Source organism: Oncorhynchus mykiss, chromosome 9 (assembly GCF_057628025.1).
Source record: "Oncorhynchus mykiss isolate SJ-2025 chromosome 9, ASM5762802v1, whole genome shotgun sequence".
Classification (NCBI taxonomy): domain Eukaryota; kingdom Metazoa; phylum Chordata; class Actinopteri; order Salmoniformes; family Salmonidae; genus Oncorhynchus; species Oncorhynchus mykiss.
Window position 1 is genome coordinate 58,687,294 of NC_143030.1, and position 144,179 is coordinate 58,831,472.

Here is a 144,179-nt window from a genome sequence, read left to right on the forward strand (position 1 = left end):
AGGAGCGTTTGGGTTTATGATTCTTCCATGTGAACCATAACCACCCACAGTCAGACTGATGCACAGCAACCAGTGACTATCTCTGAGGTAAAACAACAGCGTTCTCCTCATTCTCCCACTCTCTCTCTCTCTGTCAAACACCTTCTCTTTCTGACATACACACACACTCAGACATACTCACTGTGTGTGTGTAATACATGTATGTGTTAGAGAGGACTAGAGAGAAAGAGAGGGGAGAGAGAAATCGAAATAAATAAAATCCCAGAGATAAAGAGAGAGAAATAACGGCAGAAATGTGATGGAGTGATAGCCCAGTCACTCATAGGATTAGAGTTACGACTCAGAGCTCGAACAAGCAAGAAATAACCCACTGCTGGGTCAAAAGATGTATGAACAATAATCTAGCAAGAAATAACCCACTGCTGGGTCAAAAGATGTATGAACAATAATCTAGCAAGAAATAACCCACTGCTGGGTCAAAAGATGTATGAACAATAATCTAGCAAGAAAGTAAAGCAACCCACTGATGGATCAAAATAAGATTTTGGGGGGTAATCCCAGTAACCCAACACATTGGGTTATTCACCGCGGTATTTATTTATAATAACCCAGCATGATTTCTGTGCTATAACCCAAATTCGGTTGCTTTTAACCCAGCATTTGTAGAGTGAGACAGAGAGAAGAGAGAGAGAGAGAGAGAGAGAGAGAGAGAGAGAAATGACAACCATCTGCTAGGGAGCCACTGGCGTTGACTCAGACAAATCCACCGTTCAGTGCATCTGTACCCGCTAACGTAATAATAAGGGTATTGTACCAAGTCTATTTTATACAATTAAAAGTGATGCTGGTGTCCTCATCTTGCAACTTTAAAATTACATCTGCAATACATTTGATGCACTGTTGATTAGAGAGAGGTTTGGTTTTCTGCCAATGATAGTCCACAGAGAGAGAGAGCAACTTCTAATGCACTGAACTTGGCTTTCTAGACAGCCATTGGTATTTGAACTGCTCTCTCACTCTTGAAAATCTGCATGAATTTATATTCATGCCTGCAAATGTTCAGACTCATGATACAAGTATGACTCATAGCTTACCTTCAAACAATACAAATTGTTTGCTGTGTCCAAATCACATACATGTAGGCTATAGCAGGTGTGATTTCAACAGCTGACTGCACCTGTTTGACACATTCACCCCAAGGTGCAAAATAAGCCCACCACACTCATTCTCTCTGTGTCACGCAAGAGCTGAGCTTGTCATATGTAATGTTTTCACTTATCTGGCTGTGGTCATACTCAGTATGTTGAGTCTAATGTGATGGGAGGTTACCTACCTCCAACATCTTGCAATACAGGTGTGCAGATAGCCGAGGGCAAGACCAGAGCAACGGGTTGAGTTTGCAGTGTGGGCTCTAATATCACATATTTTACTTTAAAATGACGTCAGAGGGGTGTCAGCCGAAGCAGGACTGGCAGATTGTCAGTCTGTGAAAGGCACGGAGAGGCAGGGAGATATAGCACCGGGTGATAACACTGCACTCTCTCTTCAAATGACAAGTGCTTATTTTCCCCTATACCGCGCGCAGCATCTCGCGCTCATAGACTCACTCTTCCAAAATAACTCGTCTTCTCACTTGGTCTCCTGTTTCTTTTTTCTTTTTTAACCTATTACTTACATTAATTTGTTCAAAGATGTACGAAATGTGCAATTTTAGCCAAAGGTGACCTGTCTGCATGTCGAAATTCATCGGTGCATCTTTTCGGGGTTGACTGTTATAACCGTCCAAACTGGGTAGGCTATCTATCCCGATGTTTTGCGATGCTCTGCCTCTCAGCAATTTAGAAAAGTGCGTGGTCATTTTCAGCGCCGAATCCACAGATGCCGCCGACGAATCACCTTGCCTTTCCGGTGTAATTTTTCACAGCCCTTTGACTGTCCAGTGGAGTAAATTCGATGATTTATATAAAGACAAAGTTTGACCGTCACAAGTGGTCAGCGGGCACCTTTTGGTAATCGGACAGTGGACGGACCACCTGTCCACGGGCTCGGTGCGTCCTTATCAAATTGAAGGAAAGATAATTGCAAAGTCCAATATATTTGCATCGTCTCGCCTTTGGTGGTGTAATAGCAGGATTTACATCATATCTGGAGTAATTTTATGTGCGCAATATTGAAGGATATAGCCTTAGAATGTTTGCATTAATGACATTTGGAGTAAGGTACATCACTTGAGTGTATTAGACACTATAGACTTTTGTGGAAACCATCTAAATGTGAGGAAACCTGGAAAACTGACTTGTTGTTGAGAAAATTTGGATAAAACGGTCTATTGCACGCAGGTAAGAAGAATTTAGTCTCTACCTTATGTAATTAGCTTTATATAAGTTTCACTGTAAGTGGAACATGTCTCTGGGTGTTATTTAATCTAAAAATGTTATTGTTTCATATTTGCATACGCCCATATCGAACGCTCTCTCTTCATAATCTATGCCATTTCAAGTGTTATGAGCGTCTTCTGGAATTGAATATTAGCCTACTGTATCGATTGTAGGGTTCACAGGAAACATAAATATTGTGTCTATAGTGTGTTTATTGGCACAATGTTTTTTACATTGTGCATTCAATATGTTGAATGTGTGAGTTCATTTTGTGAGCTTCAACAGAAGACTGTTTCCAGCTTTATGATGAGAAATTGAGAAAAACTTTCACTTACCGTACGCTGGGGGTCGCCAAAGGTACATGCTGCTGCTCTACATGACTGCAAGCCCTTGTTGGCAAATAGGTTGACACACACCAGGGGCGTAATCACAGGTGGGACCGGGGCGGCGTAAGCACGGGTGGGCCCAAGCACACCCACTGGGAAGCCAGGACTACCCAATCAAATTGAGAAAAAATAAGCTCTTTTACATGTCATTGTTCCAAAAGGGGTGTTATTTGTCTTTTTACCAAAACATGCAAGCAGTGCACTGGGTTAGTCAGATTTGATTGAATATAACAGAACAGATGGGCTGGAATGTAAAAAATAACTAACTGAAAGCCACACCCGTAATAAGCCACAAATATGACCGCATTGAGGCATATGTCACTGTGCTTCTATCCCTATATGCACCAAAATGAGAGCTTGGGACTTATAACGTTCGATCTGCAAAAGATGATTCTGAGGTAATTGGCTTTAAATGTTCTGAACCCTTATTGGTTTGAATGGTGTCGGAAATTTTTTATCTTGCAACATGAATTGGGGTATTTAGAGGACTATATAGTACTGTATCCCCCAATTTTCTTTTACACAAATGCAGATAGAACCTTATAGTCCAAAGCTCTCTCCATGCCACTGCCTATTTAATGTGTTAATTTAGCGAACTAAACACATCTGTATTTTAGCTTTAATTAGCTTTATAAATGCTATATTTTCTCTCAGCCTCATGGCAAAATGTGTGGAATAGCATGAGATGAGCTATAAAACTGCACATCTTCCTCTCTACCCCATGGCAAAATGTGTAGAATTGCAGGAAATTTGCCTTAAAACAGCAACATTTTCCATCAGTTTCATGGCACAAAGTGTAGAATAGCATGAGATTAGCTATACAATTGCTAAATGTTCTCTTTGCTCCAATGGCAACATGTGGAAAATTGCCGAAAGTTATCAGCTGTTTTTGGCCAACCCAAATTTCTGCAGGCCTACCCACCCACCATTAATTTCTGGCTACGCCACTGACACACCCACACACACTTTCTCATTGCCTAACACAAGAAAAATATGTATGAATTACAAGCCATTAGTTGTACCAGAACTGTCAACCCTGTTTCAAAGAGACAATGCTATAATAACCCTTGCAATGGGCGATTTTACTTGTATATGACCATTATGTGGCCATAGGCCTACAGTACATGCTTGGTCTTATGAATTGGCTAATATGTCTTTATGAGATAGCACCATTCATCACCACTAGATTCTTTGAAGTTTGTTCCTGTGGCTGGCCACATTAGAGCAGAGCTAATGTAAGCACATCCATCTTGCCAAGTATGTTAATGTTTACTGTTAATGTTTACGACAGCGGTTACAAGAGCAGCGGAAAGTATCAAAAGCCAAGTGACATCCACCGTGGCACAGTGCCCCACCTTGTTACTCAGAGCACACAGCTGGTTAAATGCCTCTAACGAACTAGCTACTCCCTCTCACAAACTCAACATCAACTGAACATCACTTCATTAAAGCCTCACAGCCAGTGATTCATACTGAATTCTGCAGTGTTCAGATAGAATGAGGCTGGTTGTTTAGTTGAGACAGGTCCCCCTCTGTGAGAGGCAGAAGAGGTGCGTTTTATTCATTTTTATTCAGAAGGATCTTTAATTAGAAAAATAATAGTATGGGAGTGAATCAGCCTTTCAGGTGATTCAATGAACACAGAGTGGGAGGGATCCTACTAATTAGAACACCATTTCATGCTGAATTGTGCCTCTAATCACTAAACATGTATTTATTTCCCACAAACAATGTTAATTAGGTATTAAGGATAATGTTGAGGGTTGACTTCACATTTGAATGATAATACGTTTGAACAGAGCATTGCTTTTGAAGATGCAGAAATTAGAAGCCTTTAGAATGATTGGTCAAGTCAATGATATCACAGTTACTGTAGAGAGCTAGAGATCGAGTCCCACAACCCACAACAGTTCTCTGCCCCCGCTTTAAAATGCCATTCATTATCTTTATATAAAAACTGGTTTAATCAGGCTGAAATATCATTGAAACAATTCTGAGATGCAGCGTTCCATATTGAGATTCAGTGTTTTCAATCTGGTTATGTTTTGAAACGTGATACACTATGCGTGTTACAGTGTGTGTATGTGTGTCTGTGTTTAGGAGAGTATATTGTGCATGAGGTGCAGTTGATTTGAACATCTGAAGGTGTAATAATACCACCATGTGTTGCTATATGTTAAATGCAACAGGAAACATAAATAGTGTAGTATCTACAGTAATCTGCTCATCTATGTTGTTTGTAGACTGGAAATGAGCCATTTTGGACCTTTTCAAACGTCAGCTGAAAGTTTTCTTTTAGCTTTACACAGTGACACTGATTAAATGAATATTTGTTTTGCTTTAAATAATAAAGAGGCACAGGATTTTATTGAATAGGACTTTCTGTGTTTACAAATGTAACAGCAAATTCCTACACCTTCTGCTGCAGAAGTTCCTCCATTGGGCTGGAAATATGGCTGGCTAGAAACGCCTGAGCGCTCAACACAGTATTGACTAACCAAGCACGAAAGCATTGCTCATTATGCTAATCGAATATGTTGCCTACAGGGAGATGTGCCTACATGTTGTCTATACAGCAAGAATGTGGTAGGAAAGCATGTCACCTATTTGTGCCTTTTTATATGACCAAAGTTACTACTACTAAAGGTGAATGAAAATGATTTATCTACGGAATAGGCTATTAACTCTTTGTGAACAGTTTCAAATGATGTAGACATTGTTCCCTTGAATCCCATCACCCCCAGGGTTCTCTCCTGGTATCTAAAAGCATAGTATGTGGGAGTGCCCCAAGGTATTGATAGTTTTAAAAATGAAAAACAAAAACGCTGCACACTGCTCTTCATGCTCCCAGGTGATTTTATAGTCTTAAAAGTGTCCCTAAATGGTTTGTTCTATTTAAAGATACTCCTCCTTATATTTCTCCTCACTGTGATGGTATAGGATAATAGAGTAAGTATGTGTGCTTGGCTCATCTTAACCAATAGGGATTCCTCCCACTCTCTTCCTTCTTGGCATCAATGGTGTTTAATATAAGGTCTTCCACATGAAATAATCTTAATATATACACTACGCGACAAAGGTATGTGGACACCTGCTCATCGAACAACTCAATCCAAATCATGGGCATTAATATGGAGTTGGTCACCCCTTTGCTGCTATAATAGCCTCCACTTTTCTGGGAAGGCTTTCCACTAGATGTTTGAGCATTACTGTGGGGACTTTCTCCCATTCAGCCACAAGAACATTAGTGAGGTCGGGCACTGATGTTGGGTGATTAGACCTGGCTCGCAGTCGGCGTTCCAATTCATCCCAAAGGTGGTCGATGGGGTTGAGGTCAGGGCTCTGTGCAGGCCAGTCAAGTTCTTCCACACCGATCTTGACAAACCATTTCTGTATGTACCTTTCTTTGTGCATGGGGGCATTGTCATGCTGAAACAGAAAATGGCATTCCCCAAACTGTTAACACAAAGTTGAAAGCACAGAATTATCTAGAATGTCATTGTATGCTGTAGCGCTAAGATTTTTCTTCACTGGAACTAAGGGGCTTAGCCCGAACCATGAAAAATAGCCCCAGACCATTATTCCTCCCACACCAAACTTTACAGTTGGCACTATGTAGCGTTCTCCAGGCATCCGCCAAACCCAGATTAGTCCGTCGGACTCCCAGATGGTGAAGTGTGATTCATCACTTCGAAGAACGCGTTTCCCCTGCTCCAGAGTCCAATGGCGGCGAGCTTTACATCACTCCAGCCAACACTTGACATTGCACATTGTGATCTCAGACTTAGATCTTAGTTTGGAACTCAGTAGTGAGTGTTGCAACCGAGGACAGATGATTTTTACACGCTACGTGCTTCAGCACTCGGCAGTCTTGTTCTGTGAGCTTGTGTAGTCTACCACTTCATGGCTGAGCTGTTGTTTCTCCTAGACGTTTCCACTTCACAATAACAGCACTTACAGTAAACAAGGGCACCTCTAGCAGGGCAGAAATTTGACGAACTGACTTGTTGGAAAGGAGGCATCCTATGACGGTGCCAAGTTGAAAGTCAATGAGCTTTTCAGTAAGGCCATTCTACTGCCAATGTTTGTCTATGGAGATTGCATGGGGGTGAGCTCGATTTTATATACCTGTCAGCCACGGGTGTGGCCGAATCCACTAATTCGAAGGAGTGTCCACATACTTTTGTCTTTATAGTGTATATTTTTTGTCAATGTTTTGCCATCAAACTTGTGGCAGTTGTGAAAAAAATTAATAGTTGGAAGAGTTGCAAAGTTAATTAAAAATAATGCCCTTGTTGATGAGATGTTTTTTTCATTCATTTGGCTATTTTCTCTTGAACCATATTAGTATACTAGTATAATAGTTCCCTACAAATGCTGTTTTGAACACAGATATAATAAATTAATAGTAGATATGAAGTTATTCAACTATAAATAACCTAAGTTACGATAGATTGCCATAGATTTTTTGTTAATAATCAAAATTACTGAAGATTCCGGTAACTTTAGTAAATTAACGGAATCTTTGCAAACCTAGTCACACATGTGACGTTCCCTACGGTGAGCCCTGGCAGTGGTCAGGTAGATCAGACAGCTACTGACGCTGGAGGGGAGGACTTGGCAGGGCTGCCCGGATCCTTTGGGAGGGGGTGAAGGGTTGGTGTTTTTTTTAGTGTGTCTTCAAAAAAGATTATCAATGGATCCTACAGATTGAAAATGTATGGCTATGATTTTGTCAACTTTCTATGAGCCAAGGGATGTAACTGGTTGTTTTAATGATGGATGGTTTCTATGGACCTGAATTTAAATATTTTTTCCTAACCATTTCCTGACATCTCTTATTTTTGAGTGTGCAAAATAGCCCAGTGCACATAGTTTTACATATGTCATGGCTTATGCAATATATCAATATATGGTTCATAAGCAATCTTATTTTTCAATATGCCCTCAATGAAAATGATGAAACAACATATTATTAGGGTTAGGCCTCGTGATACATTGCAAAGAATGTAAATGTTATTATATTGAGATAATTCAGTTAAAATTACTTGTGAGTTGATCCCGCTCACCAAGAAAAGGCATTTTCTTGTTTTCATTAATTTAGCTTACCCAGAAATGCATCAAGATAATTTGTATTGTTTTAAGATATTCTGACTTGTTTCAAGCCTTTTTTAGGTTAAAGTAAGAACAATTATCTGCCAGTGCACTAAGACAATTTGTCTTGGTAAGATGTCTTATTAAGATCAAATAACTTGAAATGAGGTCATTTATCTTACCCCACTTGTATCAAGCTTTTTTGGGGGTTAAAATAAGCAAAAGTATCTACCAGCGCACTAAGAAAATGTACCTTGGTAAGACATCAAGTCAATGCATTCTAATGGTAGGAGATATATAGGTAAGATTAAAAAAAATAAAAAACTGCAGTCTAGACTAGCGTCATGTCCAGAGGGTGCACACCAAGCTGCCTTACGCTACAGAAACAGGAGATGGGCTTCTGGCCTATGGGGCTTTCTAGCTCAAACAAGGCTATTTAATTACTATGTGTGATTTTACCAAGTAGCCTACCTCCCTTTACTTGTGTGTCAACTACTGTAGTGCATTATGAAGTAAACCTCAATCTGATATTCAGATTCTTAATAGCCTTTATGGGGGTTATTAACTGGAGCCTCTGGAGCGTGATTAACCTCATTTGCTGTGAAAAAGGCTGTGTTGCATCTCTGAGCTTCCCTTCTGTGGAGGATTATGTGTGTGTGTGTGTGTGTGTGTGTGTGTATATGTGTGTGATTACTAACACCCTGCACTCAGCAGTCTGATAAACCCATGAGGAGGGGGAAGCAGAACTGGTCCATGTGACACACAGCAGTGACAGTAAATCAAATCCAAATCAAATGTTATTTGTCGCATGCTTTGTAAACAACAGGTGTAGACTAACAGTGAAATGCTTACTTTTCATCACACACTGACTGGCACCACCAGCTCGGACCACACTATTAACACCTGACATAACAGTATACATCTTAGTTTGACAAAAGGTGTGATGGGTCTGCACTCAAAAATATGTTTCAAAAAGCTTACTTCATTTTAAAAATGATTTCAATTATTTTCACTGCATCAGGGATGGCGTGCACAGACATTTAGGTTCTGCAGTCTTCTTCAGTGTGTAGGTACAAATCTTTTTAATTAAAAACAGCATTTGTAGGGAACACAGGTGAGCACGAAGGGAAATTGAGGGCATCAGGAGTGAACCATTCATGAATCAGTTGCCTTACAGTAGTTGTCTGCTCACTTGGATACATTATATCAATTCATGAGATAGCTTACCACAAAGGACATTAGACTCAGACGTTCATAAATATGTAGGGCTAACTCATAAACGATATGCAACATTTTATATGGACAGTGTTCTCGTCTAACAGTCTGAATTTGGCCAAAAGGAATGAGGTGAAATATAGTTATTTGTTTAATCCGTGTGGGGATACAGAATTACATTTATATACAGTTCTTTAGTTCTTTAGAAATTAGTCAGACCCCTTGACTTTTTCCACATTTTGTTACGTTACAGCATAAAATTGATACTTTTTTTCTCAGCAAATCTGCACACAATACCCCATAATGAAAAAGTGAAAACTAGTTTTTAGAAGTGTTTGCAAATGTCAAATCAAATCAATTTGATGTTTTTTTAATGGACAAAAATGTGCTTTTCTATCAAAAACAAGGACATTTCTAAGTGACCCAAACTTTTGAATGGTAGTGTAAATTAGCAAAAAAATCTAAAAACCCGTTTTTGCTTTATGTGGTATTGTGTGTAGATTGACGAGGAAACATTTTAGAATAAGGCTGTAGCATAACAAAATGTGGAAAAAGTCAAGGGGTCTGAATACTTTCTGAAGGCACTGTATCCTTGGGCAGCAGGCAGCCTAGTGGTTAGAGCGATGGGCCAGTAACCAAAAGGTTGCTAAGATCAAATCCACAAGGTAAAAATCTGTCGTTCTGCACCTGAACAAGGAAGTTAACCCACTGTTCCTTGGCTGTCATTGTAAATAAGAATTTGTTCTTAACTGACTTGCCTAGTTAAATAAAAAAATAAAAAACTCCACACTACTTCTCTTTGGAGTAATTTGTTGTCGTAATCATCTCCTCTCGGCGGGGTGGATGAACTTTTTCAATCCTAGCAAAACGCAATTCATTAATATAATTATTTTGTTCTCTAAAGTGTCTCGCAGCTGGCGAGGTCATATCTTCATGTCGGAAAGTGGATTTATGTTCTCATAGGCCGCGGGATGTTTTTCCAAATAAATCTTATTGTAAGAACACTAACATAGAAATAAGTTATTTCGTAGTGCAAGTTATACATTGCTTTATCTCATAGGTTCTAGAGGTCTGAGGGCATACAAAGTTATAACATTTCCTTATTTTGTTTGCTACATGAGGTATATGATCTACATCCTTTTATGAATGCCTCTTTTCTCTCTCTGACCACATCTGATTTAACCAATATGTTTGATAGATTTCTTAATCATTTATAGGTGAATAAAGGTGGATTCTGGAAGGCAGAATTTATAGAGGAGTCAGATGATACTATATGCCAGTGTTTGGCAATAGACTTGATGCCATTACAACTTGCTCACCTGTGTTTCCTACAAATGCTGTTTTGAATTCAAAATATTTGTACCTACACACTGAAGAAGGCTGCAAAGCCAAAACGTCTATGTACACTATCCCTGATGCAATAACAAATAATAAAAAACACAAAATTAGGAAATCTTTATTAAATATATTTTTGAGTACGGACCCATCACACCTTTGGTACGTCTGAATCACGGGTGTTACGCGCCAGCCAAGCTTCTGGGAGAGCGCAATGGTCCCCTTTTGAATACATCTCAGTTTCTCCAAGCTGCACAACCTGATCTTCTAAATTTGATTAGCGAGTTATAGAATGGCCACAGTATGTGTTGGAGGTGATCAGACCTTGTACTATAGAACAGCACTGTCTGTTAATGTCAGTCAGAATCAGTGGCGGTCAGTGCTGTTAATTTTTATTTATTTTATTTATATTACAGCATATTGGATGACTGCTATTCATATTCCAATCACCCAGTTCAATGTAACAGCGATAGATTTAGGTTACTACATGATACTCACATTTTCCCTATACCCATCATGAGGTTGCTACAACCTAGCCTATGAATGAAAGTTTACAACGTTGGTGCACACTGGTCGAGAGAAAATTTGAGGTGACAGTGACACAGACAAACAGTGAGTGATACATTTAATACCGCCTTGCACACTCCTGCCTGTGTAATCATTAGTCCAACTGTTGCAAAAGGGAGTTTCGATTGGACAAATTCTGGTATTTATTACCATTTTGTTCCGTTTGCTTCCGTTTAAAAATGTTTTTTCAACAGAATCGGCAGAATGAATACAACCCTGATCACGCGTAAACACAACTAACTTTCATAGCAGCCACGGTGTATTCCTTCTTGCATCTATGCATCTCCTCCTCTCACCTTTTACCTTCACTTGTGGACTTCAATGCACAACACAACAGGTGTATGTGACCAGGGGGGAAAAAATGTACACGCCAAACCATAACTGCTACACACAGCCTACATCGTTGTCACCATATTAGCTAAAGTAACGTCATAGTCAGCATAGGTAATAGAACTAACGAGTTAGTAAACCTGCTACAATCATGCAGTTTAACACTTACAGTGGCGGGCCCCGGTGGCAATACATTTGTAAAGAGAAAGCTTATTGATTCACTGAACGGTGTTAAAGGAAGACTCAGCATTATTACATCAGCATACACAGCGGGGTGACTTCCTGCTTACAGAAACAGCAACAGCAGGATTCAAGACTGATACTAATTTGCGACCTCCCTTGAGGCATGCCCATGTTGGGAAGAGCCAATAGCGGCAGTATTGGCAGATTTTAATTTTGTTGTTGATATTTATAAGCAGGATTTTGCATCGCTGTGTATGAATTGAGGTACCAAATACAGTGCCTTCAGAAGGTATTCACACCTCTCAACTTTTTCTACATTTTGTTGTTTAACAGCCTGAATGTAAAATGTATTAAATTTCGTTTTTGTGTCACTGGCCTACACACAATACCCCATAATGTCAAAGTGGAATTATGTTTTTTGATATTTATAGAATTAAAAATGAAAAGCTGAAATCTTGAGTCTGTAAGTATTCAACCTCTTTGTTATGGCAAGCCTAAATAAGTTCAGGAGTAAAAATGTGACCCGATTCAAGAAACTAGGCGCATGTGGCAAGTCATGACTTCACAGGAGTCATTTGAATGCAATTTTTTTTGTTTTTTTAAGAAATGCCTTCTCAAATATGTGAACTTTCATGTTGTCACACCCTGACCATAGTTTGCTTTGTATGTTCTATGTTTTGTTTGGTCAGGGTGTGATCTGAGTGGGCATTCTATGTTGGATGTCTTGTTTGTCTGTTTCTGTGTTTGGGCCTGATATGGTTCTCAATCAGAGGCAGGTGTTAGTCATTGTCTCTGATTCGGAGCCATATTTAGGTAGCCTGTTTTGTGTTGGGTTTTGTGGGTGATTGTTCCTGTCTTTGTGTTTGTTACACCAGATAGGGCTGTTTTCGGTTTTTCACGTTTCTTGTTTTTGTATATTGTTTTATTTTCATCTTTATTAAAGATGTATCTAAATAACCACGCTGCGTTTTGGTCCGCCTCTCCTTCAACAGAAGAATCCCATGACACATGTGCCTTAATAACAAACTTGTATGCCATCTGTAAATACAAATAAAATTGTTTAATTGTGAGCCTTGTTCGTTAAGCCACAGAAAAAAACATCAACCTTCCCACTAGCCATGATTGGCTGAGTTAATGAGTGGGCTTGTCACGCCCTGACCATAGTTTACTTTGTATTTTCTATGTTTTGATTGGTCAGGGTGTGATCTGAGTGGGTATTCTATGTTTCATGTCTTGTTTGTCTATTTCTATGTTCAGCCTGATATGGTTCTCAGTCAGAGGCAGGTGTTCGTCATTGTCTCTGATTGGGAACCATATTTAGGTAGCCTGGGTTTCACTGTGTGTTTGTGGGTGATTGTTCCTGTCCTATGTGTCCACACTATATAGGCTGTTAGGGTTTCGTTTCGTTACGTTTTGTTTTGTAGTATTGTATTGGAGATTCGTGTTTCGTATTATTAATAAACATGGATCGTAAACCACACGCTGCATTTTGGTCCGACTCTCCTTCGTATGAAGACGAAACTCATTACAGAATCACCCACCACCAACGGACCAAGCGGCGTGTCAACAGGCAGCAGCAGCAGCAAAAAGAGGAGTTACGTTGTAAGGATTTCTGGACATGGGAGGAAATCCTCGACGGGAGAGGACCCTGGGCTAAACCAGGGGAGTATAGCCGCACCAAGGTGCAGCCGAAGAAGGAACAGAGGCAGCAGGAGCAGCAGCAGCCGCAGTGGGAGAGAGCGTCATGGGAGTATGAATTAGATAATGGTGGACCATGGGCTCAACCGGGAGAATATCGCCGTCCCAAGGAAGAACTGGAGGCGGCGAAAGCTGAGAGGCGCAAATATGAGGAAGTAGCACGACGGAGCGAATGGAAGCCCGAGAGTAAGCCTCAAAAATTTCTTGGGGGGGGGCTAACAGGGAGTATGGCTACGCCAGGTCGCAGACCTGAGCCAACTCCCCCTGTTTATCGTGAGGAGCCAAGGAGGAGACCAGAACCGGTGTTGGAGGTAAGCGAAGCAGAGACTGTGAAGGAGTTAATGGGGAAATTGGAGGAGAGTGAAATGAGGGAGTTGCTGTGTTGGTGCTTTAAATATGATATTCGCCCGAAGGAGCGTGTCGGGGATTTATTGGCACCTGGGTCAGTGCTCTCTACTCGTCCTGAGGTGCGTGCTAGTCAGCTGGTGAAGACAGTGCCAGTCTCACGCACCAGGCCTCCTGTGTACCTCCCTAGCCTTGCATGTCCTGTGCCAACACCGCTCTCAAGATCTCCAGTACGCCTTCACGGTCTAACCCATCCTGTGCCACCTCCACACCCCAGCCCTCCGGTAGCAGCTCCCCGCACTAGGCTTCCTGTGCGTGTCCTCGGCCCAGTACCACCAGTGCCAGCACCACGCATTAGGCCTACAGTGCGCCTCGCCTGTTTAGCGCTGTCGGAGCCTTCCTCCTCTCCAGCGCTGTCGGAGTCTCTCACCTGTTCAGCGCTGCCAGAGCCTTCCTCCTCTTCAGCGCTGTTGGAGTCTCCCGCCTGTTTAGCGCTGTCAGAGCTTTCCGCCTCTACAGCGTTGCCGGAGTCTCCCGCCTGTTCGGAGCTGCCAGTCTGCATGGAGCTGCCAGTCTGCATGGAGCTGCAAGTTTGTATAGAGCTGCCAGTCAGCAAGGAGCTGCCAGTATGCATAGAGCTGCCAGTCTGCAAGGAGCTGCCAGTCTGCAAGGAGCCGCCAGAGCTGCCAGTCTGCAGGATGCTGCCAAAGCTGCCAGTCTGCAAGGAGCCGCCAGAGCTGCCAGTTTGTAAGGAGCCGCCGGAGCTGCCAGTTTGTAAGGAGCAGCCAGGGCCGCCAGTTAGCAGGGAGCAGCCAGGGCCGCCAGTTAGCAGGGAGCAGCCAGGGCCGCCAGTCAGCATGGAGCAGCCAGGGCCGCCAGTCAGCATGGAGCAGCCAGAGCAGCCAGGGCCGCCAGTCAGCATGGAGCAGCCAGAGCAGCCAGGGCCGCCAGTCAGCATGGAGCAGCCAGAGCTGCCAGTCAGCATGGAGCAGCCAGAGCAGTCTGCCAGCATGGAGCAGCCAGAGCTGCCAGTCAGCATGGAGCAGCCAGAGCAGCCAGTCTGTGTCGACCAGTCTCTTCCAGATCTGCCAGTCGTCCAGACTCTTCCAGATCTGCCCGTTGTCCAGACTCTTCCAGATCTGCCCGTCGTCCAGACTCTTCCAGATCTGCCAGTCGTCCAGACTCTTCCAGATCTGCCAGTCGTCCAGACTCTTCCAGATCTGCCAGTCGTCCAGACTCTTCCAGATCTGCCAGTCGACCAGACTCTTCCAGATCTGCCCGTCGTCCAGACTCTTCCAGATCTGCCCGTCGTCCAGACTCTTCCAGATCTGCCAGTCGTCCAGACTCTTCCAGATCTGACAGTCGACCAGACTCTTCCAGATCTGCCAGTCGACCAGACTCTTCCAGATCTGCCAGTCGACCAGACTCTTCCAGATCTGCCAGTCGACCAGACTCTTCCAGATCTGCCAGTCGTCCAGACTCTCCCAGATCTGCCAGTCGTCCAGACTCTCCCAGATCTGCCAGTCGACCAGATTCTCCCAGATCCGCCAGTCGACCAGATTCTCCCAGATCCGCCAGTCGACCAGATTCTCCCAGATCCGCCAGTCGACCAGATCCTCCCAGATCCGCCAGTCGACCAGATTCTCCCAGATCCGCCAGTCGACCAGATTCTTCCAGATCTGCTAGTCGACCAGGATCTGCTGAAACCGCCAGCCAGCCAGGTTCTGGTAGTTTCTACTACCTGCCTGGGCTTCCTCTCAGTGCTGAGCTTCTTCTCAGTGCTGAGCTTCCTCTCAGTGCTGAGCTACCCATCTGTCCCGAGTTACCTCTGTCCCGAGCTGTCCCTCTGTCCCATGTTATCATTGTGGTGGGTAACCTATTTAGGGACGTTTAGGAGGGGGATTAAAACTGTCATGGAGTGGGGTCCACGTCCAGCGCCAGAGCCGCCACCGCGGACAGATGCCCACCCAGACCCTCCCCTATAGGTTCAGGTTTTGCGGCCGGAGTCCGCACCTTGGGGGGGGGATACTGTCACGCCCTGACCATAGTTTACTTTGTATTTTCTATGTTTTGATTGGTCAGGGTGTGATCTGAGTGGGTATTCTATGTTTCATGTCTTGTTTGTCTATTTCTATGTTCAGCCTGATATGGTTCTCAGTCAGAGGCAGGTGTTCGTCATTGTCTCTGATTGGGAACCATATTTAGGTAGCCTGGGTTTCACTGTGTGTTTGTGGGTGATTGTTCCTGTCCTATGTGTCCACACTATATAGGCTGTTAGGGTTTCGTTTCGTTACGTTTTGTTTTGTAGTATTGTATTGGAGATTCGTGTTTCGTATTATTAATAAACATGGATCGTAAACCACACGCTGCATTTTGGTCCGACTCTCCTTCGTATGAAGACGAAACTCATTACAGGGCTGGACATGCTGAGAGATGAGTTCGGAGGCTTCTATCTATTTGAGCTTGTCAGTCTGTGTTGGTAATACTGTCGAACGCGGCTTTAAAATGTATTGTGTAGTGGCGATGCATAACTGTTGCTCTCCACTTTCTGGAAGATCAAGTTTCGAACTCAGTGGAATTAGAGCAGCTATTCCCAAACTGGGGTACGTGCAATGCCGTCGGGGGTATGCCAAATAAAAATGTGATTCACAGTTTCAAACAGTCCGATTTTTCAACTTGGCAATACATTTGGGTGATGTTTTTTTCTCGCCTCAGTAGCCTCGTTTCACTGCCAAAGCTAAAATGAAACCATCTAGTGTTCAGTGAAATAACACAATGTCAAATACAGGTAGCCTAGTCAAATAATTAACATCCAATCACATTAACTGGAAAAATAAGCCACGGGAGTTTTTTTTGTGAGAATTCTGATGACTTTTGAGTAGTAAGACATTGATAAAAGCAATAGATACCATTAATAAGAAGGGTCTAGCAGCGTCTTATATGGTGAGCTACCGAGTGGCTAGGACAGTCAAGCCCCATACTATTGTAGAGGACTTCATTCTTCCTGCTGCCGTGGATAATGCTGGGGGGAAAAGCTAAAAAAAATATACAGAAAATGCCTTCATCAAACAACACTGTTTCACGACGCATCATTGACATGGCAGGATATGTTTTGAAACGATTACTGTTTCGCATACAAGCCAGTGAATTCTATGCGTTACAGCTGGATGAGTCACTGGATGGCACAGCTTGTTACATTTATACTGAGTCAATTAAGGAAGACATTCTGTTCTGTGAACAACTAGAAACTAGGACAACAGGAGAGGATATTTTTAAAGTACTGGACATCTCTGTGACATCAAATGGACTTTGGTAGTCAAGATGTGTTGGTATCTGTACTGATGACACAAAGTGGTAACGCGCGTGCAAGCAGTTGCTCCCGACGCTACTTGGGGACACTGCAGCATCCACTAAGAGGCTCTTGCTGCCAAGGGAATGCCTGACAGGTTGAAGACGTTTTGGACATTACAGTGAAAATGGTTAACTTTGTTAAAGTAAGTCCCCTGAACACTCGTGTATTTTCTGCATTATGCAATGATATGGGCAGCGATCATGTAACGCTTTCACAACATTCAGAAGTTGGCTGGTTGTCAAGGGGCAAAGTATTGACAATTTTTTTTAAATTGAGAGACGAGCTTTCTTTACTGACCATCATTTTCACTTGTCTGACCACTTGCGTGATGATAGGCCAGTCGTGTGAGAAACCTATCTGGGTGATGTTTTTTCTCGTCTGAATTATCTGAATCTAGGATTACAAGGACTCTTCTCAACTATATTTAATGTGCTGGACAAAATTGAGGCTATGATTAAGAAGTTGGAGCTCTTCTCTGTCTGCATTAACATGGACAGCACACAGATCTTTCCATCATTGTATGATTTTTTTGTGTGCAAATGAACTCAAGCTTACAGACAATGTCAAATGTGATATAGCGAGCACCTAAGTGAGCTGGGTGTGCAATTACGCAGCTATTTTCCTGAAACGGACGACACAAACAACTGGAATCATTATCCCTCTAGTCCAGTTACCGATATCTGAACAAGAGTGCCTCATCAAAATTGCAACAAGCGGTTCTGTGAAAATGTAATTTAATTAATTAGAAGCCACTGCCAAATCGGATAGGGCTGCACTCAGAGTATCCTGCCATGGCAAGTCGTGCTGTTAAGACACTGATGCCCTTTGCAACCACATACCTATGTGAGAGTGGATTCTCGGCCCTCACCAGCATGAAAACTATATACAGGCGCAGACTGTGTCTGGAAAATGATTTAAGACAGATTCTCTCCAATACAACCCAACATCGCAGAGTTATGTGCTCCTTTCAAGCACACCCTTCTCATTCACCTGTGGTGAGTTATTCACAATTTTTGATTAACAAATAAGGTTTTATTTGTAATATATTTATATTATTATTTGTGCCCTGGTCTTATAAGAGATCTTTGTCACTTCCCACGAGCCAGGTTGTGACAAAAACGCACACTCATTCTTATGTTTAATAAATGTTTTGTATAGTGTGTGTGTGTGTGGCAGGCTTACAATGATGGCAAAAAACAACATTTGAGAGTGCGCTGACCCTGGTGCTAGAGGGGGTATGCAGCTGGAGGTTGACTGTTTGAAGAGGTACTGGACTGTAAAAAAGTTTGGGAACGACTGAATTAGAGAATGATAGCTGAAGACATGGAGAAAACACCTGTCTCCGGATGACATATTCAAACTAAGGACAATTGTGGTATGGCATTCCTGACAGGGAGACAGGAAAGATAGTCCAGTGTTAGCTAGCTACATTTTCAGATATTGTCACGATCGTCGTAAGCATACTCGGACCAAAGTGCAGTGCGATATGGGTTCCACATGTTTATTCAATGAAACACTGGAGTGCTCATAGGCAACACAAAAACAAGATCCCACAAAACACAGTAGGGAAATGGTTGCCTAAATATGATCCCCAATCAGAGACAACGATAAACAGCTGCCTCTGATTGGGGACCATACCAGGCCAACATAGAAATAAACACATTAGATCACCCACCCTAGTCACACCCCGACCTAACCAAAATAGAGAATAAAAATGCTCTCTATGGTCAGGGCGTGACAGATATGACAAGTTTCTAATTTGACAGTGGTTTCATTTCAAGCTAAAGTGTGCTAGGTAGCTAACGTTAGCTGGCTGGCTCCCTAGGTGACGTTATTATTTGTATCCCAGAGCTGTATTCATGCAGGGTAGCAACGACATGATGGTGTTGTGTTCATTGTTGTTTAACTAGCTAACATTACGCTAACATTACGTGACGTGTGTGATCTTAAAAGTTTTTCAACACCCGTTGAATATGGCCTGTGTCAGTAAACGTCTGCAAAAAAGCGTAATGAAATTGTTGCCAGCAGAGCTGGATAGGCTGTTTTCATGTTATCCATAGGTTAACAAATTCTCGACCAGAGCATCAAGTGTGCGCTCCGAGAGCGAAACGAGATGGGTGGGGCTAATGCTTAAGAGGGTGTGATCAATGGTGAATGGGTGGAGCTCTTCACTAGATACCAAAACATTCAAAGGCCATATTCTCAAAGTTGATCAACTTTCAAAGCAGAATTACTTTCCCATTGTTCCACAAATGCAGTGTATGATATACCATTGTGTAGCTCTGTCTCTACTTATATTGAAAGTAAAAAATACACCATTTCAAATTTTGCTACATAAGAAAGAAATCCAGGTGGTAACTCACAAATGTGCTTATCAAGTTACATAATAAGTTGCATGGACTCACTCTGTGTGCAATAACAGTGTTTAACATGATTGTTGAATGACTGAGTGAAAAGAAGGAAGCCTGTACAGAATAAAAAATATTCCAAAACATACATCCTGTTTGCAATAAGGCACTAAAGTAACTTTATGTCCTGAATACAAAGTGTTATGTTTAGGGAAAATCCAACGCAACACATTACTGAGTACCACTCTTCATATTTCCTAGCATGGTGGTGGTTGCATCATGTTATGGGTATGCTTGTCATCAGCAAGGACTATGACATTTTTGGGGGATAAAAATAAACGGAATAGAGCTAAGCACAGGCAAAATCCTAGAGGAAAACCTGGTTCAGTCTGCTTTCCAACAGACACTGGGAGACAAATTCACCTTTCTGCAGGACAGTAACCTAAAACACAAGGCCAAATATACAATGGAGTTTCTTACCAAGACGAAATTAAATGTTCCCGAGTGGCCTAGTCTTGACATTGAACATTATGTCAAGACTTGCTGTCTAACCAATTGAACAGAGCTTGAAATCTTTTTTAATAAAAATGTGCAAATAATGTACATTACAGGTGTGCAAAGCTCTTAGAGACTTACACAGAAATACTCACAGTTGTAATCACTGCCAAATGTGCTTCTAACATGTATTTACTCAGGGGTTTGAATACTTAAGCAAATTACATTTTTCTGTAGTTCATTTTCACTTTTGGGGTATTGTGTGTAGATGGGTAAACATTGTTTTTATTTCATCCATTTTGAATACAGGCTGTGGAATAAGTCAAGGGGTATGGATACTTTCTGAAGACACTGTACAGTATGTGCGGACCCATCACAAAAGAACTAGCCTGGAGATATTATTCAGACATATTCTTGTGTTATGGTCAAATATGCCTAATATCTGCAGAAATTGTACATGTTATGTACATGACAAAGTTCTACTAAAAAGGGTTTGAATCAAAATGAATCTTTCAGACTCAATACCATGCATGCATTTGGGATGTCAATTTCAAATATTCTCAATCCCATCCAAAATATAGCACCATTCCACACCATTCATGCAATTGAAACATTCTATTCCAACTGTAGAGAACAGCTTGATTGAGTGGTTTTAATGACCACTGCTGGAACCGAGCCTTGCCACAGTTGCAAGTGTGTGAGCACGTGTCGGAGGATATGTGCTATTATTTCACTGAAGCACATCCATCGCACTGAGCCGAGCCTGGGAGAGGGAGCGGCTGACCTCATACTTGATTCATGTAGTGAGCTTTTGTCGGATCAATAGAGCCTCTACAAAGGATCAGATTTATCCGTCACGGCCCCTCCACTAACTAGCCTGCTCCAGGCATGGAGGTCACCTCTCAGTGGCCCGCTATTCCGAAAACACTTCATAAATGAACAACAGGGATTTTATGGGAATAGTTTCCCTTTTTCCCATTCCATCCACTTAGACTGTTATAGAGATGGCTGGATGGGAGGCGAAAACCTTGACTATGAGGGCTGAGTTGAATCGAACATTGTCCTGTTAGTCCTATCAGGAAGCTTGCAGCCTCTTTTTCAGCATGTGGGCCATGTACACAGTAGTGGAAGGCGTTGTGCTGAGGGATTAATTAGTTGAACGCTACAGCGCTCTTGGCTGTTGCATCTTGGATCTTCCACACTTTTTGTTTTGCCAGGCGTAGATTCCCTCAGCTAGTGGTGACACAACATTGCTTCATCCACCCGTAGTAGCAGCTGCTGCCTGCTCGGCCTTACAGGCATGGTGTTTGTGTGTGATATGGTTGACTTTTTACAGCTTTTCATGTGAGCACCTTAAGCACGTTATTGAAACACTTGAAAGATTAAGTACAATATTTACCACCCAGAGGCCTGTACTGAGGCAATCCATAAAGCTGCAGAACCTTCGCTAGAGCTGGCTGTGGTAATTTACTCTGAAATAGTGGATTTCTGCTGAGAAACCATGAGGCTGTGCTAGTTCCCTCAATAACTGCTACATCTCAGTCTGCTTTTCAAAGCCATTCAACCACGCACTGACCAGAAACTGGAAACTGCACACTCCAAGTAATGTTCCAGTCTGTACAAATATTGAAAATAACACTGTTTGATTTATTATTTGAAAATGTCTGGAGATATGATTCTCTTGTGAAACACTAGGAGATACATGGAGGTACTTCATATTGTGGTGCACCTCCTTGTCCCTAAGGTAAAAGGTTGAAGGGGAGATATAATCATTATTAGGATCCCCATTAGCTGTTGCGAATGTAGCAGCTACTCTTCCTGGGGTCCACACAAAACATGAAACATGACCCAATACATAAAATGAATAGACAAGAACAGCTCAAGGACAGAACTACATAAAAAAATGTAAAGGGACACGTAGACTACATATCAATACATACACACAAACCGTCTAGGTCAAATAGGGGAGAGGTGTTGTGCCGCGAGGTGTTGCTTTATCTGTTTTTTGAAACCAGGTTTGCTGTTTATTTGAGCAATATGAGATGGAATGGAGTTCTATGCAATAATGGCTCTATATAATACTGTAGACTTTCTTGAATTTGTTCTAGATTTGGGGACTGTGAAAAGACCACTGGTGGCATGTCTGGTGGGGTAAGTGTGTGTGTCAGAGCTGTGTGTAAGTTGACTATACAAACCATTTGGGATTTTCAACACATGTTTCTTATAAAAATAAGAAGTGACGCAGTCAGTCTCTCCTCAACTCCTAGCCAAGAGAGAATGGCATGCATAGTATTTGTATCAGCTCTGATATACAAGGAAGAGCAAGACGTTCCGCTCTGTTATGGGCCAGCTGCAGCTTAAATAGGTCTTTCCTTGCAGCACTCGACATCACGACTGGACAATAATCAAGACAAAACTACAGCCTGCAGAACGTTTTGGATTGTGGTTTCAAAAAAATAGAGCATTTACCAAGAGAGAAACATGAAGTTAATGCTTATATTACTGTCCTCTTAAACATTTCCCACTTTCATAATTCCTGCCTCTGGAAAAGCTAGAAAATACTGTATGGATACTTGGATGAGATAGTCCTTGTAAACCAGGAGTGTAGTATGTGTATCCTCTGTGCCTCCTATCTCCTGGCAGGTGGCGTTTCCACAGAGCTACAGTATGTGTGAGGACATGCTGGGCTGTGTTTGTCCTATCGCTTAATCTAAGAGCTTAAGCACACAGGCCTCTCCCACCCCAACAAAGGCAACCTCGTAAATTCAACAGGCTCCAAATGGAGGCTCAATGGGCTCTCAGACTTTTAAACTTTCCTAAGACTTGTGACTTTAAACTGACTTACCGAAACCACACAGACAACTAACAATATTCACAAAATGGGATCTCTTGAGCAAGCACAAGCCACCAGACCTTACAGTTGTACGAAAGCATTACTACCTTTTGCAGACTTAAATTGACAATATCACCAGTATGCTCAATATAGTCTCCATAAATATAGGGTTTAGGTTTTGCATATAAACTCTTAAATGTCAAAATAGAAGCTTAGGGAATATAATCAAATCCCAAAAAATATTTGTCACATACACATGGTTAGCAGATGTTAATGCGAGTGTAGCGAAATGCTTGTGCTTCTAGTTCCAACAATGCAGTAATAACCAACGAGTAATCTAACCTAACAATTTCACAACAATTACTTTATACACAAGTGTAAAGGAATGAAGAATATGTTTATGAAAATATATGAATGAGTGATGGTACAGAACGGCATATGCAAGATGCAGTAGATGGTATCGAGTACAGTATACACGTATGAGATGAGTAATGTAGGGTATGTAAACATAGAAAAGTGGCATTGTTTAAAGTGGCTAGTGATACATGTATTATGGCAAGATGCAGTAGATGGTATCGAGTACAGTATATACATATGAGATGAGTAATGTAGGGTATGTAAACATTATATGAAGTGGCATTCTTTAAAGTGGCTAGTGATACAGTTTTCATTAATTTTAATTTATATCAATTTATATTATTAAAGTGGCTGGAGTTGAGTCAGTGTGTTAGCAGCAGCCACTCAATGTTAGTGGTGGCTGTTTAATGGCCTTGAGATAGAAGCTGTTTTTCAGTCTCTCGGTCCCTGCTTTGATGCACCTGTACTGACCTCGCCTTCCGGATGAAAGCTGGGTGAACAGGCAGTGGCTCGGGTGGTGTTGTCCTTGATCATCTTTATGGCCTTCCTGTGACATCTGGTGGTGTAGGTGTCCTGGAGGTGCCAATTATCAAATTAAATCAATTCTATCCCCACTTCCAAAAATCATGTCAACAATTAGCCTATGTGGGCTGATTATCCCAACCATTTAGCCACTGTTATCCAAAGCCTGCCAGAGTACGATGCTTATCTCTTCTCCAGACTGTCCCTAGTCACCCACCTTTCCCCCTGTATGCCCCCTCCACAACACTGATACTCTTTAGGAGGCCAAGACTTAGCCCTTTCTATCTTCAATTAACTTAATGAAACGACAGAGCATATTAAGACCTTTATTGGAAAAAGGGAAAAAACATGGGTAGTAAAGGATTAAAAGAACTATAGACAAAATTGCTAATGGCCCTAGTTTGAAGCACTGCCACAATGTGACATTTACTCAGGGGATTATGTGACATAACTAATGCATTGATGTCTCAAATAAACACTTCATATTTTCCAGGCTTTGATAATAAGGAAGCAGATTCAGTGCCAACGGTAGTTTTGTATAGAATGCAAGCTACAGTAATATGGAATGAGGCACTTTATATCTTGTATTTCCTAATTCTGTATCCTGACCGCACCGCATTTACTTATTGTCTGTGACTGTGCATGTCTTAAAGTGAGATAGAATAGGCCTAGCTTTTTTTCCATGATGACTTGACTGTATGAAAGAATAACAAACTTGAAAATAGATTACACTTTTTCTCTTCTACTCATGTCAGATATTTGGTTTTTCCCAAAGTCTGGAGGACTGCCGGGCTGGAGCTGGATACGTAAAATTAAAATTAAAATGTAATAATGGAAGCAGCCATGTATCCTCATCATTCATACATTTCTAATGCGGCTGCATTCATCCGTCCCTCCGAATCCCTCTCAGTATTTTGTATACATTCGGACGTATTCAATTTACCTTATCGTTAGTAATTCATTGAGTTTATTGGACTGGAAAGCAGGGCTGCCATATTTTTCAGTTGAATAAGACAATTTTCGGTGAAGTCCGGCCATTGTAAATGTCTACATACCTCCAGCAAATGATAGCTGGTGTTTTCCCGACATCACGGATTGATTAGCTCAATTGTACGTTAGAGATGAACATAATTTCAGACGTTAGCTCTTGAGAGACACTTGCATTACAGTGCATTAAGCTTAATTCAGAGAAAGAGGATGCCATTGTCAATGAACGTTCTCCCCTTTCTCTGCAGTGGACTAAGTGTTAGTCTCACTCAAACTATCTGTAGAATAACAATTGGTCAGTGATTCATCCATCTGCAGAATCAGAATTTCCCTTGATAGCTATGTTAACCATTCCTGACTAGGGTGATTGAGAATAAAGTCATTAAGAGAGATCAGTGTTGTAAATCTTCATAAGTACATCTCTAATAATTCCAGCCCAACCATTTAAAAGTGCCAGTCAGTACTGTAATATATCTCTCCTTTTCCTAATGATATCTGAATTGTAATGTGAGACTGGTGATGGAGGTATTGGGAAAGAATGCTGTGGAGATTGTATCTCCTCTGTTGACGTGAGTGCTTCACCTAATTGGCAAGGAAGGACCACATCATCTGCCCCCCTATTTCAACTCTCAAACCTACCTAGCCATAAAAGTGCTTTTTGAGCAAGCAAACCCACCAGCCCTTCAAAAAAAGAAAAAACTGTATGAAACCACAGGCTTCTTGAAGCCTTATTTGTTTTAATATCTTGGCTGTTTCAAGGTTCTTATGTAGAGCTAAAGGGAGTCTGTCTCCAAGGCTGATTTAACACAGCTCATTCATGTCTGTGCAATGTGAAAAGTTGTCATAAGGGGGACAGAAATTGGGCTTTTTGAAATCTCTCCGTAATATCCTCGTTTAAAAAATAATATTGATAGGGGCCAGTCCAGTCGTTCAGTTCAGTCGTTTGAAGCAAGGCTGCTTAGCTATCTAGGGTTTAAAGTCCATTTCCACTGACCTCGACTTGAAAACAGTGATTATTCTGGGTCAGTCTCCCTTAAAGCTGCAACGTTCGTATTACTGGAAGTGGGAAGCGCAGTGAAACACTGTTCTTATGCCCTTACTTTGCCATACCCTTAAATAGAGGTACAAAGAAACCGCATGACCCGCTTTCTTCCTTATCTACTTAGGGTCAAACTAATCTCCCAGTGATGTCTAAAGCAATATAGAAAGCAAAATAAATAAATGTAAAAAAATAAATATATGCTGCATATGAATCATCGAGACACAACCACTTACTATGTTGGTAATTTACACTTCTAATGTAATTAATTATGGGGTAATGGCCATCCTATGGTGCTTGTGTGTGTTTTGTGCGCCAATCTAGACTTCGGGGGGGATTTACTTTTCCTCTCCTTCTGATGTTAATCGTGATGCTAATATGAAATGCTCAACATAGTCTTTCAATATGAAAAACATGTTTTCCTATTCCCATCAAGTTGAACTTCATTGTTCTGAAACAACAATGAATGGTTGCATGGAAGCATGTTCATTAGTTTCTGTCGATGAAACCTTTTATGACATAGCTATAGCAGCATTCATTGGAACAAGACCAGCATGCTTTTTCCCATCCAGAATCACTGTTGAAGTCCACTGACACATTGTTGTTTGGGTTATGCACCAAAATGAAGTCCGCCTGTAATACCACATTCAGCTGCTGCACCAAAAACAATAGCAGATCCCCGGTCCCCTCATCCTTCTCCCTGCATGCTTGAAGCTATTCATTAAACCATGGGCCTCAGCTCTTCTCCGCTTTCCTCTTAACTGCATTCATGGGACCATTGTTGTAGTTTAATGAAGCGGTCAAATTTGCCCTGCTGACAGTGATCTCCCAATCTCTGACTCTGTCTGTACTGCCCCTGTGAGTCAGATGAAAGGGATGGGTCCTTGTTCCATGGCCTGTATACAATCACATAGTTTCCCCCCAGTGGGGCAGGACTACCACACCACTGTGCAACTGTTCAAGAGCTCCTCTCAAGGTAATGCATCCCCCCCCCACTCTTATATCATTACCCCTATGGGGCAGGTGCTCTGGGCTGCCAGTTTCAGGAGAGGGGAGGTAGAATGAATGGATTCACATTGTATGAGCTCCTGCTGATATTCAGCTAAAGTGTCAGATAACTTTCAATGCTCTTCATGCAGAGATAGACCTGGTTCTTAGTGTCATGACTCAAACTGTGTGGTTTAAGTATGTCGTACCCCACTCCCGCGTCCCCTCAAGGTGTTGGAAAGCCTTGACAATGCTGTGTCTTTGCAGTGAGAAATAAGGAATAAATAGCAGCCTTTTTAGACAACTTGCCTAAAAATAAGTCTTATGTCAGAATACACACAGGCATAAAATGAAAGAGGTCATATAATTCCCATTCCCTTTCAGCCAACTGGAAATGGATCCTGTTATGTAAATCACCATACTCTTCTCCAGAGTTGTGAAATATGTAATTATTTATTAATTAAGGCACCCATTATGACAAGCTTTGTAATACATTACACCATTGTTCATAATGTGACATTTACATTTAGGTCATTTTAATAGCAGATGCTCTTATCCAGAGTAGAGGTCGACCGATTATGATTAGGACAAAAAAGCAGATTAATCGGACGATTTTAAATTTGTATTTATTTAAATACATATATATATATACACACAATATAATAATGACAATTGCAACAATACTGAATGAACAATGAACACTTTTATTTTAACTTAATATAATACATAAATAAAATCAATTTAGTCTCAAATAACATGAGAACATATGTTAAAACAAACCACCAGCTTTCATGGGTCTTCATTATTCCCAGTTAAGAAGTTTTAGAACACACACACAGCTCTGAAGTGACAATGACGCTGTCTGCTTAGGAGACAAATACTCTCAACTGTTGTCACGTTTAGACCTTAGTTCCTTTGTTTTTGTCTGTGTTTTAGTATGGTCAGGGCATGAGTTGGGGTGGGAAGTCTGCTTGTTTTTCTATGTTGGTTTTTGAGTTCGGCCTAGTATGGTTCTCAATCAGATGCAGCTGTCAATTGTTGTCCCTGATTGAGAATCATACTTAGGTAGCCTGGGTTTCACTTTTGTTTTGTGGATGTTTGTTTCCGTGTGAATGTTTGGGCCACACGGTACTGTTTCGGTTTTGTAAATTCACATTGTCCTTTATTGTTTAGTGTTCTGAGTTTGAATTAAAAATCATCATGAACACTTACTACGCTGCAAATTGGTCCTCCGATCCTTCTCGCTACTCCTCCTCAGAAGAGGAGGACGAGATCCCTTACAACTGTTTGAATAAAAATAGAGTTTAAGTTACCTGTGATGAATGTTGAAAACAAATTCTATATGCAGGAAATCCTATTTTAATAATGGGCATGGTAAGAATTGAAAAATTGGCAAAGTGCGAGTCATAATTCCCATGACACCTTCTAGCAAAATCTGAAAAGTGGTTCCTTCATTCATTTATTCCATAGGATATTTTTAGATTCACTTTGCCAATTTTATAACTGTGTAGATATCCACAGGACAAGGTAACTCTGATCAATATTTGATAAATATAAGTGAAGATACATTTTTTTGTAGAGTGGATTTATGAAAATATGTGTCACGCAGGACTAGGTGGGTGAGGAAGGAATCAGTCGCAGAGAGTTCCACAGGGAAAAGGTGCACTTTAATGCGGCACAAAATAACAAGCCCATAACACAGGGCACGGATAATAATGTGGACCACCCAAAACACAGGGTGCCAGGTCCAGAACACGAACACCTCTACCTAGCGCACACACTGGTACAAGGGCGGGTACACGTACTTTAAATAAAGCCCATCAAGCACATACAACAGGACACAGGTGAAACTAATGAGACAAAACAAACAGACAACTAAAAAGGGATCGATGGCGGCTTGTAGGCCGGTTACGACGACCGCCGAGCACCGCCCGAACAGGCAGGGGAGCCAACTTCGGCGGAAGTCGTGACAATTTGTTGACAAATGTTACCTTATCCTAGTGAGATTTACACGGGTATCAAAACGCCGAGGCGGTTTAAGCCTGCACGAAACACAGACCTTATTTGAAGTAGATCATTCTCTATGGAAGACATGAACGGTAAAATAGTGAAAGAACCCCTTTCAAGTTCAACCGCAAGTTATTACCGGAATTATAACACGTCGACTATTTCTCTCTAAACCATATACATATTACTATTACAAGCCTGCTGCTGCCTATCACTCCTCAGTCAGACTGCTCTATCAAATATCAAATCATAGACTTAGGTCAAATCCGGAAACTATCACCTCGAAAACAAAACGTTTATTCCGTTCCGTATTTTATCTAACGGGTGGCATCCATGAGTCTAAATATTCCTGTTACATTGCACAACCTTCAATGTTATGTCATAATTATGTAAAATTCTGGCAAATTAGTTCGCAAAGAGCCAGGCGGCCCAAACCGTTGCATATACCCTGACTCTGCGTGCAATGAAAGCAAGAGGTGACATAATTTCACCTGGTTAATATTGCCTGCTAACCTGGATATCTTTTAGCTAAATATGCAGGTTTAAAATATATACTTGTGTATTGATTTTAAGAAAGGCATCGATGTTTATGGTTAAGTACACATTGGAGCAACGATAGTCGTTGATTTATTGTTTTTTATAAGATAAGTTTAATGCTAGCTAGCGACTTACCTTGGTTTCTACTGCATTCGAGTAACAGGCAGGCTCCTCATGGAGTGCAATGTAATCAGGTGGTTAGAGCGTTGGACTAGTTAACTGTAAGGTTGCAAGACTGGATCCCCCGAGCTGACAAGGTAAAAATCTGTCCTAGGTTTCTAGGCCGTCATTGGAAATAAGAATGTGTTCTTAACTGACTTGCCTAGTTAAATAAATATGTAAAAAAAATAAAAAAAATAAATAAATAAATCAGCAAAAATCGGCGCCCAAAAATACCTATTTCCGATTGTTATGAAAACTTTAAATCGGCCCTAATTAATCGTCCGACCTCTAATCCAGTATATGACTGTTGTTATAAAGGCTTTATAAATGCATCAGGAGGACTGCAGTAAAGTGTTACCAATAAGGCATATCTGAAGATGGTGAACAGTTTACCAGCACACCTAAGGTTAACCTTGTTAACACCGCAAGTGTAAGGTCTCCACTAAACATGTCACCAGTTAAATGTTGTGCTGACTTTGCACATCCATTTTGGAGTAGGCCTACTGTAGCTGCTTAGAACAGTATTTTTACTGTGGATGTTTTCCTATCTTATAACTAATGGCCAGTTAGGGATGTGTATTGGAAATTGACCCTTTGCTAAGCCCCGCTGCAGAATGTTGGGCAACCAATCGCAGCAAGCCGGTGAATAGCAGTTAACCAGCTTGACTCTGATTCCTCAGGCAAGCTTAAGTTTCAAATGCATGCAAGCCAATAAGGGCAATGGCAAAAACAGAGTTTATCAAAAATAAATAGTCTAAATGGCTAAATAATTGAATAGTGCACCAGTGGTACTGACTTTCAAATCCAAAATTATATTGTTACATTGTTTGCTAGCTGTCATTGAAGATGTTGCTAACAGTAGCATGCTAGCTAGCCAGTTAATAAAACATGTTTTTTCCAAATATATGTTTGCTACTGTAGCTAAGTTAGCTATATTATGAATATACTGTAACTCATGTGCTGTAGACATCAAGATACAATTTGAGAGCCCTAGTAACTCCAAAAGTGGTTATTAGCTACTGCATGCTGACAGAAAATTCAGAGCCATCCAGTGGCTAGCAACAATACAAACTTACTTTTACCAGGTTTCCCATGAAGTAATTGTAATGACAGTCCACCACAACATACCCAAAAGTCTCCAGAGTTCTATAATACGAATCAAGTTTGAGGAGTATCTTTGGGCAACACATTTTAGCCAGGTACATTTCTATAGCAACACATCAATCAGAAGTAACCTGCTCCAGACAGGTTAACTCCATTTATCCTGAATTAAATGTCTGAGCCGCGAGTTCAGGACCAATGAAATCAGATTCCTCCCTCTGACAAAGATTGATTAAATCTTTTATTAACACCTTTTTATTTGTGTGTTAAAAAATAGCAATGTTAAAATACCTATCAGAATAAACATTTAGTAATGACAGAATTCATTTGATGATTTAATACAATTATTTTATTGATTCAATTGGGATAAAAGTTTGTGCATTGATAAGCACACCAAAGCACTCCAAAGATGACATTAACGATAAGTAATAAAATAAAGACTGCATTTCTAAAAGCCTATTTGTCACGCCCTGGTCTTAGTATTTTGTGTTTTCTTTATTATTTTGGTCAGGCCAGGGTGTGACATGGGTTTATTTATGTGGTGTGTTTTGTCTTGGGGTTTTCGTAGGTATTGGGATTGTGGTTTAGTGGGGTTCTCTAGCAAAGTCTATGGCTGTCTGGAGTGGTTCTCAATCAGAGGCAGGTGTTTATCGTTGTCTTTGATTGGGAACCATATTTAGGCAGCCATATTCTTTGAGTGTTTCGTGGGTGATTGTTCCTGTCTCTGTGTTAGTTTGCACCAGATAGGCTGTATAGGTTTTCCCGTTACGTGAGTTTACATTGGTGCGTTACGTTCAGTAGTTCTAAAACATGCGGTGATATTGCAGAGAGCCACATCAAGTTACAGAAATACTCATAATAAACATTGATAAAGATATGACTATTATACATGGCACTTTAGATAAACTTCTTGCAACTCTCAAACCCGGATCCGGGAGCGTAATCATCGCCTCAAACTAATTAGCATAACGCAGCGGACATAAATCTTCCTATTCATGAAAATCACAAATTAAAAATATTGAGACACAGCTTAGACTTTTGTTAATCACACTGTCATCTCAGATTTTCAAAATATGCTTTACAGCCATCGCTAGACAAGCATTTGTGTAAGTTTATCATGGCATAATGCTATTCTAGGCTCTGCTAGCAGCAGGCAACATTTTCACGAAAATAAGAAAAGCAATCAAATTAAATAATTTACCTTTGAAGAACTTCGGATGTTTTCACTCAGGAGACTCCCAGTTAGATAGCAAATGTTCCTTTTTTCCAAAAAGATTATTTTTGTAGGCGAAATAGCTCCCGTTTGTTCTTCACGTTTGGCTGAGAAATCGACCGGAAAATGCGGTCACTACAACGGCAAACTTTTTTCCAAATTAGCTCCATAATATCGACAGAAACATGGCAAACGTTGTTTAGAATCAATCCTCAAGGTGTTTTTCACATATCTATTCGATAATATATCCGTCGGGACAATTGGTTTCTCATTAGAAGCGATTGGAATAATGGCTACCTCAGTACTTTACGCAAGATTTTCTGCGGGAGCCATCATGTGACCACTTGCTCAATGTGGTCCTTTACGGCTATTCTTCAACATAAATGCGTAAAAAGACGTCACAATTCTGTAGACACCTTGGGGAATACGTAGAAAGCGTAAGCTCATTCGTAGCCCATTCACAGCCATATAAGGAGTCATTGGCATGCAGGGCTTTCAAAATATGGGGCACTTCCTGGTTGGATTTTTATCTGGGTTTCGCCTATAACATCAGTTCTGTTGTACTCACAGACAATAACTTTGCAGTTTTCTATCCAAAGCTGTCAATTATATGCATAGTCGAGCATCTTGTCGTGACAAAATATCCCGTTTAAAACGGGAACGTTTTTTATCCAAAAATGAAAATACTGCCCCCTAGTCACAAACGGTCAATGCAACCGCTGTGTCAGATTTCAACAAAACTTTACGGAGAAAGCAAACCATGCGATAATCTGAGTACAGCCTTTAGACAACAAAGCAGCCAAAAAGATACCCGCCATATTGGGTAGTCAACATCACTCAGAAATAGCATTTTTAAATACTCACTTACTTTGATGATCTTCATCAGAATGCACTCCCAAGAATCCCAGTTCCACAATAAATGTTTTGATTTGTTCGATAATGTCCATCAGTTATGTCCAAATATCTTCTTTTGTTAGGGCGTTTGGTAAACAAATCCAAAAGCGTGTTCAGGTCGCACCGAATGTCGGGCGAAAAGTTCCATTACAGCCCGTAGAAACATGCCAACCTAAGTATGGAATCAATTTTTAGGATTGTTTTAACATTACACTTCATTAACCTCTCTAGGGTTTGTGGGACGCTAGCGTCCCATCTGGCCAACATACAGTGAGGTTGCAAAGCGCCAAATTCAATTACAGAAATGCTCATTATAAAAGTTCTGAAAACAAAACATATTTTACATAGGTTTAAAGATTAAGTTCTTGTTAAACCAACCACAGTGTCATATTTATAAAATGCTTTTCGGCGAAAGCATACCTAGCCCAGAAAAATTATTACAAACAGTAACCAGCCAAGCAGAAGCTTTACAAAACTCAGAAATAGAGATAAAATTAATCCCTTACCTTTGATGATCTTCATATGGTGGCAATCAGAAGACATTCATTTACTCAATAAATGTTCCTTTTGTTCGATGAAGTCTCTTTATATCCAAAAAACGTAATCCTTAGGCTCAAACTCAGTCAAAACAATCAGGCAAAAAATTCCAAATTCTATCCGTAAAGTTCATAGAACACGTCAAACGATGTTTATTTTCAATCCTCAGATTGTTTTTTAGCCTAAATGATCTATAATATTTCAACCGGAAAATAACGTTGTCAATATAAAAAGGTAAGCCTGAAAAAACTCTGCATCACGTTAGGGTCCACTCGTTCAGACTGGTCTTACTCCCTCATTTATAAGAAAACAAGGCATAGGAACTGCAAATGGAGTCCTAAGTCAATGGATACTGTAAAGGCATTGAATAGAAAACTACAAAACCCACTTCCTGAATGGATTTTTTCTCAGGTTTTCGCCTGCAAAATCAGTTCTGTTATACTCACAGAAACTATTTTAACAGTTTTGGAAACTTTAGTGTTTTCCATCCAAATCTACCAGTTATATGCATATCATATCTTCTGGGCCCAAGTAGCAGCCCGTTTAATTTGGGCATGCTTTTCATCCAAAATTCCGAATGCTGCCCCCTACCCTGGAGAGGTTAATGTTCCAACTGGACAATTCCTTTGTCTGTACAAATGAAGTGGAACGTAGCTACCTTTTACATGAGCGCGCCAGACCGAGGCACTCTGCCAGACCACTCACTCAAAGAACACTTATGAGTCCCTCCTTCAGAGTAGAATCCTCAAAACAGGTTCTAAATACTGTTGACATCTAGTGGAAGCCTTGGGAAGTGAAAGATAACTAATATCACCCTGTATCTTCAATGGGGGTTGAGTTGAAAAACCTCAGATTTCCCACTTCCTGGTTTGATTTTTCTCTGGTTTTCACCTGCCATATGAGTTCTGTTATACTCACAGATATAATTCAAACAGTTTTAGAAATTTCTGAGTGTTTTCTATCCAATACTAATAATAATATGCATATATTAGCATCTGGGACAGAGTAGGAGGCAGTTCACTCTGGGCAAGCTATTCATCCAAAAGTGAAAATGCTGCCCCCTATCCCAATTAACAATGAGTTGCCCCAATGCCTCTACTCTTGTTACATGGAAACAAAGGTGAGATTACGGACTGCAAAAGGAATGCATTGCTGTTGAAAATAACTGGAAAACTGATTTCAAGGATAGTTTCATCCCCTGAAAATGCTAATTTAAACCCTCAGATGTATACATGGACCATCCAAACTGTACCACCTACTGTAGAAATGAATCACATGCTATCTGAAGCTTGCAAATTTTTCACCATTGATTTGACCTCAGGGCCATTTTTATATACTTTGTGTGGGAGAGAGCGGGATACAACAATAGCTGGCATAAACACACCATCAATTGCTAGACACTTCCCAACAGAAAGCGTCACTTACTGTAAAGCCTCCGAAAATTTTAACATAAGCTTAAACCACGAGACCTGTCTCGGGGGCTATAAATCACATAAAAAAGAGGGGAGCTGAGTGGAGGGGCCAGGGGGTGAACTAGATTATATAAAGGCCTGCCTTTCTCACCTCCCTCTGGTGAAGGACCTGGATCTGCCAAAGGCCTTGTTTCTGCTGCTAACTGACTCCCAGGAAGAGTTCTAATTACAACCTACATTAAACACAGGATTACTATACTGTGACCATGGCAGACCTTTGCTAGCCAAGCCAGAAGACAAACATTAAAGAGATAATAACTGATTTGTTACATAGGCAATGTTTTTCTTTAGCACTTTAAAAAATATATTGTGTTTATACTGTAGGCATATTGTGTATTTTGTGTGTTTTTATGGTCACTGGGTACATGACTGCCGACTGCATATTTTTCTATGTTACTGGGTACGTGACTGCATTTAGAGTATGCTGGAGATACAATGACTATAGAACAAACCTACAGTACTGCATTATTATTTTCTAGTCCACATTCAATCAATCGATACAAACTGACAGGAGAGCACTATGGTCAGACCTTGTATACAGCAACGTGCATATTGCAAGGAACAGCCATTTATCCTTTGTGTTGTCTGTAACTTGCATGACTTAAATTGTGTTTTCCCTAAACCTTTCTCGTTGGAGTGGTGTGCATTACCAGTTTCAGGTATCTGCCAAAACAAAAGAAGCACCGACAAAGTGTCTAATAGGGTGTTGGGCAACCACGAGCCAGAACAGCTTCAAAGCACCTTGGCATAGATTCTAGTGCAACACCATTCTTCCACAATAAATTCCATCATTTGGTGTTTTGTTGATGGTGGTGGACAACTCTGTCCAAGGTGCCGCTCCACAATCTCCCATAAGTGTTCAATTGGGGTTAGATCTGGTGACTGAGACAGCCATGACATATGGTTTATATATTTTTCATGCTCATCCAAACATTCAGTGACCACTCGTGCCCTGTTGATGGTGGCCCTAAGCATGATGGAATGCTAATTACTTAATTAACCCAGGAACAACACCTGTGTGTAAGCAACTGCATTCAATATACTAATTTCTGAAGTGTTTCCATTATTTTGGCAGTTACTTGTACATGGTGTTATTGTCCTTGAAACGAATACTTCGCAGCTGTGCTGAAACTGCATGAAACTGCACATCCCTGTGTGCCTTGTCCTGGATGGTATCGTTAGTCTCTATCGCTGCCAGTGTAACCACAACTGCATAGTGACACTACCCTCCTGCGTGAGATGAGGCTTTGCACTCTGTCCTCCTTGCCCTTTGTTTTCTCATAACCACTGAATGTTATCCAGCCTGGCCTCATTACACACCTGAGATCTGAACACCAGGCACAAGCGCTCATAAATCCGTTCCCAAACAGGGAGTTACAACTTAACCATCCATTCAATTACTCTCTGATTACAGAGATGGATATCTCTCCCGGTCTTCCAGGTGTGTGCCTCTCGACCTTTCAGGCCAACCATGTTCGATGACAAAAGCCCCCAGGGCAGACTCTGAACTCAAGTGGCCCATTGTGCGTTCGTCAGTGGCCCCTGAGTAGAGACCTGAAGGCTGTGTCTGAGACTGGAACAGTCTGTGAACTGCCAACAGTGGGCAGGGTAGAGTCAAATGTCACTGGTTCTCTGTTACAAGTGTCTTAGTCATCCTGTCATTGAGCGTGAGGACCATCGAACCGTTGTTGCCCTCTCTCAGAATGCATAGATCACAGAGAGCCCAGTGCTATAGACTTAAAGCACAGCAAACATGCAGCACAGTTCACTACATCACTATGTCAATGAGCTGAAAAGGCATATAGGCCACATCCTCTATCCACAGCAAGATCCGAGCTGTAATTCCATAAATACATTGAATGAAATATTTTTTTATTTCCTCCTAACATTCGAATCAGGATGATTTCCCAAATCCTTTGTTGAACTGACATCAAAAGAAGGTAATTCTATTATATGCTCATTTAGCTTTTGGATGGCTTTTTGTTGCAAGTAATGGCATTAAGTAGTTGTGCAGAATGGATTTCTGATGAATATGCATTTCCTTTTTTTAATGGATCACAGTTTCTTGTTTTCTCTATGTTCGTATTGAAAGTTTGTTAACACTTTACATGAAGCTTGCAAGTATAATGCTGCACAAGCCTTAATATAATGTCTTACAATCAGGCTTATAAAATGCAGTTTCTCTAAGTATTAACATTTCAACTGACTTGAAATGTCTTATTTAAGCAGGATCATTAGGAGATGATTATAATATATTATAAGGTGGTCATTCTTGCCCATAACATGTTTTAGAATGTATTATAACTGCATCATAATGTATTATTATACCTTTAGGCTTTATCTGTTACTGAAAGTTCACACAATTTATTATATATTTTTTTGCGGAATGCATTTTCAGAGTATACTTTAATCTCATTTGTGAAATCTCTACTGTGCCAGTTTGTACACACAGCCTGATTTTCAAGAGTCAATTCACGAGAAAGAATGCTCTTTTAGGAAAGTGCTTTTTAGGCCATGGGCCTGCTTTAAACATAATCACAGAATATCATTTTTTAATGACTTACCCTAAAATGCAATTTAACTGTGTAAATCAACTCTTGAGTCATATGCCAATGATATTTTTATTAAAGCGAAAACCTATGAATTCAAAAGCTGGGTTCAAAAGCTGGAATGTCCCTTATCCCTCCGGCACTTTCATTACGCGCATCTGGCCCCTATTCCCAGTGATTAGTAATTGTGTAAGTGTGCCCTTGGTTTACCATTGTCCTGTTGATTATTGTTACAATGTCCATTGGTCGTGTGAGTACCTGTGCTTTGTTGTTTTGGCTTTCATGCCATTGTGGAGTGTGTAGATGATTACGGGGCTCATCCCATGTGATAATCATTGTGTGCTAGTGTAATTTATTCAAGGTACTCCTCGCTCTTTTGTTTGGGTTTCAACCCTGTGTGTTGTATACATGTTTGTTTGGTCTTCGTCCCCATGCCTTTGCATGGTACGCTGTAATTTGGGGTAATAAAAAACCCTATTACGCATTCCTGCACCCCTGCACCTATCTCCCAAATCATTCATACCAACGTGACATGGAATTCAATGAAAACCTCACTGCTTTAGAATAGGAAACACACCAGAGCAACGGATGTCAGTGGATAGGGTGGCCATCCTATCATCGCTGACCAAAATATTGGTTGCCAATTTCAGTTAGTTTCCAGACAATTCTAGATGTTGAATCGCGACTGTTTGTCTCCACCCAGCAGATAATCGCTAACACACTGCTGCTTCTCACTGCCATTCAACTCTGCTGTGTTTTTATTCTCTTACACCCACAGAAATAATATTGTTACTGCCTCAAACAAAAGCATATTTGAAATTCAACCCGTTAATTAACTATTATTAGGCAATATTTATGGGTTTTGTTGTTGATGAAAATTTAGATTTTTCCATGGATGAAGAATGGGATTCTTCCAGAGTGGAGAAATCTGCAGTGTGGGTTTGATTGAAATCATGCCTTAAGCCACTCCCTGTTCTGGGAGCCCCCACAGTGACTAATGACTCATAACAGAAACATGATCCCATGCTGCATCTCTGCTCTGAGCATCATACTTGGAAGATCAATAGGTACAAGGAGAGAGAACATTCACTGAGTAAACATACACTGAATGCATACGTTATATTTCGACAAGGTGTGTGTGTGTACCTGCACTTGTATGTGAGCCTGTGTGTGCGTGCTCTCTCTCTAGTTGCCTGTTTTCTCCATTCAGGGAAGTCTTTACCTGACCTTCAAGCTCATGTCTCCAGGCAAACTGACACACTAATTAATGGGGCGCTCTACAGCTTCACAAAGTAATTCCCTTCCCTGTATGACTTCAGCTGCAGAATGGACCTGGCATATTGAGATCCAGGCACAGATAGCTGAGCCTGCCGGATGTCTAAAGAGAGCCTGAAAGATGCATATTGTTTACAATCAATGTATCCTTTGCCAGTCTCTCAGCACTAAGACGTGCATATGCATGTGGATATGTGGGCTCCCTCTCTGAGTAATTGTGTCCTTCCTCCTGTTTTACTGGGCATGAAGATCAATGAAGCTGCACCAACCATGATGACTCCCCCTCCCATGATCGCACAGTACCATCAGAATGTATTATGGTAATATTTATTATGGGGGTAGTAGTGGGGGGAAATTGCCAGAAGAATCAGAGGTACCAAAAATATTTTCCACTCCCACTCCAGTTCTTTCTGCCAATAGCCTTTCTCCCTTTCCTTGCCAGCAGCGAATCAGACACTAATGCTTGTGATGCAGAGATATATATCATGCTACATGTGTCATCACGTTTACGATCCCCTCATACAATGGACCTTACTGCTTTCACAGAGCAACACGTTCATGATTACGGCATCGTAGGTGGCATATATGAACCACTGTACCATGGGATCTGGCAACCATTAGACCTACAACAACACTTTATTTTCTTTACCCATGATAATTCACACTCACATAGGGCTGCAACAGAACAGTATGGCACTCTGACAGTCTTCTATGTGGCTGTAATGGAACCCAGTAGAGCAGTCGGATAGATGCTGAACCAAGGTGGTCATTAAACATCCCCTGGCACTTCTTGACAGGGCAGAGGTGTTATCCCCCATCACCTACTAGAATCAATATTATTCAGGACGGGTAACAACCACTCCCCTTATCAGAGACTACATTAATTTCAGAACCCTCAGATATAGCAATCTTAGGTGACAATGTAGTCACTTTAAAATTGTGCTTTTTAGAAAGTACACAGCTTGGTTTGAGAGCAGGACCAATCCAAGTCACTAGACGTAACAAAATACAGTAGAACATATTTTATCTTTTAAGCTATAGTCATGTGAACTTTCACCCTCTGTCAAAAATGTGAGAACCGTTTGGTGTATTTTCCCAGAACCTTGCACACATCAACAACCCACCAAAAAAGTAAACACTGAAATAACTAATAATTGTATTAAATGTATTAAAGTTAATTTTGTTCCTGCACTGTGCTTTTGAACACCAGCATTTTTTATAATATGGCAGTTGACTTTCTCCTTCTTTGTGGGTTTTTCATGCCCCTCAGCAGTGTGCAAGTTTTTGCCCTTTTGATGTTTTATGATGACTGTGATTCCCATGCATGGAAAACAACTGATGTTTAGTATGCACAGTCCCATCCTACTTTTACTATGTTTACCGACCCCGAAAACCTTTCCATTGTCCAAATTCAATTCAATCATTTAGTGGATACAGTAGTTTAAACAAAATTGTTTAAGTCCTTGTTGAGTTTTGCTATTCAATTGTTAACTTGCTCACTGAAAAAATTCAAGCAATTTAAATTAAACTGACTGAGACTGCTATATCTTTTAAAAAGTCACAGTCGACATGAGCTGGTAACTTGTCTTGAAATGTTTTAGGTGTGTATTTTTTTGTTTGTTTTCTGCTAGGTATTACTGCTCTGTTGGAGCTAGAAACTCAAGCATTTTGCTGCACCCGCAAAAACATAATCGAGGGACGCGACCAATAAAATGTGATTGTTTTAATGAAATTGTTTTCATTCAGTCGTTTTTCAAAGCTAAAGTTGGTATTGCTACTGATTTTGCGACGCGGTAAGAGTTTAAGGGTGGGACCGCAAGTTTGTGTCCCGGATTCCTGTTAAATAGTAGTTAGCTGCTAGCCATCATGAAAATGGAGCACGGCTGGACACAAATGCTTCAGGTGTGAGATGATTTCCACACAATCACAAGATGCAGATAACCTCTTCATCCTACCCCCTCCTTTTTCGAACATTCTGTTAAAAATCGCGCAACATTTCAGCGTCCTGCTACTCATGCCAGGAATATAGTATATGCATATGATTAGTATGTGTGGATAGAAAACACTCTGAAGTTTCTAAAACGGGTTAAACCACGGCTGTGACTATAACAGAGCGTGTGTTTCATCGAAAAGCGCAAGAAAAACTGGTCACTGAAAGCTGAAATAAGTATCCATGCGCCCCTTTCATGTATTGTTTAAAGGACACCAAATTTAATATGGACACGGATGTAATTCCTACAGCTTCCACACGATGTCGCCAAAAACGTCATTTTCATTGACAAAAATCCTTTGAGACATTACCAATAGATCCGTCATTCCATCCAGCCTACAACAATTGATTTTGGAAGATTGAAAAATGGACATTGTTTTCTTGAGTAGCTGCTATTGAATACAGATCGCCCAGTGATCAATTTGATCGCTTATTAACGTTTACAAATACCTAAAGTTGGGTTACAAAAAAAAAAAAAAAAAAGACAAATTTCTGATGTTTATGGGACATATAGGAGTGCCAACAAAGAATATCATCAAAGGTAATGAATGTTTTATATTTTATTTCTGCATTTTTGTGTAGCGCCGGCTACGCTAATTCTTTTGTTTACGTCCCCTTCAGGCATTTTGGGGTGTTGCATGCTATCAGATAATAGCTTCTCATGCTTTCGCCGAAAAGCATTTTAAAAATCTGACTTGTTGGCTAGATTCACAACGAGTGTAGCTTTAATTCAATACCCTGCATGTGTATTTTAATATACGTTTGAGTTTTAACGAGTACATTTAGCATTTAGCGTAGCGCATTTGCATTTCCAGGTGCTCAAGAGGATCAAGAGGATAAGGTGGACAGTCTGCCCTAAATGCACCACCATCAAGCATCTTAGGGAAGAGATCTGGCTGTTATCTCGGCTGCGAGAAGAGGAAAACCTGCTTTCTAAGTACACCAACCTTGCTGTAACCCAGGCAAACCCGAATCTCAGTTTTGAATGCCTCATATAGCAAAGCTGTTGATGAGTCGGGTAGCGTTGATCTTTCCCAATCTAACGGACAGATGTTAAGCTCAACTCTGCGACCCATGGGAGACTGGACCCTCACAAGGCACAGGAGATCGGGGAGGCAGTCTGGACCACCATTTATCTGAGAAGATCCAATCCGGCTATCAAACAGCTTTGCCCTGCTTGAGACAGATTTACGAGTCCCGGGAGTGAGCGAGGATTCTGGGTGCATACCAACAGCCGGCGGCTGCCCAGTGGCACACTCCCCCATGGCCACCACAGTTCAGCAGGTCGTTTCCTCATCGGATTCCATCACTACAGTATTGACACCATCATCACTCACGTAGGTTTTAACGGCCTTCGTTTTAGGCGATCTGAGGAACTGAGGGAGGACTACAAACATTGACAACTTTGATTTGATCCTCCAGAGGATCTCTGAATGATCCAATGTTGACCTAAATGACTAATGATGATAAATACAATCCACCTGTGTGTAATCAAGTCTCCGTATAAATGCACCTGCCCTGTGATAGTCTCACAGGTCCGTTAAAAGCGCAGAGAGCATCATGAAGAACAAGGAACACACCAGGCAGGTCCGAGATACTGTTGTGAAGAAGTTTAAAGCCGGATTTGGATACAAAAAGATTTCCCAAGCTTTAAACATCCCAAGGAGCACTGTGCAAGCGATAATATTGAAATGGAAGGAGTATCAGACCACTGCAAATCTACCAAGACCTGGCCGTCCCTCTAAACTTTCAGCTCATACAAGGAGAAGACTGATCAGAGATGCAGCCAAGAGGCCCATGATCACTCTGGATGAACTGCAGAGATCTACAGCTGAGGTGGGAGACTCTGTCCATAGGACAACAATCAGTCGTATATTGCACAAATCTGGCCTTTATGGAAGAGTGGCAAGAAGAAAGACATTTCTTAAAGATATCCATAGAAAGTGTCGTTTAAAGTTTGCCACAAGCCACCTGGGAGACACACCAAACATGTGGAAGAAGGTGCTCTGGTCAGATGAAACCAAAATTGAACTTTTTGGCAACAATGCAAAACGTTATGTTTGGCGTAAAAGCAACACAGCCCATCACCCTGAACACACCATCCCCACTGTCAAACATGGTGGTGGCAGCATCATGGTTTGGGCCTGCTTTTCTTCAGCAGGGACAGGAAAGATGGTTAAAATTGATGGGAAGATGGATGGAGCCAAATACAGGACCATTCTGGAAGAAAACCTGATGTAGTCTGCAAAAGACCTGAGACTGGGACGGAGATTTGTCTTCCAACAAGACAATGATCCAAAACATAAAGCAAAATCTACAATGGAATGGTTCAAAAATAAACATATCCAAGTGTTAGAATGGCCAAGTCAAAGTCCAGACCTGAATCCAATAGAGAATCTGTGGAAAGAACTGAAAACTGCTGTTCACAAATGCTCTCCATCCAACCTCACTGAGCTCGAGCTGTTTTGCAAGGAGGAATGGGAAAAAAATTCAGTCTCTCGATGTGCAAAACTGATAGAGACATACCCCAAGCGACTTACAGCTGTAATTGCAGCAAAAGGTGGCGCTACAAAGTATTAACTTAAGGTGGCTGAATAATTTTGCACGCCCAATTTTGATTTGTTAAAAAAGTTTGAAATATCCAATAAATGTCGTTCCACTTCATGATTGTGTCCCACTTGTTGTTGATTCTTCACAAAAAATACAGTTTTATATCTTTATGTTTGAAGCCTGAAATGTGGCAAAAGGTTGCAAAGTTCAAGGGGGCCGAATACTTTCGCAAGGCACTGTAAATCAAGACAAGACTGAGGTACTTACTGTACTGTTGGAGCCAAAGCACAGAAAGAGAATCTGGACGCACATTTTAATTCACGGGCAAAGAAGATAAAATAACAGGTAAAAAACGTAGGTGTTATTTTATATTCCGAACTAAATTTCGAATTACACATTAGGAATGTGACCAAAATCTATTTTTAGAAGCATGTCTGACATGTATTGGGGTGCACAATTGTGGATTGATTTAATTAAGGTTCCGCCCCTTTTTTAAAATGTTCACCTAAAATTAAATAGCCAAATCTTAATGCCTGTAGCTCAGGACCTGAAGCAAGGATATGCATGTTCTTGATACCATTTGAAAGGAAACTCTTTGACGGTTGTGGAAATGGGAAATTAATGTAAGACAATATAAAACATTAGATCTGGTAAAAGATAATACAAAGAAAAAAACATGAGGTTTTTGTTGTATTCTTTTTTTTACCATCATTTTTGAAATGCAAGAGAAGGGCCATCATTTATTATTCCAGCCCAGGTGCAATTTAAATTTGTTCACTAGATGACAGCAGTGTATTTGAAATGTCTTAGACTGATCCAATGAATCATTGCATTTGGGTTCAACATTTTGTATCAAGACTGCCCACATGTCCCAAATGTTTATTAATACATTTTGAAGTTCATAATTGTGCACTCTCCTCAAACAATATCATGGTATTACTTCACTGTAATAGCTACTGTAAATTGGACAGTGCAGTTAGATTAACAAGAATTTAAGCTTTCTGCCAATATCAGATACATCTATGTCCTGGGAAATTGTCTTGTTACTTACAACCTCATGCTAATCACATTAGCCTATGTTAGCTCAATCCTTAGGGGGACCCACCGATCCTGTAGAGGTTTTAAGTTATGTACCCAGTAGGTCCCTCAGGTCCTCTGGCACAGGCCTTTTAACTATCCCAAAGCCTAGGACCAAGAGGAATGGAGAGACAGCCTTTAGTTCAGGGATCATCAACTAGATTCAGGCGTTGGCCGATTTTTTTTCTGGAGCCGATGGTCGGGGGGCCGGAACACAAATACAAATAATTCGTCAACTGCAACTTGACCGCAAGAAGCGAAACAGATATTTTTGACTAAAACAATCATTTCGAACCTTGCTTAGATTTGTGTACAATTTGTCTCTCTATTGTGTGTGGGAATACTTGGGAACAGATTTCTTAAATTAAAATCACTTGGAGCTGATTGTGGTGTTTTTACAGTCTGTTTAACAATGAAAGTTCCACATAAACAACATGTTTTTTTTGCTCAGAAACCTTGGGGGGGGGGGGGGGGGATAAAACCGCCAGTTGGGGAACCCTGCTTTAGTTATTGTCCCCAGCCTCTCAAATAGCCTGCCATATAACCTGAATGCGGGCAAAACTGTTGACAATCTTAAAATACCTTTTAGCTTTGCTTTTTCTTAGGGTGCTTTTTAGTCATTCAGTTGTTATTCTTTAGTTTATCCTCTTATGTTTGTTGTGTAGAAAATATTTCATTTTTCCCCCTGTAAAGCACATTGTGTTGCATTCCATGTCTGAAATGTGCTGTTTAAAAAAAGCTTGATTTGATTTAATATGCAATGTCCTCTTACGACAGCATAACTGTTCACTCCAATAGCTCCTTTTTTTCAGCAACTCCTCCAGATGACTTGCTGGCTTAAATTGACCAAGGACAATAAAGATTAGAGACACCCCATTTCATGACAAGGTGAGACCCAGATGCAGACACAGGAGGCAGATGGTTGGAGTCTTACAATATTTATTAATCCAATAGGGTAAGGCAAGAGAATGGTCGTGGACAGGCAAAAAGGTCAAAACCAGTTCAGAGTCCAAAAGGTACTGAAGGGCAGGCAGAATCAAGGTCAGGGTAGACAGGATGATCAGGCAGGCGGAAAGTAGTCCAGAGTCAGGCAGGGGTCAAAACCAGGAAGACTATCAAAAAGAGAATAACAAAAGGAGTACAGGAAAAAAACGCTGGTTGACTTGACTAACATACAAGACAAACTGGCACAGAGAGACCGGAAACACAGGGATAAATACACTGGGGAAAATAAGTGACACCTGGAGGGGGTGGAGACAATCACAGGAACAGGTGAAACAGATCAAGGCGTGACACCCCATGATGAGGTTGTTCCCTCTGAAATCAATCGTTTTGCTTTGTCACATAGTTGCCATAGAAGGTTGCACTCGGCAGATCAATTCTTCTCTATATTCTAGTCAGGATCGTGAAAGGTCAATTCCACGGTAACAAAATGACGCTGAGACTCCGATTGTTCACTTTAAAAGTATGACAAAGCAAAAACCATTGATCGCAAAGTTAAACAAACCATACCTATGCACAAGGACTACTTTTAATAATTTCCACAGATTTTGTTTGACAAAAACACATTTACTCGAAGAACGTTGCAGATGTAAAGTTGGGTAACAGAATGACAGTACAATCTCCCTCAGTTTTTTATGTTACCATTTTTTCCAAAAACTCTATGATATGACACCTTGAGTTTGAAAGTGAAGTGGATTAAACACCCGGGAACAGAATGATGGTAATAGAACGACATCATCGGTCCCAGATCTGTACTATACAGAAATGCGTAATTATGAATGGCATTCTCATTATGGTGATGTATCCTGAATAGGTACACAAATGGAGAAAAATGTTATATCCTTGTTTGCATGTTTGGGTATTATTCTACACACTGGCTATTATTCTAATGAGGACCACATCTTTACCAATCATAGTTTATGCAAGTTTGGACATCACAGTAGAGCACAATAGAGCTCAGTAGAGTAGAGTACAGCACAGCACAGTACGTTACAGTATCTTACAGTACAGTAAATTATACTCTACTCTAGTGTACTCTACTCTAGTGTACTGTATTGTACTGACATTTTCTCTACTATACTCTATTTTTCTTTACTGCACTGTACTGTGTTCTACTGTACTGTACTGTGCTGTCCAAACTTGTGAAACAGATGGGTTCAGATTTGTAATGACCAAATTTGAAGTACTTGTCAACATCCATGGTCTGGTTTTGGTGTGTGCTCAGTGCGTGAGAGGGCTGGTTACAGTAAATATAAAGAGAGGGGGCTCATGGGTAGGTGTCCGTAAGAGCCGGGAGAGATTACATTAGAGAGAGAGGTTGTCCATATTGTTTTAACATTCTTGCTTTGACCACCATGCGACAGAAAGACAGAGAAAACATTGAGCCAACTGTGGTTTGTGACTACTATGAACTCCCATTGTAAATATTAACCAATTCAGTTGCAGTCATTCTGATACAGATTTTTTTGGTCATTCTGTTACCAATTTGGTAACAGAATGACATGTTTAAATGTTTAAACCAAACTGTTATCAGTAGAGTAAAAACCCTATAACTAATTGGTAGGTCTACCTCTATGAACTTGCTGAACTCCTCCCTGTGCAACTGGGTCCTGGACTTCCTGACAGGCCGACCCCAGATGGTGAGGGTTGGTAACAACACCTCTGCCATGCTGACCGTCAACACCGGGGCCCCCAAGGGACGTGTGCTTAGCCCCTCCAGTACTCCCTATTCACCCATGACTGCACGGCCACGCACGACTCCCACTCAATCATCAAGTTTGCTGACGACACAACAGTGGTAGGCCTGATCAGCAACAATGATGAGACAGCCTAAATGGAGGAGGTTAGAGCTCTGGTGGAGTGGTGTCAGGACAATAACCTCTCCCTCAACGTCAACAAAACCAAAGAGCTGATCGTGGACTACAAGAGACTGATCATAGTGCAAGCTCCCATCCACATCGACTGGGCCATAGTCAGGACGGTCAAAAGCTTCAAGTCCCTCGGTGTCCAATCACTGAGGACCTGAAATGGTCCCATCACATCGAAAATGCGGTGAAGAAGGCACTACAGCGCCTCTTTAACATCAGTCGGCTGAAGAAATTCGGCATGGCCCCTAAGAACCTCATGAACTTCACGGCAACTACACCGTCCTCAACCGCATGGCTTTTCAGAGGGTGGTGTGGTCAGCCCAACACACCATCAGTGGCACGCTGCCTGCCCTCCAGGTCATTTACAGCATTTGGTGTCGAAGGAAGGCTAAGAAGAAGATCATTAAGGACCTAAGCCACCCGGGCCACAGACTGTTCACTCTGCTACCGTCTGGCAGATGGTACAGGTTCAACGGAGCATTGACCAAGAGGCTTGGAAACAGCTTTCATCACTAGGCCATCAGGCCATTGAACAGCTATCACTAGCCATCTTCCTGCCCGGTACTCAGTCCTGCAGCTTAGAGACTTTTGTGCACACATACTCCCACACACTCACACAAAACATAAACACGCAGACTCTTGCACTCACGTATACACTCACACACGTGCATACACCCATACTCACAAACACACACACACACACAGCCAATGCTGCTGTCCCATGTACAGTATATAGAGACATGAAACACTGAACACTTCCTGTTTCTTTTATACTGTTATTCACACTTTATTTATATACTGTATTCTCGACATAGCTCATTCTAATATATCTACTACTGTACATCACATTTTAAGACGCTGTTTATACACACCGCATATTTATATACTGGATGCTTGTCATAGAAAATATGCCTACTGCTGAACATACCTATCATTTTTAGTATATATTTTCAGTGTTTATATGCATAGATTGCATTTAGATTACTGATACAGTCTTATTTGGTTTGTTAATTGGATTAGTTCTGACATTTCTTTATTTCATTTTTTATTCTTTTTTGATTATTGTGTACTTGTTTGATATTTTACTGCACTTAGGCCCTAGTAATATAAACATTTCGCTTAACCCGCTATAACATCTGCTTAAACTGTGTACGCAACCAATAACCTTTGATTTTGATTTGAACAATCATCATTCTCCCTCATGTATTATAAAATATAAAGTGTCTTAATTAAAGATATGAGTTTTTGGCAATAACAACTAGGTAGTATGGGGTGGCAGGTAGCCTAGTGTTTAGATTGTTGGGCCAGTAACCGAAAGGTTGCAAGATCGCATCCCCAAGCTGACAAGGTAAAAATCCGTCGTTCTGCCCTTGAACAAGGCAGTTAACACACTGTTCCTAGGCCGTCATTGTAAATAAGAATTGGTTCTTATCTGACTTGCCAAGTTAAATATAAAACTATGTGACTGACTGCCTCATTTGTCTTATGTAGCAACATTTGAAATAGTGTTTTTTACATTGGATAAAAGTAGAGACTCAGACCTAGAAAATTGTATATCATACACTGCAGTTGAGGAACAATGGGAAAGTAATTCTGCTTTGAAAGTAAACCCACTTTTGAGAAAATGGCACTTGAATGTTTTGATACTCCTACAGTGCCTTGCAAAAGTATTCATCCCCCTTTGCGTTTTTCCTATTTTGTTGCATTACAACCTGTAATTTAAATGGATTTTTATATGGATTTTATGTAATGGACATACACAAAACAGTCCAAATTGGTGAAGTGAAGTGAAATGAATACATGTTTAAAATAATTATAAAAAATAAAACCCGGAAAAGTGGTGCTTGCATATGTATTCACCCCCTTTGCTATGAAGCCCCTAAATAAGATCTGGTGCAACCAATTACCTTCAGAAGTGAAATCATTTGTTAAATAGTCCACCTGTGTGCAATCTAAGTGCACCATTAAATCCATTATTAAAAAATTGAAAGAATATGGCACCACAACAAACCTGCCAAGAGAGGGCCACCCACCAAAACTCACGGACCAGACAAGGAGGGAATTAATCAGAGAGGCAACAAAGAGACCAAAGATAACCCTGAAGGAGCTGCAAAGCTCCACAGCGGAGATTGGAGTATCTGTCCATAGGACCACTTTAAGCTGTACACTCCACAGAGCTGGGCTTTACAGAAGAGTGTCCAGGAAAAAATAAGCAAACATGTTTGGTGTTCGCCAAAAGGCATGTGACAGACTCCCCAAACATTTTGAAGAAGGTACTCTTGTCAGATGAGATTAAAATTGAGCTTTTTGGCCATCAAGGAAAATGCAATGTCTGGCGCAAACCCAACACCTCTCATCACCCCGAGGACACCATCCCCACAGTGAAGAATGGTGGTGGCAGCATCATGCTGTTTTTCATCGGCAGGGACTGGGAAACTGGTCAGAACTGAAGGAATGATGGATGGCGCTAAATACAGGGAAATTATTGAGGGAAACCTGTTTCAGTCTTCCAGAGATTTGAGACTGGGATGGAGGTTCACCTTCTAACAAGACAATGACCCTAAGCATACTGCTAAAGCAACACTTGAGTGCTTTAAGGGGAAACATTTAAATGTCTTGGAATGGCCTAACCTCAATCCAATTGAGAATCTGTGGTATGACTTAAAGATTGCTGTACACCAGCAGAACCCATCCAACTTGAAGGAACTGGAGCAGTTTTGCCTTGAAGAATGGGCAAAAACCCCAGTGGCTAGATGAGCCAAGCTTATAGAGACATACCCCAAGATACTTGCAGCTGTAATTGCTGCAAAATGTGGCTTTACAAAGTATTGACTTTGGGGGGTGAATAGTTATGCACTCTCAAGTTTTCTGTTTTTGTCTTATTTCTTGTTTTTCACAATGTAAAATATTTTGCATCTTCAAAGTAGTAGGCATGTTGTGTAAATCAAATTATACAAACCCCCACCCAAAAATATACTTTAATTCCAGGTTGTAAGGCAACAAAATAGGAAAAATGCCAATGGGGTGTGAATACTTTCGCAAGCCACTGTACTGGAGAGATCTTCTTTGTCTACATCCATTCAGCACTGTTCACACCCACTTAAGCCTTAGTCCCACCCATCTCTTTAAGAATTCACATATGAGGCCATGTGGCAAACACACGCTTTAGTAAAACAAGTCTAAGTTTATTTGTCACGTGCACAGGATACAGAAGGCATAAACGGTACAGTGATAGTACTTGCATAGTAGCAATATCAAAAATAGAAAGTGTCCAGATAAAAATATTTTATAATTATTTTATCATTATTAGATGACGCTTACCCGACACACTTGTCTAAATTGATGGGTCATGTGAAGGAAATGCTATAACCACTCCACCCACATCTAGCTAAGTGGATGGGTCACTATTGTCTAGACATGTACACATGCTCATGAAATACAATCAAATGGCGTAACCACCCCCAGACACACCTGTTCCTTTGATGGGTTATGTAATATTACGCCCGAAGTGGAGTCTTTTGTTTGGACACATAGATAGCTAGGTAGCTAGCTAGCTAAACAATGAACTGGCATAACCCCAACTCATACTACTACAAATACAAACATTGTCATAGCTGTAGTATGAATCTGCAGGTAGCGAAATCTAAGAAACTCGGTTCAATGTTAACTAGCTAACATTAGGCTATAACTAGCAATGGCAATTTTTTTTTTATATATATTTTTTTATTTTACCTTTATTTTACTAGGCAAATCAGTTAAGAACAAATTCTTATTTTCAATGACGGCCTAGGAACAGTGGGTTAACTGCCTGTTCAGGGGCAGAACGACAGATTTGTACCTTGTCAGCTCGGGGATTCGAACTTGCAACCTTTCGGTTACGAGTCCAAATGGATTTCTGATTTGAATAATATTACTACACAGATCATATACGTAACCTTAGCTAGCAAGCCAGAAAGCTAAAGTTTGCTAGCTAACTAACAGTAGCTAACTAACAGCTAACTACACTTTCTGACAAAATTAAAAACGTATCTGGAAAATTTTGCTAGACTTTTACATGGATGAACGCTTCATGGCAGACTGGAAACATTGAACTCCATTTTTTTTGTAGCTACATCTTGTTTGGCCAGCTTTGTGTCAAGTCACTTCGGTTCACACTGACCGTGGTGTGTGCAGAAAGTAGCCCATCACTTTTTCCTACTGATCTGACAATAGCGCCCGCTAAATTCAGGGTATTAATGTTGTTGAGAAAAGTAGCAAAACTTTTGTAGTTCTTGATGGCTATCATTATATCTTTTCAAAACCGCACAGTAGACAGGACTGTCAACACATACTGAACAGCTCATGTTAAAGACAGAAGCGTGCTACATGGCAGACCAATCCAAACTCATCTCCTGGCATGTCCAGCTCATACATTAGTTCAGCCAATCATGGCTAGTGGGAAGGTTGCTGGCTTTTTCCATGGCTAAACCAACTAGGCTCATAATTTAACAATTGTATTCATGGAATACAAGTTTGTTATTAAAGCACATGAAAATTCACATGTTCCAGAAGGCATTTCTGCCCAAAACAATTTTCTTCAAAAATAAATGTATACATTCAAATGCTGCTCCTGTGAAGTAGTGACGTGCGACATACGCCTAGTTTCCTGAAATGAGTCACATATTTCCTAAACTTACAGAAGGCTTGTAAAGTGTGGTGTACCGCACGACAGATCTCTAGGTCCGCTACTCTTTTCTATGTTTACCAATGTCCTACCACTGGCATTAACCAAGCATGTGTGTCCATGTATGCTGATGATTCAACCATATACACATCAGCAACCACAGCTAATGAAGTCATTGAAACCCTTAACAAAAAGTTGCAGTCTGTTTTGGATTGGGTGGCCAGTAATACACTGGTCCTGAACATCTCTAAAACTAAGAGCATTGTATTAGGTACACATTATTCCCTATGTTCTAGACCTGAATCTGGTAATGATTGGTGTGGCTGTTGAACATATCGAGGAGACTAAATTACTTGGTGTTACCTTAGTTTGTAAATTGTCATGGTAAAAACATATGGATTCAATGGTTGTAAAGATGGGGAGAGGTCTGTCCGTAATAATAGATGCTCTGCTTTTTTGACAGCACACTACACAAAGCAAGTCCTGAAGGCTCTAGTTTTATCTTATCTGATATATTGTACAGTCATATGGTCAAGTGCTGCAAAGAAAGCTGCTGCTGGCCCAGAACAGAGCGACACGTCTTGCTCTTCATTGTAATCAGTGGGCTAATATTAATAATATGCATGCCAGTCTCTCTTTTGGTTTTAGTTGAGGAAAGACTGACTGTGCCACTCCTTGTTTTTATAAGATACATGAATGTGTTAGAAATTCCAAATTGTTTGCATAGTCAATTTACACATAGCACCATCAGACATGCCACCAAGGGTCTTTTCACAGTCCCCAGGTCCAGAACCAATTCAAGGAAACCTACAGTATTATACAGAGCCACAAGTGCATGAATCCCTTCCATTTTATAAAGCGCAAGTGAACAGCAAATCTGGTTTAAAAAAACAAATAAAGCAACACCTCACGGCACAACGCCTCTCCCCCATGTGACCTACTTGTTGTATGTACTGACATGTATGTGTAACTGATAGATGCACACACACATTAAATACATGTTAATGTTGTTAAATATATGTAAATTATAAACTATTTTGTCTGTAATGTCTTTTTCGTTATGTGTCGGACCTCGGTAAGAATAGCTGTTGCCATTGGCGTGGGCTAATGGGGATTTACAAGCATTTCGCTACACCCACAATAGCATCTGCTAAGCAAGTGTATGTGACCAATGAAATTTGATTTGATCCTAATAAATCAAATCAAAATCGAATAATAACTGCCAAACGAAATATAAGTCTTGATATTAGTTGGCAGGGGTCTTTACTTCAACATGATTGTGTTTTGATGTATTTGTAATACCTTTTAAAACTTTAAGACCCCTTTTCCATCTGTTTGATCAGAATTCAATTAATAAATTGTTTAGGATGGAAAATGGTTGAAAAATGTATATATGCCTTTTCTTATAAGTATAGACGCTTAGCTTTCATTTGACACCAAATTTGATGTACTCTTATGAACTTCACATGTTAGTGCTTATGGGACAGGGTCCTGTTTATAGATATCAATCAGTGGAGGATTTGGAAACAGGGTAACATGTTTAAATGTTTGTTTGAGAGTTTTAATGATGATGTTAATGATGACTAAAGTGATAAAGAATGTATTCCTTCCAATGTTAAATGTAGTATTGGGGCGATGTCCTGTTTATAGATATCAATAACAGCAAAAACATTTAATCTGCCAATACTACACTGAGCCCTCTTTTGAGACATGCCAATGGTGGCAGGTTTGACAGATTTGAAGTCTGTTGTTGTTGATATTTTATAAACAGGAAGTGGCCCCGCTGTGCATGCTGATGTCGTGTCTCTGAGTCTACCTTTAAGTTTTCATATTCAAAATCATACTCACATCAAGCCATGTCTAATTCTGAGTTTATATTATATGACACCCTTCAGTGCTATTTCGCAGAATAATCTAATTGCCCCTTGGGAATCAAGATGACATTCTATGCTGAATATTATGATCAGCTAAACTAGGCCTGATTTTTTTTTTATTTTATTTTTTACAGTTAATCATGACTGGATTGAAGAACTAAACCTGTAAAATCAAGGATAAATCCTTGCTGCATTTGACAGCACAGAGCATTATTTTAAAGCCTTAATCTTTGAAAATGTATTACACTATTTTTTTAGTGTCGGACCTTTGCCATTTCAGGTGCTCAATTTGCCAGAGTTTAGTTAGTCAGAGAGCAGAATTTTGCCTGAGAGGAAAATTCAGGTCTGTCTGGATTTTAGTCCTAGATTAGGCCTAAAGTGCTTTTTAGTCTAGGATTATGCTTATTGCATGTCTGGGAAACCAACCCTTCAAAACTACTACTATCCCTTTTGGTTTAAAATGTGCACCGACGCCATATCTAAAATGGCCTCTCCTTTTCTCCCCAGTCCGATGTCTGCTCTACGGCCGGGGAGCTGTCTAGGGCGTCAGGTGTGGATCCTCCTGGCCATGACCCACCTCACCCTGGATTTCTCCCTGTGTAGCCCCCTCAGTCAGGGCCTGGGGATCAAGCTCATCCCCAAACCTGTGCCTCGCCCCCGGCCCCACTCGGCGCCCCTCTGGGAAACTCCCAACATTCTCCATTGGAGGACTGTGAGCACTCTGGCTCACCGGCTCCTCAACCCCGTTCCACTGCCAGACAGCAGGGGAGGGCCAGTGCCAAAGGTCAGGGGTCAAAAGTACAGGAGACTGGCACACAAAGGACAGCCATGTAAGGAGTGCCGGTTGAAATACACATCCACCGAGGTGGGGGATTCGGCAGCAGCGGTAGGTCTTCCCAGGGGGAGCAAAACAGACGTGGTGAGGTTGTTACGGAGGGCTCGGAGACAGCTGAAATGGGACGCCGATGACAAATCTCAAGATGGCAGGACCACGACTGTGGCCGGATATATCGACTGGGGACCCACAGGGACGGAGGACAACTTTGACGATGGTGAGGGGAAAACGGCAGCCAACTCCACACTGTCCACCAAGGCCTTGACCACTACTGTGGCCACCACCACCACTACCACCACCAAGAGTCCACAGAGGACGTTCGCAGTGGTGACCACACCACACCCTAGGATGCTGAGCACCACCAAGGCCAGCGTCAGTTTAGGGGAGACTGTCAAACCACCAAAGCCATATGGAGACACACCAGGTAAAACTTCTTTCCTATGTTTTCTATCATGCAATTTCAAAAGTCATTCATCTGTATTTCTATCCTGTTTTAAGTGCAGCTGGATTTGGCATGTCAAGGCTAGTCAGGAAGACAGCAGGAGTGCATCACGTTATTATACACCCATTGCTAACTGTTTGAAGCAAGATTTTGGCATGAATTGCAGTTGTCTGGGACAGATAAGTAAAGAATGTGTTGAATATTTGTGTAAAATAAGTGAAATATCATTCAGTGATGTAAGTGTTCTTATTTTGACATATCTAGGGTATTGAGAGTAATGGACCCCTCAAAATTGTTCAACTATTCAAAGCACATCTTCCCTAACCATCGGCCAATTAATATTTTAGGACACTTAATCTTTCCCCTGAATTTAAAGGAGCTGTGACTCAGAGCAAACTGTTTTGTTTTATTCAGCAGTTTTTGTTTTCAGAATAGGCATATGCCATGTTTATACCTCTGTAGTTACATTGCCTATCGTAAGTATTCACCCCCTTAGATTTCTTAACATTTTATTGTGGGATTAAAATGGATTTAATTGTCTTTTCTTGTCAACGATCTACACAAAATACTTTAATGTCAAAGTGCTAGAACAATTCTAAATGGAAAAAAAATAAATGAAAAATAAAAAACAAATATATCTTGAGTATTCACACCCATTAGTCAACACATGCTAGAAACACTTTGGCAGCGATTACAGCTGTGAGTCTATTTGGTTAAGTCTCTGAGCTTTGCACACCTGGATTGTGCAATATTTGCACGTTATTTTTTTTTTAATTCTTCAAGCTTTGTCAACTTGGTTGTTGATGGTTGGTAGACAGCCATTTTCAAGTCTTGTCATAAGATCAGCTCCCAGTCTCTGGTGGAAAGCAGACTGAACCAGGATTTCCTTTACAGTTTTGCCTGAAAAACTGCTCAGTCCTTGATGACGACAAGCATACCCATAACAGGATGCAGCCACCCCCATGCTTGAAAATATGGAGAATTGTACTGAGTGATGTGGTGTTGGATTTGCCCCAAACATAACAATTTGTATTCAGGACAAAAGGTTAATTCCTTTGCCACATTTTTTGCAGTATAACTTAAGTGTCTTGTTGCAAACAGGATGCATGTTAAGAACTACTTTTATTATGTGCAGGATTAGATTAGTATTGTAGAGTAACTACAATATTGTTGATCCTATCACAGTCATTAAACTCATACTTTTTAAAAATCACCATTGACCTCATGCAACTCAGTTTGGAAGGATGCCAGTATCTTTGTAGTGACTGGGTGTATTGATACACCCCCCAAAGCCAAATTAATAACTTCACCATGCACAAAGGGATATTCAGCTTTTTCTTTTTTTTTACCAATCTACCAATTGGTGCCCTTCTTTTTGAGGCACTGGAAAACCTCCCTGGTCTTTGTGGTTGAATCTGTGCCTGAAATCCAATCCACTACTTGACTGAGGGACTTTACAATTACAGTATGTGTATGTGTGGGGTACAGAGATGGACATTAAAAATAATGTTAACCTTACTAGGGCAGGTGTTCAACCCCTCAACAACATTCTGGTGAAAAGGCAGCGCGCAAAATTCATTTAAAAAAAATGTAATTATGTAACTTTCACACATTAACAAGTCCAATACAGCAAATGAAAGATAAACATCTTGTTAATCTACCCATCGTGTCCGATTTCAAAAATGCTTTACAGCGAAAGCACAACATTAGGTCATAGCCAAGTCAAAAAAACACAGCCATTTTTCCAGCCAAAGATAGGAGTCACAAAAAGCAGAAATATAGATACAATTAATCACTAACCTTTGATGATCTTCATCAGATGACACTCATAGGACATCATGTTACACAAATGTGCAGTAATGTTTTGATTCCAAAATATCTGGTGATTTTGCAGAAATACTCATAATAAACATTGATAAAAGATTCAACTGTTATTCACAGAATTAAAGACAGACTTCTCCTTAATGCAACCGCTGTGTCAGATTTTAAAAAAACTTTACGGAAAAAGCATAATCTGAGAACAGTGCTCAGAGACCAATCCAGCAAAGAAATAGCCACCATTTTGGAGTCAACAGACGTAAGAAAAAACACTATAAATATTCACTTACCTTTGATGATCTTCATCAGAAGGCACTCCCAGGAATCCCAGTTCGACAATAAATGACTGATTTGTTCCATAAAGTCCATCATTTAGCCGCTTGTTGTTCGCATTTTCAGCCCAGTATAAGCCAAACGATGTATGGAATCAATCTTTAGGATAAGTCATCAATAAGGTTCCAACCGGAGAATTTCATTGTCTGAAGAAAAGCACTAGAACGAGAGCAAACTCTGTCGGGGGCGCGCTTCACAAGCCTGAGACACCCTGCCAGACCACTGACTCAAAGAGCTCTCATGAGCCCCTCCTTTATAGTAGAATCCTCAAACCATTTTCTAAAGACGGTTGACATCTAGTGGAAGCCCTAGGAAGTGCAACTTCATCCATATCTCACTGTGAATTCAATAGGGACTAGGTTGAAAATCGACCAACCTCAGATTTCTCACTTCCTGTTTGGATTTCTTCTCAAGTTTTTGCCTGCCATATGAGTTCTGTTATACTCACAGACATCATTCAAATAGTTTTAGAAACTTCAGAGTGTTTTATATATAATACTAATAATAATATGCATATATTAGCATCTGGGACAGAGTAGGAGGCAGTTCACTCTGGGCACGCTATTCATCCAAAAGTGAAATGCTGCCCCCTAACCCAAAAAAGGGTAACTCATATTATATTAGTCCATGCAACTTATTATGTGATTTGTTAAGCAAATTTCTACTCCCAAACTTATCTAGCCTTGCCATAACAATGGGGGTGAATACTGATACAGAAAAACCAATACATTGTATTTATTTATTTATTGTTAATTTTGTATTTTCATAGAATATCCATTTCACTTTGACATTATGGAGTATTTTGTGTAGATCAGTGACAATTAATCACAATTAAATCCATTTCAATCCCACTTTGTAACGCAACAAAATGTGAAAGGAATCCAAGGGGGGTGATTTCTTATGATAGGCACTATAGGTCTATTCGTTTATACGGGCATTGTATTACTGTTTTGAAAGTGGGGCGGCAGGGTAGCCTAGTGGTTAGAGCGTTGGACTAGTAACCGGAAGGTTGCGAGTTCAAACCCCCGAGCTGACAAGGTACAAATCTGTCGTTCTGCCCCTGAACAGGCAGTTAACCCACTGTTCCCAGGCCGTCATTGAAAATAAGAATTTGTTCTTAACTGACTTGCCTGGTTAAATAAAGGTAAAATAAAATAAAAAAAAAAACTGTTTTGAAAGTGTTAAATATATTGTGATTTGCAGATAGAGCATTGTTAAATTGTTCTTACCACATGCTTGTGGTACCATGGTATAACTAAATATACAGTACCAGTCAAGGATTTTTCTTTACTTTTACTATTTTCTATGTTGTAGAATAATAGGGAAGACATCAAACTATGATATAAGACATATGGAATCATGTAGTAAGTGTTAAACAAATGAAAATATATTTTATATTCTTCAAAGTAGCCACTTTTTGCCTTGATGACAGCTTTGCACACTCTTATCATTCTCTCAACCAGCTTCATGAGGAATGCTTTTCCAACAGTCTTGAAGAAGTTCCCACATATGCTGAGCACTTGTTGGCTGCTTTTCCTTCACTCTGTGGTCCAACTCATCCCAAACCATCTCAATTGGGTTGAGATCGGGTGATTGTGGATGCCAGATCATCTGATACAGCACTACATCACTCTCCTTCTTGGTTAAATAGCCCTTACACAGCCTGGAGGTGTGTTGGGTCATTGTCCTGTTGAAAAATAAATGATAGTCCCACTAAGCGCAAACCAGATGGGATGGTGTATTGCGGCAGAATGCTGTGATAGCCATGCTGTTAACGGTGCCTTGAATTCTAAATAAATCACTGACAGTGTCCACAGCAAAGCAACCCCACACCATCTCCGTGTTTCACGGTGGGAACCACACATACAGAGATCATCTGTTCACCTACTCTGCGCCTCACAAAGACACGGCGGTTGGAACCAAAAATCTCAAATTTGGACTCATCCGACCAAAGGACAGATTTCCACCGGTCTAATGCCCATTGTTGTGTTTCTTGGCCCAAGCAAGTCTCTTCTTATTTTTGGTGTCCTTTACTGGTGGTTTCTTTGCAGCAATTCGACCATGAAGGCCTGATTCACGTGGTTTCCTATGAACAGTTGATGTTGAGATGTCACAACACAACTAATTGGCTCAAACGCATTAAGAAAGAAAGAAATTCCACAAATTAACTTTGAACAAGGCATACCTGTTAATTGAAATTCATTCTCACCTCATGAAGCTGGTTGATAGAATGCCAAGAGTGTGCCAAAACTGTCATCAAGGCAAAGGGTGGCTACTTTGAATAATATTTTGTTTTGATTAACACTTTTATGGTTACTACATGATTCCATATGTGTTATTTCATAGTTTTGATGTTTTCTTTATTTTTCTACAGTGTAGAAAATATTTAAAAAATAAGAAAAACCGAGGGCCTTAAGTAAAATTAATGCCATAAAGATTTGCACAATAGGAGAGATATGCACAAACATGACAGATATGGCAAACCTGCAACTCATTACACCTGACTTTTGGCAGGGATTTGACGACAAGAAAAAGACAAGAAGTTTACCCACAAAGAAAAAAAGTTATTACGATAGAAAGCGATTTGTAGTCGTAAAATCACAGCCAAAGGTCAGGTACCTAAGCGCTTCCAAATATGGAGTTGGAGGTTTGCCATATCTGTCATGTTTGTGCATATCTCTCCTATGTGCAAATCTTTATGCCAGTCATTTTACTTAAGGCCCTCGATTTACATATACAAATCAAATGGTGTTTGTTTGTTAATAGTGAATTGCATTTGTGGATAGTGATTTACATTTGTGGAAAGTAATTTATATTTGTGGATTGGTGATTTACATTTGCGAATTCATTTGACGTGATATTGATCCCATATTAAATGTTGTTACCGATTACTGTCCATTTGATGTACAAAGTAATATGTGATTTTATGGTCTCTCCAAGTCTCTCCATGCCGCGAACACATGAAGTGGACTGGCTATGCACATTAGATTGACCATTTAATGAAATCAACGAAGAGGCTCTGCTTCTTTAATGGACTATGCAGGTGGCAGTAAAACCAGAGTGAGGTTTAATGATGTATGACCTAGCACTATGTTAACTGACTTTTCCCATTGGGTAAATTTACATGAATGTCATACAATCACGTTCCCACTGCAGAGGGCAACCAAAGGGTCCGCTGAAATATATTGACCACTAAACTGTACAAGTGTTAAAACATCTCAAGACATTGTAGACTATGGACATTTGGCCAGATGTGGTAAATGCCAATACATAACTATGCAGTAGGATGATGTCATTGAACATACAGTGCCTTCAGAAAGTATTCATACCCCTTGACTTGTTCCACATTTTGTTGTGTTAGACTGAATTCAGAATGAATTCTGAATTCTCACCAATCTACACAGAATACCCCATAATCACAAAGTGAACACGTTTTTAGAATTTTTTGCACATTTATTGAAAAGGAAATACACATCTAATTTACATATGTATTCACACCCCTGAGTCAATACATGTTAGAATCACCTTTGGCAGCAATTACAGCTGTGAGTGTTTCCGGGTAAGTCTCTAAGAGCTTTGACCACCTGGATTGTACAATATTTGCACATTATTATGTTTCAAATCCTTCAAGCTCTGTCAAGTTGGTTGTTGATTATTGCCAGACATCCATTTTCAAGTCTTGCTATCGATTTTCAAGCTGATTGAAGTCAAAACTGTTACTCGGCCACTCAAGAACATTCAACGTCATCTTGGTAAGAAACTCCAGTGTATATTTGGCTTTGTGTTTTAGATTATTGTCCTGCTGAAAGATTAATTTGTCTCCCAGTGTCTGTTGGAATGCAGAGTGAACCATGTTTTCCTCTAGGATTTTGCCTTCAGGCTGTTACACAACAAAATGTTGAAAACGTTAATTGGTGTGAATACTTTCTGAAGGCTAGTGAAATGGGAAACTGCCATACTTCTACAGTAGACTATATCTTAACTTTTAGCTTTGACCCAGTGGTACAGATGTTTCAATTCATATGAACCCAGCCCCATCCAGACCTACTCAGCTGGATTTTCTCAGACTGTGCAGAACACACACTCATGACTCCATTCTATGTGCACCAAAGTTACAATCTGTTTCTCTGAAGTGCCTTTTGAAAGTCTAACACTGTAAGATCATATTTTATAACTTAGCTAGCCATGTAGGCAATAGAATAAGCTTTCAAATGATGCACACCTGACCCATATTACAATTTATAATGGTATGTTTTTGGATTACGTAAACAACAACAGTAATTGTGTGTTGGTGGGGATGCAGGGCTGTGTTCGAAACAAAAGACTACCAGCATGCTTATGTTACTCAATGGCAAATCTAGGAGAGCTCAAAAAAGTACCTTATAATTGAAGAGTGTATGTTCTAAGTTTAGATTTAAAACAAATAACAACTGTCCATTTTTCCTGGTGGATCAGAAAAAGTGTGTCCTTGATTTGGTTAACACCACATAGTACTGTGGTTCGTCCTTTACAAGTTGCAGCTTACTGCAGCACAGCTTGCATGGTGCCGCAGAATTATATGGCACGTTATTTAAGAATCAGCTATTGTAACCACTAAAGCTAGTTAGAGCTAGTTTGACCACCAGAGGGGATCTTTGAGAAGCATTTAATTGCCTTCATTAGTGGCTGTGCTAGAGAATTTAGGAGCTTTTTTTGTAAGAACATAGTATATGGGACTGATTTTAAGAAATTGTGCTTAATTAATATGATTAATATTGTTGTTTCTATTCCAAGAAAAATGAAAAACCCCCAGGGTTTCCGTTAGGATGACAGGATGAGGCTACAATACTAAGAGCATAACATTTCCACACCCTAATTGTAGTCTAACCAATACCCAAACGGAGATTCAGTGAAAATAAAAAATCGCATTGATTTATCAAGACCAGTCCCCATGCTTGTCTCAGAGCAGCGTGAAAAGGTGCTAAAATAGTTGACCACAGTGAGTAGGCAATTGCTTCAAATCCTATTACTTCAATATGCTCTTTAAATAAATAAGACCTACACCACTTTTAACAGCACATTACTGAACTCTAGTGAGACTCATGTCGCCTACGGTAGGCCTACAGTATATCAGAGTATTTTTTGTTCAATGACGTGACCGCCAATAATTACATATGGGTCTCGCCGTGGCGGCCGGCACGGGTATCAAATCTGTAGCAACGCATCTTGCACTGCGATGCAGTGTCTTAGATCGTTGCGCCAATCAGGAGGGCTATTATAATACTGTACATGGTGTCCAGGTCAAGATAACCAAAACATGTCTTTATTAAAGTATATCATAAAGAATGTTGGTAGTTATTTATTTTGATCCAAGCCATGAATGAGTGAGTTACTCAGCTTTATGTAGGTGCCGGGCTATATGACTGTGCCATCAACTTGATAATATATAACGATATTTCATAGGTTATTTTGTTTTCAAAAAAACAAAAGTGAGAGATTGTAATCTGAATAAAGGACATTATCATATTTGTAAAGGCCAAAACATTTATTTCTGTTTTTAGAGAGAGAGAAACGCTGGGCCAATTGTGCACCGCCCTATGGGACTCCCAATCACGGTTGGATGTGATACATAATAATAATAATACTTTTTGTTGTATTATTTGTTTTGTCTTTTCTGGTGGATTATACTGAAATTGCAACCATTCACGGCCGGTTGTGATACAGCCAACCTAACTAAGAAATTAAAAAAAGAAACGTCCTCTCACTGTCAAATGAGTTTATTTTCAGCAAAATTAACATGTGTAAATATTTGTATGAACATAACAAGATTCAACAACTGAGACAAAAACTAAACAAGTTCCACAGACATGTGACTAACAGAAATGGAATTATGTGTCCCTGAGCAAAGGGGGAGGGGGGTCAAAATCAAAAGTAAAAGTCAGTATCTGGTGTGGCCACCAGCAGCATTAAGTACTGCAGTGCATCTCCTCCTCATGGACTGCACCAGATGTGCCAGGTCTAGCTGTGAGATGTTACCCCACTCTTCCACCAAGGCACCTGCAAGTTCCCAGACATTTCTGGAGGGAATGGTCCTAGCACTCACCCTCCAATCCAACAGGTCCCAGACGTGCTCAATGGGATTGAGATCCGGGCTCTTTTGCTGGCCATGGCAGAACACTGACATTCCTGTCGTGCAGGAAATCACGCACAGAACGAGCAGTATGGCTGGTGGAATTGTCAAGCTGGAGGGTCATGTAAGGATGAGCCTGCAGGAAGGGTACCACGTGAGGGAGGAGGATGTCTTCCTTGTAACGCACAGCGTTGAGATTGCCTGCAATGACAACATTGTCAGTCCAATGATGCTGTGACACACCGCCCAAGACCATGACGAACCCTCCACCTCCAAATCGATCCCGCTCCAGAGTACAGGCCTCAGTGTAATGCTCATGCCTTCAACGATAAATGCAAATCCAACCATCACCCCTGGTGAGACAAAAACGCGACTCGTCAGTGAAGAGCACTTTTTCCCAGTCCTGTCTGGTCTAGCGACAGTGGGTTTGTGCCCATAGGCAACGTTGTTGCCGGTGATGTCTGGTGAGGACCTGCCTTACAACAGGCCTACAAGCCCTCAATCAAGCTTCTCTCAGCCTATTGCAGACAGTCTGAGCACCGATGGAGGGATTGTGCGTTCCTGGTGTAACTTGGGCAGTTGTTGTTGCCATCCTGTACCTGTCCCGCAGGTGTGATGTTCGGCTGTACTGATCCTGTGCAGGTGTTGTTACATGTGGTCTGCCACTGCGGGGACGATCAGCTGTCCGTCTTGTCTCCCTGTAGCGCTGTCTTAGGCTCTCACAGTACAGACATTACAATTTATTTCCCTGGCCACATCTGCAGTCCTCATGCCTCCTTGCAGCATGCCTAAGGCATGTCCACGCAGATGAGCAGGGACCCTGGGCATCTTTCTTTTGGTGTTTTTCAGAGTCAGTAGAAAGGCCTCTTTAGTCCCCTAAGTTTTCATAACTGTGCCCTTAATTGCCTACCGTCTGTAAGCTTTTAGTGTCATAACAAGCATTGCATGTTAATTAATTGTTTCTGGTTCATTGAACACGCATAGGAAACCAAGTTTAAACACTTTAAAATGATAATCTGTGAAGTTATTTGAATTTTTACGAATTATCTTTGAAAGTCAGGGTCCTGAAAAAGGGACGTTTCTTTTTTTGATGAGTTTATAATTCTAAATTAATAATAATAATCGCTTTGTTTAACAAATAACAATATTTTAGATATGATTTTGTTTTCAAATAACGTAACATTAGCAAGAAAAAAGGACATTCTTGAACATGTGGTGAGACATTGCTACTAATTTCTAAATAAAGACAGTTTGTTTTTAGAGGGAGAGAAACCAAAAACCTACAGTCATCTCATGGGTCTCCCAGTCAAGGCCAGCACAGATATTGAACCAGCATCTGTAGCAACATAGCTTGCACTGCGATGCAGTGTCTTAGACCGGCACTCAGGCACTGTACAACGTGACTGGTCGGGAGTAGGCTACAGAACTACAGTAAGAGCAAAAATAATCCTAACATTTCCACACCCTAATTGTAGTCTAAGTTTCTCTTAGAATAAAAACCTTAGTGTAACAACAGTTTAGTAAGTAATACTGAAGTCGTGCACAATTATCCGTTTCTATTTTGGTATATGTCACCCATTCATTGTCAGTTAGAGACACAGTAGCGCCATGGGACCAGTAGCGCCGTCTCCCCCTTGCGCTGGTCTGGAGCAATGAAGTAGTGACGCAGGGTACCGTACTAAACCACAAGTCCCGCAGCATAATCTTAAAACTTTTTGTGGAGCATCCACTGTAATTTGTTCCTGAATATATACTGCAAATCAGTTTCACAAAAAATGTCTAACAATTTTCTGGCTCATGAATAGCTACGACTAAGGTCCCTTTTTTTGTGATTCTGTTATATTTATCAGCATGTTCCACATTTTTGACTAATCTCACATGGTTCCCAACCCATATCTCCACAGATGGCCAGGTTTGGAGTCAGTTTGTGCACACCAGTAAGGCAGCAGATTGCTCGGTTTCAAACATTGTTACAATTAGAACGCACTTTAGATCCTCATTCCCAGCAGCGTAGTCCATCACCGGACACACACAGGATTTATACAGCTGAGAATAAGCACATTAACCAAGATCCTTACATAGGTAGATTCTGCAGGCTCTACCTGCAGAATCTACTAGTGATCTAATGCCATCTTCCAAGATGTGTTCATCCAGAGTGAAACCAAGGTATTTATAGAGCACTATGTAGAATAATGGGGTTGTGCCAAAACAATAGTTGTGTGCACTTCTCTGAACTCCTTTCTTTATGAAATGATCAATCTGGGTCTTCTCTTGATTTAACGCTAGTCTCCATTTATTACACCATCAATTAACAATATTCAACATATTCTGGAGGTCATCTTCGGTCTCTGCAAGGAGAACTATGTCAGCAGCATACAACAAGATGGAATATTTCCGCAACTTCAACATCAAGTTTAGCATGTTTGATTTGTAGGGCTAAATCATTAACATGTTGTGGAAATAAAGCGGGTAAGGGTGCGTCTCCCTGCTTTACACAGTGAAAAGTTGGAAATCAGCCAGTCCTTAGGTCATTGGCACTGGTCACTTTAATAATGTTTACATATTGTTTTTCCCACTTCATATGTATATACTGTATTCTGGCTCTGTAACTACTCCTGTAGTCACCTTTACTGCTCATATACTGTCCATATCTATACACACAATCATATACATGCACTGTATATATTTACATTCCAGGCTCTGACAATGCTCATTCTAATAGTTATATATTTCGCATTATTTTGGGGATTTGCATGTATTGTTTTGTATTATTAGGTATTACTGCATTGATGGGGCTAGGAAAATAAGCATTTTGCTACACCCGCAAAAACATTGAAGTCGGGAGTTTACAAACACCTTGGCCAAATACATTTAAACTCAGTTTTTCACAATTCCTGACATTTAATCCTAGTTAGAATTCCCTGTCTGAGATCAGTTAGAATCACCACTTTATTTTAAGAATGTGAAATGTCAGAATAATAGTAGAGAGAATGATTTATTTCAGCTTTAATTTATTTCATCGCATTCCCAGCGGGTCAGAATTTACACACACTCAATTACTATTTGGTAGCATTGCCTTTAAATTGTTCAACTTGGGTCAAACAATTCAGGTAGCCTTCCACAAGCTTCCCACAATAAGTTGGAAGAATTTTGACCCATTCCTCCTGACAGAGCTGGTGTGACGGAGTCAGGTTTGTAGGCCTCCTTACTCACACACGCTTTTTCAGTTCTGCCCACAAATTGTCTATAGGATTGAGGTCAGGGCTTTGTGATGGCCACTCCAATACCTTGACTTTTTTGTCCTTAAGCCATTTTGCCACAACTTTGGAAGTGTGCTTGGGGTCATTGTCCATTTGGAAGACCCATTTGCGACCAAGCTTTAACTTCCTGACTGATGTCTTGAGATATTGATTCAATATATCCACATAATTTTCCGTCCTCATGATGCCATCTATTTTGTGAAGTGCACCAGTCCCCCCTGCAGCAAAGCACCCCCACAACATGATGTTGCCACCCCCTGTGCTTCACGGTTGGGATGATGTTCTTCGGCTTGCAAGCCTCCCCTTTTTTCATCCAAACATAACGATTGTCATTATGGACAAAGTGTTATAATTTTGTTTCATCAGACCAGAGGACATTACTCCAAAAAGTACGATCTTTGTCCCCATGTGCAGTTGTAAACCGTAGTCTGTTTTTTATGGCGGTTTTGGAGCATTGGCTTCTTCCTTGCTGAGCGGCCTTTCAGGTTATATCGATATAGGACTCATTTTACTGTGGATATAGATACTTTTGTACCTGTTTCCTCTAGTATCTTCACAAGGTCATTTGCTGTTGTTCTGGGATTGATTTGCACATTTCACACCAAAGTACGTTCATCTCTAGGAGATAGAACGCGCCTCCTACCTGAGCGGTATGACGGCTGCGTGGTTCCATGGTGTTTATACTTGCATACTATTGTTTGTACAGATGAACGTGGTACCTTCAGCGTTTGGAATTTGCTCCTATGGATGAACCAGACTTGTGGAGGTCTACAATTGTTTTTCTGAGGTCTTAGCTGATTTCTTTCAATTTTCCCATGATGTCAAGCAAAGAGGCACTGCTTGAAGGTAGGTCTGGAACAACATCCACAGGTACACCTCCAATTGACTTGAAATGATGTCAATTAGCCTATCAGAAGCTTCTAAATCCATGACATCATTTTCTGGACATTTCCAAGCTGTTTAAAGGCACGGTCAACTTAGTGGATGTAAACTTCTGACCCACTGGAGTTGTGATACAGTGAATTATAAGTGAAATAATCTGTCTGTCAACAATTGTTGGAAAAGTTACTTGTGTCATGCACAAAGTAGATGTCCTAACCGACTTGCCAAAACTATAGTTTGTTAACAAGAAATTGGTTGAGTGGTTGAAAAATGAGTTTTAATGACTCCAACCTAAGTGTATGTAAACTTCCTACTTCAACTGTAAGTGTACGTAACCATTATAATTTAAATAGATTAAATGTAATATCAGTGAAGCACCTAGGTGCCCAGCAACAAGCTCTGACAATAATTGTGTATTTGCCTTTTTCTGATCATTATTCTTTAGTGATCCTGTGGCCCACTGTGTGAAGTAGATTTAAGCCTCCAGATGCTGGCTGATTGTTCCCGGTGATGTTGTGCTAGCTCCGCTCAGCTCTCTCAAAGCCGCGCAGATGGAACTGTCAGCTTCATTATGGATATGAGTGAGATGATTAAAACTGCCGTCCATCCTCCTGGCTGATCGCTCAAGTCTCCTTATCGCGTTCTGAAGTCGAGAGGTAAAACGAGGCAGTGGAGTCAATAAGTAAAAATGAAATCCCACCAAAAATGTGATGAATGCATTGAAAATGTATAGAACCTGCTGCAGCTGCTAATTCAGGTCTTGTTATCACACTCTGAAGAGGTGAGGTGAAACGAACAGTCAGTTAAATAAGCAAGTCCAGAATCCCCCTGAAGCACATATAAAATGTACGTTAAGTACAGTACTCGAGTGCTGCAGTTAGGTATCTATATTTAAAGAGGTGTGCAAATTTGGCAAAAGCCATGCCACCAATGCTACATTGTGACCTCTGAGAGCCTTGTAGAGGTGTAGGCTACAATAGAGTGAGAGGCTCTTCAGGCAGAAAGAGAGAAACTTTCCCCACTGGTTACCATGGCAATCTAATAATCTCACCATTACTCTATATTTACTCTCGATAAGCTGGGTAAAAATGAATTTTCTTCCCGAGCGTTAAATCTGGACTTAAATGCTGATGCCCGGTGACAGCCATGCAGAGTCGAGCCTTCTGATTTATAGAAACTCGGCCAAGAAGAGATGAAGAGTAGCCAGAATGAACAGATGCTGTTTTACTTCATGTTTCCAATGCACAGCTCTTTCATGGCTGACATCTCCTCTGAGAGGAAAAGGTGCACTATTGGCAAGCGACCATTTTAAAAACCTTTTGTTGTTTCTGTATTGGCTAGCTAGACTCCAACACCTTATTCATCCAAACAGGTCAGGAGATAGCAAATTGTTCCTTTACCCAATGTCAACTAGAAATATGAGGTGTTGGTGTACCTATTTTAGAATGCAATCTCTAACGTCATTTGTTTGTTTTACACAAATTCAGACATCAATATCAAGTCAGATATTTGAGTGGGGAGGATATGCCAGGGATTACGGTTGAATACATCACACTCATAAAACTTTCTCTCTGTTATGTAGTCCCACTTGTTGGTGGCAATCCCCTTTCTGTACTTAAAAAGTGACTGCCAATACAAAGCATTGATTCAATGAAGAAATAGTTCTGTCAAAATTGACCACAAAGTGTAAGTAGGATAATTTTGGTCATAAAGTCAGCCACATCTTAAAGTTTGAAACACCCGTGCATCACAACATGTAAATTAAGTTTAGGTGTTAATTTGACGATGTTCATTTGCCAACTAACATGGGGTGAACAGCTGCAGTGTTGCTCTCTATCCAATAGCATAGAGAGTGAGACAGACCTGCCCAGCAGCTCCGACTTTGTTTAGATAAGACAAAACATTGAAAATTATTTTACTTGAGAAATACTGCACCAAAACCTTAATTAGATGTCAAATTGCGCAACTAAAACATCCTTGGCTAAACCATAAAAACAAACCACAGATTTCTTGAGTTATCTTAGATTAATTCTGCGTAGAATCGGTCAGGAAACACACCTCCAAGACTGAAATCTTGTTTTTCTAATGAGCAACTGAAAGACACACGTGCCAATCGTTGTGTTCAGTGGCTCTTTAACACTAGAATAAGTATTTCATAGCCAACTGTCCCCAAATGAAGTACAGGCATAAATGACAACTGCATTTACTGGTAAGTAACAAAATCAGCGGAACTTGAGCAAGAGTCTGACCAAATCTCCTCGACTATCAAAGTTTGCTATCTAGAGTGATTGAATTATGCAATGCTGCCTTTGACATTGGGAGAAAAGGTGTGTGGAATAATTGGCTCTGATCTTGCGCTCTCTCTGTCTCTCTCTCTTCAGAAGTACCCTCTCTTCTTCTGTAAGTGTTTTAGATTGCTCGGTGACTCAGTGGAAATCAGGTCAGATTGACACTTTGACACCAGCGTTAATTGGCAATTGTGAGCCATCAGCAGGCTTCGACAGAAGGTTTCCCCTGCCCCATCTCTCCCATCCCTCCCCGCTCAGGTACCACGTTTGGGAGGATGGATTGGCGAGGGGCCACGGGGAAGAGCGGAGGGGATAGGGGGGTTAAGTCTCACTGCATGTCAACCCTCACACTCTCCAGGAAGTTTAATGCATTATAAATGAGGGACAGATTCCGTACATTTGCAATGGGTGGGAGGAAGGGAGGGCTGGCTTGCTCTCGACAACATATCCATTCACAAATGAGGGCTATTCCCACATTTTTCATGAGCTTTAATGCTGCTAGCGGATGTGGGCTGTACGGAGGCATTGGGCCTTAATGCTCAATGGCCATTTAGAATGATTGCCTTATAGCTTCAAATAACTCCTTGCTTAGAAACTGAGTTCCACATATTTTTCCCTTGCTCTGCAATGCTTTTGTTATTGAGGCCATTTTGGGAGGACAAACCCGCTCAAAAGCAGTTCCCGCACAAATGGTCTGATAACAGTTTAAAATCAATGCCCACAAGCAATTCAAATAGCCAGGCTATGAAATTGAGCAAGGGTCAAGGGTCCCCTGGGATGGGAAGCTAAGCCAATGTCCATTTATAGGGGAGAACACAGTTTCTGGTTCAAAAGTGGATGGCTTCATTACTAGATGCACTGTTTGCTTCTGGTACCATTTTCAGCTTGACGTCAGTGTTCCATCTCGTTTTCAAGGTTGGCAGTATGTTTTTTGTTGTTGTTGTCAATTAAGAGCTATAGTGCTGCTAGATTTTTATCAACTGGCTGTGGAGTTTTACCACAGGCTTTTATCCACTACTGTTTAATTAACTGGATGTGCATACACATAGGTACTGTACAGTATATATGTATGTTAAGGTCAATGTGTTTGATAAACTATTTACATCTGTTGCTGATATTATATTCTATTGTTCCCCTACTGGGCTGGGCTAGGTAGTCTTTAATAAAGGCAGATAGTGAGATTTTCTTAAAACGCTATGCTTGTCAATGGCATGTTCATCAAACTGTCAAGACCATGAAGGTGAAAACCTAATTTATTTCTCTCCGGGAGCCTTGGTGTGCCCCAAACTCTGCTGACACAGGGGTCAGTAGCTCTTGCTGTCCATCTCCTATTCTCTCTCTTTCCCATTCTCACACCCCCTCTCTTTGTCTGGCACGGATTCTTCCAAACAAAACCTAACCCAGCACCTCTAAAGCAAGGTGACTGCTAAAGGTGATTTTTCAGCCTTACTGCTAGAGCACAATGAGTTTGAGCTAGCAGGACCATTTTTTTCAGTTCTGGACAGGAATAGAGAATCATCTGGACTGTCTCCCGGTTGTGACAGTGGAATCATTATCTGACATTATCTTGTCTTGTTAATGCACTGCCCTAAAAGTAGGTTATAATGAGACCTAAGACTGTATTTGTATGGCCAGGGCTTCAGCCTGATATGAATTTGGTATAAGCTGGAAATCTCTGCCAGAGAAGCCTTTCATGCCGACATGAATGTAAAACGAAACAATTCTCCATGGAGACGTGGACTATCGATCCATGATCTATTATCCATGAACTTGGACAGGTGTTCATTTATTACTCCACACTTTCAACTTAAGCCTTGATGTCAGCCAGGAAGGGAGGCATGGGAGTGAGCAAGAGAGAAAGATGCAAATGACTGCCAGATAAGTTAATGTGTCTTTGCTGCAGAGGGACTGATTACGGCGAAGGAAGGGAGGCATTCCTGAGACAGCCACAGAAATCATTAATCCAAGGTTGACCTGGCTGCTTTGTGCCCTGCCCACAGAAGTTTGTTATCCAAGGGAATGTATATGCACAATGAGGGAGCTAGCATTTTACAATGACTGAGTGGCCGCTCCTTTTGAGCTATCCCGAAGACTAACTAGATTGAATCAGCAGACAATCACCTGGCTGATGAGGGTATGGATGTATGGGCCCGCAAGGACGTTTTCATCATGAACAACCTGGTGTTCTGCTGCATGTTTCCCACTCATTGCTGGTGAATTGTCCCCCCCCCCCCTTCCCAACCACACAACACCTTATCATACTGTATGTCGGCCATAGAGAGAAATCTGTGGTGCTGATATGTACTGTGTCTGTGACTGTAGATGACCTTAGTCCTCCAAAACTGAGGGATCAGCACCTTGCAGGGTTCTCCAGGGTTTAAGTAAAACAATACAGTGTTTTGTAGTTCAGTCATACGGAATTATTCGAACCAGCGAAACATCTGGAAGTCCGCATTTGTTTTTCGGCGTTGTGCAAAAGCAAGGCTGCGATTGGTGGATGGAGACTCATGGTTGGAGGTTTGTGGCACAATAAGCAGAGAGGGGGCACCACTGTGAACCATGTTATATGCCCTGTAGAAATGTGCAAATGTTTTTGTTTGTTCTTATTAGCGCCTTGATACACATGAATTAATATTGTGGCGGATGTTTTTTCAAAATTCTAAATATGTTACAGGATCCTAGGCTTATTATATTTTTTACAAAAACTTATTTAATTGAAGAAAGTAACGGGAAAGTAATGCTGCTTTGAAAGTTGATGACCCCAATTTTGAGTTGGAACATAGCTAACCCAAAATATGAACTTAAAAACTGTCTGGGTTCATCAAAAACAGCTTAGGCATGGATAACATGTACATTTGTATTTGAACTGAACTATTGGTTATTTTGAGGTAAAGACTTTGAGATTAAGTTTTGACAAGTGAAAAGTATTAGTGCTTTGAATTCACTTTGAATCAGGGAAGAGTTAAGAAACTCAGTGAGGTTTAAGGTTCCCACCAGTTCAGGAGAAGTTGTAAAAATGTTGTACAAAAATAGATAACTAATCTAATATGCAGGTGGTTGGCTTTGATTAAATACTTTATAGATCTGTTAAATAATGAAGAGAGAATGATCAATACCTCCACAGATATCTTCCTCTGACCTTGAGTAGATTGCCCTTGGTGTTATGTGGAGCACATATGGTTATCATCCTTAAAATGTTACTAGTTTTCTGTAACATGGCAAATTACTACCAGCCTTTAAAACCGTTCCATTCGTGACTAAACTCTTCTTTGTGTTTTGTGTCCTTCTTTCTTTGCAGGTCTGGCAGTTCACCAGATTATTACAATCACTGTGTCTCTCATTATGGTCATTGCAGCCTTGATAACTACACTTGTCCTTAAAAACTGGTAGGAAAGATTCCTTTACTTTGCAATTACTTCCTGACACACACACAACACATCGCTTTTGAAAGTTTCAATTAAGCTTTTACCAGAGCCACTCATCCACAGTGGTACAAGGTATGATTTTATGTTTGTTTCTTGTCTTTGGTACGTGTTTTTGTAGTTGTGTACAGTCGGGGAATGGCCGTCACAGTAGCCATCAGCGGAAGATCCACCAGCAGGAGGAGAGCTGTCAGAACCTGACCGACTTCACCCCTGCCCGCGTGCCCAACAAAGTGGACATCTTCACCGCCTACAACGACAGCCTGCAGTGCTCGCACGAGTGTGTGCGCACCGCCGTGCCCGTCTACACAGACGAGATGATCCAGCAGACCCCTATATACAAGACCACCTATAACGGAAATAGGTACACCGGCTTTAAATCGCTCTCAGTGCTATGTTTCTGGGTCAGTTTGATCACTGTTTGTGTAAGTGCTTCCTTCTCACATTTGGGTTGGTTATTATGAGCAGTGCTGGGGTCGTTACTCAAAAAAGCAAATATATTACCTGTAACTTGTTACTTCTTTCAACAATAACAAATTACTTTACTTATTACTCCCTGGGAAAAGTAAAAACTTACCCCCAACATGTTGCGCATCCTCACACAATGTAGGCCCTATACACCAACACAAGTAGCCTAATAATGAGCAACCCAAAAAAGAGGGGTATAGGGCAGTATTTCTGCTACATACCCAGCTACAAGCTTATTTAGCTCTCACAGCCTGTCCTCCTCAAAACAAGCCTTGATTGTTTGGATGAGGTAGGCCTACAGTCATCTTCAGCAGGAGTGGTCAGGCCTTGGGGTTCTTTCGCTATGAATTACGTCTTGGCGTGTTGCTTTTGAAGGTGCTTCAAGAGATTGGAGGTTGCGTTTCTAGCAGTGGAAAAGTGTTTCTCTCCTGGGCACAGTTTACATTTTACAGTTATATTCTTGTAATTTTGTCATCCTACCAAATCAAAATAATGGGAGTACTTCCATGCTGAGATACAATGTTTTAAATGCCACTTTTCAACTAAAACGGTCAGTACTGTAGTAGGGCATGCGTGCGTGAACAGGAACTTGGTGAGAGGACGACAGAATAATCATCACATATAATAACTATAATAGGAATAGGATACCTACTGTATCTTTGATCAATAACTGTAATATTGTTTCTCAAATTGGTACAGTACTACGTTATATTACTCGTTACCGCAAAAAGTAATAGTATTAATGTAACGCATTACCCCCAACACTGATTATGAGTCGGGACAGGAGTTTCACCTGGTATAATCACATATTTCGGAAAAAGTCCTTGCCCTAAATGGTGTAAATCCTCTTTTTGTAAGTGGTATTGTTTTCCTTGCAAAGTACCTCTATAGAGTGTCTCCTGGACTCAGATTCTCATTATCTTTGTGTCTCAATCCTTTGTCCTACAGACCTTCTCCCACTGAAAGGCAGCTGATTCCTGTGGCCTTTGTGTCAGAGAAGTGGTTCGAGATCTCCTGCTGACTATCTGAAGCCTTTTTTACATCACGTCGATGGAACAAACTTCCTGAATTTATGCTCTGGTGAGAACTATGTCACTTTCCCCTCCGCAAATCCTTTCCTGAGCCTCCCCAACCTTGATCACTGTGGTGTTAGTGTCCCAGTTTGGGAATAGAAAGGAAATGGTATATGGTTGTTATTTCGGCATGGATTTTTCATAAACTGCCCTGGAAAATTGTATTTAATGGCAAGATCAACAAAGGTCATTCATTAGCAATTATAATCCAATTATGTTTGATTCATGCCCTTCAACAACCTAGCCTTTATGAAAAATATTATGCATTTATGGGGTTGCGGCCCTCATTCAGGCGGCCAGTGTAATATTGTTTCAATGTTTTGTTATGGGAAAGGAGAACTTTCCCTTGACTTTCCTGTATTTTTTATGCATCACCGATAAGCTGGACTGCCTCCATTTGAAATTCCAAGCGTGAAAGTTAAACACATGCACTGTGCTAGTGTGTGGCTAAAAGCCCAGGGGGCCACACCTCTGTTATTGACCCAGCTTTGAAAAGGAATAGAACGACTGCAGGAACAGTAGCAGGAGGAAGAGGTCCAAGACCATTGTCTGTACAGACATTGGTCTCGGTCAGAGAAAGAACTAAAACGCCCCAGCACTGCAGACTTAAAGACCATGGAGAGCCGTTGTAGTTAGATGGGCATAAACAATGTTATTGCAATGTAGATGCACATTGTGACATGGTACTTACAACTGGCAGTTACGCAACATACTGTAGGTTATTTACTGTGTTCAATGTTGAGTTTGACACATGCTTATTTTGCTTTAACTACTGCTATTGGTTTTCTACAGCTCTTCTGACAATTTTATTTATTAATGTCAAGATTTTTCTCCACAGGATCCTTTGGTAAACTTTTCCAACCAAGATAAAGAAGCGACTAAAAACGACACAGATGAAGATATTTATTTTTCTATAGATGATGACAAACCAAGCAGCAATACCGCTGCCACTCTATACTATTTTCCAGAGACCTGTGTTAATTTAGATATCTAGTTAGAGTTAATATATAACTACATTACTGGATGTGCCAGAGAAGACCATCTACGTCAGCGTCACCTTGAAGGGGACTAGGTTTCTTGGAGAGCTAGGAGACTTGGAGGATCTGCTCTCAGTGGAAAAAGCTGAGCTGTATTACTGAACAATGTGCCAATTACGCCACTATGTGCCATAATCTGTACAGAACAACAATTCATGGACAACTAAAGACAGTGCTATATTAACCTTGTATCAAACATATTCTTTTTAAAGAAAAATGAAAAAAAAAATATGTTTAAAGTATTTGAATATGTTTTCTGAAATAGTCCAAAAAATATATATTATATGAAGCACTAATCATTGAGGGGGGAAAGAAAAGAAAACGGTAAATGCTTTAGTCAACACCTACATTTAATGCATTGTTACTATGTCCCATTTTAAAACCAGAGTAGTCTGTCTATTTTTATATACGCAAAGAGGTCAGTCAGTCAGAAACCAAACAGTAGAATTCCATGCCACATGATGTTTGGACAGCGGAACGCCATTAACAGTCCAATCAGTGATCGAATCCAAGCCCAGATTATTTTCCCTTTCGCTATGTCCTTTTTGTCAGAGGTTTTGGATTGTGCTAACTACATAAAAAAAAGGGCTCTATGGCTGTGGAACATTGCATACCCTATGTCCTGTTGTGTTCAGTTCTATCTGAATTTGAATAGCTAAAGCAAACAGAGAGGATTAGCAGTATGTTTACTTATGTACTGACTCAGGTCAGTGTCCAATACACAAGTCTTCATTCCATTTTCCTTCCCAAGCATTATTCACAAGGGATAAGACATGATGAGTTACTTTGAGTGGTGGTAGGATATGAGCGGTACCGCACAAGGGTGGAATTTAGAATTAACTTGTAAGAATAGAATTATTCTAACTCAACAATTACAGTAAGTGAGAAATATTGAATATCTCCTCTGAACTATATGAATAGTCAGTGTTTACCACTGTTTCCCAGTGTCTAATTGCAAATATTTGTCTTATTAGTCTTAAAACAACCAAGGGTCAGATTTATCAAACAATGCTCCTAAGGCCACTAATAAGTGTGATTTGTGTGTATTATTGGGGGAATCACAATACCTTTTTGTGTTGCATTTATCAAGCACATCCTAATTGGAATTATAATTATAATATTATCATTAAACACCTTTACAAATGGTGCCCTGTGCGAGAAGTATTTACATTCAGGAGTAGTATTTTCAATACCATAATCTCAGAAATGGAAATGAACAGGACATCTGAATAAAAATGGTGAAGTATTCCTCCAAATTAGGTCCAAATTAGCTGTATATCTTGGGCTGTGAATGCAGACACAACTATTTTTAATAATGTTCCTCCCTAAAGCTCACTTATATGAAGGAATACACTATCTCTCTTTCATGTCAAGTGCAGTACAGTGAAAAACAACCATGTTCTTTCCTGGTTCCTGAGTGTTGCTCATAGATGCGGTTTTGTTGAACATCAGCCTCGTTTTAACCTCCAGCATCATCAATGAGATGTGGAACTAGGGGGATTAGGAGCAGCCAATCAGAGTCTAGAAGACTGGGCCACATGTAATACATTAATTAATTGATTAGTTCATACAATTCCACTATTAGTGAGTCAGGACACTTGAACATAACACAAAACATTTCATTACGCTAGTGGGTAGGTAGAAAGCACAAAAAAGATTGCAATTATTCGGTGTCGACAGCAATATGTACATATTTAAAGATGGACTGGATTCTTGTCCGGATGTGGGCTGATATCTGCACTTTGTCACGCCCTGACCATAGTTTACTTTGTATTTTCTATGTTTTGATTGGTCAGGGTGTGATCTGAGTGGGTATTCTAGGTTTCATGTCTTGTTTGTCTATTTCTATGTTCAGCCTGATATGGTTCTCAGTCAGAGGCAGGTGTTCGTCATTGTCTCTGATTGGGAACCATATTTAGGTAGCCTGGGTTTCACTGTGTTTGTGGGTGATTGTTCCTGTCTATGTGTTTTTCACCAGATAGGCTGTTTTAGGTTTTCGTTACGTTCATCACGTTCTTTATTTTGTAGTGTTTGCATTGATTCGTGTTTTACGTTTGTTCATTAAAACATGGATCGCAATCTACACGCTGCATTTTGGTCCGACTCTCCTTCTCATCAAGAAAACCGTGACACACTTACTCAATGAGATGGACAAGATTCAGCCTTCAGCTATTCTGTTTCCAGAGCTCAAGGTAGAGGTGGACCCATAGTACAGATCCTAAATCACAAGCTTATGTAACTGGAGGGGTAAAGAACTGACCTTGGATCTGTGGCTGTGGTGCAACTGTGACTCCAAGTACACCACTCTCACAGCAAAACACCATGAACGACCATGCCAATTCATCCAAACATGTATGCTGAGACCAAGTTGCGTCAACATATATTTTTTGAACAAAAAGTGTTATCTTGATAGTCAGAGGGTTACTAAACTGTATATTATACATGTGTAAATGTATTTTCTATATATTTACTTCTATTTGTGTACAGGTATGTTCTATTTTTAAAGACCTGTCTCTTTTTGGGAAAGGTTTGGCTAGGTCGGGATAGTGTCTTTGTTTACATGTGAACTACCGTATTTCTTTCACAACACAAAATAACCTTGTGCCAAGCTTCCTACCTGCACTTTCAAGCTGTACCTGTATTATATATTTGGCTAATCAATACAATACTTAAATAGACACTGCAATATTTCACATACTGAAAAAGTTGTTAGAAGTAACAAAGCTAGGGAGAGAAGGTCTTTTGATTGTATACTATGATGAGATCGGCGTGCTGATGCTTGGGGTTTGGTTGGTAGAAGATGCACAATTATCAAATGCTGACAAACCATTTTCATATGAAATCTATTTGCTTCTGGAAATATGATTAGTCATGGTGAAAAGGGGAAGTAATGTAAACCCAAGAATAATTGTTATGAGAGAAAGTTAGACTGAGTTAATTTTTGGTTAATTTTTGCTGTAATATTTAAAACTACATGTAACCACTCTAGAGACCAAGACATATGTGTCAGTTTTCTCTTTAAAGGCAGGGAAAACTATTAGGCCAATGACCTTGTACTATTTAGCATGAGTTGAAACCACAGATAAATGATCAGAAAGAAGTACAGTAGTAAAGAGAACAAAGAATAAGGGTTCAGGGTTTTTAGGGTAAATATTTCACTCCCCTTTGCATTTGCAGAGAACAAGTACATGAACAAGGATTTTTATGTTTTGGTTATGCTGGTACTGAAATGTATCGGGTATGTACTTATTATGTCTTTCTTTCATATGATGATGACAAACACCACCAATGTTTTGCAACAAAATTCTCCACTTTCATGAACATCTTCATGATCAGATTTTTAGATAGCGCTGATTGTTTAAAGCCAGCTACATACTACACCATTATTACCTCAATATTTTAAAGGAAGTTTGGAACATCATAGGAATATAGGGGGCACAATTTCTTTAATGTGAAAGGTTTCCTCGAGTGCTGTCTACAAGCCTCAGATGTTCGAATATCCTCCCAAGCATTGTCCCCAATGCGCATTTCTTAAATTTCTAATATACTTTCAAATTGTTACATATGAAAGTGTTGTCTTGAAATACACTACATGGCCAAAAGCATGTGGACACCTGCTCATTGAACATCTCATTCCAAAATCATTGGCATTAATATTGAGTTGGTCCCCCCTTTGCTGCTATAACAGCCTCCACTCTTCTGGGAATGGTTTCCACTAGATATTGTAACATTGCTGCGGGGACTTCCTTCCATTCAGCCACAAGAGCATTAGTGAGGTCAGGCACTGTGGTTGGGCGATTAGGCCTGGCTCACAGTAGGCATTCCAATTCATCCCAAAGGTGGTCGATGGGGTTGAGGTCAGGGCTCTGTGCAGGCCAGTCAAGTTATTCCACACCGATCTTGACAAACTATTTCCGTATGGACCTCGCTTTGTGAATGGGGGCATTGTCATGCTGAAACAGGAAAGGGCCTTCCCCAAACTGTTGCCACAAAGTTGTAAGCACAGAATCGTCTAGAATGTCATTGTATACTGTAGCATTATTCCTCATCCACCAAACTTTACAGTTGGCACTATGCTTTGGAGTAGGTAGCAATCTCCTGGCATCCGCCAAATCAAGATTTGTCTGTTGGACTGCCAGATGGTGAAGCGTGATTCACCACCCCAGAGAATGCATTTCTACTGCTGCACAGTCCAATGGCGGTGAGCTTTACACCACTCCAGCCGACGCTTGGCATTGCGCATGGTGATCTTAGGCTTGTGTGCGGCTGCTCGGCCATGGAAACCCAGTTCATGAAGCTCCCGACAAACAGTTATTGTGCTGATGTTGCTTCTAGAGGCACTTTGGAACTCCGTAGTGAGTGTTACAACCGAGGACAGATGATTTTTATGCCCTACGCGCTTCAGCACTCAGTGGTCCTATTCTGTGAGTTTGTCTGGCCTATCACTTACCACTTCACGGATGAGCCGTTGTTGCTCCTAGATGTTTCCACTTCACAAGAACAGCACTTACAGTTGACCGGGGCAACTCTAGCAGGGCAGAAATTTGATGAACTGACTTGTTGAAAAGGTGGCATCCTATGACGGTGCCACGTTGAAAGTCACGAGGTCTTCAGTACGGGCTAATCTGCTGCCAATGTTTGTGGAGACTCCATGGATGTTGGCTCCATTTTATACCCCTGTCAACAACGAGTGTGGCTGAAATAGCCGAAACCACTAATTTGAAGGAATGGCAAAGTAAATGGTAAAGTAAATGTAACTTGACATAAGCAACTCACAGTTCCCTCAGTTCAGTTCATCCCTCAATGTGAAATATCAGTGCCAACAACAGCACCCATGCTTCTCTGTAGGTAATGTGGACGTAACAGAGCTATTCTTTATTATATCTGCTGATTTTTCAGTTAGCCCATAGTGGTTGAGGCAGTTCAATTGACTGTGAAGATGACTAATGGAGTTGCAGTAAGATCAGAGAAATATGAGACTGAACAACTTTTGTGAGCAAACAAATATCTACATAAGAGACAGACTGTATGTCCTCTAGCTGTCTCTTCAGTGATCCTTGACACTTATAGTACAGCATGTCCCCAATGTGTCACCTATGAGACAAACAAACTGTCAAGTAATGAAAGGACGCAGTCGGTGCCAGCAAGAGGAAAGGTGTCACACATATTGTGCTGTATTTTGCTTCATGTTAATACTACAGTTAATAATCAGTCATATTGATTCCGACCTTTTGACATATTCAGAACGTCAATTCCATGTTTGCCTGACATCTTACTGGCCCAATCTTTTTTTAATCTATGAGATAGGATCCAGAACTTGAATGATCAATCTGTTTTGAGTCTTAGTCTAATCACAGGCCAGGGGGTTCAGGCTCAAGGTATTTCAATATGGCACTATATTGTTAGGGAACATATTATTATAATAAACATTGTGAGTAGCCTAGCAACGACTGATTGATAGCACTAGAATTAATCTGGCCAGAGGCTAATTACGGTACAGGGGGATACTGATACTCCTTGTTGTTCTGAAATACTTAAGAGAAAGGGGATAAATGCGTGATGTTTGGATTGTTTTTGGGTGCATATTTTTGCTTTACACAGGGTCGTTCATTCTCAAACTGCTTTCCTCATCATGTTTTTATGACTTTACATATTGTGCGCTTAAACTGTGTCTAAAGAGGAGGACTCCAATTCTCCTTGCGGATCATGTTTTTATTTTTCTATTCAAAAGAGCTATTGTACTGATATAATCACCAGTGTTTGTCAACAGTGTTAATGACTTGAACTATGATTTAATGACGTCACCATTTCCTATATGGCCATTTTGGGTCAAGCAGAGTCTGGTTGCATTAAACACATTTGCCTATGAGCATAGCTATATGCCACAGCACAAAATAGGGCCTCAGACTGACACTCAGTATGATGCCTTGAACATGGAGTCTATATTGATCTGGACTGGTTTAACATTGATATTTGAGATAGCACAGCTCAATCGATATATGGTTATCACTGGACAGGTCGTCAGATTGGAACAGAGTCAGCCGGGACAGTGAGGCATTGCCTCAGCATTGCCTTGTCACTCTCTCAGAGCAGATGAAGCCAAACCGATATATGTCTGAGAGATATTGGTAAGATGTTTGTTCAGGTATTGAAATAATTCGCAAAGCTAAATGGTAGACAAACAAATATGTCTGACTGAGATGACATCTTTTTCTTTCTGGTGTTTCACACAGGTGCACACACCAGTTTGTTCAGCAACACAATCACAATAATCCATACTACTACTACTACACAGAACCTGACTGAAGTCTTGTTGTTGCCATAGAAATGAAACATTTGTACTTTGTGACTCTTAAACTTTTTATATTTGTGTTAAATATATCAATGAGTAAATCTGTTACTTTTATATATGATCTATCTATGACTGTAGTACACACAAACACACACAGAAGGACTGTATAAACAGTCCATATCTGTGTCAGCTAAATGTTGTATCATTTTATTTTGTGTCTTATGGATCACATCTCTTTTTGTAGGTATTGGTAATGTTTAAATTTACAGGTGATTTTGATTTGGTTACTATTGTACTTCTAAGCTCTGTATTTGCAAGCACTGTAAATGCGATTCTCATCGGATTCGTCCTCTGTACATTTAGTACTCTGATGTTCCTATAAATAAAATGTAAAACAACAGACTGTCTGTCCAAATTCATGCTGGGGAGTTTGTCGAATAACACAAATAAACTATTTGAATATGAGGAGTACCCACATACATTTGAGCTCCTTTCCTCCCATATCATTCTCAAACAAAATGTCTAAGCAAAGCACCCAGGGGGTGGTTATCTCTCCCCCTAGTTACCCTGAAGTTTGCTGTGCCTGCTTGCCTGACTACTTGACTGACTGCCTGATTCACAGTAAAAGGCAACAAAAAAATAAGAGAATGTAATAAAATCACACGTACATATAACTCATCTAATTATTTATATAACTCATTATTAATAAACGCAGCAAAAAAATAAATGACCCTGTCTTTCAAAGATAATTCGTAAAAATCCAAATAACTTCACAGATCTTCATTGTAAAGGGTTTAAACACTGTTTCCCATGCTTCCTCAATGAACAATAAACAATTAATGAACATGCACCTGTAAACTTAGGACACCAAAAGGCCTTTCGACTGACTCTGAAAAACACCAAAAGAAAGATGCCCAGGGTCCCTGCTCATCTGCGTGAACATGCCTTAGGCATGCTGCAAGGAGGTATGAGGACTGCAGATGTGGCCAGGGCAATAAATTGTAATGTCCGTATTGTGAGATGCCTAAGACAGCGCTACAGGGGGACAGGACGGACAGCTGATCGTCCTAGCAATGGCAGACCACGTGTAACAACACCTGCACTGGATCGGTACATCCAAACATCACACCTGCGGGACAGGTACAGGATGGCAACAACAACTGCCCAAGTTACACCAGGAACGCACAATCCCTCCATCAGTGGACAAAGGGCTTGTAGGCCTGTTGTAAGGCAGGTCCTCACCAGACATCACCGGCAACAACATCCCCTATGGGCACAAACCCGCCGTCACCAGACCAGACAAGAATGGCAAAAGGTGCTCTTCACTGACGAGACATCCTCCTCCCTCATGTGGTACCCTTCCTGCAGGCTCATCCTGACATGACCCTCCAGCATGACAATGCCACCAGCCATACTGCTTGTTCTGTGCATGATTTCCTGCAAGACAGGAATGTCAGTGTCCTGCCATGGCCAGCAGAGCTCGGATCTCAATCCCATTGAGCACGTCTGGGACCTGTTGGAATGGAGGGTGAGGGCTAGGGCCATTCCCCCCAGAAACGTCCGGGAACTTGCAGGTGCCTTGGTGGCAGAGATGGGTAACATCTCACAGCAAAGATCTGGCAAATCTGGTGCTATCCATGAGGAGGAGATGCACTTCAGTACTTAACCTCTCTGGAATATGTGGGATGTCCCACCCCGCCAACAGCCAGTGAAAGTGCAGGGCGCCAAATTCAAAACAACAAAAATCTCATAATTAAAATTCCTCAAGCATACAAGTATTTTACACCATTTTAAATTTAAAATTCTCGTTAATCCAGTCACAGCGAAAACACCACAAACGATCAGGGTAGGTCAGAGGCATATCACAGAAAAACACTGCCATTTTTCCAGCCAAAGAGTGGAGTCACAAAAATCAAAAATAGAGATAGAATTAATCACTAACCTTTGATGATCTTCATCAGATGACACTCATAGGACTTCATGTTTCACAATACATGTATGTTTTGTTTGATAAAGTTCATATTTATATAAAAAAATCTCAGTATACATTGGTGCGTTATGTTCAGTAGTTCCAAAAACATCCAGTGATTTTGCAGAGAGCCACATCAATTTACAGAAATACTCATTATAAATGTCGATGAAAATACAAGTGTTATACATGGAAATATAGATAAACTTCTCCTTAATGCAACCGATTTCAAAAAAGCTTTACGGAAAAAGCAAACCATGCAATAATCTGAGCATGGCGCTCAGAGAACCAACAAGCCAAAAAGATATCCGCCATATTGTGCAGACAACAGAAGTCAGAAATAGCATTATAAATATTAACCTACCTTTGATGATCTTCATCAGAATGCACTCCCAGGAATCCCAGTTCCACAATAAATGTTTGATTTGTTCGATAATGTCCATCATTTATGTCCAAATAGCTTCTTTTGTTAGCAAGTTTGGTAAACAAATCAAAACTCACGAAGCGCGTTCACTAGTTGCAGACGAAATGTCAAAAAGTTCCGTTACAGTCAGTAGAAACATGTCAAACAATGTATTGAATCAATCTTTAGGATGTTTTTAATGTAAAACTTCAATAATATTCCAACCGGAGAATTCCTTTGTCTTCAGAAAAGCAAATGGAATGGGAGCTCCCTCTCATGTGAATGCGCGTGACCAGCTCCTGACTGCTGGCAGAGCTCTGACTCATTCCCCTCTCATTCGGCCCCACTTCACAGTAGAAGCCTCAAACAAGTTTCTTAAGACGGTTGACATCTAGTGGAAGCCTTAGGAAGTGCAAGATGACCAATATCCCACGGTACCTTCAATAGGGGCTGAGTTGAAAATCGACCAACCTCAGATTTCCCACTTCCTGGTTGGTTTTTTTCTCAGGTTTTTGCCTTCCATATGAGTTCTGTTATACTCAGACATCATTCAAACAGTTTTAGAAACTTCAGAGTGTTTTCTATCCAAATATACTAATAATATGCATATATTAGCAACTGGGACTGAGGAGCAGGCAGTGTACGCTGGGCACCTTAATCATCCAACCTACTCAATGCTGCCCCCAGCCTTAAGAAGTTTAAGAGGGCTGTAAGGGAGACAGCATGTGAGGCATGCAAATGTAATGAACTTTTTCTATAATGTCTACCTTTGTTTTTTTATAGCTAAATCAATCAAGCTGTTAATAATACAGTTAATTATTGCTTGGCAGGTTCTATCAATGTTTTTTATATTATTTTTTTCAATATTAATTTATTATAGAAAACTGTCCGTCGATGGGATTTCAACATTTGTCACTAGATGATGTCCTTAAGAGAAAAGCCACTCCAGTTTTTTTACCTGCCTCGTGTGGCCAACTTTGCCAACATATTCTGTAACTTGTACGGTCATCACCTTGTACCTGAATTTCATATATTTTCCACGAGAGAAAGTTAGGTGTATTCCTGCTTGTTCAAACCACATTTCCATTTCAGTCATTATTTTAACAAAAAGTTATTCTGGATCATGGTTTGAACAACGGTCTACCACTTCAACTACCACCTGATACAATGGTCTGACTCGATTTTAGTTTTTTAAAAGGCCTTTGTAAATTGGGTATCACATGGAGACATGGTCTACCACAACCAGGGCGTAAGCCTCCTCTCCAGACACTCTTTGATGAATGTGCATGGGCAGAGTGAGTCCTCCTGCTGCCTGCCCTGGTATCCTCTCCCTCTGGTCCCCTCGGGGAGGGCTGCCAGGCGCCATTAGTATGAGACAGGGAAGATCAGTCTCTACTCCCTCTGACAGTCTCTGAGCCCCTCAGTCCTCATACATTAAACAGAATTATGCAGCCCTACACAGACGCCTGGATCAATGAGGTCGACAGCACATGCCAACTGCTGCCAGAGAGACACTTTAGTGTGGTGAGAAAAAGTACCCACTGCAACCTGTGCCCATCAAAGGAGGTTCCATTGCCAGCTCAGACACTCCAGTCAGAGTTGATTAGCTTGTGGCTGTCTCGGTGTAGACACTTTGCACTTTTGACTGGCGGCTATGATGTAGTGCATGGCGAGAAGCCAGTGTTGCACAATGCTGATACCCCAGACGGGAAAATGTGTAGGGATGACTGTGACTGGCTTAGGCTTAGTCTGTGAATATTGAAGAGTATGTGGTCTTGGACATAAAGGTAAGGCTGGGTTAAAAAAAAATTGGTTTCTGGGATAAGTCAAGAATAAAATGTGTCTTGTCCCAACAAGAGTACAACACAATTTGAATCATGTAAATATGCTAAATAACATTTAAAGTGTCGAACGAAGTAAGACTAAATTCAAAGCAGAGGAAACAGTTTAGATTGAATAGAAACCAGAGTCTTAACTACAATTCATATATTTCTTAGCCTGACATTTGCACATGATTGAGTGCAGAGCCACTTTGTTTCTAATATAGGACCACATCTCTCGATCAAACAGCCCCAAACAGCCAATCCACAAAGGACTGGCACAAGTGAATATTGTTTATTGTTTCTATCAAGTCATTTCAGTCAAGTCTGACGCATTAAGATAGATTGCGGTCTTCAAATATTTACAGTCCAATCTGCAAGTGACCAAACATTTTGGAGCGATCAACTAACGGATGTCTGTCACCGGGGAGAGTCCGAGGGGAACGAGGGAGATGACGAGGTGCTAGCATTCTAGTAGAAACCAAACACTCCAGTCATTGCGCTAAAGCTAGTTAGCATAGGCTCGTGAAATTACATCTAACGTCCATCATACTAGATGAATAAAAATGGTATCCATGGGTTCATCTGACTCTGGGGAAATAGATAGACGGCTTCATTTCCAAAATCCTGAAGTATCCCTTAACGTGTTGCGACGAGCAATCCCGTATCCGGGATCTTAAGTATAGCCTCAAGCTCATTAGCATAACGCAACGTTAACTATTCATGAAAATCGCAAATGAAATGAAATAAATATATTGGCTCTCAAGCTTAGCCTTTTGTTAACAACACTGTCATCTCAGATTTTCAAAATATGCTTTTCAACCATAGCAAAACAAGCATTTGTGTAAGAGTATTGATAGCTAGCATAGCATTAAGCCTAGCATTCAGCAGGCAACATTTTCACAAAAACAAGAAAAGCATTCAAATAAAATAATTTACCTTTGAAGAACTTCGGATGTTTTCAATGAGGAGACTCTCAGTTAGATAGCAAATGTTCAGTTTTTCCAAAAATATTATTTGTGTAGGAGAAATCGCTCCGTTTTGTTCATCACGTTTGGCCAAGAAAAAAACCCGTATCCGGGAGTGTAATTATAGCCTCAAGCTCATTACCATAACGCAACGTTAACTATTCATGAAAATCGCAAATGAAATGAAATAAATATCTTGGCTCTCAAGCTTAGCCTTTTGTTAACAACACTGTCATCTCAGATTTTCAAAATATGCTTTTCAACCATAGCAAAACAAGCATTTGTGTAAGAGTATTGATAGCTTAGCATAGCATTAAGCCTAGCATTCAGCAGTTCACGTTTGGCTAAAAAAAAAAACGAAAATTCAGTCATTAAAACGCGAACTTTTTTCCAAATTAACTCCATAATATCGACAGAAACATGGCAAACATTGTTTAGAATCAATCCTCAAGGTGTTTTTCACATATCTATTCGATGATAAGTCACTCGTGGCAGTTTAGTTTCTCCTCTCTTCAAAATGGAAACATGCACGCACCTGGAGATTACGCAATAGTTTCGACGGAGGACACCAGGCGGACACCTGGTAAATGTAGTCTCTTATGGTCAATTTTCCAATGATATGCCTACAAATACGTCACAATGCTGCAAACACCTTGGGGAAACACAGAAAGTGTAGGCTCATTCCTTGCGCATTCACAGCCATATAAGGAGACATTGGAACACAGCGCCTCCAAAATCTGGGGTACTTCCTGTTTGAAATTTCATCTTGGTTTTGCCTGTAGCATCAGTTCTGCGGCACTCACAGATAATATCTTTGCAGATTTGGAAACGTCAGAATGTTTTCTTTCCAAAGCTGTCAATTATATGCATAGTCGAGCATATTTTCGTGACAAAATATCTTGTTTAAAACGGGAACGTTTTTCATCCAAAAATGAAATACTGCCCCTAGAGTTTCAAGAGGTTAAAGCAATAAATTATTTGAAATTACAAACCTGATTCATTGCTGCTGGAACCATCTGAGGATAACTCTGAACAAAAGTAAACAAATGTGTACATTGTACATTACCCTTTCACACCTTATCTCTATGATTCAATGTTGAGGATTACAATATTCAGAAGTGAACAAATGACAATATTTACATACATACAGTCATTTCCAAAATTATTGTCAACCTTGATAAAGATGAGCAAAAAATACAGTAAAAGTAAATAATAAACACTGAGCTATGGAAGTCGGAAGTTTAGGTTCAACCACTCCACACATTTCTTGTTAACAAAAAATAGTTTTGGCAAGTCGGTTAGAGCATCTACTTTCTGCATGACACAAGTCATTTTTCCAACAATTGTTTACAGACATATTATTTCACTTATAATTCACTGTATCACAATTCCAGTGGGTCAGAAGTTAACATACTGGTTAAAGGCAAGTTGACTGTGCCTTTAACCAGCTTGGAAAATTCCAGAAGATTATGTCATGGCTTTAGATGCTTCTGATAGGCTAATTAGCGTCATTTGAGTCAGTTGGAGGTGTACCTGTGGATGTATTACAAGGCCTATTGAAATTGTAGACCCCCACAAGTCTGGTTCATCCTTGGGAGTAATTTCCAAACGTCGGAAGGTACCATGTTCATCTGTACAAACAATAGTACGCAAGTTTAAACACCACTGGACCAAGCAGCCGCCATACCGCTCAGGAAGGGGACGCATTCTGTCTCCTAGAGATGAACATACCTTGGTGAGAAAAGTGCAAATCAATCCCAGAACAACAGCAAATGACCTTGTGAAGATGCTGGAATAAACAGGTACAAAATTATCTATATCCACAGTAAAACCAGTCCTATATCGACATAACTCGAAAGGCGCTCAGAGGAAGGAAAAAGGGAGATGCTTGCAAGCCGAAGAACACCATCCCAGCCGGGAAGCACAGGGGCGGCAGCATCATGTTGTGGGGGTGCTTTCCTGCAGGAAGGACTGGTGCACTTAACAAAATAGATGGCATCATGAGGAGGGGAATTATGTGGATATATTGAAGCAAAATCTCAAGACATTGGTCAGGAAGTTAAAGCTTGGTCGCAAATGGGACTTCCGAGTGGACAATAACCCCAAGAATACTTACAAAGTTGTGGCAAAATGGCTTAAGGACAACAAAGTCAGGGTACTGGAGTGGCCATCACAAAGCTATAGAACATTTGTGGGCATGACTGAAAAAGCATATGCAAGCAAGGAGGCCTACCAACCTGACTCAGTTACATCCGCTTTGTCAGGAGGAATGGGTCAACATTCACCCAACTCATTGTGGGAAGCTTGTGGAAGGCTACCTGAAATGTTTGACCCAAGTTAAACAAGTTATAGGCAATGCTACCAAATACTAATTGAGTGTATCTAAATTTCAGGCCCCACTGGGAATGTGATGAAAGAAATAAAAGGTGAAATAAATCATTCTCTCTACTATTATTCTTACATTTCACATTCTTAAAATAAAGTGGTTATCCTAACTGACCTAAGACAGCGACTTTTTACTAGTATTAAACGTCAGAAATGGTGAAAAACTGTATTTGGCTTAGGTGTATGTAAACATCCGACATCAACTGTACACAGACTGGTGTTTTGCGGCTACTATTTAATGAAGCTGCCAGTTGAGGACTTGTGATGCGTCTGTTTCTCAAACTAGACACTCTAATGTACTTGTTCTCTTGCTCAGTTGTACACCGTGGCCTCCCACTCCTCTTTCTATTCTGGTTAGGGCTAGTTTGCTCTGTTCTATGAAGGGAGTAGTACACAGCGTTGTACGAGATCTTAAATTTCTTGGAAATTTCTCGCATAGAATTGCCTCATTTCTCAGAACAAGAATATACTGACAATTTCCTGAAGAAAGGTCTTCGTTTCTGGCCATTTTGAGCCTGTAATCAAACCCACAAATGTTGATGCTCCAGATACTCAACTAGTCTAAAGAAGGCCAGTTTTATTGCTTCTTTAATCAGGACAAAAGTTTTCAGCTGTGCTAACATAATTGCAAAGGGCTTTCTAATGATCATTTAGCCTTTTAAAATTATAAACTTGGATTAGTTAACACAACGTGTCATTGGAACACAGGCGTGATGGTTGATGATAATGGGCCTCGGTACGCCTATGTAGATATTCCATTAAAAAAACAGCCATTTCCAGTTACAGTAAAAAAAAATCTGTTTCCAGCTACAATAGTCATTTACAACATTAACAATGTTTACACTCTATTCCTGATCAATTTGATGTTTTCTTTCAAAAACAAGGACATTTTTAGGTGTCCCCAAACCTTTGAACGGTAGTTTAAATATTGACTGGCTTTCATCAAGCTGCCCAGTCAAGAAAAAGCATTAAACAGTAACCAGTGCCTGCAACTTGGTTCAGGTTATCAGTCAACCTTCCAGAGTAGTTACAAACAGCACAGGAATAAAATCATCAACATGTATGATCCCATATTTACTAATGCTGCAGAAATTAGCTTGAAAGCAGTATCTAGATCCATCAGATGTAGTGATCACAATATAACAGCCATACTTTGGAAAACCAAAGTTACAATGGCTGGGCCTAATATAATTTATAAGAGGTTATACAATACGTTTTGTAGTGAGTCCTATGTTGTTAATGTAAAGAATATTTGTTGGTGCGTAGAGTGTAATGGGGTGCAAACAGACACTGCACTTGACACATTTATGAAATTGCTTATTACACTTACTAATAAGCATGCACCAGTTAAGAACATGACTGTAAAAACTGGTAAATCCCTGTGGATTGATGAGGAATTGAAAAATTGTATGTTTGAGAGGGATGAGGCAAAAGGAATGGCAAATAAGTCTAGCTGCACAACCGATTGGCAAACGTATTGCAAACGTATTGCAAATTGAGGAATCATGTGACTAAACTGAATAATAAGAAGAAACCACACAATGAAGCAAAGATACATTAAATAAAGAATGATAGTAAAAAGCTTTGGAGCATCTTAAATGAAATTTTTGAAAAAAAGGCAAACTCAGCTCCATCATTCATTGAATCAGATGGCTCATTCATCAAAAAAACAATTGATATTGCCAACTGTTTAAATTATTTTTTCATTGGCAAGATTAGCAAACTTAGGCATGACATGCCAGCAACAAACATTGACACTACACATCCAAGTTTATCTGACCAAATTATGAAAGACAAGCATTGTAATTTTGAATTCCATAAAGTGAGTGTGGAAGAGGTGAAAAATGTATTGTTGTCTATTAACAATGACAAGCCTCTGGGGTCTGACAAATTGGATGGAAAATTACAGAGGATAATAGCAGACGATATTGCCACTCCTATTTGCCATATTTTCAATTTAAGACTACTACTATGTGTCTGCTCCCAGGCTTGGAGGGAAGCAAAAGTCATTCCGCTACCTAAGAATAGTATTGCCCCCTTTCCTGGCTCGAATAGCCGACCAATCAACCAAACCTTAGTAAACTTTTGGAAAGAATTGTGTTTGACCAGATACAATGCTATTTTACAGTAAACAAATTGACAACAGACTTTCAGCATGCTTAAAGGGAAGCAAGCACAGCACTTACACAAATGACTGATGTTTGGCTGAGAGAAATTGATGATAAAAATATTGTGGGGGCTGTTTTGTTAGACTTTAGTGCGGCTTTTGACATTATCGATCATAGTCTGCTGCTGGAAAAATGTATGTGTTATGTCTTTACACCCCCTGCTATATTGTGTATGAAGAGTTACCTGTCTAACAAACACAGAGGGTGTTCTATAATGGAAGCCTCTTCAACATAATCCAGGTTGAATCAGGAATTCCCCAGGGCAGCTGTCTAGGCCCATTACTTTTTTCAATCTTTACTTATGACATGCCACTGGCTTTGAGTAAAGCCAGAGTGTCAATGTATGCGGATGACTCAAGACTATACATGTCAGCTACTACAGCGACTAAAATGACTGCAACACTTAACAAAGAGTTGCAGTTAGTTTCAGAGTGGGTGGCAAGGGATGAGTTAGTCCTAAATATTTCTAAAACTAAAAGCATTGTAATTTAGGACAATCATTCACTAAACCCTAAACCTCAACTAAATCTTGTAATAAATCATGTGGAAATTGAGCAAGTTGTGGTGACTAAACTGCTTGAAGTAACCCTGGATTGTAAACTGTCATGGTCAAAACATATTGATACAACAGAAGCTAAGATGGGGAGAAGTATACTCATAATAAAGCACTGCTCTACCTTCTTAACAGCACTATCAACAAGGCAGGTGCTATGGGACCTAGTTTTGTCGCACCTGGACTACTGTTCAGTCGTGTGGTCGGGTGCCACAAAAAAGGACGTTGGAAATGTGCAAAACAGGGCAGCACGGCTGGCCCTTGGATGTACACTGAGAGCTAATATTAATAATATGCATGTCAATCTCTCCTGGCTCAAAGTGGAAGAGAGATTGTCTTCATCACTATTTATATTTATGATAGGTATGACATGTTGAATGCATCAAGCTGTCTATTTGAAATATTGGTTCACAGACACCCATGCATACCCCGGAAGATTTATTTTCACAGTTCCCAAGTCCAGAACCGACTATGGGAGTTGCACAGTAATACATAGAGCCATGTCTACATGGAACTCTATTCCACATCAAGAAACTGATGCAAGCAGTCAAATTTGATAGAAAAGTGATAAAAAATACCTTATGGAATAATGGGGACTGTGAAGCAACAGGAACATAGGCACAGACACATGCAAACACACACAATGATAACATATGCACTATTCACACACATGGGTTTTGTTCTGTAGATATGTGGTGGTGGTGGAGTAGGTGCCTGAGGGCACACAATGTGATGTGAAATCTGTGAATGTATTGTAATGTTTTTAAAATTGTATAAACGAACTTAATTTTGCTGGACTCCATGAAGAGTTAGTGGGGATCCACAATAAATACAAATGGACCACTTTGCAGTTTACGATAAATAATTGAATTGCAGGCATCTGTTTATTATTTTATGTAAATAACTGACAAGAAAATGTATTATTAAGAATGACAACAACCTTTCATTGCACTTTGGTTTCTTTATTTACTTTCTTCAACAGAATTCAAGAGTGTTTAAAAAATGTTGTAATCTCCAGTACCATCACAAAGTCTATTTAGCAAAAAGATTAAATAGACTAAATAGAAATCTAACACAGCAAGTACGACTAAGTATACTTAGTATTGCTTACAGTGTTTGGCCTCAGATGGAGAGGCCTATAGTGTGCCCTGAAGATAGTCATGGCATAGTGCAATGAATAGACAGCAGACAGGGTATAGGCCAGGATGGTCCTCCATGCAAACAGGCTATTCTGGTGAAAGGGGAAAGAATGTGTATGTTAACATCTAATTTCATATTACATTTGGTTTCCTACCGCCCACACGATCACAGTGAGCATTTCAGTGGCCCAAGGAGGCTCAGGGAAATAAATCATAAAAATATATTGGAGATATAGTTGAAGTCGGAAGTTTACATGCACCATAGCCAAATACATTTAAACTCAGTTTTTCACAATTCCTGACATTTAATCCTAGTAAAAATTCCCTGTCTTAGGTCAGTTAGGATAACCGCTTTATTTTAAGAATGTGAAATGTCATAATAATAGCAGAGAAAGATTTATTTCAGCTTTTATTTCTTTCGTCACATTCCAAGTGGGTCAGAAGTTTACATACACTCAATTAGTATTTGGTAGCATTGCCTTTAAATTGTTTAACTTGGGTCAAACGTGTCAGGTAGCCTTCCACAAGCATCCCACAAAAAGTTGGGTGAATTTTGGCCCATTCCTCCTGACAGAATTGGTGTAACTGAGTCAGGTTTGTAGGCCTCCTTGCTCACACACGCTTTTTCAGTTCTGCCCACAAATTTTCTATAGGATTGAAGTCAGGGCTTTGTGATGGCCACTCCAATAGCTTGACTTTGTTGTCCTTAAGCCATTTTGCCACAACTTTGGAAGTATACTTGGGGTCATTGTTCATTTGGAAGACCAATTTGCGACCAAGCTTTAACTGATTTCTTGAGATATTTCAATATATCCCCATAATTTTCCTACTTATTGATGCCATCTATTTTGTGAAGTGCACCAGTCACTGGTGCAGGAAATCACCCCCACAACATGATGCTGCCACACCCGTGCTTCACGGTTGGGATGGTGTTCTTCGGCATGCAAGCCTCCCCCATTTTCCTCTGAATATAACGATGGTCATTACGGCCAAACAGTTATATTTTTGTTTCATCAGACCAGAGTACATCTGAGTTTGAAGGTTGGCCTTGAAATGCATCCACAGGTACACCTCCAATTTACTCAAATTATGTCAGTTAGCCTATCAGAAGCTCCTAAAGCCATGTGTCACACCCTGACCAGAGAGCCCTTGTTTCTCTATGGTGTAGTAGATCAGGGCGTGACAAGGGGGTATTCTAGTTTATCATTTTTATGTTGGTGTTTTGTATGATCCCCAATTAGAGGCAGCTGGTAATCGTTGTCTCTAATTGGGGATCATATTTAAGTAGACATTTCTCCTACCTGTGTTTGTGGGATATTGCTTTGTGTTTGTGCACCACGTAGTCACGTTTAGCTGTTTGTTTATTTGATTTATTGTTTTTTCTTTAAGTTTCACTTTGCAATAAATATGGAACTCAACATCCGCTGCGCCTTGGTCCCGTTCTTATGACAACCGTGACACCATGACATTTTCTGGAATTTTCCAAGCTATTAAAAGGCACAGTCAACTTAGTGTATGTAAACTTCTGACCCACTGGAATTGTGATACAGTGAACTATAAGGGAAATAGTCTGCCTGTAAACAATTGTTGGAAAAATTACTTGTGTCATCCACAAAGTAGATGTCCTTACCGACTTGCCAAAACTATAGTTTGTTGGCAATAAATTTGTGGAGTGGTTGAAAAACCAGTTTTAATGACTCCAACCTAAGTGTATGTAAACTTCCGACTTCAACTGTATATATACTGAACAAAGAATATAAACACAACATGCAACAATTTCAAAGAGTTTGAAATAATCTGAGTTACAGTTTATAAAAGGAAATCAGTCAATTTAAATAACTTCATTAGGCCCTAGTCTATGGATTTCATGTGACTGGGCATACAGTTATGCATCTGTTGGTCACAGATAAACCCTCAAAAAGTATGGACGTGGATCAGAAAACCAGTCAGTATCGGGTGTGACCACCACGCGCCTCATGCAGTGGGACACATCTCCTTCGCATAGAAATGATCAGGCTGTTGATTGTGGTCTGTGGAATGTTGTCCCACTCCTCTTCAATGGCTATGTGAAGTTGCTGGATATTAGTGTGACCTGGAACATGCTGGCGTACACCTCGATCTATAGCATCCCAAACATGCTCAATGGGTGGTATGTGTCGTGGTCATTTCCTGTATTACTAAGTGAAAGGAGAGTTTACAAAGCCACACACAAGTCAGAGTTATATTTTAAACTTCATATTTTAATAATATGAGCTTCACCATAGCCCTTTGACTCTCAGATCAATTCAGTGTCTATAAATGAATTCTGAGTGTCAAAATAATGGCAACTGAGATCTTTTATAGCAAAGATCCACCCCCTAGTCGACATGACAAACCACAGATCTTAGGAACTGTTCACATAGAAAGACTTTTACTTGAGAGAGGAGTATCCCATAGCCAGACAGCATTAGCTATAAAATCTCGTTCAGTTTGCTCTCTAAGACGAGGTTCTAGTTCTCGTTCTTGGTACTACCTATTACCAAAACATTACCTCATCCAATGGCATATATCAATTGTCAATTCTAGACGTCCCATCTCAAATACTCCCCCTCCTGGACGAGCTCACAGAGGAGAGTGAGCCTCTAGGTCTTATACTAGGTCAAGATTATTGGACCATGCTGGTCATTTATGAACATTTGAACATCTTGGCCATGTTCTGTTCTAATCTCCACCCGGCACAGCCAGAAGAGGACTGGCCACCTGGTTACTAGCCTGGTTCCTATCTAGGTTTCTTTCTCTCTAGGTTTCTTCCTAGGTTTTGGCCTTTCCAGGGAGTTTTTTTCTAGCCACTGTGCTTCTACACCTGCATTGCTTGCTGTTTGGGGTTTTAGGCTGGGTTTCTGTACAGCACTTTGAGATATCAGCTGATGTACGAAGGGCTATATAAATACATTTGATTTGATTTGTTTTGAAGAGAAGGGCAACATCAGAGGGGACCTACAATGGTTCCAGACACTGCCATACTCTTCCCCCAAATGGGAAAAGAAGGGAGTGACTAGTGTACAGACATTGTGGAGCCAACTAACCGGTTCCCCATTAATCACGCCATCCCTTCACATGGTTTAGGAATAGTTACAGACACATTCACAGATAAGACAAGCCTGACCACTCCCCTCTCTGGGCCCCAAGTAACTGAGCCCTAGCTGAGAAGGCATAACTGCAAACTGCCAACCCAGTAGTCGCAAGAGATACATTCTAATGACAAGTATCTCACAAGCATATTATAAAAATAAAACATCTCATCTATATTACCCAACTAATTCTGATTCATCCCTAACACATGTCTGGCGAGTATGCAGGCCATGGAAGAACTGGGACATTTTCAACTTCCAGGAATTGTGTACAGCGGATGAATGGCATGACAATGGGCTTCAGGATCTCTTCACGGTGTCTGTGCATTCAAACTGACATCAATAAAATGCAATTGTGTTCATTGTCCGTAGTGTATGCCTGCCCATTCCGTAACCCCACAGCCATCATGGGGCACTCTATTCACAACGTTGACATCAAATCAAATCAAATTTTATTTGTCACATGCTCCGAATACAAAAGGCCTTACAGTGTAATACTTACTTACAAACCCATAACCAACATTGCAATTTTAATAAAATACCCCCCCCACAAAAGTACGATTTAAGATAAATCAAATAATTAAGGAGCAGCCGTAAATAACAATAGTGGGGCTATATACAGGGCGTACCGGTTCAGAGTCAATGTGTCAAAGTGCAGGGTCACCGGTGTCGAGGTAATTGAGGTAATTATGTACATGCAGGTAGAGTTATTAAAGTGGCTATGCGTAGATAATAGCAGCGAGTAGCAGTAGGTTTGGGGGGGGGGGGGGGGGGGGGGTTGCAAATAGTCTGGGTAGCCATTTGATACGCTGTCCAGGTTTCTTATGGCTTAGGGGTATAAGCTGTTTAGAAGCCTATTGGACCAAGACTTGGCACAGAGAGAACAGTCTATGACTAGGGTGGCTGGAGTCTTTGACAATTTTTAGGGCCTTCCTCTGACACCACCTGGTATAGAGGTCCTGGATGGCAGGAAGCTTGGCCCCAGTGATGTACTGGGCCGTACGCACTATCCTCTGGAGTAGCTTGCAGTCAGAGGCCGAACAGTTGCCATACCAGGCAGTGATGCAATCCACCAGGATCAGTGTCGGATGTGTTGTTACCTACCCTTACCACATGGGTGGCGGCCCGTCAGGAAGTCCAGGATCCAGTTGCAGATGGAAGTGTTTAGTCCCAGAGTCCTTAGCTTAGTGATGAACTTTGAGCGCACTATGGTGTTGAACGCTGAGCTACAGTCAATAAATAGCATTCTCACATAGGTGTTCCTTTTTCCACTCAAACTTTGAGTCGATCTGTGTTAACCATGAACATAAATTACATATCATGTCGTTGCGAACAATCACTCCACTTTGTGGGGAATATGACCACAAAATGCAACTTAAAGAGGCCATACGTTAAAACAGTCCTGTGATGCACTACTTGATTCAGGCTTGACAATATCGCTCATCTCTCAAACATTGTTCAATGATCTCAAAAGGGCTTTGAACCCAAACGTTGGTTAAAAACGGAAAATGGGAAATTGGGAAAATGACCAATTGTGGTCACAGGTAACCGTGTCATCCCACTGACCACTCTGTATTCTCCTAACGCTGGCTTCAACACAGTCATCCACAAGGAGTATCGGTTAAAAGTACCCATTGGAAAAACCTCGGTGCAAAATCTGACTCAAGCAGATACTACAATATCTCGTTACATTCAATCACCAAACCTGATTCACTATTCTTTTCATGATTTCGAGCCACCAGTCTCTGTGAGTGAACAACTTCCCTCCCCCTTGGAGTCATGCGATACTTTAGCTAAGATGAACATCTCTTGTCCTTCGTATACTTCCGCAAGCACTGCGGCTTTCTCAGGAAACAAAGCATCAATGTGCAGAGTGTACTCTGCTGCCGATGATACATTTTCCGCATTGAGGGGGACTGAAACCACTTACAATGAAACTAACGGTGTCAGTCGCACAACTGACCTGATGACTCCCACTGGTGAAACACTGTGTGATATCAGAGAAAGATTTCGCAGGCACTGGAACAGTTGCCACATGTGGATGCTGTGGTGACTGGCAGGCCACGACATCCACTGAGCGTTTTGAAGCACAAACACCAGGAGATTGGAACAGTTGCCACATGTGAAAGGTTACAGCCAATCTACTAACAACGTGGCTGCTGACAACTCATACAAAGGGCCTGACCTGGTACAACAAAAAATACAAAAAATATGTTTTTTTTCTTTGTATTACCTTTTACCAGAGCTAATGTGTTATATTCTCCTACATTCATTTAACATTTCCACAAACTTCAAAGTACTTCCTTTCAAATAGTATCAAGAATATGTATATCCTTGCTTCAGGTTCTGAGGTACAGGCAGTTAGATTTGTGCATTACATTTTAGGCGAAAATCGAAAAAAAAGAGGAGGAACACACATACCGCTAATAAATAGAACCCTCCATTCAGGAGGAAAGTTATTAGAAGTCATGAACCATGATCACACCGCGTACGACTGTTTCAGTGCTTATAGAGTACTTCTGTCATGAAGTTAGCTCCTCCATGGATAACATAGCTATGAAATAGACTCCTTCATACCTATCACCATTGTAATGGTCTAAGACACATTAACTTGTTAAAAAACCACTACAGCTTCCCTTGGCATATGGCTTAAGTTTGGCACCAATTCTTACTGACACACTGTCAATGACACGGAAATTATCTGATGAAGTCAGACTCATTCTGAACAGGTTGCAGCCTTCCAGGACACTTGGTTTTCTTTCCTTTGGCATGTGTGCTTGTGTAAGAATAAGCGCACATGTACAACTGAACATCTAATGAAGATTTATACCAGGATCACTTAAGGGTCTGAGAAAAATACTAGCCTTGGTAAAGTTGAAAATGTACTCTGAAGCCCCTTTCATTCTACAGCTACATTAATCACCAGTTTCTCCCCAGAGGTCCATAGGTCATCCCTGTAGACTGCCTAAAGCTAGTGCCTTACAGCTGTAGACTTATCATGTAGTTCTCAACTTAGGATAGTGCCCTGTGCAATACACAGCTAAATAGGATCACCCTAGATATGCCATTAGACAAAATGCCAAGACTGTAGATGTATACATAATATAGTCCAATTAGACGATTAAGGTGTGGTAACTATATTTTGTATACCTTTTGACAGCGCCGCTCATTTGGGGAAGAAATGTAATGATGTATTGCCTGGGTGTTTTGCGTTGTTAATGTCTGCCTAAGTTACAGCCTATATCCACCAGCCTGGACAAAGGGGACTGACATGACTGAGGATCACAAAAGGTCAGATCAGCTTGGCAATGGCTGACAATAATCAGACCTTCTCTCACCCCTTAGAGGGGAGGAGGGAACTCCTGTGGGGGTTTTGACACCTCCAAACCCTGTCATAAATGAAGCAGGAGCTGACTTTCTCTCTACCCTCCAGTATTGGCTAAAGGAATGTACTTTGTCTCCAGAGACTTTTGCCCGCCCAAAACTCTAATGTCCAAAACGTGAATACCGGAACAATATTTCTAGCATAAAAATTTGAGGAATGGTCAGACGAAACTATGGAAAACAATGTAATATTGTTTTTCATTTTGTGATGTCATTAAAAACAGTATATGGAAATACTGTAACTTGAGAAGTATATTCCCTTTATCTGTGAAGTTTTCATCAAATATGTTGTACATATAATATGAAAATGATGAAAGTATTTCTGGTAAGATAGTAATGTGATTTTAGTGTTCTATAAGATAATTATTTTTGATAATACATTGCAGAGTAACTAGCCACACCCCGAGTGAGGTCAGAGAGCTTGTCAGCATGACGGAACACCCTTTTGACCTAGAGTGCATAAAGGCTTGGAAGAGAAATCAACCTTGAGACCAGGAAACATGAGGCATTAACTAAATGTTTGAAATGGTTGAAACTTTTAACCTCAACACGAGGTGAAGAAATAAACTGACTTTCCTTTAGACCAGAGAGACGGAGAGCTGCAAGTAATTTCCATAGTGGTGTGAATCCTGAACTCTGATTAATCAACACACTCCCCTCTCAGACAATGACTGGTACAGCTGATTAGCTGTCCTGAGTCAAATATCTCAAACTTTTCAAACCATCCCATCCTACTTCGAGTCTCAAATCCCCATAGTACGCTACTCTCATCACCTCAAATAAGCTCTATTCAGGACTACACAATGGACAAAGACACCCACACATAAATACATTCATGATTTCTTATTCCAAATGGACGGCAGTTTGTGTGCAAACTATATGACTGTGAGAATAGTTATAGAATGTGACCACGATAAGTGTCCCTTTTTCTCTCTCTCCCTCTCCATGTTGTTGGGTAAAATGCCATATTCTGTCAGTCTGCTAGGGACCTTTGTCTCATGTAGTAAGTTTGTGTTATTATTTATTTATCTAGTAAATAAATAATTAAATCAATTTGTGTAGAACTGACTGATCAGAAAAGGCTGGGGTTCTTGTGGATTCAAGAAGTGAAGTAGTGATTAATAAATTACTGTTATCCATATATCATATATATTGTCTTGAGTTTAATTTGGGAGATAGTAACTCATTAAACTTCTACGGTAGAGCCCCAAATATCTAATTAGTTAATTGTTACAAGACTAATTTAAATCAGGTAACAATTAAATATAGTTGGTGAACTCAATGAATAAATCATCACATTAATTAACTTCGTATGGCTGCAGGGGCAGTATTGAGTTGCTTGGATGAAAGGTGCCCAGAGGTGCCCAGACTAAACGGCCTGCTCCTCAGTCCCAGTTGCTAATATATGCATATTATTATTAGTATTGGATAGAAAAGACTCTGAAGTTTCTAAAACTATTTGACTTATGTCTGTGAGTATAACAGAACTCATATGGTAGGTAAAAACCTGAGAAGAAATCCAAACAGGAAGCGGGAAATCTGAGGTCGGTAGATTTTCAAACCAGCCCCTATTGAATACACAGTGGGATATTGGTTATGTTGCACTTCCTAAGGCTTCCACTAGATGCCAACAGTCTTTAGAAACTTGAATAAGGCTTCTACTGTGACGTGGGGCTGGATGAGAGCTCTTTGAGTCAGTTGTCTGGCAGAGAGCCAGGTCCTGGCCACACGCATTTCACATGATAGCGACCTGCTTTTCTACAGACAATGGAATTCTCCGGTTAGAACGTTATTGAAGATTTATGATAAAAACATCCTAAAGATTGATTCTATACTTAGTTTGAAATATTTGTAATATAACTTTTTGAAGTTAGAGGAGGAGGTCTTCATGGCGGTGTTGCTAAGGCGAACACCGCCATGTTTAGTTTTTCCCAACCTAGGTCGAGGCACAGACACGGTCTCAATGGGGATAGCTGAGCTGACTACACTGACTGTGCTAGTGGCAGACTCCACTAAGCTGGCCTGCACCCTATTTCATTGTGGAGCTAGAGGAGTTAGAGCCCTGTCTGTGTTGGTAGATAAGATGAGAGCACCCCTCCAGCTAGGATGGAGTCCGTCACTCCTCAGCAGGCCAGGCTTGGTCCTGTTTGTGGGTGAGTCCCAGAAAGAGGGCCAATTATCTACAAATTCTATATTTTGGGAGGGGCAGAAAACAGTTTTCAACCAACGATTGAGTTGTGAGACTGCTGTAGAGCTTATCACTCCCCCTAACTGGGAGGGGGCCAGAGACAATTACTCGATGCCGACACATCTTTCTAGCTGATTTACACGCTGAAGCTATGTTGCGCTTGGTGACCTCTGACTGTTTCATCCTAACATCGTTGGTGCCGACGTGGATAACAATATCTCTATACTCTCTACACTCGCCAGTTTTAGCTTTAGCCAGCACCATCTTCAGATTAGCCTTAATGTCGGTAGCCCTGCCCCCTGGTAAACAGTGTATGATCGCTGGATGATTAGGTTTAAGTCTAATACTGCAGGCAATGGAGTCGCCAATGACTAGGGTTTTCAATTTGTCAGAGCTAATGGTGGGAAGCTTCGGCGTCTCAGACCCCGTAACAGGAGGAGTACAGACAAGAGAAGGCTCGGCCTCAGACTCCGACTCGCTGCTTAATGGGGAGAAATGGGGAAAAATGTATGTACATGACTTCACTAAGTACCATGGACAACACTGTGAATTAACTACTACTGTTTAGCTTTGGTGCCATAGACAGCGCCATTACATTACTTGGTATAGGGTGGTAGCTTGTCTGATTGTGTGTTCATTGGTACTGTGTGTTTTTCTCTCTTTTCTTTCTCTCTCTCTTGACTCTGATCTGACGCCCACATCATCTCCAACCTAGACGCCAGGAATAACATATTGTTATGACCGTGCTCACACAATGTTGTTCAAACATTTATGAATTATTTACTATCATGGCAGAATCTCATACTTCAGTATAGCATGATAAGATATACAGTATATCTGCAAGTACAACTGGAAGTATATGATTCACTGCATTTTCTGCCCTAAGCAGTTACAGTAAGTCCTCTTCAAGTTCCAAAAGACTGATTCCATCTTCCGCAAATGGGGCTTCCAAGCGTATATAGGAGAACATGCACAGTTGCAGAATGGATGCAGAAATAAAACTCCTAACTCGTCTAGTGATACATTGTTTTTATCACTACAGTTTTATTACACCATATTTGCACGGGCGACCAAGGCATTCCACCCCCTCAGAACCTATCCCGCCTTTCTCCTAATCAAATTTGATGTCATTGATTGTTGAAATGTACACTGACTGTCAAACGTTTGTCCACATTTCTTGCATGGTTAGAGGCAAGGCAACTCATTTCAGCTGGGAAAAAGCCTCCTCAAGGTATTGATTTCTCCCCTGTAGACGGTCAATGTATATTAAAAGAGTTATCAGTGAGCTGCAGTAAACCAGGAAGGAAGCCCCATAGGGTATCCTTATTTCACAATGAAAAATAGTGATAGAGCGAGAGAATGGGCAAGGGGATAGAGAGTGTGTGCATATATATATATATCACACACACACTGAGTTAGCTGTGTATACACACACAGCTGTGTCAAGATAAATGGATGTCCTTTGTGTGGTGGACCATTCTTAATACACACAGGAAACTGTTGAACATTAAAAACCCAGCAGCATTGCAGTTCTTGACAAAAATCAGTGTACCTGGCACTAACTACCATGCCCCATTCAAAGGCACTTAAATATTTTGTCTTTCCCATTCACCCTCTGAATGGCACACATACACAATCCATGTCTCAATAATTAAAGGCTTAAAAATCCTTCTGTAACCTGTCTCCTCTCCTTCATCTGCACTGATTGAAGTGGATTTACCAAGTTACATCAACATTCCAGTGATATACTGGGCTGTACGCACTACCCTCTATTGCGCCTTACTGTCTGTCGGATGCCGAGAAGTTGCCATTCCAGAAGGTGATGCAACCGGTCAGAATGCTCTCCATGGTGCATCTGTATAACATTTAAATCCCCATTGCAAAAGAGCCAACTTCGTCATTGATTTTTTTGTTATGCAGAAATAACAAAAAATCCCAAAAAGCTGCTGTGTTGTTCAATGTACATGTAACCAGGTAAAAAATCCCGACCTACGGTTCGCAATACTCGCACGTAGGGAAATTGATCCTAAGAGAAGAGCCCTGTGGCTTCAGGCTATCTGGCATGGAAGTTTGGGAAATGTGGGGACCCGGTGTCCAAGTAGGCTAAATGTAGCTATGTGTGTGGAAAACATTTCATCACAGGTAAGACATTTTACTTGTTTAGTACAGCCGGTTTGTAACGGCACTCACTACTTGTAGCTGTATATTCCGATTGTTTGTGTTGGTGGTCTTGGCTATCTTAACTCACTCACGTGGCTGCTAGCATCGTCATGAAAAGGGGCATGAGGGAAGCCCTACAATATTACATTATTCTAAATAGTGAGAATGCTCAGGAGCAGGCAATTTGGAAAAGTAATCTTGACATGTTGTACTTTTGTTAAATGTCGTTTTGTAATTGACTAAGACAAGCAGACAAAAATAAAATTGCGTTTGGAATAAGGTCAAGTATTTGCTGTGAGCCAATGGGGTAACCTAGGTAACCACAGGTTGCTTTCTCCACAGGGGCGCGGGGCTGTGACTTCCTATCTAATACCTGGAACTTTAACTGCACAGTCAAATACAACAGTGTGGGTGGCATCATTCAACAGGTTGAGATTTGAGGATAATTTTTATTGGTCCAACCAGGCAGCATCCACCAACAGTGGCAGCGTGTCAGTTGCTGCTTATGGCCATAGCAAAAACTCACAAAAAATGTAGCAGTGCTGCTAATGGCAATTCTGTTTTTGAACTTTTAATTTCCAGGGCAGCTCAGGTCACCCAGCAGTATAAACTACTTTCCCGCCCCCTATCACACCAGAGGGCTAAGTGAGAGCAAAGCTGGTTTAGAGTTCAATATTTAAGTCATAGCCTCTATCTACCAAGGGATGGCAGATTCGGGTTGCTATTAGCTAAAGGCTTTCCTGTCAGTTTTGCTCTTTGTAACTTTTCCTTTTCGCAAAACAAAAGAGTCAAGTAGGGTTAAAATAATGAAAGTTTGCAGATCACAGGTGGATGCATGGAAGGGAGCTAGTTATTTTGGTCTCATGTGGTCATATCTTTGACATTATTGTATTAGTGATGTTTAAGTGTTGGTGGGTATATTCACTGCAGAAAACACACAGTGATATAGACAAGAGTGATGATGATTGCCAAATATTAGTATTATAGTTTTTTGGTAATCTATACATAAAGACATGTATTAGCATATGATGGGGATTTTTGAGATTCAAAACAAACCACCAAACCAAAATAACACACTATGCTAATAGAATAAGTGTAAGTCATTTCCTGCCATCACAAATCTTACAACATATTTAACCACATGCAACAATAAACATTGCAAAATACGTTGAATTTCAACCTTGGATCATGTTTTGTAATGAAGTTAAACCTTTCCTCACATAGGCCTTCCTACATCCACAGCTAATAATTGGCCACAGGCAGCATTGTGATTGTAATCACAGATTGAAGATTTTCCAGACATTTCCCTGCTGGGTTGACCTTTTGGCTGTTTTCAGGGGACTTTCCCGTTTATGATCAACATACTGAAGCACCTGATCACCTTCCCCCCCTTGAGGTCAAAGTCTAAGGAACTGGATATTTTACTATGCATAATGTACTACCAGCCACTTCAGGCAAATCTATAATTCTTATGCAATCTCATGTCTGCAGTGTTTGCTAATGGTTGCATTAAATTTAGTTATTTTTATATGATTTTGCAAAAAAATTATATTACAAAGATATTTAATCTCTGTTTTCATGGTGAAAGCATTAGCCATCTACAGTATATGCGGGAAGTTTTCTGACCCCTTGAATTTTTAAACATTTTGTTACATTACAGCCTTATTCTAAAATGGATTTTTTTTTAATCCTCAAAATCCTCAACAAACTACACACAATACCCCATAATGACAAAGCAAAAACAGGTTTTTGCAAATTTTTGCAAATTTATACAACATAATAAACAGAAATACCTTATCTGTTTCAACTGTCTTGTGCTTGTCTCTACCCCCCCTCCAGGTGTCGCCCATCTTCCCCATTATCCCCTGTGTATTTATACCTTTGTCCTCTGTTTGTCTGTTGCCAGTTCATTTTGTTTGTGAAACCTACCAGCGTTTGTTCCCTTGCTCGGACCAGCTCCTCAACATCCTCTCCTCCCAAGGAGCCACCACTGGAAGGCACGAGGATTCACCTCTTACCGAGACAATGCTACTAGGCCATCTCCAGCTGAACGGCTATACAGGCGTCACACTAAGAGCTGCCTGTAGTGCGGGAATACTGGCCATTTTATCTCCACCTGACAACTAAAAGACTAGGCTCACCGGTAGGAGCGAGTACTCTGGTGGGCCATACGGAGAACTTTTCCTCTCCCCTTACTCGCATCCCTTTTCATGCCATGTTGCTGTGGGGAAACCAGTCAAACTCACTTCGGGTCCTCATTGACTCTGTGACAATGAAAGCTTGATGGACACTACCCTGGCTCCGAGCTCGATATCCTCACTCTCCATTCCCATGGAAGTTAGAGCACTGGACGGGCACTCTATAGGCCAGGTCCCCCACAATTCCACCCCCATCAAACTACATGTCTCAGGGAACCATCCAGTTCCTGCTCATTAAGTCTCCTCAGGTTCCCGTGGTATTGGGATTTTCCTGGCTCCAGTGACACAATCCCGTCATTCAACAGTCTGCTGGTGCCATCATGGTCTGGAACCCGTTCTGCCACGCCCATTGCCTGAAGTCAGCCTATCCTGGCATGTCTTCCTGGGGCCTCGGGAGTTGCTCCAGACTTCCCCGACATTCCCACGGAGTACCAGGACCTCCGGGTGGTGTTCAGTAAGGCCCGGGTCACTTCACTGCCACCGCACCGACCATATGACTGCGGGATTGATCTTCTCCCAGGCACCACTCTGCCCCGGGACAACTGTACTCTCTGTTGGGTCTGGAAACCAAGGCTATGGAGACATTGAGGACTCCCTAGCTGCTCATCTGTCCTTCTGCCTCCCCTGCCGGTGCAGGGTTCTTCTTTGTGGAGAAGAAGGCCAAAACCCTGTTCCTGTGCATCGACTACCGAGGTCTCAACGACATCATGGCAAAGAACCGCTACCCACTACCTCTCATCTCCTCTTCTCCAAGCTGAGAGCAGTGGTGGATTGGCCCCAGCCTATGTCCAGAGTACAGCTGCAGTGGTTCCTGGGTTTCACCAACTTTTATCACAGCTATACCCGGGGCTACAGCACACTGGATTCCACCTGTCTGCACTCACCTCTCCCAAGGTTCTGGGGGTGTCCAGATAACAGGATGTCCGTGTCTGACGCTGTCCGCACCACGGTCCTGCTCCAGAGCGCTCACGACCTCAGACTAGGGCAAAGGTTCACCTTCCAACAGCACAACGACCCTGAGCACACAGCCAGGACAACGCAGGAGTGACTTCGGGACAAGTCCTTGAGTGACACAGCGAGAGACCGGACTTGAACCAGATCGAACATCTCTGGAGAGACCTGAAAAATAGCTGTGCAGCTATGCTCCCCATCCAACTTGAAAAACCTGATATTCATAGAAGAATGGGAGAAACTCCCCAAATACAGGTGTGCCAAGCTTGTAGCGTCATACCCAAGAAGACTTGAGGCTGTAATCTCTGCCAAAGAGATTCTGCCCCGGGACAACTGTACTCTCTGTTGGGTCTGGAAACCAAGGCTATGGAGACGTACAACAAAGTATTGAAGACAAACATTTCTAAAAACCTGTTTTTACTCTGTCATTATGGGACAATGTGTGTAGATTGATGAGGGAAAAAAAGATTTAATACATTATAGAATAAGTCTGAATACTTTTTGAATGCACTGTATATTTTCATGTAGGCCTCTATTGAGTTAACAAATACACTTGTAATGATGTTTATTCTTTCTTGGTCCTTTACTCTCCCCAGAGCCCTTATGAATAAATACTTGAGGCCTAGTAAACTTTTCTGTGTCTGACTCTATTCCCACCGGAGCCATATCACTACATTAATGATGCTCATGGAGGTTTTTATGGATTGGTGATGAGATTAATGCTGTGGCCCCGCTGGGCTTCATCGTGTCAACAAGACTCACGTCCTCCATTTTGTGCCGGCCCGCCTTTGGTTTCTGCTGATTTAAGTGGGAAATTGAAAGCTGTGGATTATTACCACCTCGCTAAAAAGCAAGCCTGGTAAGTCAACGCCACAAGAGAGCTCCGGGTTCCAATACACAGGATGGCTAAAGTCTGCTTTCATCTCACTAAAGACTAATTTTACTGCCTATCAGGGTCCCCATCTAATAACCTGGAAAGGCAATACATCACTTTCCTGACACTCTTACAACACGTCACCACAAGTGGTCCTCCGATGCAAACTCCAGGTGGCAGAAATCTTTCCATGAATCACAAAAATCTCCTCCGATTATCCTTTTTCTCGATTTCTCTCTCCTTTACATGTTCCATCTTTTGTTTTTACCTCCGGTCTCTGCTGTAATATTTGGGGGTTTATGGATATCATTTTTGGAGTACTTTTGGAGTTGTTATTATTCAGTTTAGCAGTTGTCTTCATCACAGGGCAGCTACTGTGCATCTTGATTATGAATGCATTTATTGAGTTACTGATTGAGTAGTGACTTCATATTATGGGGGATGCATAGCCTGTAACCAAGATGTTGGGATTGTTGTTGAACACAACAAGTGTTGTACAGTATCTAACTCTGAGGAAGTATACCACTTAATTTGCTTTGTGTCTGGTTTGTGAGAGCAGGTTGCCTTACCTAGGGTAATATGCTACACAGTAGTAGATGGTATGGTATCTATACATGTTTTCCCTGCCAAATTATAAGCCCATCAGTCACTGACTTACTGTATATTGGCATCATCCATCCTCAGCACCTACCTCAGTGCTGTGGCACATCATATGAGCATCAGTCCATCCTCTCTGTACCATAGACTAACCACCATCCATTCATCCTCACCATTTCCAACAGCATGGCCATCCATCCATTCTTAACGTGCTACAGAACCTGGCCATCAATCGCTGGCACCTCAGTTGGCTACAGAATAAAGAGCAGCTTGGACCTGTGTCTCAGAGCCTACTGAAACACAACAGCAGCATTAGCAGGATTTTTTTAATAGAGGCATTTTATAGACCATTCCTCTTTAGCCTATATATTCTTGCATAGTGCATCATCTTGTTACTCTCTGTTGCGCTTATACAACCAGATAGCTGCACCTCACAATTACTTAACAGCACAATCTGTAATGTCAACAGCAGGACTTTGTTTGTAAGCTGAGGGATGGGGCTGGGGGAATTAAACCACACTCAAATGTATAGATGGAGCTGTGGATGCAAGCAATGATAGTCCCGATGAGATCAACATCTAGTAGAAAAGTACAGGGCATTTCCATGTAAAAATATATTTCCATAGGCACCAACATGTAGAATTTGGGAATAAGCAAAGGCTTTGATTTCTGGCCAAACAGATAGAAAAGGCATCTTAAAAAACTCTTTGGGCTAGGGGGCATTATTTTCACGTCCGGATGAAAGGCATGTCCAAAGTAAACTGTCTGTTACTTAAGCGACATCAGGAATTCTAAATAAATCACAGACATGGTCAACAGCAAAGATCCCCCACACCATCACACCTCTTCCTCCATGCTTCATGGTGGGAACCACACATGATGAGATCATCAGTTCACCTACTTTGCGTCTCAAAAAGACATTTCGGAATTAACCAAAAATCTCAAAGTTGGATTCGTCAGACCAAAAAACAGATTTCCACCAGCCTAATGTCCATTGCTCATTTGTCTTGGCCCAAGCAAGTCTCTTCTTATTATTGGTGTTCTTTAGTAGTGGTTTCTTTGCAGCAATTCAACCATGAAGGCCTGATTCACGCAGTCTCCTCTGAACAGTTGATGTTGAGATGTGCCTGTTACTTGAACTCTGTGAAGGATTTATTTGGGCTGCAGTCTAAGGTGCAGTTAACTACAAGGAATTTATACTCTGCAGCAAAGGTAACTCTGGGCCTTGCTCTCCTGTGGTGGTCCTCATGAGAGCCAGTTTCATCATAGCGCTTGATGGTTTTTGCGACTGCACTTTTCCTCATTGATTGACCTTCATGTCTTAAAGCAACGATGGACTGTTGTTTCTCTTTGCTTATTTGAACTGCTCTTGCCATAATATGGACTTTGTCCTTTACCAAATAGGACTTTCTTCTGTATACCACCCCTTCCTGGTCACAACACAACTGATTGGGTCAAAAGCATTAAGAATGAAAGAAATTCCACAAATGACCTTTTAACAAGGCACACCTGTTAATTGAAATGCATTCCAGCTGACTACCTCATGAAGCTGGTTGAAAGAATGCCAAGAATGAGCAAAGCTGTCATTCAAGGACAAGGGTGGCTATTTTGAAGAATTTAAAATGATAAAATAAATGTATATTTGTTTAACACTTTTTTTGGTTACTCCATGATTCCATTTGTGTTATTTCAAATTTTAGATTTTTTTCTCTATTGTTCTACAATGTGTAAAATAGTTTTAGAAAAATGAAGAAAACCTTTGGATGAGTAGGTGTGTGCAAACTTTTGACTAGTACTGTATACATATATCTCAGATATAGGACAGACACTTCAGAACAAACTTCCTTTTTATAATTCTTTGGGACTATCTGTTGTTCCACGTAGTGCATCTGTTATTCAATGTGTTTCTATGGGCTAATAGCAGTAAGGCCAAATATTTTTTTTCATAAAATCTTTTTATATATATATATATATATATATATATATATATATATATATATATATATATATATTTGAGATTCTTGAAGTGGTCTTAAAATTCTACATCAAATAGAAACATGATCTTGGTATTACCTTAAAACAATTCCATATAGCTTAGTAGCACCCTCCGGCTTAGACATGGCTTCAACTTATGGGTTAAATGTAAGTAATATGAAATACAGTGTCACACCCTGACCATAGTTAGCTTTGTATGTTTCTATGTTTTGTTTGGTCAGGGTGTGATCTGAGTGGGCATTCTATGTTTGGCCTGATATGGTTCTCAATCAGAGGCAGGTGTTAGTCATTGTCTCTGATTGGGAACCATATTTAGGTAGCCTGTTTGGTGTTGGGTTTTGTGGGTGATTGTTCCTGTCTCTGTGTTTGCACCAGATAGGGCTGTTTTAGGTTTGCTCACATTTATTGTTTTGTTAGTTTATTCATGTATAGTGTCTTTATTAAAGTACCATGAATAACCACCACGCTGCGTTTTGGTCCGCCTCTCCTTCACCTGAAGAAAACCGTTACATACAGTATATCACTTTTTCAAGTAACTAATGCCACCACTGTTGAGCACCAACTGACACCAAACATCCATTGACATTGAAAAGTAGTTGAAATTTGGTCAGTCCACCCTGATGTCGTTTTTTAGTCTGGACCGACTTTAGTTTTTGGTCTGGTCCAAATCGGCCTTGATTTGGCCCAAACATAGATGCCCATGTTTGGTTCAGATTTAGTCCAGTCTGAACAAATCATAGATGTCTTTGTTTCACAAGTTTGGACAGCAGAGTAAAGTACAGTAAAGAAAAGAAAGCTGAGTAAACTTCCTAATAGTACAGCACAGTTGAGCACAATATAATGTATTGTACTGTACTCAATGTGTACTGTATTGTACTGAACTTGAGGTGGAGGATGGCAGCGCTGAAGGCGGCAAATCTGTTTGACCCGTCTCCACAGTGAAGGGCTCTGACTCAGAGCCGATGTTGATGAGCATTGTGGCAGACATGTCATCATGCAGCAGCCTCAGTATTCTGATGTAATTGTCAGTTTAGCCGTATTTCGAGATTATCCGCCAAAGAGAGTAGCGGTCAACTGTGTTGAAGGCTTTTGTTAGGTCTATGAAGGTCATGTACAATGGTTGCTTTTGTTCCCAGCATTTATTTTGTGGTTGACGTACTGTGAAGATCTGCAGTATCTGCAGTACCTCTGGATGGGTGGAAGCCACACTGCGATTCTGGGAGTACTTCCTCAGACCAGGGTAGCAGTCACTTGGCATGTGCAAGTATTTTGCCTGTGTTTGACAGGAGAGGGTTTGTCTCTGTGGTTCCCACATTATGCCTTGTTTCCCTTTTTGAAGATGATCACTATCAGAGCATCCCTGAGCTCTGAGGGTAGTTCTTCCTTGTCCCCGATCGTCAGGAGTAGGGCATGTATGTGAATAAGGAGCTCTGGTTCGCCTTTCCTTTAGGATTTCTGCTGGGATCCTGTCTGGTCCGGCGGCGTTTCTCAGGCTCCTGATGGCATCTTGCATCTCGGTCACAATGGGAGGTTCGCCCATATCATCTCTGATTGATCTCTGGGGGATTTGGTTGATAACCTCCAGTTCAGCATTGAGGATGCGGTTGCAAAGCTCTTGAAAGTGCTCTCTCAATAGGGTATTGATTGCCTCATTGTCCATCACTCATGTTTGTCCATCCTTAGAGCGTAGGGGGTTAGGCTGTGGCAGCTTGAACCGTCACTGCCTTGGTGGCACTGAAGAAGCCTCTGGTATCGGCAGTGTCTGCCAGCTGCTGGAGTTCTAGAACTTTTTTAGTCCACCACGTGTTCTTGAACTCCCTCACCCTGCGCTGGTCACCAACCTTAGCTCTGGAGTGAGCCTCTCTTTTAGCCTTCCAATTGATGTCATTCTGCCAGGCACAAAAGGCTTTCATTTTATTTGTGATGAGCTGCTCTTTTTCTGTATCATTCTCATCAAACCAATACTAATGTTTTCTGTAGTTGTACCCAAGGGTGTTCTTGCAGGTGTCGAGAATTATTGATTTGAGCAGACCCCAGTATTTTTGGATATCCTGAGTTTTTTTCCCCAGCAAAACCTGGAGGTGTTGCAGAGTGACTAGGCTCTCAATGTTGAGTCTTGGCCGGGTCTTGGCCGGATCTGTCCAGCAGTCATCTGTACTGGTTATGGCCCTGGTGACATTCACTTCTCAGCAGTCACTAGCTCGAACAATTACATAATTACATAACACAATTATCTCCACCCGGCACAGCCAAAAGAGGACTGGCCACCTCTCATAGCCTGGTTCCTCTCTAGGTTTCTTCCTAGGTTCTGGCCTTTCTAGGGAGTTTTTCCTAGCCACCGTGCTTCTACACCTGAATTGCTTGCTATTTGGGGGTTTAGGCTGTTTTTTTTACAGCACTTTGGGACATCATCTGATGTTAGAAGGGCTTTATAAATAACTTTGATAATTAATGAGATCCCACCATTTGGAGCAGGGGTGCCTCAAAGATGCTTTGAGTTTATTTTTATGGCAGAAAAGAGTGTTATTGATGGTAAGGTCGTACTCAGAACATTTGATGAGAAGAAGAACTCCATTGGAGTTGATGTTGCCAATGGCTTCCTTTCCTATTCTGTCTCTCCCAAGGTTGTGGTCCCGGGCCCACCCTGGCATTGAAATCCCCAAGAAAAATGATCTTATCCTCCTCTGGGATGCTTGACGGTGTTGTGTCTAACCTGAGGTAGAAGGTCTCCTTTACATTCTACCTGCGAATCCACAGTTGGAGCATAGGCACTTACAACTGTTGTCATCTGGCTGTTAGCAAGCACCAGATGGATGGTCATGAGGTGCTCACTGAATCCCAACGGATGTTCAGAGAGGCGGCTGATGAGCTGGTTCTTGATTATAAATCCAACGCCATGGATCCTTGGCTCTTCAGCTGCTTTCTCTTTCCAGAAGAAGCTATACACACCCTTCTTCTCCTTCAGCTGCCTTTCATCTGCCAGACGTGTTTCATAGAGGGCAGCTAGGTTAATATGGCACCTTCTAAATTATCTGGCTATGATCTTAGTTCTCTTCTCAGGCCAATCCCTGGTTGCACTATCCATTAGGGTGTGCACATTCCAGGCTCCAAAATTCATTTTTCAATGTTTCCGCAGCAACTCACTGCCTTCCTGTAGACAAAACAGTTTGAATGCTTCAGTCTGGTTTTAGACCCCATCATAGCACCGAGACTGCACTTGTGAAGGTGGTAAATTACCTTTTAACCTCTCTAGGGTAGGGGGCAGCATTCGGAATTTTGGATGAAAAGCATGCCCAAATTAAACGGCCTGCTACTCGGGCCCGGAAGATATGATATGCATATACCTGGTAGATTTGGATAGAAAACACTCCAAAGTTTCCAAACCTGTTACAATAGTGTCTGTGAGTATAACATTACTGATTTAGCAGGCAAAAGCCTGAGAAAAATCCATTCAGGAAGTAGTTTTTTTTGTGGTTTTGTAGTTTTCTATTCAATGCCATTACAGTATCTATTGACTTAGGACTCATTTTGCAGTTCCTATGCCTTCCACTAGATGTCAACAGTCTTTAGAAATCGTTTCAGGCTTGTATTCTTATAAATGAGGGAGTAAGAACAGAGTGGACCCTAACGCGACACAGTTTTTTCAGGCGCATGTGCATTTCTTGTTTACCTTTTATATTGACAACGTTATTGTCCGGTTGAAATATTATAGATCATTTAGGCTAAAAAAACAACCTGAGGATTGAATATAAACATTGTTTGACATGTTTCTATGAACTTTACGGATACAATTTGGATTTTTTGTCTGATTGTTTTGACTGAGTTTGTGCCTGTGGATTACTGAAGAAAACACGCTAACAAACGGAGGTTTTGGATATAAAGAGACTTCATCGAACAAAATGAATATTTATTGAGTAAATGAATGTCTTCTGATTGCCACCATATGAAGATCATCAAAGGTAAGGGATTAATTTTATCTCTATTTTTGAGTTTTGTAACGCTTCTGCTTGGCTGGTTATTCTTTGTAATAATTTGTCAACTGGGCTATGTTCTGGGCTAGGTATGTTCTGGGCTAGGTATGCATTTTATAAATATGACACTGTAGTTGGTTTAACAAGAAGTTCATCTTTAAACCTATGTAAAATATGTTTTGTTTTCTGAATTTTTATAGTGAGCATTTCTGTAATTGAATTTGGCGCTCTGCAACCTCACTGGATGTTATACAGGTGGGACGTATACCCTAGAGAGGTTAATGGCATCAGACCGAGGCTCTGCATCTGTCCTCGTGCTCCTAGACCTTAGTGCTGCTTTTGATACCATCGATCACCACATTCTTTTGGAGAGATTGGAAACCCAAATTGGTCTACACGGACAAGTTCTGAGCTGGTTTAGATCTTATCTGTCGGAAAGATATCAGTTTGTCTCTAAAAATGGTTTGTCCTCTGACAAATCAACTGTAAATGTCGGTGTTCCTCAAGGTTCTGTTTTAGGAACACTATTGTTTTCACTATATATTTTACCTCTTGGGGATGTCATTCGAAAACATAATGTTAACTTTCACTGCTATGCGGATGACACACAGCTGTACATTTCAATGAAACATGGTGAAGCCCCAAAATTGCCCTCGCTAGAAGCCTGTGTTTCAGACATAAGGAAGTGGATGGCTGCAAACCTTCTACTTTTAAACTCGGACAAAACAGAGATGCTTGTTCTAGGTCCCAAGAAACAAAGAGATCTTTGTTGAATCTGACAATTAATCTTGATGGTTGTACAGTTGTCTCAAATGAAACTGTGAAGGACCTCAACGTTACTCTGGACCCTGATCTCTCTTTTGATGAACATATCAAGACTGTTTCAAGGACAGCTTTTTTCCATCTACGTAACATTGTAAAAATCAGAAACTTTCCGTCCAAAAATTATGCAGAAAAATTAATCCATGCTTTTGTTACGTCTAGGTTAGACTACTGCAATGCTCTACTTTCCGGCTACCCGGATAAAGCACTAATAAACTTCAGTTAGTGCTAAATACGGCTGCTAGAATCCTGACTAGAACAAAAAAATGTGATCATATTACTCCAGTGCTAGCCTCCCTACACTGGCTTCCTGTTAAGGCAAGGGCTGATTTCAAGGATTTACTGCTAACCTACAAAGCATTACATGGGCTTGCTCCTACCTATCTTTCCGATTTGGTCCTGCCGTACATACCTACACGTACGCTGCGGTTACAAGACGCAGGCATCCTAATTGTCCCTATAATTTCTAAGCAAACAGCTGGAGGTAGGGCGTTCTCCTATAGAGCTCCATTTTTATGGAATGGTCTGCCTACCCATGTGAGAGACGCAAACTCGATCTCAACCTTTAACTCTTTACTGAAGACTCATCTCTTCAGTGGGTCATATTATTTAGTGTAGTCTGGCCTAGGAGTGTGAAGGTGAACGGAAAGGAGCAACGAACCGCCGTTGCTGTCTCTGCCTGGCCGGTTCCCCTCTTTCCACTGGGATTCTCTGCCTCTAACCCTATTACAGGGGCTAAGTCAATGGCTTACTGGTGCTCTTTCATGCCGTCCCTAGGAGTGGTGTGTCACTTGAGTGGGTTGAGTCACTGATGTGATCTTCCTGTCTGTCTGGGTTGGGGCCCCCCCTTGGGGGGTACTAAGGGCTATATTAATACATTTGATTTGATATTAGCATCTGGGACAGAGTAGGAGGCCGTTCACTCTGGGCACGCTATTCATCCAAAAGTGAAAATGATGCCCCCTATCCCAAAAAGATTAAAGGCAACTTTTATAGCCCCTTCCCCTAATGGGGAAGGCAGAATGGATACTAAAGAAGGCTGCTCAGTCAAAGCGTGTGCAAGCAAGGAGGCCTAGAAATCTGTCTGTTACACCAGCTCTGTCAGGAGGAATGGGCCAAAATTCACCCAACTTATTGTGGGAAGCTTGTGGAAGGCTACCCGAAATGTTTGACCCAAGTTAAACAATTTAAAGGCAATGCTACCAAATACTAATTGAGTGTATGTAAACTTCTGACCCACTGGGAATGTGATGAAAGAAATTAAAGCTGAAATACATAATTCTCTCTACTATTATTCTGACATTTCACATTATTAAAATAAAGGGGTGATCCTAACTTACCTAAGACAGGGAATTTTTACTAGGATTAAATGTCAGGAATTGTGAAAAACTTGGCTAAGGTGTATGTAAACTTCCGACTTCAACTGTATAAGGAACTGAAACACAAAAGTACTCAAAACTCCGGAATTAGGTAGGAATCAACATGGTAGTGATAAAAACACAGCAAACAGAGGACAGAAGGCACAGTGTCACTGATCCTCCCGGTACTGCTGCTCATTCTGTTCACCAGCTCCAGGTCTACATCACCGGCCTTCTAGGCGTCACTGAACTGGATCATTACCACCAACCCCGGACTGTCTTGTCTCCTTACGCACACCTGGTTCCCATTCCCCCTGATTAGTATGTGTATATATGTGCCCTCTGTTTCAACTTGTCCTTGGCAGTTGTTGTTCCATGTCTGTTGGTCTTGTGAGTACCTGTGCTCTGTTGTTTCGGCTTTGATACTACGCATTAATTATGTTTTTGTTAATACGGGTCTCATCCTGTGTAATTGTTATTACCGTTCTCCCGTGTATTTATTAGAGGTTTACACCTTGCTCTTTGTTTGGGTTTACAGCCCTGTGTTATATTTGACCTGTTTGTTTTGAGCTTCGTCCCCGTCATGTTCATGACATGCGCTATCTTGGTTGAAGTAATAAAAACACATATTTCGTATTCCTGCACCTGTTTCCTATCATTTATACAACATGACACACAGTATGTGGGTATTTGCGGGTGTATTGTGATGGTAGGAGCGGTGTGTGTTTTTGTGTTTGAAAAAGACTGTGTTTGAAAAAGACTGTTAAAAGACTTAAGTGAGTGAAAAGAAGAAGGACTCCATCTGCCTCAGTCCTTTTGGAAGACGCCTGTGCGTGTCATTGTTTAACATGGGGAAACTAATGCACGGGCAGTCATCACACGGGTCTTGACAGATGGGCACCTACTCTGCTGCAGCCTTCCTCCGCCTTCACAGCTGTTGTGACTTGCCGTCATCTTAATTAAGCCTTCTCCATCTTTGAGGTCTTGGTTGGATCGCACTTTGTCTGGAACCTCCCCCTTGACCTTACCACCATGGGCGCACCTACCCGGAGCTAGCTTATCTCCAGATGTCATCGCTCTCAGGATCTTTGGTACTTTGGAATCTTCTCCCCACCACGGAAAGGTCTGCCACACGGAATTCAAATCCTGTACTAGACAGATGGCAGGATGTTCAATCTCAAAAGTTCAAAGTTATTTGCTTGTCAGATGAATCATTGGGTTGAAACTACAGAACAGTACAAAACAAGGAGAAACACACATTGTTAAGGTTCTAAAAAAAATATACACATATATACAGTTGAAGTCGGAAGTTTACATTACTCTTAGCCAAAAACTTTTATGCTCAGTTTTTCACAATTCCTGATATTTAATCCATTACAAATGATCTGTTTTAGGTCAGTTAGGATAACCACTTTATTTTAAGAATGTGAAATGTCAGAATAATAGTAGAGAGAATGATTTATTTAATCTTTTATTTCTTTCATTGCATTCCCAATGGGTCAGAAGTTTACATACACTCAATTAGTATTTGGTAGCGTTGCCTTTAAATTGTTTAACTTGGGTCAAAAGTTTCAGGTAGCCTTCCACATCCACAGGTACACCTCTTAAATCCATGACATCATTTTATGGACTTTACCAAGCTGTTTAAAGGCACAGTCAACTTGGTGTATGTCAACTTCTGACCCACTGAAATTTTGATACGATTAATTCGATTAACATAAGTGAAATAATCTCTGTAAACAATTGTTGAAAAAATTACGTGTCATGCACAAAGTAGATGTCCTAACCGACTTGCCAAAACTATAGTTTGTTAACAAGACATTTTTGGAGTGGTTGAAAATGAGTTTTAATGACTCCAACCTAAGTGTATGTAAACTTCTGACTTCAACTGTATATACAGAAACTTGAGTGGACTCATGGAAAGGCTCTCTAAGACATTATATGGGATTGAAGATTTTCTATATATAAAATCTTCTGACTGTGATTAGAGCGATGTTAATGTTGTGCGGTGATGCCAGCAGATTCCAGATTGCCTTTGCCGATCGCTCATCATCTTCAACCAGCCATGAGTTGATGGCTTGAATATTCTCGCTGGAAATGGAATACAATGTAAAAATGTGCAGCATATGTTAAAGACCAGCAGTCAATTTATTTAAGCATTTCTTTTTACAGTATTGTAGCCTACTTTACCTGTTCATTTTCCTGAGCTTTCGCATTGAGCGTAACATAGGCGAATAGCAATGTCCATGACCATGATCCCCAAGTCTAACAATATTTTACCGACATGTTTAATTATTCAAGGCTCCTTTCTCTTCTCTGTGCTGGAGTTCGTTTATGAATACAAAAGAAGCCATGCACCCTTGATGGGCTATCAGCAGGACTCTTACCAAGTCCACCAAATGCATTGTTTTCTAACCACATCTGGATGAATCCATAACGAATTACTATGGGAATAAATATCACTGAATGACAGAAACATTTGAATTAAGTAGGTTAATATAGGCAACAAACTCTTGCTTACTGGAACATCCAAAGTAATCCAATTGTAATAATAGGATTTGACCACACCTACCCACGTGTGGTCAACTACAGTGCCTTGCGAAAGTATTCGGCCCCCTTGAACTTTGCGACCTTTTGCCACATTTCAGGCTTCAAACATAAAGATATAAAACTGTTTTTTTTTTGTGAAGAATCAACAACAAGTGGGACACAATCATGAAGTGGAACGACATTTATTGGATATTTCTTTTTTAACAAATCAAAAACTGAAAAATTGGGGTTGCAAAATTATTCAGCCCCTTTACTTTCAGTGCAGCAAACTCTCTCCAGAAGTTCAGTGAGGATCTCTGAATGATCCAATGTTGACCTAAATGACTAATGATGATAAATACAATCCACCTGTGTGTAATCAAGTCTCCGTATAAATGCACCTGCACTGTGATAGTCTCAGAGGTCCGTTAAAAGCGCAGAGAGCATCATGAAGAACAAGGAACACACCAGGCAGGTCCGAGATACTGTTGTGAAGAAGTTTAAAGCCGGATTTGGATACAAAAAGATTTCCCAAGCTTTAAACATCCCAAGGAGCACTGTGCAAGCGATAACATTGAAATGGAAGGAGTATCAGACCACTGCAAATCTACCAAGACCTGGCCGTCCCTCTAAACTTTCAGCTCATACAAGGAGAAGACTGATCAGAGATGCAGCCAAGAGGCCCATGATCACTCTGGATGAACTGCAGAGATCTACAGCTGAGGTGGGAGACTCTGTCCATAGGACAACAATCAGTCGTATATTGCACAAATCTGGCCTTTATGGAAGAGTGGCAAGAAGAAAGCCATTTCTTAAAGATATCCATAAAAAGTGTTGTTTAATGTTTGCCACAAGCCACCTGGGAGACACACCAAACATGTGGAAGAAGGTGCTCTGGTCAGATGAAACCAAAATTGAACTTTTTGGCAACAATGCAAAACGTTATGTTTGGCGTAAAAGCAACACAGCTGAACACACCATCCCCACTGTCAAACATGGTGGTGGCAGCATCATGGTTTGGGCCTGCTTTTCTTCAGCAGGGACAGGGAAGATGGTTAAAATTGATGGGAAGATGGATGGAGCCAAATACAGGACCATTCTGGAAGAAAACCTGATGGAGTCTGCAAAAGACCTGAGACTGGGACGGAGATTTGTCTTCCAACAAGACAATGATCCAAAACATAAAGCAAAATCTACAATGGAATGGTTCAAAAATAAACATATCCAGGTGTTAGAATGGCCAAGTCAAAGTCCAGATCTGAATCCAATCGAGAATCTGTGGAAAGAACTGAAAACTGCTGTTCACAAATGCTCTCCATCCAACCTCACTGAGCTCGAGCTGTTTTGCAAGGAGGAATGGGAAAAAATGTCAGTCTCTCGATGTGCAAAACTGATAGAGACATACCCCAAGCGACTTACAGCTGTAATCGCAGCAAAAGGTGGCACTACAAAGTTTTAACTTAAGGGGGCTGACAAATTTTGCACGCCCAATTTTTCAGTTTTTGATTTGTTAAAAAAGTTTGAAATATCCAATAAATGTCGTTCCACTTCATGATTGTGTCCCACTTGTTGTTGATTCTTCACAAAAAAATACAGTTTTATATCTTTATGTTTGAAGCCTGAAATGTGGCAAAAGGTCGCAAAGTTCAAGGGGGCCGAATACTTTCGCAAGGCACTGTATTTCATCATCGTTTTGCGCTGCTCTGAGACAAGCATGGGGTGTGGTCTTGATAAATCAATTAGATTTTTATTTTCACTGAATCTCCATTTGGGAATTGCTTAGGCTACAATTAGGGTGTGAAAATGTTAGGATTATTTTGCTCTTCACTCGCAGTTACTTAGTAGCCTACTACCGACCGGTCACGTTGTACAGCACCATATTTTCCCAATGGAAATATTGAAGGTTTCTTTATTCTTGGAATGGAAGCACCATAAAATTAATCAAATTACGCACATTTTCTTAAAATCAATCCCATATACTATGTTCTTACAAAAAAATGTTTTTTAATTCTTTAGTACAGCCAATATTAAAAACAGTCAAATGCTTCTCAAATATGCCCTCTGGTGGTCAAACTAGCACTAACTAGCATTAATGGCAAAAATGGCTGACACTTAAATAATGTGCCATGGAAATCTGCAGCAGCCCGCAAGGTGTGCTACAGTATGCCACAACTTTTAAAAGAAGAACCACAGTACTTAAAAACGGAAATCAACAAATTCTCTGCCGTTCATGCAATGGAAAGGTCAAATGCTTTACTATGTAAAAATTGTAAGTGCATGGGCGATGGAGAAAAAAAAATTGTGCAGTTGGAGATAGGGATGAGGGCTAGTGGGTCAGGGAAGGTGTGATGCAGTTGATGTTTGTACAGTATGATATCATTGTGTGTGTATCTGTGTTTTGTATTGATGATAAAATATAAAATACAATCTTATAAAAAGTAAAATGTCAACTTGCTTCAGAATCACTCCACCTAACAGTGTGGAATACAAAAGCTGAATGTTTTACACCATTACCCAAAGAGGACCTCGAAGTTTACTCCCCTACACCCCCCCCCCCCCCCCCCTCTTTCCCTCCATTCCTTACTATTGTAATGTGTAAGGAAAGAGAAAAGTGTTGGGAGCCTTGTTTTCAGCAGCTGCTGTGTGTGTGCCTGTTGAGGTTTTCCTAATTACCTCCCAAAGGAGCTCTGCTGCTGTCAGATAGAAAGAGAGCGAGAGGAATAGAGAAGAAGAGAGGGAGGGGAGAGAGCGAGAGAGAGAGAGGAGAGAAAGAGATGTGTATGCAGTCCCTCTCAGCCATGTGCTCCATGATGGCTGTCATTTCAGCTATCTTAGTATAACATGTACATCTCCAGTATGCATTTAAAAAAATATATGGGCTTCTCCAAAGAGGCTAGATCTAATGGGTCATAATATAAGCATATAAAAACTATCATCATGCCGTGTTACTGTAGTTTGTGAAATGTTTGTCAAAATCAGAATAATGGCATAACTAATTATATTTGTGGAACATATCTCTGCAGGTCATTTCAACTCCCTCCAAAGATTTTCTATGGGGTTGAGATCTGGCTAGGCCACTCCATGACCTTAAAATGCTTCTTACGAAGCCACTCCTTCGTTGCCCGGGTGGTGTGTTTGGGATCATTGTCATGCTGAAAGACCCAGCCACGTTTCATCTTCAATGCCCTTGCAGATGGAAGGATGTTTTCACTCAAAATCTCCCGATACATGGCCCCATTCATTCTTTAATTTACACGGATCAGTCGCCCTGGTCCCTTTGCAGAAAAACAGCCCCAAAGCATGATGTTTCCACCCCCATGCTTCACAGTAGGTATGGTGTTCTTTGGATGGAACTCAGCATTCTTTGTCCTCCAAACACGACGAGTTGAGTTTTTACCAAAAAGTTATATTTTGGTTTCATCTGACCATATGACATTCTCCCAATCTTCTTCTGGATCATCCAAATGCTCTCTAGCAAACTTCAGACGGGCCTGGACATGTACTGGCTTAAGCAGGGGGACACGTCTGGCACTGCAGGATTTGAGTCCCTGGCGGCGTAGTGTGTTACTGATGGTAGGCTTTGTTACTTTGGTCCCAGCTCTCTGCAGGTCATTCACTAGGTCCCCCTGTGTGGTTCTGGTATTTTTGCTCACCGTTCTTGGGATCATTTTGACCCCATGGGGTGAGATCTTGCCTGGAGCCCCAGATCGAGGGAGATTATCAGTGGTCTTGTATGTCTTCCATTTCCTAATAATTGCTCCCACAGTTGATTTCTTCAAACCAAGCTACTTAGCTATTGCAGATTCAGTCTTCCCAGCCTGGTGCAGGTCTACAATTTTGTTTCTGGTGTCCTTTGACAGCTCTTTGGTCTTGGCCATAGTGGAGTTTGGAGTGTGACTGTATGAGGTTGAAGACAGGTGTCTTTTATACTGATAACAAGTTCAAACAGGTGACATTAAATCAGGTAACGAGTGGAGGACAGAGGAGCCTAAAGAAGAAGTTACAGGTCTGTGAGAGCCAGAAATCTTGCTTGTTTGTAGGTGACCAAATACTTATTTTCCACCATCATTTGCAAATAAATTCATTAAAAATCCTACAATGTGATTTTCTGGATTTTTTTTCTCAGTCATAGTTGAAGTGTATGTACAGTACCTATAAAATTACAGGCCTCTCATCTTTTTAAGTGGGAGAACTTGCTCAATTGGTGGCTGACTAAATACTTTTTTGCCCCACTGTATGTCTGTAATAAAGCTATTTTGTAGGGAAAAACTGATTCTGATTGTCTGGGCCTGGCTCCTCAGTGGGTCGGCTCCCAAGTGGGTGGGCCTATCCCCTCCCAGACATCACCTATCCCCTCCCAGGCCCACCCATGGCTGGCGCCTTTGTCCAGTCATGTGAAACCCATAGATTAGGGCCTAATTCATTTATTTCAATTGACTGATTTACTTATATCATCTGTAACTCAGCAAAATCTTGGAAATCTTGGAAATTGTTGCTTGTTGCGTTTATATTTTTATTCAGTATACATAAATTAAATAAAATATAAAACAACAATACATATCATTAATAGACAGGTACAGAACTACTGTACATACATTTAAACAGTGAAGAGGCGACTCCGGGATGCTGGCCTTCTAGGCAGAGTTCCTTTGTCCAGTGTCTGTGTTTTTTTGCCCATTTTAATCTTTTATTTTTATTGGCCAGTCTGAGATATGGCTTTTTCTTTGCAACTCTGTCTAGAAGGCCAGCATCCCGGAGTTGCCTCTTCACTGTCAATGTTGAGACGGGTGTTTTGCGGGTACTATTTAATGAAGCTGCCAGTTGAGGACTTGAGAGGTGTCTGTTTCTCAAACAAGACACTATAATGCACTTGTCCTTTTGCTCAGATGTGCACCGGGGCCTCCCACTCCTCTTTCTATTCTGGTTAGAGCCAGTTTGCCCTGTTCTGTGAAGGGAGTAGTACACAGCGTTGCACGAGATCATCAGTTTCTTGGCAATTTCTCGCATGGAATAGACTGACACGTTTTAGAAGAAAGTTTGTTGTTTCTGGCCATTTTGAGCCTATAATCGAACTCACAAATGCCGATACTCCAGATACTCAACTAGTCTAAAGAAGGCCAGTTTTATTGCTTCTTTAACTTCTTTGGGACTGGGGGCAGTATTGAGTAGCTTGGATGAATAAACTGCCTGCTACTCAGGCCCAGTTGCTAATATATGCATATTATTAGTACATTTAGATAGAAAACACTCTGAAGTTTCTAAAACTGTTTGGGTGATGTCTGTGAGTATAACATAACAAAAACCTGATAAAAAATCCAACCAGGAAGTGGGAAATCTGAGGTTTGTAGTTTTTCAAGTCATTGCATATCGAATATACAGTGTCTACAGATCATATTGCACTTTCTGAGGCTTTCACTATATGTCAACAGTCTTTAGAACCTTGTTTGATGCTTCTACTGTGAAGGAGGGGGGAATGAGAGCTGAATGAGTTAGGGCTCTGCCAGAGTGCTATGAGCTGATCACGCGCGTTCACCTGAGAGCGACCTGCATTCCATCGCATTTCTACAAACAAAGGAATTCTCAGAGTGGAACATTATTGAAGATTTATGTTAACTTCTGTAGGGTAGGGGGCAGCATTTGGGATTTTGGATTAAAAGCATGCCCAAAGTAAACTGCCTTCTACTCAGGCCCAGAAGAAAGGATTTGGATAGAAAACACTCTAAAGTTTCCAAAACTGTTAAAATAATGTCTGTGAGTATAACAGAACTTATTTGGCAGGCAAAAACCTGAGAAAAATCCATTCAGGAAGTAGGATTTGTTTTGTTGTTGTAGTTTTCTATTCAATTCCATTACAGTATCCATTGACTTAGGACTCAAATTGCAGTTCCTATGCCTTCCACTAGATGTCAACAGTCTTTAGAAATTGTTTCAGGCTTGTATTCTGATAAATGAGGGAGTAAGAGCAGTCTGAATGAGTGGACCCTGCCGTGTCACAGAGCTTTTTCATGCGCACGACCAGAGAGAGTGCCTTTCTTGTTTACCTTTTATATTGACGATGTTATTGTTCGGTTGAAATATTATAGATCATTTAGGCTAAAAACAACCTGAGGATTGAATCTAAACATCGTTTGACAGTTTCTATGAACTTTATGGATACAATTTGGATTTTTTTGTCTGCCTTTTGTGACTGCGTTTGAGACTGTGGATTACTGAAGAAAACGGCAAAACAAAACTGAGGTTTTTGGATATAAAGAGAGACTTTATCGAACAAAAGCAACATTTATTGAATAAATTAATGTCTTCTGAGTGCAAACATATGAAAATCATCAAAGATAAGGGATTCATTTTATCTCTATTTCTGAGTTTTGTAACGCTTCTGCTTGGCTGGTTACGTTCTCAAATAATTGTAAGGTATGCTTTCAACGTAAAGCATTTTTTAAATCTGACACCGTGGTTGAATTCACAAGAAGTTCATCTTTAATTTAACCTCTTGGGGATAGGGGGCAGCATTTTCACTTTTGGATAAATAGCGTGCCCAATTTCAACTTCCTGCTACGAATATAAGATATGCATATTATTAGTAGATTTGGATAGAAAACACTCTGTTCGGCGAGTTCTCGTTGGCAAACAAACTGGTTTTCAGTTCCTACCGCTTCAACTGGATGTCACCAGTCTTTGGAATTTGGTTGAGGTTATTCATTTGTGCAATGAAGAAGTAGGCCAACTAGGAACTGGGTAACACTGTTGAGAGTTGCGCAAGATGTGAAAAGTAACGTTGGTTTGTTGTCTTCCTGTATTGAACACAGACAGACCCATATTCAATTTGATCGATTATTAACGTTTAAAAATACCTAAAGTTGTATTACAAAAGTAGTTTGAAATATTTTGGCAAAGTTTATAGGCAACTTTTGAAATATTTTGTAGTGACGTTGGTTAATCACCCTGTTGCAAGAGCACATTTCTCACTGGCTGTCCACTGGTTTAAAAAACTATGTTTGATAGGTAGCTTAAACTTCTTGAATTCAACCATTATTGGGTTCAAATACACATTTAGATTTGTGACAGCCATCCACAACAACCACAATCTGTAAGGCGCAAATAGCTAAATGAGAGAGCAGCAGATAACAATAATAAGCGATATCCGTATCGACGTAGACTACAACACTGCTGTCACCCTTACCTCCACGCGTTTATTCAAGTTGGATAAACAAAAGCCTATTCCAGCTCTTTTCCCACGATCCATCAAACACATTTGATGTGTCATCATAGTGGTCTCTGACTTGTGGTCAGACTCGCTCAGGTGGAACAAATTTAAACTTGCGCCTTTTTTCAATGCTGATTTGAATGTCATTGAGAAAACAGAGAAGTGTCAAAGATTTTTTTCGCAACCATCCTTTCTGAATTTAAAAGTAATCTTCACGTTTTTCAAAAGTATCTGTAATCTGATTACAATATTTTTGCTGGTAACGTAACGGATTACAGTTACTGTTTTTTTATTTTTTTATTTTTTACAGTTATCCATTACTCCCCAACTTTAGAAATGCCTCAGTGCTAGCAAAACAGTCCGTAGCTCTAGGTAATTGATATGCAGCGCCCTTCGCACTGTTGACCAAATCTCCCATTCCGAGTAGCCCACACACAGTGCTCCCCATCCCAGTAAGGATGTGTCAGTCGATCACCCTGCGGAACACTTCCCCGCCCATACGAACCTCCTATAACAGCAATCGCAGCCCCCTCCAAGGGGTCAACGCCCTTAGGAGTTGGAGAGATGCGTCCAAATGAGTAGCAATCACCCAGCGCTGAAACAGAAGGGGCAACAGAAGTCCCAGAGGCATCACAGCTATCATATAGGCTATCAGACCCAATAACCGCAGGCACAAGCGAAAAGGCAACCAATGCCCCAGCTGAATCCGTGCCAGACAGAGCAGGAATGCATCCCTCCTCTGTTGGGACAAAAACGCATGATTCAGAACGAGGCTTTGAAACGAGGCTTAGAAACTGAATGCGCTTAGCTGGAGTCAAACAACTTTTCTTGTGATTCACTATGAACCCCAGAGACTGAATATGGGAAACCAGCGTGGAATTGTGGAACTCCACCTGTTCCCTCGACTCCGCTAAGACCAGCCAATCATCCAGATAATAGTCTGATCCCCTGGCACTGCACCACAGAAAATGTGCAGGGAGACAGGGAGAGCCCAAAAAGCAGGACCATAAACTCATAGGCCACACCCTTGAAAAGATCCCTCCGAAACATCCTGTGGGGAGAATGTAGAGCCACACGAAAATACACATCCTTCAGATCTATGGACAGAAACCAATTGTTGGCACGCACCGACTGCAATAGCCGGCGAAGTGTGAGCATTTTTAACTTGCAAACCTTGAGGTGCTTGTTTAAAACACGCAAGTGCAGTAAAGGACGCAATGTTTCAGTGCTCTTGGGAACTGAGAACTACTGGCTGTAATAACTACTCTGTACTGAAAAAAGGACCACCCGAATGGCCTGCTTTTGAAAATAGCACACTGCAAGTCTCCCATACATTATCTCCTGAAGGGGCAGAGGGCCACCATGAGGACTGGGATAATTAGGTGTTTTTTTATGGTTGTTTTCATATCCAACACTCTTGACAACTGTGTGTCAGTGTGGGTAAGGAACTGTGTTTATTATTCCCACACCTTGACGATAACGCACTCTCAATACCACTGAACACAGAGGGACTTTGGGTAGAAAGAATTTGCTTTCATGGTACAGCTGTTCTGATACCCGGTCCATACTGGGTTTGGGGACTTCGGCAACCACTAACTTGCCCCCACTGTTGCCACAGTAAATGCTTGGGGCTTCCCGGGCTCCAGGGTCTTATTCCATTCCTGCAGCAAATCAATATGTTACATCTGCAGCATTGTGACAACATTTAACTACCAGATCACCACACCCTTAGGCTAGTACACTTTGCCTAGCTGATCCGCCAAGAACCGGCACAGTTTATTCAGATGCACCATGCTAGGATTAGCCCCTTGTTAGCCTCAGGGTCTAAGTAACACTCCGGCGTGCAAATGAGCTCCGCCTCCTCCATACCTTCTACATTCATGAACTCTCCATAACCTGGTAGCACCAGCCTGGCTGAATGAGGGGAATCCCAGGTCGCCTTTAGCACATCGGGTGAAATCTTTAAAACAGTGGTTAGCAACACCTCACCACTGCTGGGACAGGAGGTAAATACCAATCCTGGAGGAACTTGGTTGCGGGGGAGAATACGGCCCTATGACAGAGATCCATCTTCCCCGCTAAATCCAAAGCCGGGGTCTAGGCTGCCCCAGACTGATGTAATGTAATTAATACTCTGAAGACCCTCCAGAGCCAACCAGGGATAGTATATCATCCCTGGAATCCGGACTCTAAACACTTTCAGAGAAACTGGAATGAGATGGTTAGCCTTTTTGAACTTACTCTTACCACTGGCCACAGACTACACTAGCAGAGCAGAAAGTAGTGGGTTTTCAGAAAATACTAATCCTACCCAAGCAAGGAAGCATTAGCTACACAAGTAGAGCAGAAAGTAGTTAGCAAACACAAAAGCAGGTATCAAGACCCAAAACTCGCAACATCTAGGGGACAAGTACTCTGTCCCCACTGACACCTAAGTCAGATCCGAATATTATAGTCTTCTTGTGCTGGAAAAGTTTATAAATTGCGTGACAAGTTCTTCCTTCAGGTGAGCTAAAGAGAGAAGAATTTAGGAAATTAATCTACCTGGCGTGTCAGATTTCAAAAAAGCTTTTCGGTGAAAGCTATCCAAGCATATATGTAAGGACATCTCTCTCAGACAGACAAAACATTACAAACAGCTAGCAGCAAAGTAGATTGGTCACGAAAGTCAGAAAAGCAATAAAATGAATCGCTTACCTTTGATGATCTTCGGATGTTTGCACTCACGAGACTCCCAGTTACACAATAAATGTAATAAATGTTTTTTATTATCATTCCATAGGTTGTTTTTACAATAAACAATCAATAATATTTCAACCGGACCATAGCTTCTTCAATAGGAGAGAGAGAGAACATGTCTGCTCCAAGCTGCTCGTGCATGAAATACCCTGCTGGCACTCAGCCATCCACTGACGCGATATGATCTTTCTCGCTCATTTTTAAGAATAAAAGCCTGAAACTATCTCTAAAGACAGTTCAGTCTATGTGGAAGCCATAGGAAGAGGAATCTGGTTGATATCCCTTTAAATGGAGGGAAGGCATGCAATAAAACAGGGAGCTTTCAAAATAGAAGGCACTTCCTCTTTGGATGTGTAGGTGTAGGAAATCTCTTTCCTGTGGACTGCTTAGGCCTGGGTGGTCCATTGTTTGTGCCACCCAAACAGAGAAGCGAGGCGAGAAGCAGAAGAATAATATGAAAATCAGTTCTGAAAAATCTCAAGGCAAATTTCAGCTTTGTAAATTCACTCATGGAAATGAAATGGGCCCTATTTATTTATTTTTGTCAGGGTTACTACATTGGTGGCGTATTATTTCTCCGGGCCCCTTGCAGCCGGCATTAGTAAATGTGTGCTGACAGCAGAGGTTACCTTGAGCCAGCCGCTGGACCCGGGGGCTGTATGTCTTCATTTACCCTAGTATCTGCAGATGCCAGGAAAAGGGGAAAGTTATTTTCTGTGCCTGGCCCGCGGGGAAAACTGAGGCTAATGATCTTGGCCATGTTGATTGTTACCTTGCTCCTAGAATATCGGTGCTTTTAGAGGAGCTGCATGAGTGTATAGAGAGAGAGAGAGACAGAAAGGACAGAAAGAGAGAGATTGAGAGCGAGGGGGGAGGCACACTGGCCCACCGCTAGGGTCGACACTTCTGAACTCTGGTAGCCCAGAGAGGTCAGGCCACTCTGTGATTGCTCTGCACCTATGGGTGCCCCTATTAATCATCTGTCTGACTGCTATATGGATAGACTTGAGATCACGCTTTACATGAAGGTAACATGTAGTTACAGTGGTTCCTCCTTTAAAAGTTTTGTCATACTGTGTCGCACCTTGCGTGCTGCCGCAGCATTCTGTGGCACGTCATTTAATTGTCAGACATTTTTTCTGTTACTGCAAGTTATTGCTAGTTTGACCACCAGAGGGCATCTGTGAGAAGCATTTGATTGTATTCCGTATTTTCATTACCAGAGAATTTAAAACATTTTTTGTAATAACATAGTATATGGGGTTTATTTTAAGAAATGTGGCTTAATTAATTTTATTATTATTATGGTGTTTCTATTCAGAGAAAAACAAAACCCTCGTTAGGATGGAATGGAAAACGTGACGTCGGGAGTAGGCTACAGGATTGGAGGATTCTAAATTGCTTGCCTTCATTAGACAACTTTGTTTCAATATTTCTGTAAATCAGTGATATTTATTCCCATAGTAATTCGTTATGGATCCATAACTAAATCAACACCTGCATTCTGAAAGTGTTTTTTTTATCCTTTTTTATTAACGAAATGTGTTTATTTGTTTATTAGGCAACTGTCCAGTCTACAATACATACTGTAGTAAACATGGGAAAGTGCCTAATTCATTATCATTAAATGCTTACTTACAAACCCTTAACCAACAATGCTGTTGAAGAAATATGGCTTCAGGTTATTCTGCCTTACCTTAAGCCCATTCTTGTGGGAAGCTGCTATAGACCACCAAGTGCTAACAGTCAGTATCTGGATAACGTGTGAAAATCTTGATAATGTATGTAATATCACCTGAGAGGTATGTTTTCTGGGTGATTTAAATATTGACTGTCTTTCATCAAGCTGCCCACTCAAGAAAAAGCTTCAAACAGTAACCAGTGCCTGCAACCTGGTTCAGGTTATCAGTCAACCTACCAGGGTAGTTACAAACAGCACAGGAATGAAATCATCAACATGTACTGATCACATCTTTATTGATGCTGCAGAAATGTGCTTGAAAGCAGTTTCCAGATCTATCAGATGTAGAGTTCACAATATAGTAGCCATATCTAGGAAAGCCACATTTCCAAAGGCTGGGCCTAATATAGTGTAGAAGAGGTCATACAATAAGTTTTGTAGTGATTCCTATGTTGATGATATTTGCTGGTCTATGGTGTGTAATGAGGAGCAACCAGACACTGCACTTGATGCATTTATGAAATTGCCTATCCCAGTTACTAATGAGCACGCACCCATTAAGAAAATGATTGTAAAAAAAATGTAAATCCCTGTGGATTGATGAGGAATTGAAAAGTCTGTCTGCACAACCGATAGGCAAACGTACTGCAAATTGAGAAATCATGTGACTAAACTGAATAAAAATACATGGAAACTACACTATGAAACAAAGATAAATGACAAAGAATGATAGTAAAAAGCTTTGGAGCACCTTAAATGAAATTTGGGGAAAAAGGCAAACTCCATCATTAATTGAATCAGATGGCTCATTCATCACAAAACCAACTGATATTGCCAACTACTTAAATAACTTTTTCATTGGCAAGATTAGCTAATTTAGCATGACATGCCAGCAACAAACGCGGACACTACACATCCAAGTATATATGACCAGATTATGAAAGATAAGAATTGTAATATTGAATTCCGTAAAGTGAGTGTGTAAGAGGTGAAAAAAGTATTGTTGTCTATAAACAATGACAAGCCACATGGGACTGACAACTTGGAAAATTACTGAGGATAATAACGGACGATATTGCCACATCTTCAATTTAAGCCTACTAGAAAGTGTGTGCCCTTCCCTGGAGGGAAGCAAAAGTCATTCCACTACCTAAGAATTGTAAAAAAAACTAACTTTACTGGCTAAAATAGCTCACCAATCAGCCTGTTACCAACCCTTAGTAAAATATTAGATACAATGCTATTTTACAGTAAACAAATTGACAACAGACGTGCAGCACGCTCACAGGGAAGGACATTCAACTAGCACAGCACTTACACAAATAACGGCTGAGAGAAAATGAAAATAAAAAGATTATTGGGGCTGTTTTGACATTTTTGATCATAGTCTGCTTCTGGAAAAACATGTGTTTTATTGTAGATAAAGAGTTACCTGTCTAACAGAGGGTGTTCTTTAATGGAAGCCTCTCCAACATAATCCAGGTCGAAACAGGAATTCCCCAGGGCAGCTGTCTAGGCCACTTACTTTTTTCAATCTTTACTAACGATATGCCACTGGCGTTGTCACATCTGCTCCTGCAACACCCTCTACTGCTCATCCTATGTCTCCTTGACCTGCCGCCACTCCCCCAGTACTCTGTCCTGCCACTTCGTAATCTCTGCTCAGTCAGTCTACGTTTCTATCCATTTGTTTCTATTCAGATCCTGTTATCCTGTTGTGCCTGTTTTCCTTGCCTGACACTCTTTTCCAATCCGCTACAGTTCTGCCTGCTCTGACTCTGAAGCCCTGTCTCTCGTCCCACTCCTCGTCATCCTGTTACTCTGTCTTGGATTCCCCACTCTACTACTCCCTTGGATTCCCCTCCGGACCTGCTTACCCTGTCTCAACCCCTCTCGCCTCAGCCTCTGCTCCTGGTTTCCAGCAACCCGCCCGAGCTTTCCCTGACCTGCATTCCATTTCCCCGTGTTTCAATAAATAACTTGGTTATTTCATCCCAGTCTCCTTGTCTGAGTCTGCTCTTGGGTTGCACTCCGCGTAACAAGCTTTGAGTAAAGCCAGTGTGTCTATGCATGAGGATGACTCAACACTATACACGTTAGCTACTACAGCAACTGAAATTACTGCAACACTTAACAACGACCTGCAGTTAGTTTCAGAATGGGTGGCAAGAATAAATTAGTCCTAAAAGTTTCAAATGTTCTTCGGCTTGCAATCCTCCCCCTTTTTCCATAAATCAAATAAATAAATCAAATCAAATTTTATTTGTCACATACACGTGGTTAGCAGATGTTAATGCGAGTGTAGCGAAATGCTTGTGCTTTTAGTTCCGACAATGCAGTAATAACCAACGAGTAATCTAACTAACAATTCCCAAAAATCCTGGTCCTTATACACACAAGTGTAAAGGGATAAAGAATATGCACATAAAGATATGTGAATGAGTGATGGTACAGAACGGCATAGGCAAGATGCAGTAGATGGTATCGAGAACAGTATATACATATGAGATGAGTATGTAAACAAAGTGGCATAGTTTAAAGTGGCTAGTGATACATGTATTACATAAAGATGCAGTAGATGATAGAGTACAGTTTATACGTAGACATATGAGATGAATAATGTAGGGTATGTAAACATTATATTAAGTAGCATTGTTTAAAGTGGCTAGTGATATATTTTACATCAATTCCCATTATTAAAGTGGCTGGAGTTGAGTCAGTGTGTTGGCAGCAGCCACTCAATGTTAGTGGTGGCTGTTTAACAGTCTTATGGCCTTGAGATAGAAGCTGTTTTTCAGTCTCTCGGTCCCAGCTTTGATGCACCTGTACTGACCTCGCCTTCTGGATGATAGCGGGGTGAACAGGCAGTGGCTCGGGTGGTTGTTGTCCTTGATGATCTTTATGGCCTTCCTGTGACATCGGGTGGTCCTGGAGGGCAGGTATACTCTGTTCTCAATATACTCTGTCTGTCTGCACACACTTGTTTTGTTGACGTTGAGTGTGAGGTTATTTTCCCGACACCACACTCCGAGGGCCCTCACCTCCTCCCTGTAGGCAGTCTCGTCGTTGTTGGTAATCAAGCCTACCACTGTTGTGTCGTCCGCAAACTTGATGATTGAGTTGGAGGCGTGGGTGAACACGGAGTACAGGAGAGGGCTCAGAACGCACCCTTGTGGGGCCCCAGTGTTGAGGATCAGCGGGGTGGAGATGTTGTTACCTACCCTCACCACCTGGGGGCGGCCCGTCAGGAAGTCCAGTACCCAGTTGCACAGGGCGGGGTCGAGACCCAGGGTCTCGAGCTTGATGACGAGTTTGGAGGGTACTATGGTGTTAAATGCTGAGCTGTAGTCGATGAACAGCATTCTCACATAGGTATTCCTCTTGTCCAGATGGGTTAGGGCAGTGTGGTTGAGATTGCATCATCTGTGGACCTATTTGGGCGGTAAGCAAATTGGAGTGGGTCTAGGGTGTCAGGTAGGGTGGAGGTGATATGGTCCTTGACTAGTCTCTCAAAGCACTTCATGATGACGGAAGTGAGTGCTACGGGGCGGTAGTCGTTTAGCTCAGTTACCTTAGCTTTCTTGGGAACAGGAACAATGGTGGCCCTCTTGAAGCATGTGGGAACAGCAGACTGGGATAGGGATTGATTGAATATGTCCATAAACACACCAGCCAGCTGGTCTGCGCATGCTCTGAGGGCGCGGCTGGGGATGCCGTCTGGGCCTGCAGCCTTGCGAGGGTTAACACATTTAAATGTTTTACTCACCTCGGCTGCAGTGAAGGAGAGTCCGCATGTTTTGGTTGCGGGCCGTGTCAGTGGCACTGTATTGTCCTCAAAGCGGGCAAAAAAGTTATTTAGTCTGTCTGGGGGGAAACGGGATCCTGGTCCGTAACTGGGCTGGTTTTCTTTTTGTAATCCGTGATTGACTGTAGACCCTGCCACATACCTCTTGTGTCTGAGCCGTTGAATTGCGATTCTACTTTGTCTCTATATTGACGCTTAGCTTGTTTGATTGCCTTGCGGAGGGAATAGCTACACTGTTTGTATTCGGTCATGTTTCCGGTCACCTTGCCCTGATTAAAAGCAGTGGTTTGCGCTTTCAGTTTCACGCGAATGCTGCCATCAATCCACGGTTTCTGGTTTGGGAATGTTTTAATCGTTGCTATGGGAATGACATCTTCAACGCAAGTTCTAATGAACTCGCTCACCGAATCAGCGTATTCGTCAATGTTGTTGTCTGACGCAATACGAAACATATCCCAGTCCACGTGATGGAAGCAGTCTTGGAGTGTGGAATCAGATTGGTCGGACCAGCGTTGAACAGACCTCAGCGCGGGAGCTTCTTGTTTTAGTTTCTGTTTGTAGGCAGGGAGCATTATGGTCATGATGGCCAAACAGTACTATTTTTGTTTCATCAGACCAGAGGACATTTCTCCAAAAATTACGATCTTTGTCCCCATGTGCAGTTCCAATCTGTAGTCTGGCTTTTTTATGGCGGTTTTGGAGCAGTGGCTTCTTCCTTGCTGAGCGGCCTTTTAGGTTATGTGGATATAGTTACTTTTGTACCTGTTTCCTCCAGCATCTTCACAGGGTCTTTTGCTGTTCTGGGATTGATTTGCACCTTTCTCACCAAAGTACTTTCATCTCTAGGAGACGGAACGCGTCTCCTTCCTGAGCGGTGTGATGGCTGTGTGATCCCATGGTGTTTATACTTGCATACTATTGTTTTATTGTTTGTACAGATGAATGTGGTACCTTCAGGCGTTTGGAAATTGCTTCCAAGGATGAACCAGACTTGTGGAGGTCTACAAATTTTTACTGAGGTCTTGGCTGATTTCTTTTGATTTTCCCATGATGTCAATCAAGGAGGCACTGAGTTTGAAGGTAGGCCTTGAAATACATCCACAGGTACACATCCAATTGACTCAAATGGTACACCTCCAATTGACTCAAGGTTCTAAAGACTGTTGACATCTAGTGGAAGCCTTATGAAGTGCATTCGGACCAAAATCTTGGATAGGCAAAAGGTTGAAAAACTACAAACCTCAGATTTCCAACTTCCTGGTTGGATTTTTTCTCAGGTTTTTGCCTGGCATATGAGTTCTGTTATACTCACAGATATCATTCAAACAGGTTTAGAAACATCAGAGTGTTTTCTATCCAGATCCACTAATAATATGCATATCTTAACTTGTTGGGGACAGGGGGCAGTATTTTCACTTTGGATGAATTGCGTGCCCATAGTGAACTGCATCCTACTCAGTCCTAGATTGCTAATATATGCATAGTATTACTATTGGATAGAAAACACTCTGAAGTTTCTAAAACTGTTTGAATTATGTCTGTGAGTATAACAGAACTCATAGGGCAGGCAATCTTCCAAACAAGAAGTGAAATTCTGAATGTGGTCAAATTTGACGTCATCGCCCCTTCCTTTCCAAACAACGTGGAATGGAGCTTCTGGTGTGAACTTTGACCGAATGGGAGGGGAAATAGTCACGGTCTTGGCAGAATGCAATTTCCCTGTGGCGCATTTCTCTGTGGGTGCCACCGTCGTTCCATTTTTCTGCAGATCAAAACGTATGATCCGGTTGGAACATTATTGGATATATATGAAAATTAAATTCTGAAGATTGATTCTCTACTTAGTTTGACCAGTTTACTCGACCTGGAATATATATTGTTGAAGTTTTCGTGCGATTTGTCCTGGACCAGCGTCAGCTTTTGGGCACGTGAGCTGAAAGTGCTAGCAAATGCAGCTAATTGGACACTAGTATTGGACATTATGGAACAAAACAATGATTTATTGTGGAACTAGGACTCCATGCACTGCATTCTGATGAAAGATCATCAAAGGTAAGGGAATATTTATGATGTAATTTCGTATTTCTGTTGACTCCAACATAACGGAGAAATACTTTTACGTCTGAGCGCTGTCTCAGATTATTGCATGGTAGGATTTTTTCGTAATGTTTAAAAAAAATCTGACACAGCGGTTGCATTAAGAACCAGTGTATCTTTAACCTGTCTACGATACTGGTTCCCAATTGGGGATCAACCCTCCCACGTTCAGCTGAAACGGTGGCGCATGGAACGCAAAAATATTCTTAAAAATATTTAACCTCCACACATTAACAAGTCCAATAGCTCAAATGAAAGATAAACACCTTGTTCATCTAGCCAGCGAGTCAGATTTCTAAAATGTTTTACGGCGAAAACATAGCACATATATATGTAAAACCACCACCAGACACAGCTCATTTCAATAGCCAAAACATGCAATCAACAAACGCAGGATTAAAAAATAAATCGCTCACTAACCTTTTGAAAATCTTCATCAGATGACAGTAATATGACATATTACACAGTACATATATTTTTTTCTCAATAATATGCCATTTATATCCATAAATGTCCATTTACAGTGAGTTCACCTTCAGAAATTACTCAAAAATGCCCGCAGGAAATCTATGTAGCGCGGCAAGATAACGTAAATAGACATCATAAACTTTGACTAAATATACATGTTCTACATATAGTTAGAAAGATACACTGCTTCTTTATGCAACCGCTGTGTTAGATTTATTTTTAACGTTACAGAAATCGCACACTATTCCATATGCTGAGACAGCGCTCAGTTCCAAGCTACATTTCCACGTAATGTTGGAGTCAACAGAAACACAGATTTAAGCATAAATATTCCCTTACCTTCGATGGTCTTCGTTCAGAATGTTCTGGAAGGCTTCATACTTACCCAATACATCGTTTGGTTTCAAGTCTTGCGTCTTTGTATTAGCTACTGCTAATAACATCAGCTGAAATGCACCCAAAACGTCCTCTGGTCCGGAAAAGTTGCGCATCAAAACTTCAAAATTACACATATGTCGACTAAACAGGTCAAACTAAGTGCAGAAGCAAGCTTTATGATGTTTTAGACACGCAAAACAAACTTCAATTCAATCGGCCATCGTCTGCCCTTCTCTTGAGTGCTGGAACAAAGGAATGGCTGGGACCAATTCGCGCCCATACGCACAGCCTATTCTCTCGTGGCACGCACTAATTTCACTCCCATAGGGTCAATTCTCGCGGGATTTGAACGATTCAAAGCTCTAATGAAAGAGGACATCTTGTGGAAGAGATAGAAAGTGTCCCCAGAATCATAACTGGTTGGGAAGGGTGGGGGCCATGACGTCAAAGTTGCTCCAACTTTCATGGCCACAAAAACTAGTTTGGAAGAATGCCTGCCCTGTGAGTTATGCTATACTTACAGACATAATTCCAACGGTTTTAGAATCTTTAGAGTGTTTTCTATCCAACAATAATAATTTTTATTTGCATATATTAGCAATTTTTGACAGATTTTTTTTCCAGTTTTTCTGAACATGGCGTCAATGTAAACCGAGATTTGTGGATATAAATATGCATATTATCGAACAAAACATAAATGTATTGTGTAACATGTCATATGAGTGTCATCGGATGAAGATTTTCAAAAGGTTAGTGATTCATTTAATCTCTAATCCTGCTTTTGTGACTATCTTTGGCTGGACTAAATGGCTGTGTTTTTCCTTTGATTTGGTGGTGGTCTAACATGAATATATGTTGTGTTTTCGCTGTAAAACATTTTAAAAATCGGACATGATGGGTAGATGAACAAGATGTTTATCTTTCATTTGCTATATTGGACTTGTTAATGTGTGAAAGTTAATTATTTCTAAAAAAAATTGAATTCCCTGCGCCACCTTTTCAGCTGAATGTGGGGGTGGAGTTCCCCTCGGGGATCGCCTTGCCATAACAGGTTTTAACTTCCTGCTACTCAAGCCCAGAAGCTTACTCTGGGCACCTTATTCATCCAAGCTACTCAATACTGCCCCCAGCCGTAAGAAGTTAACTTGTCAGCTCGAGGATTCGATCATGGAACCTTTCAGTTACTAGTCCAACACTCTAACAACTAGGCTACATGCCCACCCCACTTGCATACACACACATGCTAACATCCGCACTATACACACACGTACACATGGATTGTGTTTTGTAGATACGTGGAAATGGAGTATGGACCTGAGGGCAAACACTTTAGTGTTGTGAATTCTGTATTGGATGTATTGTACGGTTTTAAAATTGTATACCTGTCACGACTTCCGCCGAAGTCGGTCCCTCTCCTTGTTCTGGCGGCGTTCGGCGGTCGACGTCAACGGCCTTCTATCCATCGCCGATCCACTTTTCATTTTCCATTTGTTTTGTCTTACACACCTTGTTTCAAACCCCCAATTACCTGTTCATTATTTATCCCTCTGTTCCCCCATGTTTGTTTGTTTGAGTGATTGTTTCTATCTAGGAAGGTCCGTTATTGTGGGCTCTGTTTTTGTATTGCATTTATATATATGTTGTGTAAAGTACATTTATTTACTCATGTCTGCTGTCCTGCGCCTGACTCCTATACACCAGCTACACACAAACTTCCTTACAATAACTTCTTTAATTTTGCTGGACTTAGGGAAGAGTAGCTGCTGCTTTGGCATGTGGATCCATAATCTTTACAAATACAAATGCAGTTCAATAAATAGATAAAATATTATTTAAATAAACTAAAGTAAAAAAATAAATAGAACAATAACGTGTATTGTTGGACTGTGTTAAACTTGGAACATTGCTATCCTAGAGACTGGTTTTTACATCAGGAGTTAATGGTTATCTGTAGGAGCCAGATGGCTTTGGAATGTGCTGGGTGGACAGGAGGAAGTCACAGGATTGCTATAGGGGATATGGATGGACATCTGTGGATTAGGCAAATGAGGGGTTGAGGTCAGGTCAGATCCCCTTAAGGGAGAAATTTGGGTTTATTACCCTATTACTTCAGCTTCCTGTCGAATCATAATAGATGTAAGCATTGGAGAGAAGGAGGAGTGCCTAAATTGGAGTATATAGGCTTGTGGTGGTGGAATTATGTTTTGTTTAATGCAGCTGTATTGATCCCCTGGGAATAATAAAACTTGGTTAAGCTTTCATAGTGTCCTTATTTACCCTGAGAATTAGAACCTAACACTATACAGTGGGTTCCAAAATTACTGGCACCCCTGACTGGCAATGCACAAACAATCATTTAAAAAATATAAACAATATAATTATAGAGAAACTCAAAATACCAACATGCGAGAAATACTGTACTTTTTTAATGTTTCAATGGAACCCACTAAAATCATAAAATTATTTAATACAAAATATATTTCACCAAAATCAAGGTTTCATATTTATTGGCACTCCTCATTTAGTACTTAGTGCCACCACCTCTGACAAGGATAACAGCATGGTCTTTTCCTGTAATGTTTGACAAGGTTAAGGAACACATTTGGAGGGATTTTGGACCATTCCTCTATACAGATCCTTTTAAAATCCTTCACATTCTTGGGTTTGCGCTTATCAACTGCCCTCTTCCACTCAGCCCACAGTTTTTTGATTGGATTGAGGTCCAGCGACTGAGATGACCATGGCAGAACATTGATTTTGTTGTCACAGAACCATTTCTGTGTGGATCTTGAGGTATGTTTTGGGTCATTGTCTTGTTGGAAAGTCCACATACGGCCAAGATCATGCCTTCTGGCAGAGGCAACCAGATTGTCAGCCAAAATTGCCTGGCACTTGGTGGAATTCATTATGTCATCAGTCTTAACCAGTGCCCCTGAACCTCTGGAATTAAAACAGCCCCAAAACATCAATGAGCCACCACCATATTTCACCTTGAGTATGAGGTGCAGGTACCGAGTCAATGTGCGGGGGTACAGGTTAGTCGAGGTAATTTATACATGTAGGTAAGGGTAAAGTGACTATGCATAGATAATAAACAGCGAGTAGCAGCAGTGTAAAAACAAAGGGGTTAACCTCGCTGCACACAGAAATTCGACAACATACGATGATCGCTACATAAATAGTCATATTAAACATTCATGAAAATACAAGTGTCTCACATGTTTCGAAAGCCTAGAATCTTGCTAATCCATCTGCGTTGTCACATTTAGTTAAAACCTGTTAAGTCTACCCCCTCCTTTTTCGAACATTCTGTTAAAAATCGCGCAACATTTCAGCGTCCTGCTACTCATGCCAGGAATATAGTATATGCATATGATTAGTATGTGTGGATAGAAAACACTCTGAAGTTTCTAAAACTGGTTAAATCACGGCTGTGACTGTAACGAAGCATGTGTTTCATCGAAAAGCGCAAGAAAAACTGGTCACTGAAAACTGAAAAAAATATCCATGCGCCACTTGCATGTATTGTTTAAGGGGCACCAAATTAAATAGGGCGGAGATTGCAATTCCTACAGCTTCCACACGATGTAGCCAAAAACGTAATTTTCATTGACAAAAATTCTTTGTGTCATGACAAATAGATCCTTCATTCCGTCCAGCATACAGCAATCGATTTTGGAAAAGAGAAAAAGGGACATTGTTTTCTTGAGTAGCTGCTATTGAATACAGATCGCCCAGTGATCAATTTGATCACTTATTAACGTTTACAAATATCTAAAGTTGGGTTACAAAAGTAGGTTGAAGTGTTTTGTCAAAGAATATAGGCAACTTATATAATTTTTAAAAATTATGTTGCGTGTTGGAAGAGAGCTTTTTTCCTGACCCAGACAGGCTATACAAATGGATATTTTGGGCATACATGGACGGATTTAATCGGGAAAAAGACCCAATTGTGATGTTAATGGAACATATAGGAGTGCCAACAAAGAATATATCATCAAAGGTAATGAATGTTTTATATTTTATTTCTGCGTTTTGTGTAGCGCCGGCTACGCTAATTATTTTGTTTACGTCCCCTTCAGGTATATTGGGGTGTTACATGCTATCAGATAATAGCTTCTCATGCTTTCGCCAAAAAGCATTTTAAAAATCTGACTTGTTGGCTAGATTCACAACGAGTGTAGCTTTAATTCTATACCCTGCATGTGTGTTTTAATGAACGTTTGAGTTTTAACGAGTACCTTTAGCATTTAGCATAGCGCATTTGCATTTCCAGGTGCCTAGTTGAGACGTCTGCGTCTCAAGTAGGATCAACAGGTTAAGGATTTACTGCGAAAGAATACAATGCGATTATCTGAGGATGGAGCCCCATAAAAAACAACTATTTCAACCAGCACAGGCGTAACAAAATCACAAACTGCAATAAAATAAATTGTTTACCTTTGGCGATCTTCCTCTGTTTGCAATCCCAATGGTCATTGTTACACAATGAATGGTCTTTTGTTTGATAAAATTCATTTTTAAAGCCTAACACAAAACATTTTTTTAACCGCTTGTGTCGTGAATTCTGTCTCATTCCATTTTTGGCGACACATTCGAGGTAAATACACACACAAAACGTGACTTTTCCAGTCATGTTTGCTTTCATTGCAATCAACTGGTTTGTTTGTAACACAACCAAACCTGATGGGTCATTTCACGGGACGTATTGACTGAAAGAAACCGATTTGAAGACAACAAGTCATGACAACAAGTCATGACATCATTGTGCACCAATGATAAGACCGCTGTTTTGTTGATTGACTGTATTTTAACCCAATGACCACTGATCGTCTTGAAATCTAGCTGGGTAGATAGCCAATGAGCTGAGGTAAACAGCAATATGTAATGTTTATGTGTTGGAAGACCAACCCATGTAGTAAACTCCGGCGTAAAGAGGTTCATTCGCCATTGACGATTCATACCGGAAGGAGCAACGCATGTTACGCACAGCATCGTTTTGGTGAAGCGCATATTCAGCTGTTTATATATCAAACAGTATGGCGACAGCTAAATCTAAGTCTAGATATACAGATGTACACACAATTTTAGATGAAATTGATCAAGGACGATTCATTTAGCGATTCCCAAATGGAGGAATATTTTTGGAACGGAGAGGACATCGTTTTGGACTGGTAAGTTCTTCTCATGCTAATGCCTTTGTTTGAAAATAATAATATAAAATATTATTTGTGAAATGAAATAGCCTATTTGAGGCTGTTGAGGGGAGGGCAGGCCCACAACAATTGCCAAAGTGAAATGGAGACAGTAGATACAGCTGGTCTGTCATAATATAATAGAGACAGTAGATCTAGCTGAAATGTCATAATATAAATGAGACAGTAGATCTAGCAGGTCTATAATAATATATTCAACCTTATGTTCCCTGTCTCTCTCTATATATATTGGTTTATTATATATTTTGATTCAGGGCTCATATGTGAAACTATTCTAACTGAACATTTTCTTTCACAGTGACACTGACTCCGAATGGGAGCCCCCAGTCCCAAGGTGTCCATCCCCCACTGAAGCTGGTTCATCCAGCTCCTGCCACAAGTGGTGTTCATCTGCCCAAATGTATTTCTGCAGGCATGGATGTGCCTCAGGGCCAAAAGGGCACAGCAACGAGGCGTGCCCAGCACAATGTTGTGTAGAGGACTGAGGGTCTTCCAAATATTGAAAGTGTTATTTTGTAAATGTATTTTTTTCCCCATGTTTTGGGAGGGTGTGTTAGAATACCATTTTGGTATTTTGTATATAGTTATTCCATTCAAAATGTATAACTTCACCAATTTGGGTACATTTGGGCTACTTGTGTGGGACACCTGGGTGACTTCATGATAAATGTCATGTAGCACACTCATTTTGGAAGTTATCATTCTGAAACTTTGTACAAGTACTGCTGCCCTCATGTTTTTCACTGAAATTGTCCCCATCATCCTATCTGAATGTTTGTTTTTTCTTGTTCATTTTAAAGATGATGATGCAACAATAAAAATAAAAAACATATGTTTTTATTCATTGTATTATCTAAACCAGATCTATTGTGTTATATTCTCCTACATACAATTCACATTTCCACAAACTTCAGAGTGTTTTCTTTCAAATGGTACCAATAATATGCATATCCTTGGTTCTGTGCCTGAGCTACAGGCAGTTAGATTTGGGTATGTCTTCAGGCAGAAATTGAAAAGGGTAGGGGGTAGCTCTAAGAGGTTTTAAACAGCTTTGTGCAGACAAACTCATGAACGTGATCTGTTGTATCACAACTGACGTGTCAAATGCATTGTACATCAGCGTTACAAAACCATTATTGAACTAAGCTATTGTCTGGAGTAAACATTTAGATGTTTTGGGCAAAAAGGAATATTCTTGACCTCTCCCTCATTCACATTAGCATTTTTCCCAGAATTACCACATCTACTGTAGCTCCCTTGCCCTCAGGTTTTCTCATCATGACAATGGCAGAGGTGCAGACCATTGTGGATGGAGGAGCTGCGCTAGAATTTTAGCCCCACTGCCTAAATTAAGGGTTATTATAGGTAAACACAGCTGACAGTCTGTCCACTAAACCTGTGGGTGGACATTAACTGAGGATGCTAATGGAGACATTTGTAATCAGGCTCTCCTGCTTGACGCTGATCTCTTACTCCCGGCTCATCGGCCTGTTTCAACACATTTGTAATGGGAATTCTACAGTGGAAATGTTTCACTCTGGCTGAATTACAATCCATATACTGTATCC

General features: G+C 40.8%; 1 protein-coding gene across 1 annotated transcript; it reads left to right on the top strand.

Annotated features, from left to right (window-relative positions):
* Positions 1–1,462: 1,462 nt before the first annotated feature.
* On the top strand, positions 1,463–75,511 carry LOC110532391 (adherens junction-associated protein 1). The gene is made up of 6 exons (XM_021616263.3): positions 1,463–2,339; positions 53,730–54,481; positions 72,488–72,575; positions 72,733–72,975; positions 74,028–74,159; positions 74,991–75,511. The coding sequence occupies exons 2-5, from the start codon at positions 53,734–53,736 to the stop codon at positions 74,098–74,100; spliced, it is 1,152 nt and encodes a 383-aa protein (XP_021471938.1). The 5' UTR covers positions 1,463–2,339; positions 53,730–53,733; the 3' UTR covers positions 74,101–74,159; positions 74,991–75,511.
* Positions 75,512–144,179: the final 68,668 nt, after the last annotated feature.

Coding starts and splice junctions, on each gene's coding strand:
- LOC110532391 (XM_021616263.3), top strand. CDS start 53,734: ATGTCTGCTCTACGGCCGGGGAGCTGTCTAGGGCGTCAGGTGTGGATC. Junction 54,482..72,487: donor GCCATATGGAGACACACCAG/GTAAAACTTCTT, acceptor CTTTCTTTGCAG/GTCTGGCAGTTCACCAGATT. Junction 72,976..74,027: donor ACCACCTATAACGGAAATAG/GTACACCGGCTT, acceptor TTTGTCCTACAG/ACCTTCTCCCACTGAAAGGC.